Source organism: Peromyscus eremicus, chromosome 16_21 (genome assembly GCF_949786415.1).
Source record: "Peromyscus eremicus chromosome 16_21, PerEre_H2_v1, whole genome shotgun sequence".
Lineage (NCBI taxonomy): Eukaryota > Metazoa > Chordata > Mammalia > Rodentia > Cricetidae > Peromyscus > Peromyscus eremicus.
In genome coordinates, this window is record NC_081432.1 from 32,596,684 (window position 1) to 32,710,756 (window position 114,073).

General features: G+C 41.6%; 1 protein-coding gene and 1 non-coding gene across 2 annotated transcripts; both read right to left on the reverse strand.

The window, feature by feature from the left end:
• Nucleotides 1-14,848: 14,848 nt before the first annotated feature.
• LOC131894004 (U6 spliceosomal RNA) lies at nucleotides 14,849-14,955 on the reverse strand. The gene has a single exon (XR_009374794.1). It is a non-coding gene; the product is annotated as a U6 spliceosomal RNA (small nuclear RNA).
• A 26,100-nt stretch (nucleotides 14,956-41,055) lies between these two features.
• Nucleotides 41,056-95,021, reverse strand: Slc9a4 (solute carrier family 9 member A4). The gene is made up of 12 exons (XM_059243971.1): nucleotides 94,766-95,021; nucleotides 88,271-88,734; nucleotides 71,450-71,709; nucleotides 69,796-70,013; nucleotides 66,019-66,221; nucleotides 65,378-65,464; nucleotides 62,973-63,043; nucleotides 61,035-61,196; nucleotides 53,628-53,724; nucleotides 48,858-48,989; nucleotides 47,956-48,043; nucleotides 41,056-41,414 (listed from the first exon to the last, which is right to left on the reverse strand). Exons 1-12 carry the CDS (start codon nucleotides 95,019-95,021, stop codon nucleotides 41,056-41,058), a joined length of 2,397 nt encoding a protein of 798 aa, XP_059099954.1.
• Nucleotides 95,022-114,073: the final 19,052 nt, after the last annotated feature.

Below are 114,073 nucleotides of genomic sequence, written 5' to 3' on the forward strand. Positions count from 1 at the left end.
TCTGGAGGACGCGATTGGCCTTGTATTAGTCTGTGCAGCGCTTGGCCAGAGTCTTTACATCTTGGTTTAAAGCCACAGGTGAGGCTCATGAAAAGGCAAGAGTGTGCACAGCTTCTGGGGTTGCGTGCATTCATAACCTCTCTGCCTCTGTTTTCTTTTGGTTTCCTTCCTCCTGGGGCTTCTGCTTTATTATTGTTATCTTCTTTGGTTCTGTATCATTTTTAGCACTCTTTAAAAGTTTGGGGGAGAAGGTGTGTAAGAAAAATAAACAGACAAAGCCTGCAGTCCTACAAAAATAGCTTGGTAATTTGATCTGGAAGCAAGTGTTTTGAATTCCAGCTACAATGGTTTGCAGCTCAAGGTCTGCATCTTGCTGCTTGGAGGACTACAGCACAGCTTGGAGGAACACAGCACAGCTTGGAGGAGGACAGCACAGCTTGGAGGAGCACAGCACAGCTTGGAGGAGCGCAGCACAGCCTGGAGGACCACAGCACAGCCTGGAGGACCACAGCACAGGCTGTAGGACCACAGCACAGCCTGGAGGACCACAGCACAGCTTGGAGGACCACAGCACAGCCTGGAGGACCACAGCACAGCTTGGAGGACCACAGCACAGCTTGGAGGAGCACAGCAAAGCCTGGAGGACCACAGCACAGCCTGGAGGACCACAGCACAGCCTGGAGGACCACAGCACAGCTTGGAGGAACCCAGCTTGGAGGAGCATAGCACAGCTTGGAGGACCACAGTTTGGAGGAGCATAGCACAGCCTGGAGGACCACAGTTTGGAGGAGCACAGCACAGCTTGGAGGAGCACAGCACAGCCTGAAGACCACAGCACAGCCTGGAGGAACACAGCACAGCTTGGAGGAGTACAGCACAGCCTGGAGGAGCACAGCACAGCCTGGAGGACCACAGCACAGTTTGATGGTGTTCACAGAGACAAAGCCTCACCAAGGACAGGGAAGTGAGGACCAGTGTGTTTTCATTCCTCACTCAGAGGAAAGCATGCTTTAATTCTACAGGGGACACTTCCTAATGCTTCCCTTTCTATGCTCTCTATCACTATCTCTAAAATCATCCTCATTTTATTTAGATAACATTAGTGTTAAGATGTCATCTATATTCAAACAAATATCTCATCTCCTGGTTTTCTTTTTCCTTTTCTTTTAAGTTTTATCAGTATGCAGATAAGCAATTTTGTATTTCCTTGTTCGATGGGGAAATAGGATCACAGCCCATGTGGGATATTTTGTGTTCAATGCAGTCTGGAAATCAAGTTAATTGTGCAGAAAATTAACCAGTTCAGTTAAAGGTTGAAGGCAGAATGATGAGTTTGAAGCATCTCAAGGCTCTCAGCTCCTCAGCCATCTCTAGCACCAGCGTTTATGATGTGGTGGCAACATCCCTCTCTTTACTCCCCTCATAGGATCAAGCGTTCTTAAGCTCCATTTCTAAAAGAATTATCACTTTAAACATGCAATCAAAGGCAATCTCCTTCTTTTCTCCTGTTTACCCCAACAATGTGATTATGTGGGGAAACAAAGTTGGAGAGATGGGAACCCCATTAATTACTCCACCCATCAGTTTGTAACTAGTAAATAACAATAGTAATAATAATAATAATAATAACAATAACGGCTTGGAAACTAAAGTGTCACAATGTCCTTTTCTGTTCACACTTAGAGTAAAGGTCTGAGGAGATGACTCAGTCAGAAAAGTGCTTGATATGAAATTATGAAGACCTGAGCTCAAATCCACCAAGACCTGTGCAAAAATCTGAATGCATGCCTGTAATCCCGGTGCTAGAGAGACAGAGACCATTAGGATCCCTAGTGGGCAAGCTCTAGGTTCAGTGAGAGACTGCCTCCAAAAGTGGGGACTTATAGAGAACACCTCATGTCAAACTCTGGCCTCCAAACTCATAAGCATGCACACACACACACACACACACACACACACACACACACACGAACATACCTGAAAATGTACATGTGTGAAATGAATAATCAAGATATAGAGTGTGCTAACTATCATAACTCAAATCAACCTGCAGCATAACATGTTAAATTCTTCTAATAACAGTCAGAGAGTAAGGTCATTTAAAGTACTGAATTGATGCTTGGGCCCTGAATGAGGTCACAGAAAGAAAAAAACTCAAACAAGGAAGCATGCTGAGCTGTGCTCTCACACAGAGAGACCAATGGTGCTGTTCCTTCTCCTTTCCAAATGCTGACCTACCTTTGACGTCCTTTCCGATTGAACTCTAGGTTGACCAGAGCTCATATTTCAGTGTGAATACCACTGTCATTAAAATCAGTCTGCACATTGCACTTTCTGGTTTCACCAACAGGGGTCACTGTGGCACTATTGCTGCTAACAGTCTACCCAGCCAGCCAAAAAATGGAACCATGTATTCAGTCAGTCAACAACCATCTATTGCATGTCATGAAACACCACTACCAAGCTGTAGGGATAAGGACGTATATGGAGGAGGCAGTCCAAAGAGGAAGAAGGAAAAGAAGAGAGGGTTACACATACTAAAAGAGGAAGTACAGGTGAGATCCTTGGCGAAAGCATCAACATCCTATTCAGACTCTGTACACTAAGTGCATAACGTAACTTTAACAGAATCTATGTGAATCTCAAACAAACCTCAGCGCTGGCCCTGGCAGCACCTGTAATCCCAGCACTCGGGAGATTAAGGTGGGGGTCATAGGTTAGAGCCACTCTGTTTCCAAACCCAAGAAAACAGTATCTGATTAACGTGAGTCATTTAGATCCTCTCCATATTTTTAAATGCATCACAGGAATTTTTTCACAGAATCACATAGGAGAATAAATCATCATGAATCTCATTTTTGAGAAATGAGCTAACATGTTGTTATTAGTCTTTATGGATGGGATTCCCTGCAGCAATCAATGGTCAAACCCCACCTGTCCTCCACAGAGCTGCAGGTGTTTCTCAGCCAGATTTGGAGATATGGTGAAAATGTCAACTGATGCAACCCAACACTGTGGGACAGGGCAGGGGCAGTTGGATAGCCGGTGACATCTTTTGATTCTCCCACAGAGCTAAATCTACAGCTGTGATCAATACTCTATACTGTCTTCAGCTGTGATCATCACTTGGCTCCCAGCACTGAAAATGGAGTTTTATGGATGGTTTATGTGTCAGGGAAACTGCTTGTCAAACAGAAGCATCATTTGGTTTTAAAATAAATTACATGGGCTGAATATAAAGAGCATGCTGGTGATTCCTTTTAAGGAAATGGAGTAGTTCCAGATAAACGCTGCCAGCAATTATCCACGGGTCATGAGAATGAGAATGAGACCTTTCATGTCAATAGACTTGAAGCTACATTTGCAGTGGCTAACTAACTTCGTTCGCCCGATTAACTGAGCAAACAGAACCAATGGAAGTTTGATTAGCCTTGGGTTCCACAGAGATACATGGCCTCCCTCTCAGAGGTTTGGCCCAGAACAGAAACTGCCTCTGTCTCCCCTCCCTGGTTTACATTTGATAACAAGCACTGATGGTAACAGGGAAGTCATTACCCGGCACAGCCATGGTTCTCATTACAAGTGTAGGTGAATGACCTGACTTTACAGCTTCCTTCTTGAGTGAAACTGCTCCTCTTCCCACTGAGCTATCCGGGCAGACTCGGGCTAGCTATCTCCAGAAAGCACTGGCCAGCCAGTCCAACTGAATCAGAGAGCCCCAGGTTCACAGGCTCAGTGAGAGACCCTATCTCAAAAAATAAGGCAGAGCAGGCAAATAATGAATATTACTAAAAATAAATAAATAAAAGAAATTTAAAAAATAATAAAAAAATAACAAGGAGCTCCTGACCATTCTGGTCTACATAGAGAGTTTCAGGCCAGCCAAAGCAACATAGTGAGATTCTGTTGTTAAAAAAAAAAAAAGAAAGGAACAAAGAATGAGAGAAAGAAAGAAAGAAAGAAAGAAAGAAAGAAAGAAAGAAAGAAAGAAAAGAAAAGAAAAGGAAGAAAGGAAAAAGAAAAGAGTAGAGAATGGCCAAGGAAGATATCTTGAATAGACGTTTAGCTTCCACATATGTACCTGCACACATGCACACACAGTAACAGAGGAATTTGCACATACATGTATACCATACGTACACACACACACACACACACACACACACACACACACACACACATCTATACAAGAAAATAAAAATGTGTAAGCAAGGGGGAACAGGTTCATCCCCATTCATACTAAATGATGCAGATGAAAAAACTTCCTTTTCTTCTAGTAAATTATTTTAAAGCTCAAATGGCCACTGTTGATGAATGTATAAGCAGAAACTCTATGTACAGCTGATACTGATGACCAAAAAAATTGGCAGAAAATGGTTGGGAAATCAATTTAATAGTAGTTACAGCAGCCTTCAGGAACTCAAGCCCTAAGCAACAGCAACCCAAGAATGGGTTGCTAGTATGAAGTGCTAGTAATATCTGATTCAACATAGTAAGAAAGAAACAATATTAAAAATTATAGAACTAAAGGCGTACGTCTTTAATCCCAGCACTCGGGAGGCAGAGGTAGGCAGATCTCTGTGATTTCGAGGCCAGCCTGGGCTACAGAGTGAGTTCCAGGAAAGGCACACAGCTACACATAGAAAACTAAAACAAATAAACAAACAAAAATTTATAGAACTAAGCCAACTGTGGTGATTCATGACTATAAGAAGAAGGATTGTAAAAAGTTCAAAGCTCAACCTAGCTATAGAGTGAATTCTAGTCCAACCTAAGCTACAAAGTAGAACCCTGTCTCTGACAAAATAAAACAGAATTATTTGCAATTCCAGAAGAAATCCATGAAAAATTATAACGTTCTTATCATTCAAATTAGAAGGCAAGGAAAGAGTATACACTTATTTAACTATCAACAAGATCATTCAGAATATAATTAAATCTATATGACTGTAAATTTACACATGGTGTAAATCTATTTACCCACATTATTAAGATGATTTTTTGCATGGTAAAACCATTGTTTTAATCCTTTGAAATTTATCTCTGAAGCAGCATGAGAAAATTGAAGTTCAGGAATAAAGATGAGTTACCCAAGGCCTGGTAAAGAGGAGGAAGAAGCTAACAGTCTCTAAGCTGTTACATCACAGAGCTGATGTTTACACTCATTCAAATTAGCCAGTATCTTTCAACAGCTACACTGACCACACACTTCCAGGTATACACTTTTAATATTGAGTAACTATACTGTGCTAATGGGTGCAAAGCATGAATCAGAAAAGAAGCAAGTGTCAGATTGATACATGTGCTATGAAGAGAATTAACACAGAAGGATAAAGCCCCCAAGCATTTGTTATTGGATTTAATGACCATGACAAGTCTATGACATAGAAGTTTTATGGCAGGCCTCTTTCAGTTCATTTGGTGGAGTGACAATTGTAACAGCCACACAGCCAGATGTCTTAGGGTTTCTATTGCTGTGAAGAGACACCATGACCATGGCCACTCTTATAAAGGAAACATTTCATTGAGGTGGCAGCTTAAATTTTCAGAGGTTTTAGTCCATCCATTCTCATCATGACAGGGAGCATGAAGGCAGACATGGTTCTGGAGAAGGAGCTGCTTCATGTTGGTATGCAGGCAACAGGAAGTAGACTGAATGTCATATGGAGGGAAGCTTGAGCAAAAGAAATCTAAAAGCCCACCCCCACAGTGACACACTTCCTCCAACTAGGCCACACCACCTAATAGTGCCACTCCTTTGGGGGCCATTTTCTTTCAAACCACCACATTCCATTCCCTGGCTCCCAAAAGCTTGTAGCCATATCATAATGCAAAAATGCATTTAGTCCAACTTCAAAAGTCCCCATAGTCTATCACAGTCTTAACAGTGTTTAAAAGTCCAAGATTCAAAGTCTCTTCTGAGATTCATGCAATCTCTTAACTGAAATCCCCTGTAAAATCAAAATCAAAAAGCAGATCCCATACTTCCAACATATAATGGCGCAAGATATACATTAGCATTCCAAAACATAGGGAAGGGAGCATAATGAGGAAATACTGGATCAAAGCAAGACCAACTGGGCAAACTCCAAACTGCCTCTCTGATGTCAAAATGTTCTTCAGATCTCTAACTCCATTCTGCTTTGTTGACTGCAACACACTTCTTTCTCTTGGACCATTTCCATTCCTTGTTAACAGCTCTCCTCGGCAGGTATCCCATGGCTCTGGTATCTCCAATATCTTGGGGTCTCCAAGGCAATCCAGGCTTCAACTTCAAAGCTTCACACAATGACCTCTCTAGATTTCCATTCAGAGACACCCTTGACACATACCTGGCCTCAGCAGCTTTCCTTAGACACATAGGCAAATTCCATAGCCCCTTTCTTCTATCCTTAACTCTAAAACCATGTGGCTGAAGCTGCTAAGTTCTGCTGCTTGCTGAGGCTGGAACAAGGCCCCTTGTTCAATTACATCTTCACCAGCTTTCTGGTTTTGATGCTTACCTTCATGCCTGAGCTTGGCTGTTCTTGAACTTGTTCTATAAACTAGGCTGGCCTCAAACTTAGAGAATCACCACCTCTGCCTCCCAAGTTCTGGGATTAAGGGTATGTGCCCCCACCACCCAGCTCTAAGCTTTTCTTTCATTCCTTTTCACAAGTTGGAAACTTAGTTGGAAACAAGGTGGGGTCTTACCCTGATGCAATCACTCCTTTTATTTCATTTCTCAATCTGTTTATCTCCTTGAACATAGGATTTAGCTCTAGTCTACTTCCTGGTATCCATTTTCTCAATCTATACATATTGTCTTTTTAATTGCTAAGCTTTCTCCTTTTCATAATAAATCTTCATCAGAGTTAACACTAATAACCACAAGATAGTCTATACTAGGCTGTTTTTGAGATTTCCTCTGCCAATGGAATTATTCCAAAACTCTTCATGTTAGCCTTAGGCAGACTTTTTGGATAAGGGCAAGAAGCAGCCACATTCTTCACCAAAATATCACAAGACCAATCTCTAGGCCACATATTAATATTCTTCTCCTTTGAAACATCTTGATTCCCACAGTTCAAATAATTCTCAGCACCATTGTCTTCCATGCTTCTACTAGTATGGCCCATTAAACAGTGCTTAAAACATTCCACTGTTTTCCTAATCTAAAGTACCAAAGTCCAAATTCCTCCAAACAAAACTATGGTCAGGCCCATCACAGCAATACCCCACTTATGGTGCCAACTCCTGTCTTCGGGTTTTTGATAGTGCCACTCCCTTTGGGGGCCATTTTCTTTCAAACCACCATACCAGGATTTGGAAGGTTTTTTTTAAACCACAGATAAACAATAGTCTGGAGAGATAAATATTTTATCTTAATTTAAATCCTATATGACATACACATGTCTGAACTCCTCATCATCCACTCATATGTATAATTTTGATTTTTATGCACTGGCTAAATAAGTTGCAACCCAAAATGTTTACATGATTTACTTGCTAATGATAACAGGGGAGACCAGGAAAGAGGGGGAGCCTTCAAACAAGATCTAGTTGTGTTAAATGAAGATTAAGTTAAAGTAAAATTCTCCGCTTTACCTATAGCAAGGGCTGTGAATATTTCTCACAATATGCGTCCCAGGAGCCTCAACACAGACATGTTGGCTTGCCTGGAGGAAACAAGAGGGGAAGCAGCAAGGTGCAAAACCTTAACACATCCTCTGGCTGAGTCTGATGCGCGTGAGTGTTGAGTGTCCTGAAGTGGCAGGACAAGTAGGTAAGACTTGTTTTACATGTGATTAGGCCTGTGTCCTAGATAATGCCACTTATCAACTTGACACATCCCAGTGTCCCCTGACAAGGGATTGGGGTCTCAACTGAGGGATTTTCTGGTTTGTACTAACCTGTTGGAATTTATGGGGGGGGGGGCTGTCTTGATTATGAATTAATGCAGGAGGGCCCAGCTCACCAGGAGAGGTACCATCCTTGGATAAGTGGACATTGGCTGTGTAAGAGACTAGAAGAGTAGGATGCTGGGAGCCAGCCAGAGACAGAGCCACAAATAATGTTCCTCTACGGTTTCTGCCTCAGGCTCCTGTCTCAAGTTCCTTTCCTGGCTTTCCTCCAGGGATTGTGACCTGGAAGTATAAGCTGAAATAACCCCTTTCTTCCTCTCAATGACTTTTGGCCATGGTGTCTGTCACAGCAACAGAAGGAAATGAATAATACCTTGCTACTAAGAAAATATTTAGTATATCTCCACGATTGCCTTCAGTCCTTTCTATTTGCCCAACTGATTCAATTAAAAGCCCTCCAAAGGAAAGGGGGCAGTCTAAAAATGTGTAGGAAAATTATAACCATAGATTTAATAACTCTTTGAATTACTCTTGCTGGTTGCCTCTGGAGACTCATCTGGTGAGACTAAGTTCTTCTCCAGTTTTTACTTCAACTGTTTGGGATCAGCATGGTTGTTCCCTTTTAGTTCAAATTCAGCTAAAATACCAGTTCTGGCCAGTCTTTGTTTGGGTTTATATCTGTATATCAGTATACATTTCCCATTTTCTTTTAGGAACGCTCCCCTTGGGATGGCAGGGGAGTCCCTCTCCGGCCCAAAAGTTCTTCCTACCACATTGGTGGCTGAAAAACATTTTCTCAAAATAAAAATTATTCAAATGCTAGTGCTTGAGGAACTTCTAAGGACTCGAGTGCTTATTCTGAACATCCCTATTCTTTGATAGAGTAAGGGGGCAAAGGTGTCTAGGGAGGGGCGTACAGAGGAGTAAGTCTGGATCACATCAGACAACATCAACTCTTCTGCTGTTCCCCCAGGTTCACCTCTGCTATTGGACCCATACCCCAGTAGGAAGGAAAAAGCCATTTGAAGCTGATGACCACATACCCCAAGAAGCAAGAAACTAGAGCTAAAGAAATCTCTTGTTCAACACCTGGCCCTCTAGCTGAAGCTCAGCAGGCTGACTTGTCCAGAAAGCCTTTCTGCTCCGATGACACTATATGCTACACAAAAAAGAAATCCTAGCAAGGCATTCTATTTTTGCTACTCTGTACCTCCTCCCGCTCTGAGCTAATTAAGGGTCACTTCAGGATTTCCAGAGTTTTCTTTGGTGGCTTCAGAGGGGAAAGATAGGAGGTGGCTTTGAACAAACAGGAACCTCACCCATAAAGCCAATCTCCTATTTCAACCTCAGTTCTTGTGCCAGCTAAAGCACCACGTGGAACAGGAGTGGACCACGGTGCCAGGGAATTTGCCCTTACGGAAAGACAAAACCCCGAGAGCAAAGACTGACAAAAGCTAATCTCAGCAACACTAGTCACATTGGCTTTCAGAGACAAACATGCCCTGAGTCCTAATTCCATATCACAGACGATAACAAGACCAAACACTAGGCCCTGCATCCCTCAGGTAGAAGGGTGCAGCCTGTTCTTGGATTTAGAGCTGGTGTTCTTCAAGTTGTAGACAGGGGTCACTTGTCTCTTGAAAACTGTCCGGTGGCTCCCAAAGGCTGCTCTGGCTCTCTCTGAGGCTGCTGCCAGCACACACCCAGCTGTAACTCTTTGTGGTCTTTAGACATCTGTCACCAGTTACTCTGTTCAAATTCCCATGTTACCGTGCCCAGGCCTGAAGGCATTATCTAGGAGGATATGAAACAGGCAAATAGAAAGTCAGATAGACAGAAAACTTAGCATGAGATAAGTTCAGCTTAAATATATGACTTTCACAGGGCTGGGTAGTATATGGGGGAAACTATGTAGAGAGAAGTTTCCTCACCTCTTTAAAAAGTCAGTGACAGTGACTGATGTCACACATTCCAATACCCTGCTCAACTTATAAAGTTTCCAGCTCAACTTTAAAGAGCACATAGTTCTAGTAAAGTTTATCAGTCATTTTTAAGACTTTTTTGTTTTCGTTTTTCAAGACAGGGTTTCTCTGCGTAGTCCTGGATGTCCTGGAACTAGCTCTGTAGAGCAGGCTGGCCTCAAAAATCACAGAGATCTGACTGCCTCTACTTCCTGCGTGCTGGGATTAAAGACATATGCAAACCAAAAGCTGACTTTAAGAATCATTTTAGCTAATGTTTTGTCTATAGATAACCCTTGATTTATAATGGGCTTGCATCTCAATCAGGATTGTGTTTGGTTGAAAATGTCATGCAATTGAAAGCAAAGTTAACACATGCAGCCATCATAGCTCAGCCTTGCCTACATTAAATGTACCCTGAACATTTACATAAGTTAGACAAAGCCCACTTTTACAGTGTTGAAAATCTCATGTGACACACTGAAAACCTGAATCTATTGTACCCTGGCAGAACAGTGCATTGTGGAGGGAAAGCAGTCCAGTCTCACCTAGTTCCCCACCTAGGTGCTAAATATTGCTAGCCTCAGGAAATATCCAAAGTGCAAATCTGAAGTGGTTTCATTCTACTTTATGTGAATCACTTTGTACTCACAACTTCAACCATAAAGTTGCAAACTAATTAATGGGCATGGTGGCATATGCCTGTGTATGTCCTAAACTTGGGAGGCAAAATCAGCAAGGTTGTGAATTTGAGGCCAGCCTGGGCTACATAGCAAGACTCTGGCTCACGAAAGCAAAACAAAAGAGTTAACCTTCCTAAGTAGATGGACATCTGCACCGTGTGGAAAGAGCAGCTTCTTGTAACATTTCAAACTGACTTTTAGAGATTAGTAAATATGTCAAAAATTTTCCCAATGAAAATATGATCTTGACTGTCAGATCTGTCAAACATCAGTAAACTTAACATTCCACATTGCCACCATTAACCTACAAGGTACCTACTTAAAAATCATGGGTCTGGAGCCAGAAAGATGGCTCATAAATTTGGAGTACTTTATGCTCTTCCAGAGGACTAGAGGCGGGATATGATTCCCAGCACCCACATCACATAACCATCTATAACTCTGGTTCTGGGGGATCTGCTGCCCTTTTCTGGTTTCCTCAGGAGCCATGCATGCATCTTGTGCACACACATACATGAAGGCAAACAATTCTACACATAAAATAAAAGTAACCTTTAAAAATCATGAGTCTAGCCAGGCGGCAGTGGCGCACGCCTTTAATCCCAACACTCGAGAGGCAGAGCCAGGCGGATCTCTGTGAGTTCAAGGCCAGCCTGGTTTACAGAGTGAGGTTCAGGATAGGCACCAAAACTACACAGAGAAACCCTGTCTCGAAAAACCAAAATTAAAAAAAAAAAAATCACGAGCCTATTTCAATTGCTTGAATGCCTACCTTGGACCGGGATTGTGGGGCAATCTCGTGTCTCTCTTGAGAATGTCAAATCATTTGGATATATAAAAGATAGTAAGGCCAATCCTTGGTTCTCTCAAATATTTGCATATTTGGTTTGAAGTTTTCCAACTACTGAAAGATGTTCATTCAGTAAGGAAATGATGATGGTGTCCCGTGTATTTGGACTTACTTTTCAATGCAGTTTTATTCAGAGGACGTTATCCGGCAGTCTTGGACTCACAAGTGATTATTCTAAGACTAATTATATGGGAAACATCTGTGCTGGAGGATTTGGGAAACATCTGTGCTGGAGGATTAATTTTCTTTGTATTTCCTTGACTCTCTCTTGGAGGGGAGGAGTTTTAAAACGTATTTTCTTAATGTTAAAGAACACTGGGACCTCCAGTGTAGGATGGCAGCTAAGAAGTGTGCTGAGGGAATACTGAAGAAAAGAAGAGTCAAGGCAACAATGTGTAAGTGTAATGTGGGAAAAGGAACAGAAGAGCATTGGAAATCAAGAAAGAGGTGACAGAAGAACTAAACACAGGGAAATAAAAGGCAACTCAGAAAAAAAGCTACCAGCCTAGTCTAGGCTGTCCAGAGGGAAGGCAGCCCTAATCCACAACAACAGGGTCACCCGGACAGCCTTGATGACAGTATACTGCTAGACCTAGCACCAGGAAAAAGCCACAGCTGCCTTTAATGCAGGCCAGCATTGTAGAACAAACAAATGCATTTTGTTATTTCTGGTGTCTCAGAATGGTAGAGCCAGGTGCCATCTTGGGAGAGGGCCTACTGTTCCAGATGGCGATGCTCTAGGGATCGTCAAACAAGGAGTAATCACAGGTCAGCCAGCCCAGGAGTACCCTGCCACAGTTTCTGTGGAGACAGCTAAGTGAGACCAATCACAGAGAAAGGTAGAGGCAGATGGAGACCTGCTGAGATGTCGTGGGAAGCTTGGATTGTGGAGGTGGTGGTTGACGAGCAACTTCACCCTCTATTGAGTGGAGGGAGCTACATTGCCAGTGGAGTGCTGTGGGAGCTAAGAATTCCAAGGCCATGGCCAGTGGCTATCTCTGCATCCCTAGATTCCTCCCTCTGCTGGGTGGTTCATAGCTGGGCTGAGTCTGAAATTTCTGAGACCATGGGCAGAATGCCCATCTTCATTAGGCCTCCTCTTGGAATGCAAAGCTGGTCATTCTATTCGCTTTGACTGCTCTGCAATGTGGTTAGCAGATACCTCTTCACTTAGACATTTACTCCTATTGGGTATACAGCCTGGGTGCCAGTGAAGTGAGTAGCAACCTGCCCAACCCACAGATAAGAAACTCACAGGGCCAGCAGTGGTCCTGCATGCACAAGTCCCCATTGTGACAACCTAGCCTTGACTGTCTCAATGCTCAGCCAGCAGTGGTCCTGCATGCACAAGTCCCCATTGTGACAACAAAGCCTTTACTCTCTCAATGCTCAACCTGCCTATAACACCACCTAGAAGAACTGCAATAGACTTTAGCTGGGACCCCGACTCCTCCACCTTGCTTTAGAGGTTCCAATACTAGAGATCAGTGAAAGAAACTTTTTCTAGTTCGTGACTTTTTTAAAAAGCAGCTTACTGTACTTTTTGTTGCAATTTTAGTATTCTACTTCATTTTATTTTTTTAAACTTGTTTTCATTTTTCTTCCCTTTTCTTCTTCCATTTGCCAATTTTCTTTGTTTGATAAGCAAGTTTTCTTTGCCTTCCTGACTCTCATACTGAACAAAATTTATCAAAGTGAATCAGCATAGATCTTACTGTAAGATGTAAAACTTTGAAACTACAAGAGGAAAGCAGAGACACTTGAAAGCTCAGGCACAGGCAACAGCTTTCTGGCCTCCCCTCCCATAACTCAGGGATTCCTATCAAGAACTGAACAGATGGGATTACATGAAATTAAAAAGCTTCCGCACAGAAAAGGAAGCTATTTCCAGAGTGAGGAGACACTTTGGATAATGGGAGAATGACTTTGCTAGCTAGTTATCCAACAGAAGATACCTTAAGAGTATATAAAGAAATCAAATGATAAACTCAGAGTGAAGAAATGATCTAATCAATAAATGGACACATTAGATAAATAGATAGTTCTCAAAGATGAAGTGTAAACACGCGATAAATTCACAGAAGAACCATTTGATCTGGCTTCATTTCTGTGGTGATAAAATATCCTGACCAAAGGCAGCTTTGAGGAGAGAAGATTAACTTGGCTTATGATTACAGATGACAGTTCACTGTTGGTGGGAAGTCCAGGCGGGAACCATCACATCCACAGTCTAGAGTAGAAACAGAACCACCATGTGGATTCTTGTTTCCTTACTCTTAATGCTCATCCAATTTTCTCTACTCTTATGCTGTCCTGCTACTGATAATGTTTTCTTGAATGATGACTCTTCATTCATGGCCTCACCTGAGCACTGGAGCCCAACTTTATTTAGTCAATGAAGATGCTGGGGCCAACCAGAGATCTATTTGGGTCTGACTCTTTGGTACATACACGGGTGATAAACTAGCAAGGTCCTTTGCTAACAGCTGAACAAGTTTCCCATGATGCATTAAACAATCATTTCCCCTTCTGATCCTTGCTGTCATTATTTTCTGAAGCACCTCCCCTGTTGCCAGAAGTGAATAAGAATGAGGAGCACATCAGAGACAGGCCAGTTATGAAGCATCCTGTATTCTGAATAGCAAGGGAGTTGAAAGGAAGAGTCCACTGGGAACAGACTTATGCCATAGATGTCTATGAAAAGTTGAGTTTGGGTGATGATCAGGAACAGGGAGGAACTGGATGATGATATGTATTAGCAGTATAATATGTACAGGAACAAGATGCCAGTCAACCAAAACTGGAACCCAAACCAAACTACCCATGAGCTCAGATGGCCTGTGTTCCTATACTCCATCCTCATTCTGCAGCATATCAGCAGTGTTGGTTGAATGAGAAATCTTCAGGTATTTCAGTGCATGGTCCTCAGTTGGTGGCACTGTTGGGGAGGTGATGCAGCCTCGCCGGAGGAAGTACATCACTGGGGTGGGCTTTGGGAACGGGTTTTTGCTTGTTTGTTTTTGTTTTTGTTTTCCTGAATGAATCTCTGAGTTTAGTGGGATGCAGCTCAACTCTCAAAACATGGTTAAATGCACCCTTAAAAAACAGTACCCTGAGCCAGGCAGTGGTGGCACACGCCTTTAATCCCAGCACTCGGGAGGCAGAGCCAGATGAATCTCTGTGAGTTCGAGGCCAGCCTGGGCTACCAAGTGAGTTCCAGGAAAGGCGCAAAGCTACACAGAGAAACCCTGTCTCGAAAAACCAAAAAAAAAACCAAACAAACAAAACAACAACAACAACAACAACAACAACAACAAAAACCAGTACCCTGTATAGCACCTTCTGGGATAGACCCTGAGAGTTCATAACGTCACCTTTGTTCCCTCTGCTTTGTATTTTCACATGAACACCGTGATCTCTCACCTTGCTACTCAGACAACAACCTGCTGTGACACCAATCTTTTTTTTTTTTTTTTCTTGGTTTTTCGAGACAGGGTTTCTCTGTGTAAAAAAGATATGGAACGCTTCACGAATTTGCGTGTCATCCTTGAGCAGGGGCCATGCTAATCTTCTCTGTATCGTTCCAATTTTAGTATATGTGCTGCCGAAGCGAGCACGACACCAATCTTAAAAGGTCTTATTAATAAAAAAAAAAAAGCCAGATATTGGGGTGAAAGCTGAAAGATCAGAAGGATAAAACAAGCCAGCCACAAGTTCTTACTGCTAGGAAATCCTCAGCCCAAGAGAGAGATATTTCCTGTATACTCACACCTATATACCTTTCTGTGCCCTGCCATCTTACTTCCTCTTTCTGCCCAGCTACATCACTTCCTCTTTCCACCCAGCTCTATCACTTCCTGTCTGTCTGTACAGACCTCCAGATCTCTATAGTTAACTAGTGCTGGGATTAAAGACATGTGCCACCACTGGCCTGGCCCTGTTCCCAGTGTGGCCTTGAACTCACAGAGATCCAGATGAATCTCTGCCTCCTGAGTGATAGGATTAAAGGCGTGTGCTACCACTGCCTGACCTCTGTGTTTCATATAATGGTTGGCTTTTTCCTCTGATCCCCAGGCAAGCTTTATTTGTTAGAGCACAAATAAAATATCATTATAACCTGCCACCATGCCTCTCCACCGTAATGGACCCTCCCTTTGGACCTATAGTCCCAAATCAACTCTTCCTTTTATAAAGTGCTTTTGATCACGGTGTTTTATCACAACAGAAAAATAATAATCGGAAAATTGCCACTACACCCACCTCCCAAACAACCTGGGACTTGTCACAGACTTAGGAAAATAAGAAAGATTACAGACTGGAGAGAAGACTGAGTACTTGTGAGTGTCTGTTGCTCTGGCAGGTTCCATTCCCAGTGCCCATGTGGTAGATCACTACTACTTGTAACTCCAGTTCTGAGAGATCTGATGCCCTCTGGCTTCATAAAACTCATGTAGGACACAGACATACACCTAAACAAACAATAAATATTGAAAAAAAAACTATGTTTCAATATAAGGTTTATTGTTGTTACTGGAATAGTAGTTATATTTTTGGATAAATTATCAATGTTACATTAAGGAAAAAGTATTTTTTTCTGCATTTTATTGCAAACACGTTTCAAATTTGTCCTTGAACTGCTGTGGAGGCTGACTGGCCTAGACTGTGGGGCCTGACTCAGTAGCCCAGGCTTTCACACTGACCCATGCATGTAGCTCTAAATTGGTGAGGGATCCCAGACAGTAAACAACTGACTGAACCTTGAGCAGTCAGAGTATGTGCAGAAAGGGAGCTACTGCAAGGACTATGTCTTTTGTTTATGGCCCTCCCAGAAACTATTTGCTTAAGTCTCAGGAAACTGAAATTGAGGCCTGATCCCTGAGAGAAGACTGAGCAGCCTGTTATGACATCTGCTCAGTCCTTTCAACTGATAATTTTTAGTGTAAGACAGAAACAATCAAAGCAAGAATTCTATAGAATTTTTTTTTTTTTAATTCACCAATTCCTGTTGGGTAAAGTTTGTCCTTGAGTGATGACACTCAAGTTTTCTTCAGCTATAAAACAGCCTTATTCAAGTGGTTCGATCGGCCACAGTACGCACACTATATGAGAAAAAGCTGGGAGAGAGAGAGAGAGAGAGAGAGAGAGAGAGAGAGAGAGAGAGAGAGAGAGTTAAAAGGTTATTTGCTACCAAAGAATTTTTAAAAAATGATGGAAGAAGAAATTTGCAAAGTTTGAAAATATCTTGTAGACTTTGTGTGATAACTGGGTTTAGTTAGCTTGGAGAAGCCATTCAAAATAACCAACTTCAGCCTACGGTATACTGAGGCAGCTCCTGAAATGAGCATGTATAGGAAGTTAACCTTGCAGGGGTTTAAAAGAGTTTGTCCCTGAATGTTTCTCATTGAAGTTTGACATTTCACGAAAGTAAAAAACAAGAAAACTTTTCAGTGAATGGCTTACTGAGGTCTGAATTCCTGCCCTTGGCTGCTGCTAGTCAAATCTAAACACACTCCCCCAAAATGTTCTATCTTCCCCCTGCCCAGGATAATTGGCCATTGTGGATCATGTCAAGGGGAGCATTGCCTTCTGGCTGATGACTGATCAGTCAGTAGGAAGTAGGCAGGAGCAGAGTAATTTTGGTATTTATTTTACTAACTACTTTACTGATAGACTCGACTAACAGCACAGACGAGTCCAGGTGCCAGTCCAGGGCTCTTCTTGAACAGTGCTCCCAACTGCCCACCTGTGGTGAAGCCAGCCCTGGCTTGTACTGATTGCAGTATTATAATGGCCAGAAGCAGTTTCATCATAAATACTATTAATTACTTGAAATTTGCTGAGGGAGGCAGGTCAGTCTCATTGAACTCATGCAAGCAGAGAAAGGGAACGTGGGCGAACAACAAGCACCCATGAGTGAGAAGCCATTGAGAAAAAGGAAGGTGCAGGATGGGCATGTGATATACTGAGCTCATATTTAGTTCCATGCATTCTGAAGTTTTGTTTTTACAAAAATAGTCCTCAAATATATTATACATGCTAGACAGGAGGTGTGATATAACAAAAATATCACTGAATGTCCTATTGCTATTTAGAGGAGGAAATGATTCATTTTGACTAAATGAAATAGAAGCCAATTTAATGAGAGAGATAGGAAGTTCTAGAGCAGTTTGAGGCAGACACTGAGTTTAAGTGAGTGTAACTGAGGGCAAGATTAAGATCTAATCATTGGCTGCCTACTTTATATAACTGTGTGTGTGTGTGTAATATAGATGAGTATATACACACATACATATAATGAATGCTTTATAGAGACTTGAAGACAGTATCATACACTAACAATTGTGTGACTGGAATCAAAGAAAGAAATCAAGCAAATATTCAAAAGTAGAGAGTAGTGTAGGTAAATTAAATCCTAAACTAGTTAGATTTGTTTTGGGAACGCAAGAATAGTTAAATATTATAAATCAAGTCGATGCTTTTTTAATTTTTACCCCATTAACAAAGAAGAAAACAGATGAGATTATTTTATCTACATATTAATCAATCATTTCATGCAAATAGGTATTCACAATAAAAGTTCTTAAACTAGAAACGGAATGATTTAAGCTGATAGCTGGTGTTTATAAAAAGTTCCACAACTAATTTCATTCCTAATGGTGGCAGCTGTCAAATTTCTCCACCCTTCCACATCTTTTCATAGCAAAAAAGAAAGAACAGGAAAGATAAATAGAAAGAAAAACAGAAGGATATATCTTTGTACTCCAGTACTATGCTAATTTTCCATCTCTGTGTTGCAATATATCTAGAAGGTACTTGGTCCTCAAAAATTTGACATATAATCACACCATACTTACAGGCCTACCTGAGTAAGGACTCTCAATTATTTTGGAGGTCTTGTTAAGATGTATGCAAGAAGTAGTTGAAAAATTCAAAGAGGAAGGCCTTACTACATCAGTGAAGCATTCTTAGTACAAAGATTTAACATAGTGAAATAAAGATGAAGGTAAAGTTTGAGTCTTCCACTTCTCACAAGCACAAGGCAAGGAAACAAGTCCAGACATAGAACTTTGGGCATTTGGAGACTGTTTGGTTTTGTTTGTTTGTTTGTTTGTTTGTTTGTTTTCTTTTATTTTACAATACAATTCAGTTCTACATATCAGCCACGGATTCCCTTGTTTTCCCCCCTCCCGCCCCTCTCCCCTTCCCCCCAGCCCACCCTCCATTCCCACCTCCTCCAGGGCAAAGCCTCCCCTGAGGACTGAGAACAACCTGGTAGACTCAGTCCAGGCAGGTCCAGTCCCCTCCTCCCAGGCCGAGCCAAGTGACCCTGCATAAGCTCCAGGTTTCAAACAGCCAACTCATGCAATGAGCACAGGACCCGGTCCCACTGCCTGGGTGCCTCCCAAACAGATCAAGCCAATCAACTGTCTCACCCATTCAGAGGGCCTGATCCAGTTGGGGGCCCCTCAGCCATTGGTTCATAGTTCATGTGTTTCCATTCATTTGGCTATTTGTCCCTGTGCTTTATCCAACCTTGGTTTCAATAATTCTAGCTCATATATACCCTCCTCTTTCTCGCTAATTTGACTCCCGGAGCTCCACCTGGGGCCTAGCCGTGGATCTCTGCATCCAGTTCCCTCAGTCATTGGATGGGGTTTCTAGCATGACAATTAGGGTGTTTGGCCATCCCATCACCAGAGTAGGTCAATTCGGGCTGTCTCTCGACCACTGCCAGCAGTCTATTGTGGGGGTATCTTTGTGGATTTCTGTGGGCCTCTCTAGCACTTTGCTTCTTCCTATTCTCATGTGGTCTTCATTTACCATGGTCTCCTATTCCTTATTCTCCCTCTCTGTTGTTGATCCAGCTGGGATCTCCCGCTCCCCCAAGCTCTCTTTCCCTCGACCCTTGCCCTTCATTACCCTACAGAAAACCTACAATCTCATGGAAACTGAATAATGCTCAACTGAATCACCAATGGGTTAAGGAAGAAATAAAGAAAGAAATTAAAGACTTCCTAGAGATCAACGAAAATGAAGACACCACATACCCAAACTTATGGGACACTATGAAAGCAGTGCTAAGAGGGAAATTCATAGCATTAAATGCCCACATAAAGATGTTGGAGAAATCTCACACTAGTGACTTAACAGCACACCTGAAAGCTCTAGAACAAGAAGAAGCAAAGTCTCCCAGGAAGAATAGACACCAGGAAATTACCAAAGTGAGAGCTGAAATCAATAAAATAGAAACAAAGAGAACAATACAAAAATTAATGAAACAAAGAGTTGGTTCTTTGAGAAAATCAACAAGATAGACAAGCCCTTATCCAAACTAACCAAAAGACAGAGAGAGAGCATCCAAATCAACAAAATCAGAAATGAAGAGGGGGACATAACAACAGACATTGAGGAAATCCAGAGAATCATCAGGTCATACTTCAAAAAACTCTACTCCACAAAACTGGAAAATCTAAAAGAAATGGATAATTTTCTGGATAGATACCACATACCTAAGTTAAATCAAGACTAGATAAACTATTTAAATAGTCCAATAACCCCTAAGGAAAGAGAAACAGTCATTAAAAGTCTCCCAAGCAAAAAAGCCCAGGACCAGATGGTTTCAGCGCAGAATTCTACCAGATCTTCAAAGAAGAGTTAATACCAATACTCTCTAAATTGTTCCACACAATAGAAACAGAAGGAACATTACCAAACTCCTTCTATGAGGCTACAATTACCTTGATTCCTAAACCAAACAAGGGTACAACAAAGATCTCCTTCATGAACATTGATGCAAAAATACTCAATAAAATGCTGGCAAACAGACTCCAAGAACACATCAAAACAATTATCCACCATGATCAAGTAGGCTTCATCCCAGGGATGCAAGGGTGATTCAACATACAAAAGTCTGTCAATGTAATACACCATATAAACAAACTCAAAGAAAAAAACCACATGATCATCTCACTAGATGCAGAAAAGGCATTTGACAAAATCCGACAGTTTGTTTTGTACTTGTAAATATAACTACCATCTAGTTAGGAAGCAATACAGAAAGCTTCAAGGTTTGAATGGGAGTCCATAGAAAAGCGTTCTGCAATGGCTTCAGAAAACATTGCTAGCGATCTTGCTGCCTGAGCCATCCGAGGCAGTTTGATTCAGTACTGGATATAAAAGATACGGCATGGAATTTAGGAGAAAGTTAATGTAGCAGGTACACAAAATCAATACCTAGAATTCTCATGCAAGGTCATGACAACTGTAGAGGAAAATTCTGTTTTAACAACCTGTTATGTGCAACTATGATTTTTGTAGCATCTGATGATTAAACACGAAGTGGGCATGAACTGAGACCTCTCAGAATCTACCTCGAGCCATAAGCTTAGTTGACTCAAGAAGCAACAACAAAAGCCCTTCAAATTGGTGTATCTAGGAATAGATATGAGCAGTGACAAAGAGATAAAATAAATTGTACAAGTATATTTCTGGATTCCTTCAGACCAGGAGTGCTGTTTCACCAGCACCTTTCACTGTTTCCCTTTTGATAGCCTGACATCAACAAGGTGTTTCACTGTTCTTTATTGATACCCTAATATTATCTTTACCTTTCTAAGTAGAATGTTTATTTAGTGATTCTTAATGATCGATAATGGATGTCTCACTGTTTCCTGAATGCAGATAAGAAATACAGGAAGAAAGAATCTGCTTCAGACATAGGACAGCCTTCTGAAAAGTATTTTCGAGGACAACTCTTGTTTCTATTGAATAGAGCACCCTTTCTCTCATACATGTGTCTGATCAAAGCTTCAATATTCCTTGCTATTTTCTGGTTACTGAGCCCTATTGATATGTTGGGCTGGTTAGTTATTTTGTCTACTTGATACAAACTAGGGTTGTCTGGGTAAATAGAACCTCAACAGAGAAAAATATGTCACAAAAGCAGCCTGTATGTAAGTCTATGAGACATTTTCTTGATTGATAATTGATATGGGAAGGTCCAGGCCACTGTGGGTGGCCCCTCCCCCACTACTTCCCTGGGCATATGGTCCTAGGAGTATAAGAAAGGTAGATTAAAAACACATGTCTGGTGAACCACAGTAAGCGACATTCCTCTGCTTTGGTTCCTGCCCCAAGTCTCCCTCATGATAGACTCTAAAGTATAAGATGAAATAAATCTTTTTATGTCCAAGTTGCTTGTAGTCCTGGTATTTATCACATTAATAGAAAGAAAACTAGAATTCATCCACATCACCAGTGTGCAACCTGATGTATCAAAGGGAATGGCAGAATAACCAATGTTCATGCAGCAAATATGTGGAAAGTAACTAGTTTAGATAGCCTAAAACAAAATGGCAGAAGTATAGTCCTGTCCCTTCCAAGCAAAAGAAAACTGACATCAGTGTTCTCTTCTTGGAATAGACAAAGAAAAGTACTTTCTAGTTCAATAGCTACTACTCAACACCAGAGTTTATGTTTAAATGTTTGAGTTAATTTTTCAGTTCTGTAAATATTCGTTCATGTTCCCCAGGGTACCAATCTCTAATACAGAAGTTTGTGTGCATAAAGTTAACTTGATAGTTTATCAAGAGCAACAATTATGAGTTCTGAGGAAAGTAACTTTAGCCATTCAGAGAAGTTAAACTGTAACAGGCTGCCATAGAGACATAGCCACTCCCCCAAAAAGTTATGAAGGAGAATTCATAAATGTTCTGAATTGTGTGGTAGGAGAGTAGGAGACACTGTCTGAATGTGTTTCTAGATCCATTTTACCACCATGAAGGAAGAGAAGATGTTGGCGAAGCCCTTATTTATCATCACCTATGGCAAGCTATGGGGAAGGCCTTGTCTGTTAACAGGCAACCTTTGTGGAAGGTGAGAGAATGACTGTCAGTAAACTGAAGGATGTGTGGTTCTCTGCAGAATCTAATACAGCCTGATCTTCGTACCACTACTGGAGAACACAATGATCATATCTAGGAATGGCTTCTGTGAGATTCAGATGGATACTGACAACAGGAAGGTCACTGGGAAGGACCTCATTCTGCAGCTCATCTTGAGACTCTAACAAATGCCAATCATCTACCCTTTACATCATTTGCTATTCCTTCCAATTCTTGCTCATCTTTCCTGATGAGGTGTCTTAGACTCATGTCCTTGGTGCCTTTGAGTTAATACTAAGCAAGCTCTTTTAAGCCTGTAGTTGTTGCAACTGTTTACTTACCAAACACACAGACACAGAGAGATGGGGGGTGGTCAGGAAAGTATTAGTAGAATCCCCAAGGGATCACCTAGAGGACAAACATCAAACATATTATTGTTTGATCCATGTATTAAAGTACAGATTGAACATCTGCTAGCTCAAAATCCAAAGTTTGAAATGCTTCAAATCTGAATATTTTTGAGCACAAAGATAATCCTCAAAACATTTGGGGGAATCTGAAAAGCATTTTTGCTTTCTGATTTTCATAATGGGAACAATCAACCGTTAAAGCCTATCCAAACATTGGAAATCAGAAAATGTTTAAGTTCCAGAAGCTTCTGGCTCCAAGAATTTTCCTCTTGATTGCCCTCCAGAACTGAGTGGCAAGACCCTATACAGAAGACAGTACCACATACTTTCATCACAGAACATGGAGAAATCAAGCTGGTACTGACTTGGAAGTTTTATCCTTACTTCCTGCCTCTCACAGTGTTGAAATGTGCTGTGGAAGTGACTAGAGGAGAAAAGCAATCATCAGTCATACCTAGCTGTGAACTCTCTGAACTACAACAAACACTGGCCTGGAAAGACATGTGCACTAGTGGCATGATTACCACAGAAGTAACCAACCACTTTCTAATTAGTTTTTAGTTCCAGTCCATACAATGAAACCCATACTTGAAACCATTATTGGGACAAGAGCTTATGCCTAGACAGATTATAGATACTAAAAGGGAACCTAATACCATTATGCTGGTAATTGGATATAGATTTAAACTAACTTCTAATGACTTATTATATCCATATAGTCAATGTATCTCTCAACCCTCATTTGAGAAGCTTCTATTCGCAGTAGATGTTGATTAACACAGAGACCCACAACCGGCCAATGTTCAGAGAATAAGAGACAGTACAATGCTCAACTATAAACAGAGTGTACCCATGGATTCCTAGAGAATCTGTCTTCTACTTCCTGTGTATATTGGTCTTCTGCTGAAATTTTATTAGAAGGGTGAAGTACATAAGTATGTGACTTACACAATCAATGACCATCTATCTCTTGCTCACTTTGTTGATGAAACATTTCCTATTGGGCTGTGGAAGTAACTCAGTTGGTAGAGCATTAAGCAATCGTGCACAAAGCCATAAATTTAACCCCCAGAACTACATCAATGGAGCATGACAGCACACTCATTTATTCCAGCACTAGGGAGATAGAAGCAGAAGGATCAGAAGTTCAAGGTCATCCTTTGCTATATAGAGAGTTTGAGGCTAGCCTGGAAAACGTGAGATACCATCTCAAACATGAATAGTTCTCTAGGCCAGCTGAACTTCTAGACAAGTAGATTTGCATCGGATGCTGGCAGGGTTGGGGAATAAAATAGTTCAGCATTACAGCTGCAGGTGGGCATGGACCTGATTGTAGCAATTTGCTACCTTGCTCTGGAAGACTAGGCTACCTAATCAACTACATTACGAACATGGCCAGTGACCCAGTCATTGCTCATATATCTGATTTCTTAAAGGACAGAGAATGAGAAAACTGGTAGATTGGTTGATAACTAGATAGAAGACAAAGGAATATGGATGGATCTGTTATGCTGAAAGAACAAACTTCACATTAATACTCAAGAAGATTCCTCAGTTCAGATACTCTTGAAAATCGCTTGAAATTTAAGATATTCATCAGACCTCTTTGCCATGCCATTAGTAATTTATTAAATGAAAACAAAATTAAAAATCATGAAAGCAGAAACCTGAGTAATGTGCTAATTCAGTATCTTATTTTCCTTCATGGAAAGTGGCTTTTCATCAGAGATGGGATGTTAATATGGTTCCAATGTGACCAGTCTGGAGCACTCATTCCTAAGGACTGGCCAGCTTATTACTCTCAAACTATGTTACTATAGAAGAAACAGTGATTTGCTATCCTTGAAAGAGGAATGGACTCCATGTGCAGCGCATTTGTGTTCGGGCATCCTTTCTTGCTTAAGACAGTTATTCCGGGTTTCTTTTTTGACTTGATTATGTTATAAATCCTCTTCCTATTTTTTTTCTTGAGGCAGGGTATTGTTATACAGACCAGTCTGTCCTTAAACTTACAATCCCCCTAAATCAACCTTCCAAATGCGGGGATTACTGATACACAGTGCTGGGCATGGCTCATACTTCAGTTTTGAATAGTAGTTTGATTGACATAGAATTGTCTGTTCACAGCTCTCTTTTGTGTACATTCATGTATCATCCAACCCAGCTTAAACTCTATGGTTTCTACAGAGAAATTGTTTGCTGATTTTAGTGGAATCCCCAAATATAAAATGAGTCATTTTTTCCCTTGCTGCTTTTGAAGGTCCCTCTTTGTTTTAATTAACTTGGCTGTGGTATCTCCAAATATAGATTTTTATAGATATATCCATGCATGAGTTGCTTGACCTTATTTGATGTGGTCAAAGATTAAGGTCTTTCACTGAAGTGTGGATATTCTGAGCAATCATTTGACCAATCTTTTTTTTTTGGTTTTATAGTTATTAGTTTGCTTCCTTGATTCAGTTTTTTGTAGACTTGTCATTTTATTTCACTTATTATTTTACTTAACCACATTGTATAGAATCTAGTAATTTATCTGCAAATTTGTTGATTCTTTCTTCTGAAAATTCAAATTGCTATTGAGCTGATACGGTGATTTTTTCATTTCAATTAGTACAATTTCAATTCCAGAATTTCTATCTGGTTCCCTTAATTCTTTAGAAATGATCTATTCTCCTTTGTGAATATAGTTATGACTATTGAGTAGAAGCATATTAAGTACATTTAAAGCCAACTATGAGAGCCCCCTCCCAGGTAGGTTACTGATAGCTCTCTCCAAGTAGGAGCTGTACTTTCTTATTCTTTGCATACATAATTATTGGAGGAAAGCCAGTTATTATAGGTGATATGGTGGTACCAAAAATCATCCTAACGCTCCCAAGGATTTTTTGTTGGTGCCATCTTTATCTTTGCTTTAAAAAATACTAGTCAGTCTATTGGCATCTCTGGATTTATTTAGTAGTGTCCCTATTTGCTGTCATGTGTAAACACTGAGGTAATAAGAGATTTCTTTAAATGCTTCCAGCCAGTAAGCCTTCCCATGGTCATCTGTGTCTGATAACAAAAGCTTTCAATGCTCCGTTTATAAGTCTATCATAGCATCTATTTCCTGCTAGTATGAAGAAAGCCAAAGGTGACTGTGGCCCTCACTGTCATAGGGAGGAAGCCTTCTAAAGATCCAGAAATTGCTTCTAAAAGCCTCTACCAATAACTCATTTCTTAAACTTTGGACCGGCTCTTGTTTGCTTCCACTGGTAAGCAAAAGTCCTGGGAGGCTGTGATACTGAGCAGCAACTGCACATTGTTTCTGACAAGCACACTATGAATGGAGCTTTCCCCAGGCTGGAGAGATGGCTCAGCAATCAAGAGCACCAGCTGCTCTTCCAAAAGACCCAAGTTCAATTCCCAGTACCCCCATGGCAGGCAGCTCACAACTGTCAGTTCCAGTGAATCCAACACCCTCACACAGACATACATGAAGTCAAAACACAAACACATAAATTATTTTTAAGAAAGGGATTCTCTCTTTGAACAGGATTCTTCCAGGGAAAACAGATCAAGCAACAGAATCCTCTAGGAACAAAGCTTCAGGGAATCAGGAGTAGGTCATGTTAAATATTACAAAGCCTGTTCTAGCCACCTCAGTAACTTTTCTCTACTCTTCTATCCTCAGGCTTTATGTGAGTCTGTTTCCCAGAGGCCTGAAGCTGATTTTGATGCCACTGTGGGCGTTCTCATTGCTCTCCTGAAAGACTGGAGGTCCTGGCTCTGCCATTCCTTGACCACCAATTCTGAATGGATATTGACCCCTCTTTCTTCACATCCTTCTGGAAGCCACATCATTGATGAACTTACCTGTGTTGATAGTTAGGAGGTTTTAGAAAATATTGCATTTTGTAGCAAAAGAAGTTAACAGCATATGCTAGAGCCAACAAGGCTTATTTACTTACTTTACTATTTACCTAATATCTAGAAGAAAAATTACTCAACAACTCTGTTACAGAGACTCCTTGGAGACACAGACTTGCTGACTTAGCTCATATGTAGTGTGTAGGCTTAGCCAGTCACCAGTCTGTGACCTTGTTTATTGTAACCTAAATAAACAAACCGAGAGCCAAGGACAGGCACGTCATTGGCTCTTGTTTCTATTATACTCAATGCAAATATTTTGCAGCTGCCATTATTTTACCTTTAAATATTTTTTCTTTCTGTTGTGATGACACTGACTATCCTTACTTGTCAATCATTTCTTTCCAGTTTAAGAACAAACTTGGGACCAATATAAGAATAAGTTACATCATAGTGTAGAAATAATGAACTATGACTGTCAGATCCTTTGGAACAAGCATTATATAGATGTTGAGTGCCTCAGAGGGTGGCAGTGTGCAAGTTCATTCTCCCAAATTTATGGCAGGTCAGCAACCCTTGAATGTTGTCATATTTGAAACATTGGGTCATTATGGAGGAGCTGTTGTTCTGGGAAGCAGCTCATTCACTCTTCTGCTGGTAAGCATTATACCCATCCTGTGCTAACACACCATGTTATGCTTCCCTTGGGCTACTCTAACCCAAAGAAGCTATTTGAAATAGCCATTCCTGCTTACTGTTAGATTCCTGCTTGCTGAAGACGTTCTCGGGATTAGGCCATCATCTGAGGCTCTTTCTATCTACGCATTTCTTCCCTATTTTCATAGTTATAAATCCTGCAGTATAGTCTGAACTCCTTTCCTGTTATCCCCGCTAACACTCCATCTATTCTCAGAGATGCTTCCCTCCACAGCTCTTGTGTATGTATAAGTCTATTTGCAAATGTGCTCTTGAAGGCTCTGAAATAGCACAAGAGAATTCTCGTGTATGTTACATCCCAAAATCATATCAAAGAACCATGTTGCTTATGACTACACGGGTGCATGGCCTAGCCTCTAAAAATAGGTATGTCTGAATGTGACTGTCTCAGCTAGGAACATGTTAGGCAGGACATTCCACAGGGTGAACATACCAACAGAGTGTTTGGGGTCTGACTTCTACCAAATCAACAAATATCTGCTTCACAAATGGCCTGGTTCGTGTAGCGACTAGGAAGACCAGCAAAGTACTAAGATTTATGTTCTGTCATTTTTACATGTGGTTACATGTCATAGTGTAATTTTCATAGTACTTGAAAGAAAATAAATCAATACTGTGTCATACGGAAATGAGTATTTCTGGAGAAAAATTTTAAGTGCAGAATAGTGAAACTGAGTTTAAGATAATGATCTCCATGGGGAAGAGTAAGGAGCAAGGAGATAAGACTAAAACTGATAGAGATAGATTACCTGCTATCAGGATTGTTTTAGTTCTCCAAACAGAGTTTTGGTCCATGTATGTTTCTTTTACTGTGGTCGCAGTCAAAGAAAAACTTTAGAGACTGTAAACCAAGAAATCCTAAAGAGTTAGGTTTTAAAAATGTTTTTGTTTTTTTTTTTAAGTTGTAAGATACAAGCTCCTTTAGGAACAGAACACACACCATCAATGGAAGAGGACTTGGGGTTTTAGGCAAACAGTGGGGAAAGGAGAAGTTATGAACAGCTACTGGTTGCCCTCATTCACTGCATGAATCACTCTGAAAATTTAGTTTGCTGCTTCAGGGTCTTTTCATACATTAAGCTATGTGTGACTAGACAGTCAGGACACCTGACTGACAGGTGTCAGGGCATTGGGGTGATATCTCCAGTGAGTTACCAGCAAGCTACAAGGCTTAGGACGGTCAGTAAAGCTGCATAACCAGCACGTAGAAACTACCACAACCTATTGTCTTGTTAGTATATTCTTCCTGATAGCATTCTTCATCTGGAAGTTGAAGGTTGGGTGACCGGAATCTATGAAGCAAGCTGAGACCTGCTACATAAGATCTCTGTTACTCACAAAGCTGTTTTGTTCTTCCTTGGCCAAACTGCAGCCAGCCTACTTTTATGTTCATAAGTCTCCAACGAAGCAAATATTATTGTGTAACACATAGCAGGATTGTAGCAGGGTGTGTTGGCCCTGAAAATGAGATGGGCCATGAGCTAATATCTAGTGAAACTGCTGTTTGCCTATAGACATTAATTTATAATCTTACCACTATGTCCATGAATATTGATTTTTTTTCAGTTAGAAAGGTTTGCCTTTCAGCAACCACAGAAGAAACTGTAATTGATGATAGAAAGCTTATATATTGATTGAAGCTAATCAAGGCAGGATTGGAGCTTGTGTGGTAATGCCAAGAATGTGTAGCGGCAGGCAGATGACCCACTCTACATGTACTCTTGGCCCCAGCTCCATACACATTCAGATAAAGCATTAGCACTCTCATTGAACACCAGGCCAGTGGAGCTAGTTCATTTAGGGTCCTTACAGCAATGGGCTTAGGTTTTGGTTTATCCTAAAAGGTCTGGAAGACAATCAGAACAACACTTTTTCAGTTCTGTAAGTTATCTCAGCATTTAAACACCCATGTTATGTAAAGCCTTGACTGAGCTAGGTCGATGGCAGTAAAAGCATTCCCTGCAAGTCTGTGAGGACCTGAATTAGATTCCCCCAAATCCATGTAAAAGTGAGATGCTGTAGTGTAGACATTTGTAACCTCGTTTCTCTTACAAGGAGATGAGAAGTAGACAGAGAAAAAATCCTTAGAAGTTCATGGCCAGCTAGCCTAGTGTGTGCAGTGGAAAAACTATAGAAGGTCCCTTAGAAGGTAACGACCAATACCAAAGGTTGCTCCTTGACCTTCACACATGTACAATGGAATGCATATATTCATATGCAGGAATTCATGTACACATACATACACATGCTACATACACACTTAGAAAATAAAAAGTGTGTGAGAGGTGTGGGTGTGTGTCTGAATGTTTGCTTTTCATACCAAGTTACAGCAGGGCCAAAGGACATGCAAAGAAATGTCATTTGAGGAAGAACTGAGTTCTGAGGACTAATTATATAAATAAAATAATGCCAGTTCCTTAGTTACTCACCAGGCAGTTAAATTTTTATTAAGGTCGATAGATGCTGTTCTTGGGAATTTGAATGCATTATCTTAGTTCATTTTTAATCACTGAAGTTTGTATTATTTCATCATTTTTTAGATAAATAGAACAAAGACCAATAAGAAATCTCAAAAGGTGTGTGGCATAATTCCGGGAGAGACATTAGCAGTCAGACATCTACTCACCCCAGATAAAACACCAACAGCAGACCAAAGTAACAATATCACTCAAGTCCAACTTGATGAGCCAGTGAATTTAGTCTGACCTTTTGATACAGAGGAAGGGATAATCCATGATTCAGCATGCGGATGGCAATCTTAAAAAATGGGGGGGGGGGGGCTCTTTTGTCAGCTTTAGCTGCCTCTGTTGGCTGGCTCTTCGTGCAGCACCAGCTTTTGGATCTTGAGAAGGGCTCTTTAATTAGACCCAAGTTGTGTTGTTGTGTTTTCTTTGCCTTGAGCCCCCATCCCAGCAACTAGAAGAGACTCAATCTCATCTTTTTCTTTTTTCCGCTTTTTCCAAATAAGAGCTCTCCTGGCTGTTTTTGTCAACCTGACACAAACTTAGATGCATTTAAGAAGAGAGAACCTCACTTGAGAAAATGCCTCCGTCGGATTGCCTACATGCAAGTCTGTAGGGCATTTTTTAAAATTAGTGATAATGTGGGAGAGCCTAGCTCATATGGGCTGTGTCATCCCTGGACCGGTTGTCCCAGGGTATATAAGAAAGCAAACTGAGAGAGCTTTGTGGAGCAAGCCAGCAAACATTATTTCTTCTGGCCTCTGCTTCGGGTCTTGCCTCCAGGTTTCTGACTTAAGCTTCTGCATTGACTTTTCTTCATTATGGACTATGAGATATAAGCTTTAATAAACCGCTTCTTCTCCTTTTGGCCATGGTGTTTTACCACAGCAATAGTAAAGTAGCCAAGACAAGAAGCTAATGTAGAGGCTAGCGACCACATGTCTTCTTTCCATTGTAAATCCTCCCTTAAACAAATAACTTCTCTAGGGACGAACCCCCATTCCTAAGGGGTCAGCCCTAAACACATGTACATAAGTACAGCTGCACTAAATGGTCTTAAAAGATTGCATGTATGCACACACATTATAGGAAAAGAGATTCTCTGGGGAGAAGGGGAGCAATTTCTTTCTGAGAAAACAGTGGAGCCTTAGTTGAATGGGTTACCATCCACAAAAGTAGCTACAATAGCTATGCAACTGATACTACAACCTGGTTAGGATCATGCCTCATACATGTTATTTTCATGGGTTATAGCACTTTCTTCAGTTCATCAGCTCTTGGCGGGGGTGGGGGGGCGCATCCCTGTACCTATGAAGTAGATGCTACTCACCAAGGAAGCATGTGACCCCATGTCAAGTAGATGAAGATGGTCGTTCTAGGATTCTCCTCCGTGGAAGTTTCATGCTCAGACAGCTCAACTGTGATTGTGTATCCGATTACCCACAACAAGGAACAACCACCACTATAGCAAGGAGTCACACCATCCCATACCACACAGGGAAAGATAGCCATATTGTCATCTTCCTCATGGTCATCAGCACGCAGATCAGCCACTGTCACATTCACAGCACCCACTTCAAAGGTCATTCAGCCATTCCTCCACAACTCATCTTTGGTACTATTTGTCACTGTTCAGGGATCATTTGTGTTGTGTGACACTATTCTTAGGGAGGCATAACTAAACATCTATTCACAGCAGATAGAAAACCAACAACAGATTGAAATAACAATACATCTAAGTCCAACCTGCTGAACCAATGAGCTTATTGGGTTTACTTACAGGAGCAGAAATGACTCAAAGATAGATGCATCACTGAAAACTCTAACCCAGGATGGATAAGGACCAGAACCTGGACCTCCCTACATGTCTTGTAAGCAGTTAAATAGTCAGTTTCCTTTCCTCCTTTATCCATATGGCTTATATAGCTTTGGAGACCTTGTGAATCTGGTAAGATTCAGGGACTGCTTGAGACTTGTGAGTTGTTTGCTTCTAGGTCTTAAGAGACACTCTTTAGAACTTCCTGAATCTTACTTAGCTCCCCTCCAGGATAGAATGTTTAAGTTAGCCCCAATTTAGAGGAAATTGCTACACAACAAAAGGTTACAGGAATTTGTCAACTCTCTCACAGATTGTATGTTACAAAACTGTAATCTGGACCATGCCAATTTCTTCCTCAAACCATTGTTTATAATACATCAAAATAAACAGCTGGCATAATGAAAAGGAAGAGCTTTGTAAGTTGACTTTTAAGGCAGTCTTTCAAACACTGATTGTAGCTTACAAATAAATATAATGACCACTCATGGCGGAAGGAAATGGAGTTGTATTCCAAGGGTATTCATTGACAGAGTTAACAGTGACTGAATGAATGGAAGGCACTCGTGAGAACCAGCTGTATCAGAAGATTCTTTAATGTCAAGTCTATTGAAAACATAAGACAAAAGAGAGATTTGAATGGGAGGCAAGTTTGAACAGCAGGCGGCAATGATCTGTCTATGGCCAGAGAAATCATGTTTCTGGGAATGGGAGCTGTTCCCATTAGTTTTAGCAGATGTAAAAAATTTGGTTCCCATTACACTAAAAAGATTTTCACCATCCAAATTCTCTAGATTAATTCTAAGCTTCTTCAACTACTGTTGTTTTAGTATTTTGGGTTTTGAAAAAAGAAAAAACATTGTTTTCTTTCAGCTAATGAGAGCTCTGTAAAATGTACAAAACTAACAGAATTATAAATATTTTTTGTCTAAAGATAAGAAATGTTCTCTTTTAGATAAAAGAGACAACTCATTTCTTTGCTCCCCATCTAAACACTTTTTTTCATCTACTTCTAAATTCATATCCCAAATGCCTAAAGAAAAGGTACTTTGAATTTTCCTTCAAATTGGTTGAACCCATAGTATTAATTCCTTCATCAACTGATAAATTAACAGTCCTTTAACAAATGGTCATTTATAGTTGAGATTCATGTTTTCTTTCCCTATTTCATATAGACAATTTTTTTTTTTACTTTTATGTTTTCCTATCTTCTGACAGGATCTAGATACTCTGATTCTGCAGCCCACACATGACAAAGATTCTTTCCTTGGTCAAACATGAACTTTCTTCCAGACTGATCTGTATACTTCCATGCAATAGAAAAGAGCCCTGCTCAGTGAGTTCAGCAAGAATCCACAGCTCTGATATCTGATGGGGCTCCATGTCCTTCATGCCCCACAAAATACTTGGTCACCTGACCTTTCTTCAGCAAGAATCCTGTTAGGTTAGTTTAGCCAGAATCGCCTTGACTCCTATGGCTTCCCTTTGGTTGCCTCCTACCCACTTGACCAGCTCTATAAATTCTCACTTGTCCATGCCATATTGAGATTGCCCCCCAATTTCTCCTCACAGGATCCCACTGCAGTCTCTATAGCTGTCACAATTGTCCTTAATAGTCTTTGTCATACTTCAGCAAGGGCCAATGAATGCTTTTTTTTTTTTCTTTAGCACACTGACTAATTTAATGTCAACTTATCACAAGCTAGCATTATTTTGGAAGAGGGAACCTGAGAGAAAATGCCCCTACCAGACTGGCCTGTGGAAAAGTCTGTGGTCCATTTTCCTGATTGATGATTGATGTTGGAAGGCCTAGATAACTATGGGTGGGGCCAACCCTGGACTCATGGTCATGGGTTCTATAAGAAAGCAGGCTGAGCAAACCATGGAAGCAAGACAGTAAGCAGCACCCCTCCACGGCCTCTATATCAGCTCCTGCTTCCAGGTTCCTGCCCTGTTTGATTTCTTGCCCTTAATTCCTGTGATGATGGTGTGTGATGTGGAAATGTAAACCAAATAAACCCCTTCCTCCCCAAGTTGCTTTTTATCCATGGCGTTTCATCACAGCAGTGTAAACCCTAAATGAGACATTTACTACATGAGTGCCAAGCTCTGTGCTTGCCTATGTGAGGTTTTGCAATACCACAGAGCAGGATTCAAGTCCAGACATATTTTTACTCCCGTTCTTCATCTCATTGACTCTTGCATGTCCTCAATTCTTCCACAGACACACAAAGGACTCTACACTTCTGAGTTTGCTAAACTCTAGATCTCACTGGAATCTCAGATCCCCTTCAAGAGGTCGGTGGAGCAGATGTCAGCGCCCCACTTAGTGATATGGAACTGACTTGAGTAATTAATGGGATCTGTTGATGTCACACAGAGAGTGACAAAGCCAGTGCCTGAACTCACATCTTCTGCTTCTGGATTCTTTTATGTGACTGTGTGGTGGGAGAAAGGGACTATATAGCATCTACAGCATCGTGCTGTGGTGGCTCACAGTATGATGTCACCTGCTGCAGGGTACATTCTCTATAATCCTGGAGAGAATTCAGATGCCTGCAGAACTCACCCCGTAATGCTAAGCCAGAACACCAGGCTGTACTCTAAGACCTGTCAATACCTTCTCAATGGTAAACCGTCTTCCCATTCTGAGAGTTTCCTGTGCCTACTACTCTGTCCTTAGGACAGCAGGACAATAGTACCCTTTCTCCCTCGACTCCTCCCCCTTCTCCCTAAGTCATCATGAAACTAACCACTGCTAGGCAGCCCTCAATATCTTATTGTCTGTCCCTTCTCGCTGGGAGCATTTAATTACCTGTGGTCACCATAGATACAGTTTCTTCTTAAGTTCTCAATTTCCTTCTGGAAACAGTGTTGCAATATGTTTGCCTGAGCCCTGCCTAAAATGCCACATGCTGTGGAGAGAAACTACAGGAATACTAGCTGCATTGTCTACATGCAGACTTGAACTTCAGCTCCAGGGGCATGGGTGGGGTAAGCTAAGTATTGTTTATTAAACCTCATGCCCTCAACCCTGCTGGTCTGCCCTGACTGACTCTGTGGCTCCTTGTACCATGGGTGGACCCTGGCATCAGTCCATTTTACCCCTCTCTTCTAAGACTATTCTTTTTTTTGGAGGACAGAATATTTATCCCCGCATCCCACTTTCTGAATGGTGGTTTAATTTGCGCGTTAAGAACTCTGGTAACATGTTCCCTCCCCTCCCTGTGCATGCAACCCCTTTAGAGATGGCACAGTTAGATAATGGAGTTGACTCCTGAACGAGATCCAGGGGAAGCACAAACTCAAAACAAGGACTGCTTCAGCTTGAAACAGAACACCGGTGAAACCCGGAGTTGGTCTCGCCTGTTCCCGGTTTACTCAGAAAAACTCCTACGAGGAAGCAAAACTAAATGAGGCGCCGCAGGCCCTTCCTTCCTTTAAGCTGGCGGAGACCACGCCACCAGGACATCCTCTGTTTTAAATGTGTCCAATTGGTTCTGCGTCTCGTGTTGCCATGAGCGCAAGAGAAAAGCCAATGAGAATAAAAATACAGAAGCCGAAAACCTGATGTAAAAGGAGCCAGTGTTCCTCCTCTTTCCTCTGCTGGAGATCGCCTTTCTGTTAGCTTCAGTTAGCAGGTCAGCTGCCGGCAGACTGATGGAGAAGTATGTGTGACAATACCTGTTTCTCTGTCTTGAAGCTCGCACTGGGCACCACCTTGGTCTTGCCCTTTCTTGAAAGAACCCTAGCTTGGAGAAGGCTGGGCAGTGGAAAGTTTTATCCCTGACCTGTTACAGTGACTTACGCACCCCTGGCTTGGGAATGCAGCAGAGTTATGGGAAGAAAATGAATTTATTGAACCACTTATTCGCAGATGAAAGGGAATCACAGGAGTGAGGGACTAGCACTCTGTGGGATTCTCATTAATTCCTTTTGGCTAATGATCCTTTGAAAAAATCAGCTGTGACTGATAGCCTAAAGAGAAGCTTTCCATTGGTACCACCTGGTTTAATTGGGGGATTAGAAATAAGAGAGTTGACACAGTTGTCACAGAAAAAAAAATTAAAATATGCGAGAAACTTCCTATTTTATTAGTGGCTAAAATATATTTACAAAACCCTTTAGCAACATCAACATAATCACTGACTTTTACATTTTTAAATTTTACTTGGCCTGATTTTGGGGCATCATGGAATACACTAGAAGTTCTTTTATTCTGGAAACGCTGCAACATTCATCTTTTTTCTCAATATTTGTAAGATGGTGATATTTTGGTGTTTACTGACTGTCCAGCACAAGAGGCTGAAATTGGGACCAATAAACTCATCTGAAGATAAATGAAGATTAAAGTTATATTCCAGGACAACTGTCCCAAATTTGGCTAAAAATAAGCAAGTGGAGATTGTGCTGAATGCTGTGACTCCACTTCCAGGCTGTCTCTGCTTGGGCTCATGACCAGTGGGCTCTGAAATGAGACACGTCAAGCAGTGTGGTGACATGGGTTACACCTCTCTCCAATGTCCCCCAAAATACCCACCATTCCACCAGCAAGAGGACATCTTAGCAAATCCACCTGTTGTTTATACCATTTGGGGTCATTATATCAGTGAGTGTCTTGTGTTACAAGGCCATGTATGGTTAGCCTAAATAATAATCGACAAATTAATATACTTACTATTACAAAGACAGATAGTAATCTGAAAATTACACAGATTATCCCATTTAATCCTCAATTTCACTCTATAAGATTACCTTTTAATCAACTGGTAAATTCCAGCTTAGGGATGCAATTAACTTACCTAATGTATGACTTCAGAGCCGGAGTTCTGAATTAACTATACTCGTTTGATGTCTAAATGCCAGTGTAGTAAGCTTCTGAGTTGGTAAAGAAGGTAAGTGCAAGGGCTTCCTTGCAGATTCAGCATTCCTTGCTGAAGACTCAAGATCTACCTGCACACCTAGGTGAGCAAGCATCCCTCAAGTAGGAATGGCAATTCCATCACAGGGTTAAGTGGTATCTCCAGCCCCACCTCTTAAAACACCTAAGTTTTGTCCAAGATGGAAAATGTGGAAGCATACAGCCCCCCCCTCCAAGAGAAAGGAAATAGACATGGGAAGATGATCAAGTTCCCGGAATCTCCTCCGGAATCAACTTTGCTGTCACAGGGTCCTGTCCTTGGCCAATGCTTCTCTCTCTGTAGACAAAGACAGCACAGGGAACTATTGAAATGAATGATGAACGGCGCTGGTGGCGGTGCCGGTTACTGGCAGAGAAAGGTCACGGTCACAACAGAACCCGGTTGCTTAGTAGCAGAGAGCTTTATTAGGAGGAGACACCAAAGGACCAGGCCTGGGGAGGAAAAAGAGAGAAAGATGGTGGGGTGGGGGGAGAGAGAGCTGAGCAGAATGGGAGAGAGAGAGGGTGGGGTCTGCATCCAGCATTTTTAAGGTGCAGATTGTGACCACGCCACACATAGGTGAGCACACACCGATGATGTAAGATGCAAGACCCTTTACTTAGCTCCTAAACTACACATATGCAGTCATGTAGCTGGAGTGAGGGCAGAATGATAACAAGTGTGACTTCAAGTCAAACCAGAAGAGGAAAGGCAAGAACATTTACCAAATGAAGAGAAAAGTCTTTCAGGAGAAAACTGTTAACTAAAGGAAAGGTTAAAGGAAATGACATTTCACTCAATACCTACTACTCGTCATGTTAATAGTGCTTTCAGAGAGTTAAAACCAAACAAAACCATTACTCATGGGAGGAAATCAGGATTTGTGGGCTGTCCATCTTTTTTTGTTGTTGTTTGTTTTGTTTTTCTATTTTCTGTTTACTTTTTTCTTTTCTTTTTTTTCTTTTTAGGTTGAAAATGAAAATAAAATGTTAAGTTCTTTGGGGCCACTGGTGGGAAATGTTGACAGCTTTTGGTGAGAAGCCAGGCCCCAGACAGGAATCCTCATGTTGCTTCCCTCCCTCTCAGTGAATAGGGAGAAAAGGCCAAGCGGTCCTCCACACCCAGGAGGAAACTCCCTCTGCTGTACAGCCTGGCACCTGCTGGAGAAACTCACTAAGTGAAACCCACAACCCGGAGCATTCTTAGACACTTGCTAACCCTCAACCCATTCCTAGCATGAGCTGCCTCTAAGGAGAACATGGAAAATAATGTTATACCACTCATGGAAAACCTACTGGATGTCCAAACAGCTCATTTCACAACGCACTTTCCAGACTAATAGAGCCACTGGCCTCACCAGTGTCACAGGGCCCTCGACAGTGACCATTTAGTCAGGAACTTTGGAGTCACCTCCGGTCTCCAATAGCCAAAGCCAACCGATGTATAGTTATGGAGATGGCCTCAAGAGGACAACACCTACTAAAATAAAGTCTGCTTGTGTGACGGTTTGACTTGCAGGACTCAGTGGCCAGAGAGTCGAGGTGACTACAGCCAACCCAAACATCTTTCCCCTAGGATGTTCACCAGCATCAGAGAGCCCAGCCAGCCCCTGTAAGTGGGCGGTAAAGGAGTAAAGAAAGCAGGCAGCAGCTTAGCACACACGCAGGGCCATTTTTTCTGTTTCTCACTTATCTTTGTTCTGCATGGTAGAGTGGGCCTCCCTGTCCCCAAGTTCCACTTTCCACAATTTTAATCACATGCGATCAACTGCCAAACTACTAAACGGAAATTTGCAGAGATGAATGATTCTCACATTTGAAATAACTGTTAATAACACATTATCACACTTGTTCTATTTACTATTATAGCCAGTCTCTCACTGGGCCTGTTTTATATACTGTGCCTACTTTATTGTAGCTATGTTTATATAGCAAAAAAAAATCTAGTATTTATAGGTTTGAGGACTATAGGCAAGTACAGACACACACTCAGGGTCCCAGATGTGACCCCTGTAGATAAGAGAATTCTACAAAGTAAAGGTTGGACAGGCATGCATTACACCTTTGAGCATTGTCTTCTTGTCCTCGACATGATGTCATAGATAGTGTTTCCCTGTTAATTAACCTGGGATGCTCTGCCTCTGCTTTGCTTTAAGGTTGCACTCTGCCTATAGAATGTGGTTCTCTGCTTAGCAGTGAGTTGTCTTAACAACTTCCACCATTACATCTCTCTAAATCCTAGCTCCCCTCTCTTCTAAATGGCATCGATGTCTGGGAGAAAACCAGGAAAGTTTGATGGATTCCTACAGTCCTTTGATATGACTGGCTACTCTGGGAAGGAGTCCTTGCTACTTGGATTTATGTTGCTTTGTGGATGGAGTCCAGAAAGGAAGGCAGCATCTTCTGCCTCTGCAGAATAGATTGCTCACATAGCTTTGCACCAGTGCATTCTGGCAACCCCTCTCTGCCTCTGTACCTCCAGCTGCTGATTAAAGACTGACTCACCACCTCTCTGTGCAGCATAAAGGTCTTTCTCCCTTTGACCGCTGCTTCCCTGAATTTTAAGTGTGCTTCCTCCCTCCGAGCTTATTGCACTCACTTGACACTGAATGGTTTTTATTAAAAATGAAGATATTGTATGATTTAGAAAACAAATTCTATTTCAGATTCCCAAGATCATAGAACAATACACTTCTTTGATTTTCATTTCTACTCCTAACCGTAGGAACCTGGGTGAAACCACTCATACAGTGGGAATCTGGAGCAGTCACATGGTCATGATTTCCAGAGGTCAAGCTGAAGGACAAATCCTTAGCCCTGCCCCCCAAGTAAAAGCAAACCATGTGCTGACTTCAGGTCATACTTCAGGACATGATTTTTGACATCTGGAAAACAGTAATGTCTGTTGACAAAATCTTCTCTAATATCCCTCCCAGCTCAAAAATACTGTCTTCTGTTCAACTTTTACATGTATTCATCCACGTAGAAGACACCTCGACAACTAATGAAAACAAAATCGCCGGGCGGTGGTGGTGCACGCCTTTAATCCCAGCACTCGGGAGGCAGAGCCAGGCAGATCTCTGTGAGTTCGAGGCCAGCCTGATCTACAGAGCGAGATCCAGGACTGGCACGAAAACAACACAGAGAAAGTCTGTCTCGAAAAACAAAAAAACAAAAAAAAAAAAAAAAAAAAAAAGAAAGAAAAAAGAAAGAAAGAAAAAGAAAAAAGAAATTGGTGAAAGTCACATAAGGACAATAAGAAGGAAAACAGTGAGGAAAAAGTCACAAGTGATAGATGGGCAAAAGTTAAAATGATTGAACTATCCTCCCTTGTCCTTTGAACCATTAGAATAAACACACATGTCCATGTGTACACGTGATTCACAGGCATGTTTCCCGACCCACCCAAAGAAAAACAGGGACACCTAGGGCTTAAGAGAATCCGGGAAATTCTTAGCAACAGGGAGTGTTTGCTGGTGGCCTTTAAAGATGTGTTTGATTCCATCGGATGGGCCTGGTGGAGGTGGGTAAAGCAGTAAGGGCAAATGGATATTTATTGAACTGATTGATGAGCCCAGGTGTAGCTATCTGGCATAGTAAGTAACATTCCAGACATGCTCATTCACCTGTAGATACCAAGACAGAAGAGAGGGAAAGAGCAAGGAAGGAGGAGAGATAAAATGGTTGGTCAAACTGGCAAGCCGAAGTGTCATGTTCAAGGTCAGCTTTGGAATCATCACCATGAAAAATTCAACTGAAGAATAGTTACTAAACTCCAGGGCAAAAACATCACAAACTACGAATTCACAGCAGATAAATACTATTATTCATGTCAATGCTAATTCACTGTGGCTCTTATATTTCTAAAATTTATTTTTAAATTAACACTTCAATTATAAAAATAGTGTATAAATTCATTGTTTAAAGATTAACTCCTATAGTGCAGATCACATCTGTTAATATCACTGATTAAATATAACAATGTTGCAACAAATTTTACCTCTCATTTGAGGTATATTATTGTACCTTTGAAAATAAAAGAGTTTGTTTAAAAAAAAAGAAAAGAATCAAAGCCAAATGCATTCAATTTGCAAGGTGGCCAACATGCCATGGAATCTTTGTCAAAGTGTCCCAATCTGAAAACACAAGGAACTGAGTCAGATGACTTCAAAGATCCCTGCTAGTTCTAATCGATTGTAAGTTGCACATGCATACAGCCAATAGGAATTACTGACCAATCATGAATAGTTCTTGAAATACGACATAGCTCAGATGGTTAAAATGAATTCTCAGTGATTAATTCTTTGTTCTTTGGGCTTTTTTTTCCACAATGAGTTTTCTTAATGGCTGCCATCATTACATATCTCCAATCCCAGCACTGCCCCACTTTCACCCCCTTGACGTCTGGAAGAAAACCAGGAGAGCTTGGTAGATTTCTGAAATCCTTAGATATGGCTGGCTGTTCTGAGAAGGAGTTCAGTTTTGTTACACATAAAGGCACAAGACAAGTATGTGGCTCAGCCTTCAAGTTTGCTGTGAAAAGCCATCCTGTTGTTATATATATAGTTGTCCAAAAGCTTCAAAAATGCAAACTCGATAGCTCTGTTGTCAACTGTGAGAACTTTTGTTTTATGGTAATGGAATAGGGACTCTGGAATGACCCAGCATCCTTAGAACAGTGAACTATTTTCTATGGAGCAAAGGACTGTGGGATTTGTAGTGTTCTCTGCTATGTCTGTGCTCAGCTATCCATCTGGACCTGGTTGCTGATGTCTCCTCCTCTGTCTGCTCTCCAGATTCATACTCCTCATCCACTGCATAGAACAGTGGCTTTGGCCGGATGACATCCCTCCTGCCCCATCCGGCATGCTCTTCCCAGCTGGTGTTGCTTCTTCGGTGGCTGAAGCTAAGTGCCTTCTCTCCTCTGTGTAAGCTCTTCATGGGGATCATCGCCTGTGTCTGACGTCTTTCCTGAAGGGACCCTGCTCGCAAGTGTGCACTGAACATCAAGGGCTGGAATCCTGGATCCGTATCATCATCATCTAAGGAGACACGATGACAAGAGGGGAAAGAAAACTTGAAATCAGAGTTAAGACTTCATGCCCAGGTGACAAGAATGCTCAAGACTGCAGCTCCTGCTCTCAGCTTTATGGTCATCATGACTTTCCCTTTCAACATCACAACCCCAGCGGACCAGGAGGGCAGTGCGATTTGCTTACTATTACAAATAAGTGGGGATGCATGGAAACCTGTGCATCTAGCCAGTCTCCCTAGATGAGTAGCAGAGTACCTTTTCCCAATAGTGGATTAATAATAACATCAAGCATATACTAAAAAAAATTGTCTTCTAAAAGGTAAATGCTATACTAAAAGTTCCATTAAAAACAGTTGGTTTTCACCCTGTTTGTTTCTGTTTTGTTGAGACAAGGTCTCATCCTGTCATGCAAGATGGCCTTGTGTTATCTTCCAAAGTGTCGAGATTACAGGGGTGAGCTGCATGCCTGGCTCTTGGTTTGATGCTTCATGGGTAGCTGTCTAAAAGCTCTTCTACTGAGCTTCACGGCTTTGACCTTGGAAATGTAACCCTGAAGACAACAGAGATGAGGGGGCAGAGATCCACACTGACAGATGCTCCTCTGTCAATGGAGTAGATGATGAGCAGACTGCAGTGGTACACGATGACGTAATGAGGCTGAGAGCCTGCCCTCATGGGGGAGGGACCACGTGCCTGCCTCTCTCCTACTCATTTTGCACATTTTATGCCACTTAATCAACTTAATGGCCCTGTCAGATGTGTAAAACTATCGTCCTCATATCATATGGAAAGTGACTAGAGTTGCTCTTCAGGATGAGGAGACTTTCAACATGATATTGCTGGTAAAAGTGGGATTGGAGTCATTCTTCTGTATCCTCAGGAGATACACTAAAATTCGCACATCCTCCAGTCTCTCATAGAAAATGGCACAGTATTTGCATATAACCTATGCACATCCTACAGTTTAATTTAAATAATCTCTAAACTACTTATAATACAGAATACATTGTAAATGCTACACAAATAATTGTTATATTGTGTTTTGGGGAGAATAGGGAGGAGAAATAAAAATCAACTTAGATGCAGAAGACAACTCTACATACCACATGTATGTTGCTAAGGCTGTGTTATGGGGGACAGGACCACCTGGTATCCATGTGATGCCCTGCTTTTGAGTTAATTTCAAATTTTCTTTCCATTCCTAAAACACAGTGCCCTTTCCTCTACTTCAACAAAGGACTTTTTTTTTCATAAATGTCATTTAATGTTTCCTCCAAGTTTTAGACTGGTGAATTTATTTTCCCTTACATCTTCTCCTCAGGATTTTAATATTTTCAGGTATTTATTCATAAACCTGAAAATGGTTCTTTCTCTCACATTCTATTCTCCCCTAAAAAAGCAAAAAGAAAACAGAGCTAAAAGAAACCACATAAAACTAATACTGTATGCCCAAAGGTTTGTACTTGACAAAAATGTGCATATATTACTAGACACAAGAAAACTGTAAATACCCTGCTCAAAAATGTTTTGCCAAAATGCAGCCAAATCATCATAGGCAGGTAGCTGGGGGTTAACATAGAGAGTGCTCGGCTGGAGGTAAAGATGATAGCATAATCAATTTTCTTTCACAATTACCATTTATTTATTTATTTTATTATTATTATTATTTATTTTTGTTTGTTTGTTTTTTTCGAGACAGGGTTTCTCTGTGTAGCTTTCTGCCTGTCCTGGAACTCACTTGGTAGTCCAGGCTGGCCTCGAACTCACAGAGATCCACCTGGCTCTGCCTCCCGAGTGCTGGGATTAAAGGCTTGCGCCACCACCGCCCGGCACAATTACCATTTAATTTGTGCTGAGTGGAGCTTGAACCTCAGTTCCTCCAGATCCTTTGGCAGTTGGGAGACACTCTGAGGTGTGGACACTTCCTTCTGTCTGCAAGTCCTGTCCCTGTCTCATTCTTCCCACTCCTTCTGACTACTGGAACTCCCCATGAGTGGACAGTGTAGCCAGTCTCTCTACCTCCTTTTAGGTCAATGCAAAGTGAAGCCCCGAACATTTAGAAGAGGCTCCACTTGCAAAGTGGAGCTCAAGGTAAGTGACTAGTTCTGCCCAAAATGGGAAAGAACTTTCTGTAATGTAGAAGGTGAAATGAGAAAGGATGGGGACTGTACTTGGTCCTCCTTCACGTGTCTACCTGCAGGGGAGCACCCAGTCCTGTGGTCCGAGGGAAGAACAATGGCAACCTCTCAAGCAACATGGGAATGTTGACCTTCCACCAGACTAACAGGCTTAACTACCAAAGCTAAAGGAGACAACAGAGAAAGTGCTTCTGCTTGGGACAGGGTGGAGCCAAACCCACAGGGGATTAGCTGCACCATACAATGTGCATTGTCTAGTGACTCAGACCCAGAGAGCAGTACTTCCTTATCTCTGCATTTTCAAAGATGTAGAGGTATATACATATATTTTAAAAATATATTTTATATATATTCTATATATATAAATGAAATGTGTGTGTGTATATATATATATATGTATATATATATATATATATATACACACATATAAACACTTCAGCCATTCCAAAGTACAGTTCAATGGCACTAAGAGCTCTCCTGCTTCTGTATAATTCTCACTACCACCAATCTCTAATTCCATAGGTTTAGAGCTGTCTCACACATAAAAGGTGTTTTAGGATGGGGATCCCTGTAATTGTAATAAAACATGAACCTAAAGGTATAGGAACCCTGAAAGAATATGCAGGTCTCTAAAACCATCATGGAATTCACAGACATCCTTGTCAGGGGCAAGCAAGCCTTGGTGGGTCTGCATAGAGCTAGGCAGGAAAGCGTTTTCATGGACTCACATTGGTTGGCCAGACTACCTGGTTGAGGAAACCATGCCGCCTAAGGTCTCCTGGCCAGAATATCCCTCTTCTCTTGGTATTTGGAGAGAAGGTGCTCTCAAATAATCAAACTGTTAGCCACACATTGAGGACTCTCTTCATTTCATTGTGATTGCTTCCATAACCTTTGTGGGGGGGGTTCTTTTTTGTTAATTGTTGTTACATGTATATTGCAAAATATGTAAATACAACCTGCTCAGTCTGGTTAATCTTATCTGAACGTACATGTTTTCAGAGCTGATCATTTGGCAGTGGATAATTAATTGGTGTGCTGTTCCCTAGTGTATCTACTGATGTCATCCTGTTCACATCCTGGCTAGGCAGCTATGTGAGTGAGACATCATGAGTGAGACTTCCTGAGTGTTGCTTCTGACATTTACCACAATCCTCTAAAACTTAAGGGTGACTGGTAAGTTAAATTTCATTACCTTCTTCTCTGGTTCAACCACTTCCATCTGAATGAAGTTTAGAACCTACTTGACACATTAGAAAGAAAGAAAAAAACAAGCAAACAAACATCCTCAGAGATTAAGATCTTACTCCAACTCTGGATTAATTCATGAGAAGTTAGCATTTTGGAGAGTTCTTGTCCTTCCCAGAAACATGAGTATCACTCATGTAAAATCTTCCTCCCTCACCAGTAACATCCATGGCTAGTTTTTCCTACATGCATAGTTGGCTACAAGCCTCTTCTAACAGCCTTATGGTCCATGTTCATGTGTGTACCCTGTGTCTCTGTGGCAAGCTTCATTTCTAGTCAATGCTGTCATAGATGAAAGCTACCAATATTATTCCTTTATAGAGGTAACAGCAGTGAAGCTATAATGTTTACTTTTTTCTTCCTGTATGTTCTTGCTGTAGTTTGTCCCCACAATAAACTTCTGTTGAGCAATAATTATTGAATGTAATGAAGTTGGAAGCTATTTAGGAGGATTTGTTCTCAGAACACTGGTTACTGCTCTCTAAACAGGTTGTTATTACATAGGAGAGCTCCTTGCCCAGCTTTCTCATAGACTGCTACTGGGTGATGTCATAAGTAATGGTATGACATTTCATGAACACCTCACATGATGTGTGGAGTCCACTTTGAACTCCTCAGCCTCTAGAACCATGAGTCAAATAAACACTTCCTCTTCATAAATTGCTTGGTCTTAGGTGTTCTGTTTAGCAACAATGACAAAAACATGCTAAGTGAGCAATGCATAAAATTTCTAGGCATTGATGGCTTTTACTGAAAATATGCTTGAGATGCTATTTGTTAAAGGAACCTATTAAAGGGTTAGGGACTGCTAAACTCATGAATTCACTGAAGCTGAGGTTGCCTGCACAAGATCAAGCCAATCAGCATTCTGGTATAGAATGGGGAGGAGTTCATGAACCCCCTCCCCAGTTGGGGAGCTATAGACAATTAATGGCCTCTCGGGGAAGAAGACTCAGTTTTCTTTAAGATGTGGCTCCACTTAAGGCAACTGTACTCCAGTGGATGGCCTTACCCCCAGGAATATATGGACATCACAAATTGGAGTTGATCAATTACTTTAAAAAAAAAGATATGAAATTGGAGGGTAGATGGTGGTAAGAGGCAGGGTGTCTGTACAAACTTATAGGAAGGAGTAGGGGAGATATGGTCAAAGTATATTGTATGAAATTTATAAAGAATTAATAAATATTGTAATAAAATAAATATCAGAGTCCTTTTGCCAATTAAATGTGATGAATACATAAATACATTTCCAAATGCTCAACAACTCCTACCTTCTGGAATAAAGCACACTTTGCAAGGATTAGTATCTGGAGTGACTACTTAGCTGTTTGATGTAATGCTAATTTACATTTGGACATCTGTTCCCCAGAAACCTGCTCTGCTGCCACCCCTGTCAGAATCCTGCAGTACTGATGACCACCCCAGAAGAGATCTGTGGCACTTTCTTGTTTTCTACCCACTTAAATGATGAGATTTCACTTGAGTTCTTAGAATAAGAAAGATATTTTAAAACCAATCTGTGAAATGATGAGACTGAACTTGAGATACTAGAATAAGAAAGATATCTCAAAACTAATCTGTTGCGTGTCCCATGTCTGTGTATCCTCTTTTCAATTGTCTTCACTTTTGTTTGTGAAACGCCTTGATCATATCAAATGACACTAATTACTAAAGTGTCATCAGGAACAGACAACAAGACTAATGAAACAAAATTATTAGTCCAAAGCCCTCTTCAGAAGGAAGAAATTTAGTATAATGGTGACATTTCATTTTACAGGAGAAGATGGTGTCGGGAGGAACATGGTCCTAGCAAGCAATCTGAAGGGTACACCTGACTTACTCCATATACAAAGAAAAGGCTCAAGATGGGTTGAAATATAAATAAACTATGATTTACTCTACGCAATTGACTAGTATTTTATAATTAAAAATGAGAACTAAATTCCTGTCTGTTGAGATGAGAAATCTGTCTACTCTAGGACACTGTCAAATCAACTAGGAAATTTAAGGGGGAAAAAGACAAAGCAATAGTCAAAGTTTCATTTTTATGTCTAGGATGGTAGGATGGTTCTGTGATTACATGGTTCTCTGTATAGGATATCGGCTCTGGAAAGGTCAGGATAACAGAGAGACCCACAGAAGGGTGCTAACTAGAATGTTCTGTAGTGATTACACTCAAGTTTTAAAAGTCTGTGTAACTCCCTTCCTTGTGTTTGTCCAGTGACGGAGTTGGGTTTGACATGAAGCCACTTAAAACAAGAAAAACATACCAAAAGACCATTATTTCAAAGAATAGTTATATTGCCTTTAACAAATAATTATTTTAAGATCCTGTGCCTTTAGTTTATTTGAACATCCAAAGTGATTTTGAAGGTTTAAGTAGCAGGTAGCATGGCACTTTATTATATTATATATTACCCTTTTCTAACAGAAATCATTTTATATAAGTATTTAAAACATAGCAAATTGGCTTTTTCTTTCTTTCTTTCTTTCTTTCTTTCTTTCTTTCTTTCTTTCTTTCTTTTTTGGTTTTTCGAGACAGGGTTTCTCTGTGTAGCTTTGTGCCTTTCCTGGAACTCGCTTTGGAGACCAGGCTGGGCTTGAACTCACAGAGTTCCGCCTGCCTCTGCCTCCCGAGTGCTGGGATTAAAGGCGTGTGCCACCACTGCCCAGCTGCAAATTGGCTTTTATTAGAATAATGTGCATTTTCAATACCTAAGAATCTCAGTTATGTGTTAGATGGGAAACGGTTAATCAGTAAGTCTGACTAAATCACTCCAATAAAAGTTAACGTCATATTTAAATTGCACTGGACTCTTACAACTGCCCTGAAGTGCAGGGACTCCTGGATGGCAGTAGTAAGAGTCCTTTTACACATCTTTAAGATACCAGTGATGAGATCATGTGACCTACTAATTATCTAGACACTTTAAATGGCTGGAAATTTAAAACAGGATAGTAGTGCATGACAAAATTGTGATAAAGTCAAATCTCTGTGCCATAAACAAAACTCTGAAATTTACTCATAAAGGACGCTATCATTTTCTTCTCATTCAAGTATCTACATAATAGTCTTGATTGTACCTCTTGGCCCTGGAGTCCCCAAACGTTCACCATCTGACCCTGCACAGGAGGAAACAGCCAAGCGTGGGTGGTTACCTGTGGATTCAGCAGCCCTTGCCTCTCGCCTTGCTGCCTGAGGATTGCTGTAGGGGAAGGAGAGGTAGCGGAAGTTCTTGGTGCCTGCCTGTGGGTAACAAGAAGAAACAAAAGCAGAATGAGCTACTGCACTTTCTATTGGCCCACAGATGACGAAGGGAAGGATGCAGCCCTGGGCTGGGCAGTTCACGGACATTTAATTACTTTTGTTGAAAGATATTGTTCTGAGCTCAATATCTACAATATCTGCTCTCTCTCTCTCTCTCTCTCTCTCTCTCTCTCTCTCTCTCTCTCTCTCTCTCTCGTTGAAAGAACCCTTTTGAATCTTCCAAAGTTACTCTCATAGCCTCCAACAGGATTAGAATCAGAGTCTTTTCTAGACTCAGTGTCCATCCAGCAGTCCCTACATGATGAGCACTATATAGCCTTAACTAGTAAGATGTCAGGGGCTCACTGGTCATGTGACGAGGAGGCTTGAGAGACGAGGCAAAAGTAAATCCTTCTAGTCAACATCCTGAGAGGCCTAGAAACTTTGGTCTGAGGAGGAGTTCTGAGATGCTCAGTACTTGGCCACCATGGGTTCTGGATATAGACTCAGCTCAGGGATCACTCAATGTCACCTTGGAAAGCATCTCACTGCTGTACTTAATTCACAGATGTCGGAGGCCCTGGAGTCCTGGATCCAGAGAGGAGGCTACTTCATTCACAGATGCTTGAGGCCCTGGAAATCTCAGATTAGTGGTGGGGGGCTGCTTTGGGATGTTGTCCTCTATGGCTTTTCCATCTCTCTGGCATCATATAAGGTTTTTAGTATGTAGAAAGTGTTAATAGTGATTTACCCTCAGCTAATGAGGCTCTACCCCAAGGACGGTCCCAGTTATTAGCTGACAGCCCCCACCTACCGGCTTTCCCCAGGGCAGACTCTGGCCTTTCCGCATGCTCTCCCTCAGCGTGTTCTGGCGGCGGATCAGAATCTCCTTGGCCTGCTTCTCACTTGTTCGGGGTTTGAGGTTGTATTTGTTGTAGGACAGGGTCTGTAGGAAGAGCATAAAAATAGACAGGTGTGAAATCCAGGGCTACCGGGAGCCCCAGCAGCATCCGGAGACTGCTAGAGTGGGTAGACAGAGCGCCTGCGCTCAGCTTTGCCTCTAGCATGACTGAAAAAGCCTCCGTGGGAGGAAAGCCTGCAAGCAGACTCTCAAGCCTGGCTGTGGCTGTGAACAGTGCCTGCAGTAATCCCTTAATCCCTGCAGCAGCCCTACCACCCCCTCTACCCACCCCCACAGCAGTCACCCACAGACTGTGGCTGCCCTGCACACATATATTCTTTCCTGGGTCATTTTTAGATGCTAGGCCTTCAGAGTTATTGGGTAAGATAAATATTAAAATTAAATTTCGGGATTTCCACATTTCTGATTTTCAATAAAAGACATTTCCCTACACACACACACACACACACACACACACACACACACACACACACACATTTAAACTGTCTCTATCATGAGTCTCATCAATTCAGAAAGGAAGAGGCTTCACTTAAAGAACAGAGCCAAGGAAGGAACATCTTGACAAACTGGACCCACTGAGCTTTAAAGTACTTTTCCTCCTTGCGTTGACTTCAAACCGGTAGAAATCTGTCATTGACCACAGGCCAACATCTATTCATAAACGTGTGTCTGAAAGATGCTTAAGTGGAGCTTCTTGTCCCCACAGCTGCTCACTGCAAGTTCAGTGAATGCCAAATTGCCTACAGTCGGTAGGTGACACACTGTGTGTGCGAATACACTGCAAAGCAATGTTGGGTAAGATGGTCACGGCTGCCTGTACCATCCTTACTGGATGGTGGCTTCTTTAAAAAGGATAATGAATTCAATAACAAAAAAATGAATATTCTACTAGGTGCTGTAGCAAGCATGGGATTAAAAATAAATAATGTCAATTCAGGTCTTCTAAACGCCTACAGCCATCTGGGAGAGTCAAGTTAACAAAGATTTTTGGCTTGTACGTTCAGGTGAGACAAAATGTTAGGATCATCTGGGAGGTGTGGAGTAGGGCACGTACCCAGGCTTGATGGAGCAGGCTCACTGCACTGAGCTGAGCCTGCAGCACCTGATGGGTACTCTCCTGGGACAAGTGCAGATGGAAGGGGTGTGAGAACTAAGGTCAGAATGACTAACCAACTTGAAGGGACGGTAGGGAAGACCACGGGGAAAAATCCACCAGTGAGTTTCTTATTGTGTGACTGAAACGCAGCCTTCAAAGACAGTGAGCATGAGCAAAGAGAGCTGATGACAGACCACACCCCAGATGTCTGCTAGGGAAACATACTTTCAGGTACCATGAGATGATTCCTAAGGATAAGAAGTGAAAATAGGCATACATACTTCCATTCTATTGTTTCTTATCAAACACTGCAAAAGAAATTAGTTTTATGGTATATAATATATGGGTTCGTAATGAGCCAGGTTCATACCCACCTAGAGGTGAGATAGTCAGTTTCCTGCCTGAATAGAGAGGGTATTCCTAAAAGAGAGCTATGACTTTGTGTGTTTCAATGGATTTCACTTTTCTGTGCTCTACTGGACACCCAGGTCACAGAGAGGTGGTTTTCACTATCTGTTTATTAATGAACTCAATCTTCCTAGAACAAAGAGTTACCAAGAAGGAGTTCTCCAGGCCAAAGAAGAATTAGGCAGCACATGACTCTGCTCTACCTAGTGGCTCCTTATCCACTGCTTTGGACAAGTCTACTGCTCTGATAATTTTGGGGGGAAATAACTATAGATACAGTTCGCTGTAAGGTTCTTGTCCATCTTATATAAAGACGAGTCTAACCTAAGTACATTTAATACGTTTATTTATACCTTCTTACACCATTGCCTAGGAGGCTTTAAGTCACATTTGGACATCCAGGCTTCTATTTTCTCTGATAAACCATTGTCCATGTCTATTTGGCCTTCCGCACGGGAGACAGCACAATCCTACAAGGCAAGCTCAGAAGTTTCTACACATATAATGTCCTATGCTAGTGTCTTCTCTCTCTTTCTTCCTTTTCCATCCTCTTGAGAAGGAATCAGTGTCTGGAGAAAGCCTGCTTATTCTCACTAAACCTTGAGTTCTGCTGGAGAAAGAAGGTTTCACAATGTTCCTAGACTTTGCACATGCTTGATTTATGTACATCATTAGCAGCACAGAACAGAGTTAGAATATACTGCTCTCTTCCTTTGGAAGTACTTAGAAACACTGAGAGTAATAGAGCCTTGACTGAGGTTTATTTTCTGATAAGCTTGGGATGTGCCTCATGTCTCCATCCCACTGTGTTGTACAGAGTTTTCTCTGCGTTTTGGGCACTGGAAACCTCCAGAAGCTAGTCCTTCACCTCCCTACCCATGTAGAGTCTATCCTGAATATGCTAAGAGGAAGTATTTAAAAAATATGTGTCCAGAGTTTCAGTGGACCAGCTCAGTTTCATATCAACTGTAACTTAGGACCATCCAGAATCTGACCCTATACTCTGCCTGGCCCTGCCCCAAAGTGATTGCTAAGTCCCAAGACAGACTCTTCTAGAATATGCAGTGATAAATATCTCCAACCATCAGTCCTGCACTTCTTGTCCAGACTTGAGGGCAACAGATGGCTTCTATATAAGCTTTGTATCAATCCTTCAAACTGTAGACTGTCCACTCTAAGCAGTTGATGTTCAGTTGTTCAGCGTGGTATTTCCAGGAGTGATTTCCTTTGAAAGAGCAGTAGAAGACTTTTTTAACCATAGAAATACTAGAGGTGGTGGAAAAACTGGTAGTTTTTGTTTGTTTATTTTTTGGGTTTTTTGTTTGTTTTGTTAACTTGAAACAAACTGGAGACATCTGGAAAGGGGAAATCTTTAGATGAGGGATTGCATTTATCATATTGCTTGGTATCAAATGTTTGTGGGCATTTTCTTGATTAACGATTGATGTGGGAGGAGTCCAGCCCCCTGTGGGTGGTGCCATCCCTGAACAGGTGCTCCTGGGTGGTATAAGAAAGCAAGCCATGGAAGCCAGGGGAATGAGCCCAGAAGCAGGGCTCCTCCATGGTTCCTGCCTCTGCTTCTCTTTTAGTTCTTGCCCTGAAATCTCTCAGTGACGGACTGTGATTGGGAAGAGTAAGACAAACAACCCCCATCCCTCTGAGTTGCTTTTGGTCGTGGTGTTTATCAGACTAGAATACTAGGGAATGGGGACTGGTGAGTTCTATTTTCAATGAACTACAAGTGGAGGCAAAAAATGTCCCTGCAGCCTATCACTGCACTCAGTTCATTGATCCTATTCTGATTTGGTCCCACTTGACGCTTAGCAAGAAATCCTTTAAAGAAAAATGGCCAACATACAACATACTCAAATGTGGAAAAAACAAGGAAGGAAGAGAGATGCTGCATAGTTCAGAAGAGAGAATGCTGGAGACCAGATGAAACAACAAAGTGCCTATCTGGGTGTCTACATCTGAGGAATAAAAGAGAATGGAGAATGTGGGCAATGGACCATTTCAGAATGTATTGGAGTTTCCGGAATCCAACCTCCTTCCCTGTATCATTAAGATGGGAAAACATTGAGTACCAGGTACTCAATGGGCCTGGCTCTCCCTAAGCTAGCCACTCTTCCCACCAGGAAGTTCTTATCTACTTTGTGAAGGTGAAATGTGATAGTCTTACTGGAATAGTTTCACTTGGAATGATTTGAAAGTCATGAAAGTTACCCTAAGAACACTATCACAGAGCTGAGCTATATGCTTTCAGTCTTTTCTTTTTCTGACATAAACTCCTTAATCATTGACCTTTCTGACCCAGAACTACAGAGGAGACTGCTGCCTTCACTGGCTGTTTAAGTCTGGAGTCTTAGAACACTGGATCGGTGCTCAGCAGAGAACTCTTAACTTACATTTACTTTATGACTTTGAATAAATCCAACCATCAAATTTGCTAACGCCAACAGCTACTAGAAAATGAAGAGCTTTGACTAGATGGTTTCTTGATCCCATCAAAAGCATAATCTATGTCATTACCCAAAACAAATATCCTCACGAGAGACATACTTAATCATAGCCAAGAAACAGGACAGACAAACGAGTCATCAAACTTGAAAAAGCATCTGCAGGGATGACACTGATTTAACTCTCATTAGCTCAGAGTCTCTGAAGGACCCTTTGCTAAACACTAATGAAGAAAGAGTCCAGACCAATTTCCAGACCAAGACGCCAGGATTTCTTTTTATTCTGGCTTTCAACATTGTAACTTCATGGTTCTAACCCAATGAGTGCTATTTGTTGACTTTCTTCATAGTCGACCCCAGTGGACAACTGGAGGTCCATCAGCATCCTGGTGCCATGTTTTTCTTACACTACAGGAGGATGGCTGCGTCTGTCTTTTTCTTTGAGGAGAGAGACCTGTGGGTTCTGAAAGCTTTGGCTGCAGGGCTAGGGCAGCCTGACCCCTAGAGCCAGCAATTGGATTTGCATTTATTCTTAGGCCCCTGGTGCCAACCTGGCAGCTGACCACTAGCTTTTCTGTCCCCCAAACCCAGCAGAGCGGCTACTTGAGAGGACGCTGTGAGCAAGACCAGCCTCCTGAAGACCCGGTGGGAGCAGCGCAAGGCAGGGCAGGGCAGGGGGCAGCCCAGAGGGCTCGCACATACTCTTTGTCGAACTTGGTACATGTTTCTTGTCAGAATGTCCCGCATGGACTCCACGTCTTCAGGGGAAAGCCGCTTGGTTCCCTGTATCCTCTCAGGCCTGGAAACATCATTGGAGAAAAGCCATTATTTTTCTATTTGGGCAAGAAGTGGGGCTTTGCCCTGTCCTGTCCTGGAGGAATTCCTAAATTCCGGGATCAGATTTGTACATGCTCATTCCTGCCATCTTAGCAAATCAATTTCAGGTCCAAACATATGTTTTGATTTAAAGATTCAAAAACATTTTCTCCCTTACAGTTTCTACATGGTTATTATTGTAACCCATTTTTAAAGGGGTGGGAAGTCATGAGCACCAACTAATTTATAAAATACAATAAAAGACTATTATTTGGAAAAGATGCCATAAAATACAATCCCAAGATTTAACTGTTAAATTTAATAGAAATGAAAACACTCAATCAACATTTCAGAGTTTTTTGTTAGTTCTGTGCTCACTGTCACATGGATGGACAACAAACCGTTCAGAGTCCAGCACCATCCACACCACTCCATTTTGAGCCTCACTGGCATGTTGAGTTATTGAAGCTACAGGAGCAAAGAAAGCTTTCTGGGAATTGTGCAGTTAGAGGTCTGCGAGGGTGAGTTTTAATTGTCAGCTTGAAATGACCTAGAATCCCCCGAGAAGAGGGTGTTAATGAGGGATCACCTAGATCAGGTTGGCCTGTAGACAAATCCCTGGAAGATTGTCTTGACTGCCTTAATTGCTGTAGGAGGACCCAGACTGAATGAGGAAGCCCTGTTGCCTGGCTTGGGGTCCTGGGCTGTGTAGGAGCAGACAAAGGTGGTTGAGCACTGGGCATGCTTGCATCCCTTCTCTCTCTGCTGATTTGACTGTGGTGTCACTAGTTAATTCAGGTTCCTGCCTTGACTTCCCCACAACAATGGGCTATAATCTAGAACTGTGAGTTAAGATAGCACCTTCTCCCTACACTGCTTTGAATCAGTGTATTTTTTTTTTTTAAATCACAGCAATGGTAACCAAACTAAGACAGGGCCTTATTTATGGTTGAGGAATAACTAGAAATGGGAATCACATTTTCTAAACAGAATTAAACTATCTGTACCATGGAGGTCAACCCAGATGAGGCACTGGGCACCCAAGGAGCTTAAAACTTAGCCTTAGGGCCAGGTTAGCAATCAATGCCCAATTGTCCCCTAGGATTTCAAAGCGGAGACGTTGCTATGAAAAGAATTCTCATGTGACAGATGTATTTGATTGCAATCTAGTAGCAGTAATTGAGGAAACCTTTTTATTACACTGGAAATTTACATTCACTCTAGAACATGGGTATAAAAAAGGAACTGAAAGCTCAACCTTCCTTCCAACACAGCCACCTTCCTAACACCATGCTATAGCCCATCGGGCTGCCTGTTTCTTGGAAGCATAAAGGCACCGAAGGTTTCAATATCTCCTTTCCCATGTTGTCAGGATGATGGGTCACAGGGATAAATCAATAAATTCAATACAAGCTACATGTAAAATACTGTCCCCAAAACCTTACAGCCATTTAACGATAAAGTTGTTTGGATGTAACGTGCAATTGATAAAATAAAGAGCCTTTATATGAGGTATCATGGTATGCAAGGGCTTTAGTTAGCAATTGTTATCTGCAGAATGACCCACGCCCTTTCTACATAATGATCGAAATCAGAGTTTTTCTGTCTTAAGTTGCAAATGTTACTTGTACTGATATTTGGATGCCACCCTCGACGATCTAAACTATATAAATGTAATTGTACTAATGTCCTCCAAATGGAATTTATTCTTATTTAGGTACACCTGCTCACACAATCTGAACACATTCCGTCATTGTGTGTGTGTGTACATGTGTGTGTATGTGTGTGTAATGGATTACTAAACAGAAACACCAGCTAGTCAAACATTTCTATGTTTTACCTTCATATAAAACAAATAGGAAAAAACCACTGATAAAGGAAATGGCAGGTGAAACTTGATATGGCAGCAGATCAGGCTTGGCATTCTCCCCAGTGTGTAATTGACCACTCCAGGAAGAACCAGGCTTAATTAAAGCCCTCTTGGGTTGCTGGCTAGAGTGAGGAACACAGGACTCTCAAAGCTGTGCCTCTCCCTGATTCACACCAAGAAGTGGCAGCTATAATTATACAAAAGCGCTGGGTAGCCTGAACCAGGAGGTGCCTGGAATTAGCTTCATGTCACTTCATGAACACAGACATCCCTGGAATATTTACATCACAGGTGCAAGAAAGACACACTCCTTAGAAGACAGTGTTACTGGGGATCTTTAGGACCAGTAATTCAGAGGGTAAACTGCACAGCTCTTGTCTCTGGAGCATTCATTTATTACAGGTAAAGGGAATCTCTAGTGCTAATATAAACCAGGAAAATCTAACTCCAATTGCATCTGAATACAATGTTTACATTTCTCATAAATTCTCTCCTGCTTCCATCCTTCTTTCCTTTCTTTCATGAGATGCTATACTAATGTAAAGAGACTTTAACTGAATTACAAAACCTAATAAACATTATATTCACACCACAGTAAGAATACCCAAAGATCAACTACTGTGCCCTAATTCTTTGAGAATACGTCTTTCAATATCCCAGTCATGAAGTATTCCTCATCAGTTACTCCATCTGCATGGCTACATGTAGTACTCCTCATCAGTTACTCCATCTGCATGGCTACATGCAGTACTCCTCATCAGTTACTCCATCTGCATGGCTGCATGCAGTATTCATCATCAGTTACTCCATCTGCATGGCTGCATGCAGTACTCCTCATCAGTTACTCCATCTGCATGGCTGCATACAGTATTCCTCATCAGTTACTCCATCTGCATGGCTGCATGCAGTATTCATCATCAGTTACTCCATCTGCATGGCTGCATGCAGTACTCCTCATCAGTTACTCTGTTTGCATGGCTGCTTGCAGTATTCCTCATCAGTTACTCCATCTGCATGGCTGACTGTCTTGCATCTTTTTCAAAGGCCACTGCAATGTTCATATCTAGCATGAGTGAAGTGTGGTTTACAGGACACACACATTCAGTCACAGAATTTACAAAAGAAACTACATCCCGTAGTTTCTTGTCAGAATACAAATACAAGAATGTAACCCCATTGATGTGAAATTAATTAAAAATTCTTAAACTACAATGAATTTCCCTAATTATCAAAAACAAACAAACAAACAAGGGGCTGGAGAGGGGACTTGGTAGTAGAGAACATTACTACTTTTTCAGGAGATCTGAGTATAGTTCCCAGCACTCACATCAGCACCAAGGAGACTAAATGCCTCTAGTCTTGATGGGCACCTGCACTCAGGTACACCTGACCACATACAGACACTCACACAGACAAACAATTTAAAAAGAAAACAAAAAGAAGATGACATACTCAAACTCCTGAGAGTTTAGAAATAAAATGATTTAAGATTACAAAGTTGTAGTAGTTATCCAATAATTTTATAGCTATTTTAATACCTATAGTATTAATATCTATAAAATTATATATAAGGTTTGGTGTAGCTCAGGCTGGCTTTGAACTTATTCTCTTCCTACCTCCACTTCCCAAGCTCTAAGATTCCAGGCTCCATCACCATACTCAGCTTATGCTGGGAATAAACTCAGGGCCTCATGCGTGCCAGGCAGGTACTCTAACAACTGAGCTATATCCTCAGCCCTAATCCACTTGTAAGAAGAACACTGTGTTACAGTTACTTGCCTACTGTGTATGTGCAGGTGTATGTGTTGGTGCAGATGTGCAACAGTGTCCATTCGAGGTGAGGGGACAGTTTGTTAAGAGTTGGTTCTCTCCTCTCACCATGTGGGTCCAGAGGATCAAACTCAAGCTGTCAGGCTTGGCAGTAGGTGCCTTCCTCCCCAGAGCCATCACACAAGCCCACAAGCTTCATTTCAACACTTATCAGAGTCAGTATCTGTTTATAATGTCTCACGGACTACCAGTCCTGTGCGAGAGGAACCTCTCTACATTTGAAATAACAGTAGAAATGCGTATCCCAGCTCTCCCATAGCATGGTCTGGGGATTCAAATAGGTGCTACTAGAAAATATTATGCCATGAGGAAAGCAGTGGGATCCCCCCCACAGTTCCAATGTCCTCCCAGCTGTACCAGAGTCAGCCCTGGCAGTAACCTTCTCCTAAAGGTCCAAGAATTTGGAAATTAAACTGTTGTATAACACTTACCTAAAGTCGTAAAGCAGAACTATATGTGCATTTGACTGTTATCGTCTCATACTGAATGCTAAGAGGCACCTGAGTACACAGTTCTTTTTCCTATTATTGTATGAAGGTTTGGTTTGCATTTTGTTTTGTTTTGTTTTAAAAATTGGCTGCTTTGATCTTAGGAGAGGAATTCCTTTTGTCTTGGTGTCCTACAGATTTCCAGCAAGATCAAATAAATGTTAAGTTAAATACTAAAAAATGTATTAAACATCAGCTTTAACAAAAATCTTTCTCACTCCAGTTAACTTACTTGACAGGGCTATATGGGGTGGAAAAACCCCTTACCTGTAAGCCTCTTAGGAATCTTGGATCAATGTCTGAAGAAATGATTGACTCAAAGTGAACAGGGAAGTGTGCCAAATAAAACTGGTTTAAAAATTGCCTTGTGGTCAGATTTGAAGAAGTTGCTTATGGCTAATAATACATTGTGATGTTATACAGAAGTTCAAAATATGTTTTAGACCAATAGACTGAAACATAGATAAGATTCTAGTCTGAGATAAGAGATAAACACCCTCACATTCCTAGACCAAGTGCTCACCTAAGTATCAAGCAAACTGATGGAGGCAGTTTCTGTCTGCAACTGTCCAGCCCTCCTCTATCTCTGCATTAACTGCAATTCATCCTTTGATGAGCAGGCCGCACAGCAGGAGGTCCCATGTGACACACTGCTCCTATAGTCACACTGATTCCTATTCTTTATTATACTGCACTGTGTGATCTCTTATATTAATGGGATGCCTTGTCTATGTTTGGGGTCTGGAAGGGCAGCCCTTATGTCTGTCTTCACAGTGTGTTTAGCACACACACACTAGGTGCCCAAGGAAGCAGGACATGCGCTAAGGCACAAAGTGTAAGGGATAGCTAGAAACCTTGGACAAAAGCAAGATTTGCGTGCATTGTTTTAAAAAATGAAATGAAACACAAAGAGAGAAACTTTGATGGATAAAATACTAACATGTTGAATGAAAACAGAATCAGCATTCCTGGTTTTTCCAGCCACCTCTGGCTCCACTGTGGCTCTGGACAGCATTGCCAATAAATATTTGATAGCACATTCCCATTTTAGCACTGGGCGTCTCCTTTTAGTTGCGTAACGGGCAGCGCAACACAGACAAACAGGCCACCGGAACAATCCCAGGGATAAACAAGGCACAAAGCTTTCTGTTTAGACTGGGTGACCTTAGGGATACCTGTTTACATCTTCCCCAGGACATGGAAGAAGGTGCTGGTGTTTCTGATTCATTAGCAGGTCGAGGGGGGAAGGTGTCACCTGTGAAATAACACTCATCCAGTTTGTGACAATTTTATTGGTATCTATTCTTAGCTCTGTTCTCAACTTACTTCCCTGATGTGAGGACATAATTGAAGCTCATGATCAAGTGTCATTATCTGAAGACGATGACAGTATGGAGAAGCTGGCATGTCCTTTCCCTAAATATATGCTGTGATTAATTTTTGCAACCTATAAGCCATCGCTTAGAAGAAAGCTGCGCATCTTTGGGAGTTAATTCTTGAAATACTGAAGGAGCTTCTGTAAAATGTCAGACAATTAAAATAGTTTTTAAAAAATATCTATCCAGCTCCGGGGACAATTGGTTACCAGATGGTGGAAGACTCACACCAAATAAGGCCTCTCCTCCTGCCTTGCCTCCACACTGAATCTATATAGTCTTCTCTTCACCTAGAAGCCAGTCGGCATTCGGGTCCTGTTCTAAGCTGGTCTCAGGGATTTGAGATGCATCTCACAATCTCATATACACTCTTTCTATTGCAAACATCTCTTTAAAGAGCCATAGGCTACCACACCCCTTCTTGCACCTCATCTCCTCCCTGCCTTGGTTTATATGAAGTCCTTCTCAGAGACCCATGTGTAAGAGCTTGGTCTCCAGTGGCAGTCTTGGGAATTCTCTGTGGGCTTTTAAATGGTGTGTCCTAGTGAAAAGTTTTTAGGTCATTGGAAGTGTGATCTCAAAGGGGATTATAGGACGCATCTTAATCCTTCCTTTCTCTCCTTGATTAAGAATATGCACCCTCACTAGGGTGCATGCCTCTCCCACTCTGCTGTTATCAAAGAACCATAGACTTGACCTTAGCCTTGAACCCCCAGAACTCTGAGCCCCACCTAACCTCCCTGCACTTTTACAAGTAACCTGCTTCATATATATTTCATTGTAGTGACAGAGGAGGCCCTCCCAAATCCAAGTCGGCACCCCAGATACCTAATACCTCTCCCCATGGAAGATAGGAAGAGAAATACAGTTTGCACAAAATGCAACAGTAGAAAGAACAGAACCAAGTGAACAGAGCTTGTAGGAGAGAAGTTTCTAACCAAGGAGAAAAATGTTATAAAATGTCTTGCCATTCTATGTCTTTGCTTGGAAGATGGTATATAACTTAAAGAAGGCAACTGGGTTAAAAAGCAATTCCCCCAAACTTGTGAAACATGTCAAGCTTGAAGCAAAGCTCAAAATGTCAAGAACTAGACAATATTATTCCATGATTCTTTCCTCAGCGCTAAAGCCCATGTTATAATAGTTTGGTTCTCAGAACACGGACTACTGAAAAATGGGGGACCTCTATGAGATGGTATCCAGTGGGGAGGGCTTCAGGCCTTTGGGGACCTGCTGTTGAGTGAGACATTGGAACGTCCAGCTTCTCCTCCATGAGGTGAATGTTTTGCCATAATGGTGACCATAATATGCCATCTCACCTCAGGCCCAAAAGCACCAACCAGTCATGGACTGAACCACCTGCCTCCTACTGTGAGCCCCAATAAACCTTTACCCATCTTCAAGTGTTCGTTACAGTTCAGAATGTTAATTGCCACACTCATCTTTCTGCCCATTCCCTTCTGCTACTTCTTTCAAATGGAGCCATAACTTAGCCCTGAAATTCAGTTATTGAAAGTTTAGATCAACCTGTGGGTTGCAACCTCCTTGTGGGTCACATAACAGATGTTTACATTATAATTCATAACAGTAGCAAAATTACAGTTATGAAGTAGCAACAAAATAATTTTATGGTTGGGGGTCACCATGAGAAGAGGAACTGTATTAAAGGGTCTCCCCATTAGGAAGGTTGAGAACCACTGGTCTAGATCAAAAAGCAGATAGAACTCACTGATAGGGTGTGGGGAAAGCTGCTGAGGTCAGTATTCCGGTCTCTACCATCTCAATGGCCTGTTTCATCTCAAGCTTCTTATACAAAGAAACGATGCTTGATTTCGGCAGGTTCCTCCGGATTAGGATTTTCCGTAAGTATCTATGATCAAACTTCTTGAACCTAAACATTAAAACCAACATCTCCATCAGTATTGTTTAAATTTTTCTTTAAACAGATTACAACTGAACTCTATTCTGAAGAACATCAAGTGCCTAAATTCATCACATTTGAACACATTGTACAGAGAAACCCTGTCTCGAAAAACCAAAAAAAACAACAAAAAAAAACCACCATAGTATTTATGTTTTGTTTTGTTTTTAATAAGAAAGAATGGCCTAGTGGCTTGAATACAATGAAATCAACTAAACAAAAAGAAAGAAAAAAGGTGCAATCAGGGTAGAAAGTACACATAAGAGGAGGCCCCCTGGGGGCGGGTGGCTAGCCCTACTCAGCTCTAACTGTAAGAACAGAATTGAAGTGGCTGAGGCTTTTGAACAAGCATTGTTTCCTAAAGGCTCCTAACAGCAGCTGCTTCACTTACAGTAATATAGGTCTATTCAGCCAGAACCCAGTAAGTTTAAATTGGCTGCCAGTTAGAGTAGTTTTGCCTCATTGTGTTGCAGATCACTTTGAATCTTGCCAACTAAGGAAAAGAACTACTCCCTGCCCCCACCAAACACGCCAACAATCTTAATAAAGGAGAGCTAGCCGACTACTGTTGCGAACATCTGGTCGACCCATTAGCCTAAGCTGCACACATGCAATGATGTCTTGGGAGCTTGTCTGGAGTCACAATTTTTAATGCTTCTAATCATTTCACATTCAAAGAGTGGTTTTCTGCCTGCTTTGTTTTTTGATAGGGAACATAACTTCCTGGAATGTTGGCTTATTGTCTAGTGTTTGTTTCCCTGAACGGTGAGGTTGACAGACACCATCAGTTAAGTCCTCTCAGTGTATGGCAGACTGACCTCCAGAGCTTTGTCATCTTTTTGGCTTTGATCCATCTGTTCTTTTCAAGTAGATCACTCCTTGACCTTTTGCCCTTTGTTATGAGATGCTGTGATTTCTCCTCAACCCATTGTAATCAGTTCCCCCCACAAACTGTCTTCACAATGCACTTGACATTTCAAGATGCTGAGACCATCTTGAACTTGTACTTGTCAACTCCTGTGGCTGCCATTGCCCTGACCCTGTTAGCAACTTAAGTCTCTTGATGTACCAGGTCATTGTTTCCAGGTTGTCTTTCTCCTCCCTCAATCCCTTCCTCTCTGGTCACTTATCTCTGTCTTCATCTGCTCTTCCATTTTCTCATCAGCTCCACTAGCTAGAGAGTTCTGAGTCCTGTGTTCAGTTTGTCTCCTCTTCACACCTTTGATAAAAATCTCACACATGCCCACCATGTAGCTGCTAACTACTTGATGATGCCTTACCATCTGTCTCCAGCCACATTCCTCTAGTTGAGATTAAAATAATCCATTCAGAAATGTGGGATGTGGTGAGCAAGAAGGCTCTGGGCTTCTCAGAAGAATTGCTGTATATGAATGACTCTTAGAGGTCTCCAACTGGGGTTTCTCCAAGCCCTTAATGAGTCACTGAATGCCTCCACAACTTCATGAAGTTGATTATCACATGGTTGAGCTGTTGTCAGGAGGATGGGGGTGTTGTCTTTGTTTCCAACTTAAGTACGACTCTCTACTTTTCATTGACTACTTGTGCTATTCCTCTTCAAAGCAACCTGCCCCACCTCCACAGCTCTCTCCTGACACCGCTCATCTTCCATGCTAGGCATGTTTCTTGTATAGTACAACTCCGGTCCTTCATCTTCCTGGCTCCCTATTCCTCAAGGAGCCATCCTCAAAGAGCCATTGTTAGGCAATGAAACCCTAACCTACTTACTTGTCTCTCACTTGGTAGTGACTCCATTGCCCACACACATCTTCAATCCCAGCCTTTAGATGATCCATCAGCTGACAAACCAAACATAAGAAGATGAAATGTTAGTAAAATATGAACTCTGAAAGGCACACACACATACAAACTATAGGCTTTGGAAACTAAGGAAGGCTTTAATTTACTGAAACATAACCTCTTTCCTAGCACTCTGGTCATGTCGCTAGAATATGACATGCTTTTCATAGTAATTCCTTCTCTTCATGATTAAAAGATTCTGAAGATAAACATCTTGATAATTTCCATAAAATAGAATGAAAATTGTATAACTGGCACTTGGTTTGAATAATACTTTTCTAGGAAGATCTAGAAATTTCTCATTATTGAAATCATTTGGATGCAAAGTATAATGATTAGGTATTACTTTTACTTCATTGAGAAAAGAAAACCGCATGTCTAATTTGCATAATTTCCCAAATATAATTCTTCAGACGTTCTGCTATAATAATAAGCACACTTGTCCACATTCTTCATTTTTTCCACATGAGACAGGTAGTGAGGGAGGTAAAGGCATAAATACCCAATCTTTATACTTATAAACCAATATATGATCTTCTTTTTTATTTTACAATTAAATCCTTTAGTCCAGGAATTTACAGTTCAACACACAAGTCAATTATACTATGTTTGTTCTGTTCACAATGATTTATAAGAATTTTGGAGGAGATATAATCTTAAAATCCTATGAATAGGTCTATAAATAATTCAAATTAAAAATTATGCATGTTTATGATGGCTTCTGTTTTATTTTGAAAAAAATTAAAAATGCAAAATTATTACTTAAACCCTTAATTGATCTACTGTCTTCTAATGATAGTCATAACGTTTATTTTTCGAGACAGAGTCTCTCTGTGTAGACCAGGCTGGCCTCAAACTCAGAGAGATCCATCTGCCTCTGGTCCTCAAGTGTTAGATTAAAGACTTGAACCTCCAGAGTTGGCCTTAGTCATAACTTTGTAAGAAGGAAAAATAAATGAGGAAGAGGTGAAATACTGAATTTCCATCTAAAGAAGGTTGCCGATTTCTCTTAATAAGGTGATAAGGGTAAAGACAAAAATGTACAATCAGTTTAAGGTATTAACATAGTTTTTTTAACATTCTGTCTTCTAATCTGTTAAATATTCTCAAATAATTTTGCAATTTTTTACTTTGATTTCCTGGAATTTAAATGACTTTATTTCATCTGGTATCTATTTGTATGAAATTCAAGGCTAACATATGAAGATTTAATCCATCTCTATAGCATTAAAATGATCAGAAGTATGATTCCTTTGGTGTAAAAATAAAACAAACAAAAAGCTCTAGTCAAATTATCCTACTTAGCTTGAGTCTCTGGAGCACCTATGATGATAGGGTTTCCCAGTCGTTGCTTGTACACAGCCATTTTGGTGAATACTTTGTGTGTGCTTGTGTGATCATGCAGGTATGCATGGGTATGTACATGTGTGCATTGAGTGTGTGTGGGTATGTGCATGAGTGTGTACATGAGTGTGTGTGTATGAGTTTGTGCATGGATGAGTGCATGGGTGTGTGCATGCTAGGGTGTGCCTGTATGTCTTTCACACACTAGTTCTTGTTTCTATTCAAGGGAGTCATTCTGAGTGTCATAGTTTTGATACTATGCTGAACTCAAGCAGACAAGTAGAAGCCATATTCTTATGAAACAATTACTTCAGCAGCCATTAGGACCACACTGAATGTTAGTGTGACATCCTTCTGAGGTGTTAACTTGATTAGGCAAATCTCCAGTTATCCAATCAAGTGATAATTTGTATGTTGCTATGATTGTATTCTGTGGATGCAGGTAGAGCTCACCATCAGTTGCTTTAAACAGGAGAAGGATCCTAGACAATCCAAGAGACCTGACTAGATCAGCTGAAAGACCTTGAGATCAGAAGCATTTTAGGATTCTCTAGTTAAGAATGCCAGGTGTTGGGCTGGGGACACAGTTCAGTGACACAGTATTTGCCTACCACGTGCAGGACCCTAGCTTCCACTCTGTGACCACAACAATGTAGGAAGCCAATGGAGGCTGAAGGAGACAAAGAGATCCTTCCCTAGAGCCCCTGGAAGGGAATACTGCACTAAATTCCACTAGTGGGACCCATTTCCAAAGGTCTTCCTCCATAACTCTAAGGTAACACACTTGCTTTGTTAGAAGCCTCCACAGTTGTATTAGCTCCCTGAAGCAGAAATAACAAACAAGTCCAGTCCTTTTTAGTGGAGCTGGAAGGAAAGGGTCTATGAGTCTCCTGACATGTACACAGTCTCCTGGAAGCTCTAGATGACTCTCAAAAGTGATACATGGGAAACAATTTATTCATTCATTAGAAAGGACAGGGTTAACTTACCCGGATGTGAAGCTCTTCATTGATGGATTCTTTTTTATTGGTCTTTCTGACATCCAGGTACCTGACCAGTGGGCCAATTGTGATTCCCTGGGTCATAAATAAAAAATAGAGGTTTTTCCCGATGTGAACACTGTTACTATAGAGAACCATTTTATCATCAAAACTATAAAATGCCCAATCTGTATGTGCTTGTTTCTATTTTCTATGGGATTAAATGCATTAAACTTACTTTAATTCTTAGTTCTTCTATACACATCAACAAAATATATGTTATAATCTATGTTAGTACAATATCTTGATGTCTTTGAAAATAAATCTTCATTGCCTCATTAAGACCTAACTTCCGCTAAAACAAAACATTGCGTTAGCGAGTACCAGTTGCTGTCACATTTTCCAAGATAAACAGAGTAACAATTGTTCACACCTCACCTGGGAATATTTTGATCACTATGTTGGATTGACTCAAAGACAATGTATTTCAGAAGTTAAAGCTTTTGTAAGTTAGAATCTATTTAGACTCTATTTTAGAGGATGAACCAGAATTCTAAAAACCAGATACAGCATCTTTATTTACATCTTATGAATTTAGTATGTAGTTGTGAAAGATGTAAGTAATTTAAATATGAAAGAAGTCTACCAACCTGAAAAAATACAGTAAAGTATGTAACTACTAAGGTAGCAGTAATAAATAATTTCTTCCTAGGAAAAAGGGACAGAGGAAGCAAAAACGCAAGGGAAAAGCTTCCAGCGCCTCTCACGCCACTGTAGAAGATTATGAACTGGTCCTTGATGGAGAAGGGAAAAGTCCGAAACTGGTTACTGACATAGAAGAGAGTAAATACGCCTGGAAAGGGGGAGATACGTATTAGAGCAGGCAGCGGGACATTAGTGGTCACGACGCAGAGACTAAGCAAGGTAGCCCAATTCTATCACACCCAAGATCACTCATCTCAATCAGACCCTCTCTTAAGGCTTTGCATTTCTGGGATATTTTGGTTCCTCCAGTTAGAGGTTTTCCCAGCCCAAGCATTTTGTATGTGTGTATTGATTTAAAATAAATATGAGGTATGTATTTCTAAACTGTATCCACATTTGTGGTGCCTTTCAAAACCAATTAAAGAAAGGATGTCTGTGGAGTAAAAACCTCTTATCTCATGTTCTCAGGAGATACCTCCAAGAGGTCTGTAGTTTGAATGTGAGGGAGATTGTGACTGTGGACAGTACATGATGGGCAGATCCGTTCTGGCTGACCTGGTGCTTGAGATTCATATAAACAAACAAGAAAGTTTGCAAGGGTTTGGGGTTGGAGATGGGCATGGGATACTTCTTACTGTCCTTCCATGTAGTAATAAATGGAGGTTGGAAGGCAGGGAGCTTGTGCAAAGTACAGAAGTGTTTTTCACTATACAGATTCTCCATGGCTATTCGTTCCACATGAAAGCCACCACTGACATACTGGTTCTGGGCAAGAAAGGTTCCTGTGCTAAAGCTTTGAGTGGACCTTCCAAAAGTGTCATCTCTTTACGTCCCCATGTGCTTCTATCCTCACATCTCACAGAAAGCATTTTTTTGCTTTCAGGCATATTAGACTACAAGGGACAACAGAATTTATGGGGTTTTTGATGGGTCTATCTGAGCTTCTCTTTACCAGCTAGTCATGTGAACTTGGGAAAGGTTCCACGTCATCCCATATTATCAGATACCAGAGACAAGAGCACAGTCAACCCTCAGTTTCCACAGGAGACAGGGCCCAGGACTCTCATAGAAATGCCCATGTCTATGAATGCCCAAGTCCCTTTCTATTGTATGAAGCGTTTGGGTCTAGCCTGTATACATTCTTTTGAATACTTGGAGTTGTCTCTAGATTACTTACAGTATGATTGCTGTGCTGTATTGTTTAGGAAATGATAACAAGAAATAAAGTCTGTACATGTGCAATGCAGATGTATTTCTTTCTGCAAAATTATTGATCTGTGATTGGTTGAAATCACACTTGCAGAGCCCACAGATACAGAAAAACAAATGTACTTACCTAAGTAGGGAGGTGAAAAGTTAAACAAACACTATTCTCATACATAACAGAGAATATTGCCTCATGTCCATAAGCCTTCATAGTCATTAGCTATGGTTAGAGACAATGAATTGGAATGGACAGAGTAGGCAATGATCTGTATTCTCACACTGGCTCTCGCAGTCATGGTGACCTGCCCAAGCCAGCCACTCTCTCAACAGTGGTTCATTAATACTCTCAGTTAAAGGATTGTGTTAGGGACTGGATGATCACTAAGGGTAACAGAACCCCTCTATCCAGATGGCTCATTTTCCTGTTTGCTTGGTTGAATCTTTCTCATTTCACTTCTCTTGACATTAGTACTGATTCCCTGTAGATCTGTTGATTATCATAACAGGAAGGGACTGATAATTTTTACCCAAACTTGTTATTTTTAGGCTGAGGAAGAAGACTTTAAATAGATAAATGTCTGTCCAGTTCCAAATAGTGAGTCAGAAATCACACCAAAATTTGATGTGATATTTTCAGTTTGTATCACAACAGCTTTGATTTTTTTCCACCAAAAATTAGCATATATTCAGCTACTCTTCTTACTATTTTAATATTTCTATATTCTTACCATTTGAAAAAATTAATATTTATTTTATTTTATGTGTATAAATGTTTTTCCTCCATATATGCGTGTATGCACAAAACACGTGTCCAGTGTCCACAGAGCACTGGATCCCCTGGCACTAGAGTTACAGATGGCTGTGAGCTATCATGTGGGTGCTGGGACTCAAACCCGGGTCCTCTGGAAGAGCAGACAGTGCTCTTAATCATCCCAACCCTCTTGTCATTCATTTTTGCATCCTCAAAGCTATCATAAATTAATTTTAATATGTATATATTAAAATTGGCTGAAAACAATTGGCCAAATTGGTTAAAATATAATTTCTAAAAGAATCTCTCTCTGTCTCTGTCTCTGTCTCTGTGTCTCTGTGTCTGTCTCTGTCTCTCTCTCTCTCTCTCTCTCTCTCTCTCTCTCTCTCTCTCTCTCTCTCACACACACACACACACACACACACACACATTTCTATGGGTCTGGTGGTACACAACTTCCTTTAACTCCAGAACTCAGCACATTATCGGTGGGTTAACCTCCATGAGTTTGAAGTCAACCTGATTCATATAATGAGTTTCAGGCTAGCCCGGGCTACACAGTAAGATCTTATCTCAAATATATTATACATAATATATATTAGAGATGGGCTTCCTATACATACAACCTTGCTTCGTTGGTGTAGTAAATACTTGTTTCGATCTCAGCCTCTGCTCCTTTTGTAAAATCATATTTACTATTCTAATAAAAGGGCAGCATATATATTGCAGCTCAGTGCTAATGCTCTTTTCCAGCTCCTGAAATAGAGGTGCATAGCAGCCACTGGATCTTTTTCCTTATAATGGGAATTATTTTTCAGAAGTCAGCTTACTTATAGTATTGCTCTCTTTACTAATTAATATGATAATTAAGAGTGCTTACCCTCTCTCTCTCTGTTCATGTGTGTGTGTGTGTGTGTGTGTGTGTGTGTGTGTGTGTGTGTATGTTGTGTTTGTACACAGAGCCAGAGGGGGAAGAGGTCATTGTCTTCCTTAATCTCTTCTCTGCCTCATTTTTGAGATAGAGGCCTTTACTGAAATTGAAACTCACCGATGGGCTGGACTGGCTGACCATAAACAAGCCTCAGGGATCTTCCTGCCTCCCTCTCCCCAGCACTGGAATCCCAGGCGTGGGTAGCAATTCCTGGTTTTGATGATGGGACCCTCACTGTAGTGCAGCAAGCACATTACTTGACTGAACAATCTCCCCAGTCCCCCAAAATGAGCACCTTAAAAATAATAAATTCCCTCCTTGATCCTTTGCTGGCTGTATATTCATCACTCCCTTATCCCTTAGGCCAGCCACACTGTTAACGCAACTGCTTCCGGACAGTGTTTGCCTTACATAGAATGCAGTTTGTGAGATCTCACTTGTCCTGTATCCGAAGTGTAAATGCCCGCAGTTTATAATCTGTATCTGAGTTAACATGGAAGAGGCTACCAACTGGCAGGGAAGTGGAGCAACACATATATTTACTGAGTTATTTTTAAATGTGTAGATGTGAAAGTGCTCTCTCTCTCATCAAAACACAAAATACTCCCTGCTCCATCCTCACTTCTGAGGAGAACCTCTAGTCAGCTGGTGGCTCTGAGTCAACTGAGGAGGGCAATTAACTGTTTCTGGTCAGTAAGGAGTAAGGAGGAGCTGTCTGCCCGCCCCTGCGCAGGAGAAGCAGTTAGCATTGGTTCCCTCCTGGTTCAACACAGGGAAGAGGAAGCTGGGGTGGGAAGCTGGGCAGGAGAGTGTTGGAGCCCTGGCGTCTCTTACTGATGGCTCTCCAGATCTGGCAGAAGACCAGCGTGAAGCAAATGAATGCCCAGTTCCACTCGTGGTTCTTCCCAACGGTGGACACGCCCATGAAGATGAAGATCAAGGTCTCGCTGACGCTGCTCAGCATCTTCATGAAGTACTTGATGGTCGTGTAGGACGTCTGGGACACGTTCTCTTCCACATACTTTTTCATCGTCACCGCACAAGCCGTGATTCTAGAGAAGAAGCAGAGGCTCAGGTAGACACCGCGTTTGTCACACCACCAAGGTTGCCTGCCCAGAGCAAAACAAGGCTATATAGAGAGGAAGCCCACCTCTGTCCAAAATCAGTGTCTCATCCTGTCTGGGGACCTGTCCATCTCTGGCTGTGGAGCACAGATTTGCTCCCTTCCTCTTCAACCAGGTACAGGAAAAAGCAAGTACAGTGGAAAGGTGGGTGTGACATGGCCTTCGCACGCACGCACGCACGCACGCACGCATGCACGCACGCACTCACATGTTATTCACTCAAGAAAATCAGAAGCAAAATGCATTTGGACCTCTCTTTCCTCACAGAGAGCTTTTTCAGCCCTAACTCTGGCTAGAAGATACTTGCCTTTGCCTTAAACCAAATTAAATCTACTTCAGTTCAACAGATAGAGCTTTCAGTCTGCTCTCTTTTTTAATCAGTTTTTTTTCTTGCCTCTGTCCCCTGAGTGCTGTCCTTACATAAACACTCCATCCAGCTCCCAAGTGGCATTTCTTACAACCACACTATTTAAATATTTCAAGTTTTTCTTTCCTGGAGCCATTTACCTTGGATGGCGGAAAGAAGGCCCTTTTCTTGTCCTAGCAATTGTGGTCATTTTAAGGAAGGAAACCAGTGGTACCTAAAGTCCATATTATTATATTTAATTGGCATATGGATTTCTATATAATACAATTAAATCTTTTGGCCTGGATAGTGACCAGAGCTAATAAGTCAAACTGAGAAGCCTCATTCTAGGAAAAACTTTCAAAGTTACAAGGATATGAGGTTGAACACCATGTACCCTAGCTTTATTCTCTCCTGAGGGGTGAGGGGTGGGGAGTGTGGGTTGTGATGGGGTTGGAGCAGAATAACAACAAACAGAGCCCAGAATTGAAGTTCCTCATGGCATGCCTCCTTTCTACTTCAAAAATATTATTGTTATTGTTATTATTATTATTATCATCACTATCTTTTTTTTTTGAGACAGGGTCTCTCCTGGCTGTCCTGAAACTTGCTATTTAAATCAGGCTGGCCTCAACCTCACAGAGCTTCACTTGCCTCTGCCTACTGAGTGCTGTGAGTAAAGGTGTGCACCACCATGCCTGGCTCAAAAATGAATTTTTTGAGGAAGAAAAGAAACTGTTCAGATGGACTTTAAGCTTGAACCGTTCCCAGCTCTTCTTCGAGCCAGTGTTCCTGAATATTTTAAATTGACATTCTGATTGCTAGACTTTCCTCAGGCAAATGTCGCAGAGAACATTTGTTTGGCAAAGGACCAGAATCAGTTTTCAGAAAGTTAAGAAATCCTCAACCCTGCAATGCCTCGGGGGACTAGCTTCAGGCCTTTCCCAAATACATAGGCCATACAGCTCTTAAATTGTCTGTATGTTCCCATGGGACTCCATCCATCGATTGTACTCACGCCAGGATGCCGGAGAGATAAAGTGTCTCAGCTGCTAAGTAAGACAGATAGCTGAACATGAAAACAATGAGTGGCTCAATTGCAGAGATATTCTGAGTGAAACGTGTGATAAATGCAGAAATGAATCCAAAAATGATGCCGAAAAATACTCCCCCACACCCCACGATGACGAATCTGGCACAGCCGGCCAAAATGTCCACAGGTTCTATGTCCTCAAATTTATGCATCTTAGTGAAGGCAATTAGTATGTTGTATAAGACCTGGAAAAATACAAATGAGAGAAACAAGAAATAGACATTAGAATATGTTACACGTGGACTCTTTCAACTTTGCATTAAGTTAAACAGAATACAAGAGTAAATGGCACAAATATTAACACAGCCATCCAATTTTTAAATGCACTCCAACATGTTTAGACATATCCAGATTCACTGAAAAAAAGGCAAGTATTTGGATTTCAATAATTGAGTGCATGACGAATGTTTGAGGAGGTGGGGATGCTAATTATCTCAATTTGATTATTACATATTGTACACACATATTGAGTTATTGTTCCACCCCATGCACAAGAGCAACTCTTCTAGCAAAGGAAAGTGCTAATAACAAATGAACGCTCGCTGTGTGCCAGTCTCTTGGCTGTGATTCCAGAGTCGGTTAATGTATTGCTCCTCTGCTTTGAGCATACACTTCCTAGTACGCTGCGTCATAAACCCTGTGATTCCTTGCAGCCTTTCCTTTAAAGTGAGCATAAAGTGGGCACAAGGTTAAGCTCCCTCAGCAGAGTGCAGAAGGGACTCTTGCAGGGGGAAGGGACCTCTTGAATTTTCTTTAAGTCCCTCTGGGAGGAGTCACCCATGTGAATATGAGGACTTCTGGTAGAGCCTGCCTGAGTCACATGCCCTGAAAATAATTCCTCCACAGCCTTGCAGCTTCAGTCTGCTGTGAAGCTTTCTACAAAAATCCTGGCATGGGCCATGTGCTGGGGTCTAACCCAAGCAGCACGTTCTCTGCTAGCCCGATTCAACCTTCTTCCTTGGGTCCAGTCTTCTCCTCTGAAGACCTTCTGCCCACTCTAGAACCCAGAATCTCACAGCATCAGGGTTTCATCAAGTCTGGTCAGGCTTGCCTTTTAGAAAGTGGCCTTTCATTTGCCCAGTCCCTCTTGGCCAGCTCTAGCTTGGCTGATTCAGCCAACATCTCTGCTCTCCACTGGTCAATCCACATCTTCCCCGGTGACCCCAGAATCCGTGCAGGCTTTTGCACACTGCTAGGCTTCTCCAAGGCCCCAGTTTCCTGCTTGTTGCTGGATTTGCATTCTTCCTTATATTGACACTCCTGGAACGTAGGGTCTCACATATGCAAAGTATGTACTCCACTATTGAGTGCTTGTCTAGCATATCTCTAGTCCTTTTTTATTTTATTTTGAGATAGGATCTTAAGCTGCCAAATCTGGCCTTGAAACTCATTTTATAGCCAAAGCAGGCTGTGATGGTTAATCTTCATTGTCAGCTGTGTGGGATTTAGAATTCCCATGGAAACAGTGATTCTAAGTACGTCTGTGCATGTCTGTGAGGGAGCGTCTAAACTGAGTTCACTGAGGTGGGAAGACCCACTCTAAATCTGGGCAACACCATTCAGTGGCTGTGAGCCCAGGACTGCACAGGACGGAGAAAAGGACCTTGGCATGAATATGCATCTCTCTCATCTTCCAGGCTGCAGATGCAGAGTGACCCGCGGCCTCAAGCTCCTGCCACTGTGGCAGTCTCTATGTCTTCCAACAGGAATAACCCCTTCCTCCCTTACGGTGCTTCTTGTTGGGTATTTGGTCGCAGCAAAGGGAAAAGCAACTAATTCATAGACCTTAAATTTGTAATCCCTCTGCCTCTACTTCCCTTTTAGCTGGGAATGCACCATCAGGCCAGAGTACCTCCATTCTTCATTGTAACCTAACAGCTTTTGAGCTCTGGCTTTGGCATTACCTGCAGGGCTTGCCAGAATGACATGCTTCTGCAGATGCTGGCAGCTCAACCATGCTCTGCAGGCTGCATCAGTCATTCCTTTACAGCTGATTTCCCAATCCTGTCCTCTCTGCATCTTTTCTATGAATCACCTCTGTTGATTTCACACACAGAGAGCTCGGCAATTAATGATCATTTACTGATGATTGATTATTTTATTATTAATTATGTGTACATGTGTTTGTCTGAGTGTGGTATGTGCATGTATGAGTGAAACTACATGTGGGATCCAGAAAAGGGCATCACATTTCCTGGAGGTGGAGTTACAGGTGAGTGTGTGTGTGTGTGTGTGTGTGTGTGTGTGTATGTGTGTGTGTATGTGTGTGTATATGTGTGTGTAAGAGAGAGAGAAACTTGATGAGGGTGCTGGAAACCAAATTCAGGTCCTCTGAAAGAGTAGTATGTATTCATAACCACTGAGCAATCATTCTAAAGTCATCTCTAGATTGATATCTTACCATGCATGTAATCATAAATAAGGAAAGTACATTGAAAACCAATGCCCCTTCTAGCTTTCCAAGGATATAGACAGAAACAGTAGTAAGTGGTCTATAAGGAGAGTTTCCTTTTCTGAGGATCATGAAGTCACCATGTACCTTGTTTTCTTGACTGTAAAATGGTATGTATGCATGTATGCATGTGTGTACATACATATGTATTTTGGGTATGTATGTGTGCTGGCTAGTCTTATGTCAACTTGACACAAGGTAGAGTTATCTGAAAGGAGGGAACCTCAATTGAGAATATGCCTCCATAAGCTCTATCTATAGGGCATTTTCTTAGTGATTCTTGGAGGAGGGCCCAGCCCGTTGTGGGTGGTGCTATCCCTGGGCTGATGATACTGGGTTCTATAAGAAAGCAGGTTGAGCAAGCCAGTAAGCAGCACCCTTCCATGGCCTCTGCATCAGCTCCTGCCTCCAGGTTTCTGCCTTGTTGAGTTCCTGTCTTGAGTTCCTTCAAGGATGAACAGCAATATGGAAGTGTAAGCCAAACAAACCCTTTCCTTCCCAACTTGAATTTTGGTCATGGTGTTTTGCCACAGCAATAGAAATTCTAACTAAGACAGTATGTACCCACTTATTTTCCCACCTAAATTTGTGGCATATCAAAAATTTTACAGCATGGCCCTTAGCTTTAGAATGTGAGCTAGCAGAGCAGGTTTTCCTCAGAGCAGTTCAAGTATCTGTCAACAGACCTCATTTGATATGCCTCATTGACCACAGGCTGCTGATGGAAGAATGAAAACACCAGGGAAAAGCCCAGGACACACTGAGTGTGTGCGCTGGTTGTTTGATTTTAATGTTATAAGCAGCTAGTAGCAAGATTGGCCAGATACAGAAGTATGAAGAGATTATGACAAGGTCTTCTGCCTTTCCCCAAAGAGAAGTTTTAACTCATCAGGAGAAGAAAAGGCTGGGGATGATGGAGGAGAAAATACCATGCAGATTTGCTGGAAGCAGTGTGTACTATCACACACACACACACACACACACACACACACACACACACACAATGTACACAAAAAACAGAAATGTTGAGAAAGGAGAGTGTGGCAGATGACCTCCCTGCATGCTCATAATCCCTCCCACAGAGACCACTGAAAACATGAATTTGTCTTTCGTGGTCCTGTTTTTCCTGTCTACGTGATGTGGATCATCAGTTTCTGTACCTGTAGCACTCAGAGTCCCTCAGATCTCTGGCTGCAGAGAGGGACACTCACCAACCACCTACACTTCATTTCCATAAGTTGTTCTCCAGTGAGGACTGAGATGGCATGGGCACTAAGGGGTGCCCTTTCCAGGAAGACAGATACTCTTCTGACTGGTGTCCTCAGTCTGAAGACTCCCCAAGGGCTAGGTAAACTCTGAAAAAGTTAGCAAGACCATTCCTGCCAGTTTCCCTCCTTCCTCTCTGTTTCACGCAGTTCAGTCTGCATCTGGGTTTATGGACTGCCTCTGCTCCCTGGCTGCACAACATGAGAGCCTCCCTAAGTACACACTGCACAGCTGATACCCTCTAGGGTTCGATCTCTGGGTGAGCTAAACAATATCCATCAAAGGATTTATTCACCAGTCATGTTTTACAAAATTACTCTATAGAGTTCAAGCAAATATTTTTAAAGCATGTTTTGGGAAGAGTTTTGATAAGCTTTTGAAGTTTGTGATTCACGGTTTTTGAGTAATTCCAAGAGAAACTGTGCTTGTATCCAATGAAGTAGCTTAGCCTCATATCACTTCCTAGCTGACCATGGACCAATCCACACATGGGTCTTTGGAACTTTGGATATTGCTCCTTTGGGTTGGATTCACAAAGGAGTGAAGCAGGGCCAGAAAATGGTTTCACAAACCCATAGAAAGTAGGTTTGAATGTGGTGAAGTGGGCATTCATTTGACTCTCAAATCCAGAGGAAATTCATGGAGCATAATTGCAGCTCAAAGATTTGTATATTGTTGCCACAAACACAAACTCTTTTACATAGATTTCCAGATTACAAGTGGCTACACAGTCATCAGGACCTATTTTGACCTTGGATTCCAGCAGTGACAGGTATAGAAAGATGTCTTGGGACTTTTAGAAGCTAAGTGACCCACACAAATAATAGACTACATTTACACCCAATTCATACTACTTTGTGAAAAAGTCTTTACTTTTCAAAATATCAGTCTCTGGCTGTCATTATAATCACAAAAGATTTTCTTTGGATTCATTTCAAATGTATCTTTTATGTATGAACAAAGAAGCCGAATCTTGCAAAAGGTCCCTGGCATATGAAGAGTAAGACTCATTTGTCCCTCTTGACTCATTATCTCAGGGAAAGGGTCATGCTACCTTTGACAAATACCCCCAGCCACCCATGACTATAACTGAAGCCACTGTGAACATGCATAAAGTCTATTCAGTCCAGAAAACCTTCACATGATAACTAAGTACATCAGCTGACCCACTGAGACTCAGAAATGAAGTGTCAAATCCTAATGTGAATACTTCTTTCCATCTTAGCAAATTTGTTGAGGATTGATTTCCACAGGACACACTGCTGAGATGAGTGGATTCTGGCTATGCTACACACCCCTAATAAAACCATTATATCTGAAAGAATTTATGAGGAGTGCGTATGATTTCCCTTTTGGGTATAGACAAGGTATCATTTTAAAATGAGAAATTGTTATTTATTACCATCCTTACAAATGCCTCACTATCTCTGCCTTTGACTTAGCTCTAACTTTTCTTGTTACAGGCAATGCCTTGTATCATTGATTTTGATTTTAATAAAGAGGTTTTTAAAGCTATAAATGTTCCTTAAAGCAGAGATCACATAAATTATGAATGTTGTAGTTTTATTATTTCATCCAAATGTTATTTAATTTCTTTCATGGTTTCTTTTCTGAGCTACAGAGTATGAAGAAATGTATTGTCTATTTTCTACTTATTGGAAGTTTTATTTCATTTTGTTCTGGTATGGGTGGACACTGAAAGCACTCTGAATGGCCTGAAGGTTTCTAAGTTTATGGAGGTTTTATTATGGTTGAAAACAGTGGTCATTTTCAGTAAGTGTGCACTTAAAAAAGAATGTCTAATTTGGGGTCATTCATAGTTCTCATAAATAGCAACCAGAACGAGGTGGTTGGTAGGGTGCAGACCCTTCATGTCTTAGAGGTATTGTCCTAAGACTAAGTTAATAGACTCTCCTGCACTGATTGTACAATAGTCATTTCCTACTTGTGAATATGTCACATTTTATTTCATGTTTAAGGGACACTTATAAGTAGATTCATATGCACGTATGAGTTTGGGGTATCCTTATGACGTAACATTTTCATCATGAGGATCTGCTCGTCTTCACCTGTGCAATGTTTCTCTTGCTATAGCTATTTAATCTGATGACCATGTAACTGTACCAGCATCCATTTGCTATTTGTTCACTTCTTTTACAACTCATTGGCATGAAAGCTGATTAGAAGAAGAGAAATGAGAAGATCTATTGCAGCAGAGTGTAAATGAATGGCCAAACATGTTCATTCTGGAGTGACACCCCTCAGCATTGTTTACTCCTGAGTTCCTCCCTCTAATAGACACATTTTAGGACTGCACTTGCAATCTTTTGGAGGCTGTCACCACCAGTTTCTCTGGCTGTGTTTTGAGTGTGGTAGTATGAGGAATGTGTCATTTTCAGGATGGGTCTCGTACTTCATGATATGACACTATCCTTTTTCCCTGTGGCATGGTATTCAATATGGTAGACGTTGTATGGTATCTTTTGTTGAGTTAGGTCACAGCAAAGGAGATCTCTTTAAAAGCTGCTTTAGATTTAAAAAGCCCAGGATCTTGGGTAACCACCATGAAAAGACAATCCCACTGCCCCCAAACATGCAGACTTACAACCCAGGAGCAGAAAGCTTAACAAGGGATCTAACCCCTGGGGTGGGCATCTTTCAGCATTTATTCATAAGTTCAGAGAACTAGGATCAAGTTGGCAAATTGAAAAGGTATCGGAGGATACATTGGGAAAGAGAGAAACTGAGTGGCAGCTCCCTTGAAGAATAAGCAAATGAGAAGGAGCCCTTTAAGAAAATCCCCTCTATTTAAAAAAGATGAATGCAACTCTGAGCTTGAAGAAAGCTGACGTAGAACGTTACCATATGTTGGCTGCTGTTGCCACTGGCATGCCACTAACTCTGTGAGATCTCTCTTCTAGGTTCTAGACCCCATCTCTAAAGATACCAAATAGTTTCTTTTAAATGGCATAAAGCATTTTAAAGTAAGTAGTTCAAAACTAACTTAAGAATATACCCACTCCCTACCAACCCCTTTGCTCACCTCTGCTGCTGTCCAGGGAAGTGTGAAGTCCATCATTGTTCCATCTACACAAACATTTCCCTTTATCAACTCTACACCAACTTGAAGCAAATGCCCAAAATACTATCTTTTGCTGTCTGGTGTCAGCATACCCACATGATGCAAAGAGTCATTTAAAACCCAACCTACCTCTTCAGCCATAAAAGCAAACATCAACTATGACCAGTCCATTTAAGTTCATTTTTCTGAAAAGGTTACTCTTACCATCCTGGAAGGAACAGTATCTGATAAAGCAACTGTGAAGTAGTGGTTTTTGGATGGACAGATGAATGACTGGATATGAGGTAGTGGATGGATAGGTGGAGGGAAGGAAGGATGGATGGATGGATGGAGAGATAGGACACAGAACCTCTGGCTCCATCTAAGACAACTCAACTACATCATTAAAATAAAAGTGTTAGGGCTGAAGAGATGGTTAATGGTTTAAGAGTACATACTACTATTGCAGGAGATCCAAGTTCTATTCCTAGAACCCAAGCCAGATGCTCACAGCCACCAATAATAGTTCCAGCTTCAGAGGATATGATGACTTCTTTTGGCCTTTGCATTCACAAATATATTTCCACACACAGACACACAGAGACATAATTTAAGTTTATTTTAATTTTTTAAAAAATACAAAGGGGGCTGGAGAGATGGCTCAGAGGTTAAGAGCACTGACTGTTCTTCCAGAGGTCCTGAGTTCAATTCCCAGCAACCACATGGTGGCTCACAACCATCTGTAATGAGATCTGGTGCCCTCTTCTGGCTTGCAGGAATACATGTGAGCAGAACACTGTAAACATAATAAATAAACAACATAATAAACAAATAAATATTAAAAAAAAAGAAAAAAAAAATACAAAGGGTAGTCTGTGGATTTTGGAGGGAACATTATCTCAAAATCCCCAATGCCAGCATAAAAAGTCTCCCTTTGAGTTGTTGGTCAGGAGAGCACCACAGACTTCCCCCAACCAGAAAAATATAGGCTATTGATGTTGCCCTTGGTTTCTTCCTAGAACTTGAAAGTAAGATGCTATTGTTGAAGACAAAACACACTTTGGACACAAGATTTAGATAACTCAAGCTGGAAGCCTCCTCCCTAAGGACTAGCTCTTACAGTATCTGAAACTGCTATGCAAGCTGCCAAGATTAAAAAAAAATAGTCGTCAATAATCTTACCCATATGTAAAGCTTGGGAATGACAACAATGACTAGCATGGTAAAATATACACTGAAATGCAATAGTGGTACTTCCATCTTGGGGTAACCAACAGCTGCCTAATTGTACTTAAGTCCCCCTCAATACAAAGGAATCCATGCCTAGTACTACAAACCTATCCAATTACCTGTGGCTGATGAGGTCATAGACTCTAGAGGAAAACCTACTACTGCTACTTTCCTAAACCAAAATACTTTCTAACTGCATTCTAAATACCTAATCCTTATACACACAAATAAATATAGCTCTCACCTCTCGTCAAAAAAAATTTTTTTCCCGAGGGGGCTGGAGAGATGGCTCAGTGGTTAAGAGCACTGGTTGCTCTTCCAGAAGTCCTGAGTTCAATTCTCAGCACCCACATGGTGGCTCACAACCATCTGTAATGAGATCTGGCATGCAGGCAGAACATTGTCTACATAATAAATAAATAAATCTAAAATTTTTTTTCCTTTTTGCAACAGTTGTGAAAAAAATTACAGAAATACAACAGTAGTCAAAATGCAGAGAACAACTGACTGTGAGATATCAACTGATACTTCTACAACACAGCCACAATACCGGAGGCTTAGAGAACACCATAGAAGAAGAAACAGAAAGATTGTAAGAGCCACAGGACTAGTCTGCTGAGAGATAGTGTCATGACACGGAATATGACAGGGAAGCTGCACCCACAAAATCTCAACAATATATTTGCTTAAACAAGACCAGCACAATGACGATTGTTGACATGCTAACTCGGGCGGGGGGGGGGGTTCTCACAAGGCTCCATTACTAGGTTAAAAACTATAGGTGATTGATGGCAGCTGAGAGAGAGAGAGAGAGAGAGAGAGAGAGAGAGAGAGAGAGAGAGAGAGAGAGACAGAGAGAGAGACAGAGAGAGAGACAGAGAGACAGAGAGAGAGAGAGAGAGAGAGAGACAGAGAGAGAGAGAGAGAGAGAGATTCAGTTTTCTCCAGAGACAAGACCTTCAAAGAATTACACATTTCCAAGTGGTCATCCCTGCACACATACGTATAAACAACACTAGCTATACTCAGTAGGTTGCATTTATATACATACATATATAACAACAATTATTGAAGAAAAGATTATGAATTTGAGAGGAAATGAGGGAGTACAGGAGAAATTGTAGTGGGGGAAGATGTGGGGATGATGTTAATACAGTGTTCATGTATGAACTTCTCAGGAAATCTAGACAAAACATTTTAAGAAGTTGCCTTTCGTGATGTCTCAGTTCTTTCTTGTGGTTTTAATCTATTAGTCACTGCTTTGACTTGGGTGTGGTTTGTATCACACAGTTTTCATTTGCTGGAGGCTTGGTGCCAGTGTGGTGATGGGAGAGCTAAAGGAATCTTTAAGAAATGGGTATGAGGCCTGTGGGGGCACCCTCAGATGGGACACACTCTTCCTGAAAGAATGCTTTTTCACTCTCACTCGAAGTTTCTTGAGAACAGTAATGATTAGAGACCCTGGCTCTTCCCTTGAATCATACATGGCTCCTACCCTTAGAGGCTTGCTTTCTACCCCATGCCATATTATAACATGGATAAAATGTTTTTGTCAGGTAGCATTATGTCTTGGGACTTTCAGCCCCCCAATAATGAGCCAAACTCAACTCTTCTATTCATAACCTAATCAAATTCAGACATTTTGTTAGAATAACCCCAAATGACTAAGACATTCACCAATAGCCAAAGCTGATCCTAAGTACTGAGGAGGAAGAACACATAGATTATCATATCCTAGAGGCAGAATCAAAGGCTTTCTCCTCCAGCAATCATAGTCTAATGCTACAGTGCAGGCTTGTCCAGCAAGTTCTATGAGATGATGGTCATTTGTGTAATTACCAAAGAAGCTATAGGGAAAGTACTTGTCCGCCAGAAACCCCTCCTTCCATAATCCACCTTGTGCGATTTTCCACATGAAACTAAGCTTATTATTTCCACACTGCAACCCAACATGCCCAACTGAGATCATTAGCACAGGCGCTGGCAGAGGATGGCCTGGCAAAAGCCATGGGACCAGGAAGTTCTCTTGGCTGTATCTGGCATGCCGAGGTGTTCTCCCCCATGAGGAATTTCCATGAAAATATTACATAACCTCCTATGGGACCTTGGTGGCTGGGACAGGTTCTAAGAAAATGCAGAATAGGTGAGCACACGGCTGTAGGTTAAGAATAATAGCTTAGCAAGAAGGATTCTGAGGGCTTATGGTGTGGGGACTCAAGGCAGCCAACAGACTTGCTTGCTTTCACCTCTAAGGCACTTGGCACAGTTGGAGGGGAGTTCAGGGTCCTTAGTGGTATCGACAGAATTGCTTCTAAGGTTTTCTGTCCTCACTCTCATTGTTCCCTAAAGAGTTAAAGGGTGGTCGCTCTCCTACGAAGTGTTCTTCCTCCTCTGAATCTATTCCTACAGCTGCTCAACTCCACCTCCCGACAAAGAAAAGGCAGCTTGGTGACTAGCTGAACTTCATCCTTGTTGCCTACCCTCGTGACTGAAGTGAGTGCCCATCACCCCAAGTGGCTCCTAAGCATCTTCTAGTTAAAGATCAGTTGGTACAATTCAAATCTCAACTCTTCTCTTCCTTCAGGCAGAAGCAAATGGTCCAAATGTGTGCTCAGGAGTCAAATTTGGGGAACTGTTATGAAATCACAGTTGAAGACCCATATCTAACAATATGTGTTTCTAGCATGCCACTGAGGAGCTTGTCCTCCCTAAGGTGCAAGTCTTTCAAGTTGCTTGTCGGAGAGCCTATAAGTTAGACACCAGATATCTTGGGTGCAAGGTATCACCCACTTGCAGAGGGGCTGAGGATTAAAAAATGTCTCCCCATGTTGGTAAAACTGTCCTCTGAAACACAGTCTTAGGGACTGCAACTCTGACTGCCCTCACTTATGCTAGCTCCTGCTACCTTCCACCTCTCTAACCTGGCTACTGGCTAGTTGCTGCACTACACACACACACACACACACACACACACACACACACACACACACACACACACACACACACATTAATCCCGTGTCTCACTGTCAGAGTGCAAGCTCACCAGATAAACCTCCAAATACTTTGACTGACAGCACATTTCGAAAGGCAAATGCTGGGAGCACAGTAAGCAGGTCTGACTCCTCCCCTGCCTTCAGTGGGTTGCAAGTGCCCTGGGAAGGCCTTGCACTTTGGGTATGTCACAGGCTCATGAGCTGACCAACCAAGAGCTCACTACTCTGTTTGCCTGAGATTCTATCTTTGTTTCTGTGCCTGGTAGACACTAAAATGTTGCATTTCTTGTTTGGATCTTCCTCTGGATTGTGAGGATAAAAGGATATTTACTCATCACCTACCATGCTACCAGATGTCCAGTAGTCCCATTTTGTGATCTCACAACCACCCTCTCAGGCTGGATAAGTCTTTCCCATTTCATGTGTAACGAAGCTGGCTTAAGATCCTTGCTCAAAAATCATGTATGTGTAGGTTCATATCCCCTCATACACCAACTCTCATATGGTTTCTTGCAAGAACTGGTCAAGCATACCTTGACATAGGACTGAATCTCACATCTCAGTGAACTCATCACAAACTGGAAAGATCATGGCTAAAGTGCACTGAGTCCACTTCATCTAGCTCTTAGCCCAGCTCAGCATACCAACACACTGCAGAATATCAATAATTTCCTCTCATGGACAGGATGTTAACTGGGAAGGCAGCTCAATGCTACTGTTCAGTACTCAGAAACATGACTATAGCACACTGCACCAGCCCCTTAAGGCTCACATTCAAAACCAGTGTCTACTGAATGTTACTGCTTTTCCCCCATGGTAATGTTAAAAGGATGAACACTTGAGAACCTTCTGCTTGCTCAGAGCTAGATGATGAGTCTTATGGATGCCAAAAGAATTAGTTGGAATAGAAATCAAGAGGGCCCCAGGAATCCCTTCAGCAAAGCAAGGATTATGGGATACATGAGGGAAATAAGGGGGGCATCAAACTCTAGATGGGGGGTCAGGGAATTTAGGATCAAGTGCTAGCAATAGAATGTGTATACAGATAGGATCAAATGACAGAGTTAAAGAGAAGCCAAGGGTCACTACTACAAATTTCCTCTGATTGCCTCAGCTAAAGGGAATGGCTGGCTGATCAAAGCAAGAAGATGGCCACTCTGTCTTCTGGATATTATACTGCACAAACTAGATTCTACTCAGTAAATATGTGCTTGATTTCATTGGGATTCTGTCTTCATTTTATAAATGACAATGAAGAAATTTGTATACATATTAAAATGAATGGCCAGAATGGGTCCATGGACCTCAGTGGTTGGGCCTAGGGGCACCCTACCCTCAGCTACTACAGACTGTCACTTCATGAACTGAGACAAGATTTTCCACCTGGTGAGGTTCCATGAGACTTGAATGGGAAAAATCTGATAAAGCACTCATTGGTGAAGTTGGTTAAGACCAATCCTTGGCAAGTAAGTATAGGTCATCTCCCTCTGCAGTGGCATTCCTAGCAGATGCCCTAGAGATATGCCTGGAGAGGGTATGAGAACACGGGGGAAAGGCAGCGGAAGGAGAGGGTTAGGTGGACACAATGATGTGGTGAGGTGGTCCAGAGAAAGCAGAGGAAGATTGCCTGGGTTCCAGTCTCAGCCCTGCTCCGTGGAACTTTATCCTTCCAGAGGAGGTACAGTAAGTAAGAGATGAGAAGAGATGGGGTAGGTGGATAGAAATGTGAATGGAATTACCTGTTGCTTATCCAGCAAGTTGATCTATGGCAACTGGTTGGATGAATAGATACATACATACATACATACATACATACATACATACATACATACACACATAGTTCCATAGAGATAGGAAAACATCTATTCTACAGTCATGGAGTGAGGCGTATTTAAAATCAGCTGTCTGGTTATGTTGATCCAGAAGTGTTCATGAGCTGATGTGAAAGTCACAGGTACACACATAGAAACCACTCAGTGCCCTTTCCAGTCCAGGAATTTACTGTACTTAAAGCTGAATATGAATTTTCCATGGACCCTGTGAGCCAAAGAACGTCTTTATCCCAGTTCTACAGCAAGAAGAGACATAAGTGAACAGTCTTGCCTAAAGTCTTGTGTGGCAATCACGAAGTCTGCCATTTCTATACAAGAGAAAGATCAGCTGTGCCACTGAGCTTGAGACCAGTCCAATCATGAATAGGTAGGTTTTTCTCCTCCCCTTTACAGTTCAGGGTTGAAATTTCAAAAGGAAAGAAGGAAATGGAAAGGGAATGGAAGGAATAGAGCTGGGCAGCTAGGTCTGCTCTATAACCCAAGGGATTTTAACTTGTTGTGCCTGGTTTTCTTCATTTTTGAATGGAGGATATCTCTCACGCCTCATAATAAAATCCATGGATTTAATGAGGTAGTAAATGCAAAGCTGGCCATCATGGGTCCAGGACTGGGTAGCTCTGTCTCTGCTTTCTTCTAGGATCTTAACTAGGAGACTCCATTGAGGATGTAGGTGATCTTAGGGTATTTTTTAAAGTAATATTAGAAATATATTTTATTTTTAAAAAGAAAGTTGTAGATATTCAAGTCACACAATATCTATCAATCCTTAATGTGCACATCCTGATGAAATAATTGTTGTAGAATAATTACCTCCTTCTTTCTCTCTTTCTCTTCTCTCTCTCTCTCTCTCTCTCTCTCTCTCTCTCTCTCTCTCTCTCTCTCTCTCTCTCTCTCTCTCTCCACAGATCTCCAGTGCAGATTGCAGTACTTGGTAGGGCTTGTCTTTCTGCCCTGTTTGTCAGCCACTGAGGGTTGGTTCTAGTTATCAATACCATAACCTGAAAATTCAGCAAAACGAAGGAATAAATGAGAAATCACAAACTGAACCCTTGATGTGGTTCAATCTTGGTGAATCAGATTCATGGATATTTCAACAGTTCTAGAAGTAAGAACTATACTGTCATCACATGTAACCCTCAACCACAGGCCACCTCTGGGTGACTCAGGCCTTCTGCAGGGTTGTGACTGCTGCCCTTGGGCAGGCTCTTTGCTCAATGAAAGGGTGAGCTCAAAGCCCTCAGCTCAAAATACCATTGGACGGCAGAAAGTACCAGTTGCTTTCAGCTGCTTTCTAAATCTGGCCCTGGACTTCTCTGGTTTCACTTAGGGACCCAGTGGTGTCCCAGCACACACTTAATACTCACTGTGCTGTGGGATACCAAAGATGAACGTGTGGGCAACCTCACCGGAGCCAATGTAACGGCAGTGGTGCCCAGCAGAGGTCACAACAGCACCCTCAGCAAACGCTAGAGTCACTCAGCAATTACAATCTTATTTTGAAATGATCATTCTTTAGAAACATCTCCATGGACACAATTTAGCCTTGAGAAAGTCAAACAAATGTCACTGGTGATGGAATTGGTACTGGAAAAACCACGATAGGGTTTGCTCTGGACAGACTGTTAAAGAGAAACCTCAGGGTGAGATCTGATCCTCGCTCAGTGGCAGCAGGCAAGAACTTGCTTTGGTAATGAATACAGATGATTTCTCAGCAAGAATTTCTGCATATCACATGATTACGCTCCTGATAAAGAGACCGAGTGTTCTGGGCAAATTAAAGAAGTCAACTCTATCTGTAGAAGCAAGAGCTGATAAAGCCTTTCTGGAAAAGCTTAGCAGCTAAGGTCACCCAAGTTCAATGTCATGTGTTACCTTGGCATTTGGAAAAATTCAAAGGTGCTCAGCCGAGCTGCAAATTCCTCCTAGCCCCATTGCTCTAGTTTTAACAGCCCCAGCCAGATAATTCTCCTGAGCAAAATGACCAGACAGTGCTCCTGCTTACCCTTTCTAGTCCGCAAAATTCTCCACACAATTCAAAAGCATCTTTGAGGACCATGGTTGCTCCAGCCTCCTGCCTGCCCTCTTTAATTCCCCACCCTGCTCCCTTCAGTCTCTAAGCCTCATGCCGACTCCTTCAACTCCTGCTGGTGTTTTCTTTTTCTAGGGCACGCCACATGGTTTGGGGTGTTATTTGATATCCCACTCCTCTGGACTGTGTTTACACTTTCTAATGACCTGCTGTTGGATCCATCTGTATGGTTTCAGGTTGTATTGGTTTGGATGAGAATGGCCCCCAGAGGGTCGGTCATGTGTTTGAATGCTTGGTCCCCAGTTGGTGGAACAGTTTGGGGAGGATTAAGAGGTGTGGTCTTGGTGGAGGAAGTGTGTCACTGGATGTTGGCTTTGGGATCTCAAAAGACTCACACCATTTTCAGTATTTTCTCTGTCTCCCTCTTGAGGATCAAGATGTGAGCTCTCAGCTTCCTTTGCTCTGCCGTCATGAACTCCAGCCCCCTGAAACCACAAGCCCCAATAAACACTTTCTTTTTGACATACTCTTGGTCTTGGTGTTCTATTGTCACAGCAGTAGAAAAGAACCTAAGACACAGGTATCATGTCTTTGCTCATCCCTGCAACTCTAGGATGATAACCTCTTCTTTACCAATGGGATGAACCAGTAATAATTAAAATAGCCCCATGTATCAAGTTTTAAATCTACATATTGCTTTACCTGGACATTTCATTACTAACAAAATATTGTTTTTAAATAGTCCCAAATGCAAAAACATGGCCAGAAAGAAAAAAAAACATAGTTTATTGTAACATTATTTATAAAAAAAAAAAAATAGAAACCACTGAAATAACTACCCATGGAGGAAATTGTGAAACAAATTGTGTTAACTTAATCTACAAAATAATGTGTAACCACTGAGGAGATGTGGGAGGACCCGAAGTGGCTACAGCTAAGCCACAGATATGGTATGATCCCTCAGTGTTTGTCAAAACACGGTGCATCTGCAGCCATGCAGGTGTGTGTATGCATACCGTGAAGACAGGGAGAGAAAGGCACAAATGAGTTAACGGGCTTGCTCTTTGCATAAAGAATAGGGAGAAGGCAATGGAAGCTTCTGTTTATGACTCATAATTCTGTGCTATCTGACTCCTTTACAATGAAATGTATTCTAGTACTGCTTATGTGCAGGAATGTAAGTTTTAAGTAATGAAAGGCCATTAAAGGGTGTATACACCTCTTATAGGCCAACAGCTGGCGAATGCTGTAGTTTTTAGTGAAACTGATCACTGAGCATGACTTGTGGTGAATATTGCAACAACCCAGGCTGTGAACATTTCCTGGTATTTGGTGCTATGCCTTGCTCTTTCTAGCCTATTCATCCTCCTCTGCTTCCCTCTCTAGAGAATTTCTAAGCATTTTCCATATGACATGTGACTGAGCACCATACAAGCTGATTTATTTCTGTAATTGCTCTGTCATGTCTCAATGGCCAGAGGAATTTTATTTAACTTCATCTAATGTCTCATGATATATATGTATATATGTGTGAATGTGAGTATGTGTATGTATGTGTGTGTGTATGCTTAAAATGTATAGAGACATATATTAGAAACAAAGGTACTGTCTTGATCACCTTGAGTACCCAGGATTGCTATAAATAATAATTTCTCTATGCTAAATAAAAAAAAAATCCTTGAATTAAAATGTAAGTTGAATTACATGTTTTGTATTCCTTTCCTCCCTTTAAAGCAACTAATGAGAAGTTAGATACACAAAGTGGACCCTTCAGAATGTTACCAGAATTCGGGCCACAACCATGACATGGAGAGCCAAAGCAGCCCCGACCTCTGTGGCCATCCCAGCTCCACCCCTCCGGAAATGTGATCTGGGGGACTCACCACACTGATTCCGTCGTTGAGCAGGGCCTCCCCAAAGATCATCATGTAAAGCTGCTCATTCACACGCGCCTCCTCAAACACAGCCAGCACCGCCACAGGGTCCACGGCCGAGATCAGGCTACCAAACAGCAGATTCTGCAACAGGTTGATGTCACCAAGGCCGAAGGCCTTGATCTGGCAGATGAAGTAGAGGGAGAGACCAATGCCAAAGGCATTGATCAGGGCCCCCAGACCTGCCCACCACAGGATGGAGCCGATGTTCTCAAAGAAGGGCCGTGTGGGCATGAAGTAGCCGCTCTCGAGGACGATGGGTGGAAGAAGATATAGGAAGTAAATGCTCGAATCCATGACTGGAGGCGATTTGTGATGGGTGCCGAAGATGATGCTACCCACCAGCGCACCCACGATGATGAGGAGGCAGCTCTCTGGCATGAGGTGGGGTAGCTTGTGGTAAAGGTGGAAACCTGGGAACAGAGAAGACAGGACATTCATCTTTGCCAATGAACCGGGCTAGGTCTAGAGGCAGGAGGGTGGCACCTTCAAGCCGGGGCATCCCATCTGCTGCAGGAACTTGGCGGTTTCACATAAGATCAAAGATTATCAGTAGCACAAGTCACAGCTTACAAGCTCCCTCCTTCCCTGCTTCCTGATTGTTGTAAGGGTCCCAGAGGGCACACAAGGGAAAAGGAGAGGAGTGGGTGAAAAGTGTGCACTCATGCAAAACCCAGTGCATAGCTCAGGCACAGTGTGACTGGCCCCCAGATCTCTTCTTGTCCTATACTTATTCCACATCACAGGAGTAAAACTTCTTTATATTGTCTCCCCTTCTTAACTAATAATGTTGCCAGCTGGACCCATGGAAGAAGGCAATAGAGCCACAGTCCCATGTATGACCCTGGTCACTTTTGCCAATCATGGAGTCAACCCAGATTTCCTCAGGCACTATTCTCATTATCTGTCCCTAAAGTCCATCCCTTCCTCTCCTGAATTTCTACATTCAGGGCCTTTATTTAGGTCCTGACATTTCTCATGCTATTGGTTGCATAGCTCTCTTTAACTCTTCTATAGTTTGGATCTTTTTTTTTTTTTTTTTTTTTTTTGGTTTTTCGAGACAGGGTTTCTCTGTGTAGCTTTGTGCCTTTCCTGGGACTCACTTGGTAGTACAGGCTGGCCTCGAACTCACAGAGATCCGCCTGGCTCTGCCTCCCGAGTGCTGGGATTAAAGGCGTGCGCCACCACCGCCTGGCCTATAGTTTGGATCTTAAACGTCCCTCCAAAATCTATTCATCTACTCATGTCTAAGGACGTGCTACAGGTAGACATTTACTGACAACACCTTTGCACCTGTAAAGTCCCAAGAGCTGTGCTTCCTGGCGTAAGGCATGCCCAAGATCAAGCCAGTCAACATTCTAGCATCAGTGGGTGAGGGACACACCAGACCCGCTCCTAGCTGAGGAGCTATCAAGAGTCAATGGCTGCTAGGAGAGGGAGAGTCGGTTTTCTCTAGGGGTGTGGGCCCTGGTGGACTGGCTCCAGTTGGTGGTCCCAGACCTATGCACTAGTTGGACTCCATGGATTATAAAAAAAGGAAAAAAAATTTAAAAAGTACATGAAGTTGGGAAGCAGTCTTGGGAGTATCTGGGAAGAGTTGGAAGAGGTGAGTGGGGAGGTGAATATGATCAAAATGCTATACATTCATGCAAGAAATACTAAAAGAATAAATAAAATGGGGAAAATCATAATTATCAATTCTGATGTCACTTTGTGTAAATGTGTCCTACAAAGGGGAAGAAGCATGTTTAGGGATATTTCAGAAACTGTAATAAATTCTGCTCTGATCCTAAGCCAAAATGCATTTACGATTTATTTCATATATAGAATTCATGTTAACACCTCAAAAGGCAATTTTAAAGTCAGGCATCCAAACACAACACAATTCAAAGCTGGAGGAATTTGACGTGTTTAGGGATGATAGTATAAAAATATTGCAAGTCTTTGTTTTCTATACTAAATCACTGCATTTCTGTAAGACCAGAAACCTCCCATCAGAAACTTTCGTGTGTAAGGCACAGCACTGTGCGTCATCGACTACAGCTGTCTCCAGTAAGAACCAAGCATCCCAGGCAGCGTTCCCTAAGTGAGCAGCTGTGCACACACTGTGTGCTCAAAACCAAGGCTGCGTGGAAGCCTTGTGGTGCAACACAGTCAAGCACAGACAAAAACACCCTGACCTCATTACGCATTTGATTTTTGGATTGATTGTTGGCTGGTTTTCAGAAATCTTCTTGGTTATTGTTGTTGCTAAATTTTTCATAACCCTACATTCTACCGTACGACCATGGGTGAGGTTGCAAGCCACGGTTTAAGAAGCTGTGTTCTCCAGCCCTGGGTATCTTATCGTGTCAGTTCCACCTAAGATGTGGAAGGCACTCAGAGCACTGTACGGATTTTAAACTAACAACGTTTAAGCACTCTTCTGTCAAGAACAGTGTACTACTGAATTTAAAGAGGTAGAAAGCCAAAGATAGGAATTATACTGCATCTCCTACTGTTAGCAAAATTTTAACAGTAAGACACGAATAAATGAGAAGACAGAAATAGTATGACACATGAGACTTCAGTAAAATGTGCATGAAGTAGTCTATAAAGACAAAGACATCAGAACTCAGTGGATCATTATGGGGCTCCTCAATCAACACCTGCTTCCCCAAGTGCATCCATCCTTCAATAAAGCCAATCAAAATCCTTTGCAAGCAGGTCCCTTTCCGGGCTTGTTGCTCTGTTTTCCCTGCTTACAACGTCCTTTTCCTTTGTCTTTAGGCCCTGCTCAGAATTTGAGGCTAAGCCTTTCCGAATCGCCACCAGAGGAATTAATATGTCTTCCTCAAAAATTAATGTCTTATTAAAACAATTTATCTCTACAACGCTTGTTTAGTAACAGTGATCCTTATCTCCCACTTTTGTGCATGACTTATCTGTACTAGTTGTAAATTCCCCCAAAATTAAGTAGATGATTTACATCATTATATTGCTTAGCAATTTACATCATTACATTGCTTAACAAATATTAACAGCTAAATCTGTATAACAGCTGGGTCTAAAAGTGTACAAATGAATGAATGAATGAATGAGTGATGAATGAATGAATGAATGGGCTAAATGGTCATCAGAGATGCTTTTCATATGGAAGGAAACTGGGTGCCTTGGAAAATAGCTAAGATGTGGATAGTTACATAATAGAATAAGGAACATTTTAGGTTGAGAGGAGCGTCAAGACTGGGGGAAAAAAGGTAGGAATGATCCTAGCAGACACTTGAGACATTTTGCTGCCTCATTGAGAGATGTCACCTGGCTTAAACAAGGTGTGAATTGGGAAGAGTAAAAGCTGGAAGATGGTTTTGTGTCATATAACAGAGAGCTTGACTTTTAAATTAACTGAGATAGATTTCTTTCCAGAGGCTATGGGGAACCAGAGAATATCTCTTAGGAGTGTTTTATATTTATGAAAAGAAGATATGGGTTTCCCTCAGCACTATTTTGAACTGATCTACTGTATATACATATATATATGTGTGTGTGTGTGTGTGTGTGTGTGTGTATGTATGTACGTGTATATGTATATGTGTGTGCATGTACACACATATATGTATATACACATATATGTACATATAATATACATATATGCATGTATATATGCAGGTTGATACAGTTGAGCATAACTATCCCCAAGAGATGTCACTCATACTCCCAGTTAGACTTCACTAGTGTCAAGACCAGTTCAAGGCCTTCTAAAGCATGGATTCTCAGTTTTCTAATCACAACTTTTTTGACCTCCTTATTTTCATCTCCACCTTCCTTATCTTTGTCTTTCAGTTAGTGTTTATTTTAATCAAACTTAACTTCTAAACTATGCCATGAAAGTTGAAGAGCCAGTGGGTTTTCTCGGGACCTGTGTTCTGCCATTCTGGTTCTGTTTCCTTGAACTGAGGTTCTTAAAACGGATCTACCTGCCTTCAGGTAAAATGGGCCTGCAGAGCTGTGGCACCAACAGGCCACATGCTTGTCACACTGCAATAGGGAGGACTTAATGCATTTTACACTTTAAATCATTTGTCCCCTTTCATGAAGGACAGCAGAATCCCAAAGTCAGTCACTTTAAACTTCTACAATCCCAGTGCTTGAAAAGGAAATGGAAAGAAACACTAAAGTCCTGGGAAATGGGAGACAACCTTCAATGCTAGTCTTCCCAGTGGGTCCAGGAATGGTTCCCACAACATTCCAAGAAGTTTGATGGAATGAAATGATAACTCACAAAGCCAGAAGTGTCTTGAATTACCTTTGTTCTATAGTATCTGTGTGTTATAGTTCATAGTTAGGTATTTAAAAGGAATGGAGGGCATTTTGATATTTTCCCATCCAAGTGCCTACCAGGGAGTTCTAGGTTCACCTCTTATCCTTGTTAAACTACATCCCTTAAGGCCCAAACCATTTGTTTCCTGGTACTACATGTGTATTCCACAAATGTGCCTGAATGAATGAGAAATAATACGTGATGGTGATAATAAGGCTTAAAATTATGTTATTATTCAGAACCTATAATCTGAATACTCATAGGCATTCCTTAAATGTTAAAGTTTAGAAACCACCATAGTTACCATCATCTTTCCTATTATTACTATTTATCTCTCAGTAAATAAGCCATCATATTATACAGAATGTCAGGCACAATATTGGGCACATAACATGCATTTAATAAACACACCTCTTTTCTTTTCAGTTCCCAAATGCTTATGGAGTACAGACTTATCTAGATTCCTGAAGACTAGCAATTATAAAATCATTTTTGAATAAGTATGTTCTGACTGATAATCTCTGACAGTAATTTTCCTTTCTGAAATTGTACTGAATTACATCATCATGAAAATCACTAACATTTAGCTGAGAGTCCCTTGAACAAAAGTGTCCCCCCATAGTCTCCTCACTATTTCCTGATAGTGAATTCTGAGCACGTGCAATACATCTAAATAACAATCAACACCTTATGCAAACATTAAAAAAAAGATAAATTGGACCCTCCTCTGCTTCTAGGTGTCTATCGGTAGATAAAGGGGCCAGCTGGTCAGCAAAAGGTCTGTGTTCTAAGTACCCAGACAACTTCAGCTGTTGCTAACCAGAGGGAGGAAAGCTGTGGGAGAAGGATAAATGGAGGCAAATAATACTCTCCATTGTTTACAAGTGGCACAAAAGTATCATGGGAAACAACTTTGAAAATTCTCATTATTCATCTGGCTAAATGAAAGTTCCTAGACCCTGCTCTGGCCTGAGCACAGTATTCATTTATAGAGCCAGTTTTCCTCAAATACTCCTTTAAAATGATGTATGCTTTGTGTAAGCTAACCATTTAGCAAATCGCAAGAGATTTCTCCCAACCAACCCTTTCTATTCCATTTTAACACTTCCACAGCTTAAAATACAAAGCTGCTTTAAAGAGGTACCTGAGTACACCTGAGGCCCCCAGCCCACAGGAAGGAAGGAGTTATTACATAGACAAGAGCCCATAAATATTCACTACAGACTACACATGGCTCAATCTACATTTCGAAGCTGTCATATATATGTATATATATATATGCATATATGTATGTATATGAAAATGAAAATGTTTAAGATTCTACATCAATAAGACAATCTGTGCACTCAAATTATCTACTGTTCATCATAGAGGAGGCAAAGGCAATATTATATGCAGTAACTGAGAAAAATTGTATGGATTTTCTACATTGGAATAAGCTGTTTTCAGGAGAGAAGGGGTGGCAGATTGGTCGTGGAATGTGAACCACTGCTGTGGCTTCTGGATGAAGAGCACCTGACTTGAATTCAGTCCATTTGCTTCGGCTCACTTCCGTTTATAAAGGAAAGCAGAGGTGGCCAGCAGCCCCATTTGAGCTAGGAGGAAAGCTATACTTTACCAAAAGGTATTGTCTCACATACCCCACCCCACATTGCTGGGGTGTGAGAGTTACCTGTGGTTATTTTCTCCTGCCACTTCAAAATAAACCTGGGTCTCTTAGAAGGAATAAATAACTAAAGTTATTGACAAATTACAGTTCATGGCTAGGAACAAAGGCAGATCATTTTATAAAAAGAAATATTATTCAGTCTCTGGCGTTTCCCAAGCCCTCAACACTTTACATTTTATATTTTTTTAAAACATAGAGCATGAAATTTTTTTTACATGACAGATAAGTCACATGGTTGTGTTCTTGAATTACAAAGTCCAAACAATGAAGGGTGTAGAAGTATGCATTTAAATTTCAACACAATCCTGAAGCATTAAAAAGCCATGACTTTCTCTTGATTTCAGGGAATATAATTTTAATGCACCACAAGTAACAGTTAATATCTACTTAATCCATGGTCTATTTATAAGAGAGTTTCATATGTGATACTTCAGGTAAGACACAATCCCCCCTTAAATATATATTGAGGACTTACCGATCTTTGCAAGAGATGCAAGCAATATCCAGAGGGTGACCTCATAGGGAATTTGAACATAGTCGTAATCCAGTTCAAACACAGATATCCTTTCATCAGGGTCTGAGCTGGAAGCAGCAAACCGAGCATCAGGTGCCTGTTGGGCAGTGGAATTTGAGGATTCGTTCACATACGATGATGCTTCCGAACATGCAAGGACCATCAGCCGTAGCAACCAGCTCCAAGAACCAAAAGCCGTATGCACTGCCAGACCCATGCCTGTGGGTCTCTTACTATATACACCTGGGGGCTGATGTGTGCCATACAACTGAGGCAGGGCAGGTTTCCAGCCGCATTACCCGGATGAGAGGTAATATATGTGCAATCCAGAAGTCATTCCCAAACGAGTCCAGTTTGATGATTCTGCAGGTACATGCTTTCAAATCTTCTTAATATCTGTCAATTCAGGCAGCTCATCTTCTTGATGAAATAAACGTACGCTTCCAACGGGATCTACCTGCAGGACCTTCACCCGATTGTGAATTGAAGAGAAATCTACGAAGAGAAATCCTTCTTCATTCAAAGCTGTTTCCTCACTCACTGAACACCGGCTTCATCTTGTGAGTGTAAATTGGAAAGGATACTCATTCCGTGAATCACTGAAGTCCTTTAATAAGGAAGGGAATCCTTCCTGCCCTATTGGATCCTAGGAAGGAGTCACCTGTATTGTACCTGATCCTCCACACCTCCCGCTTCTGTCTCATCTGTTTTGAACCGGTCAAAGCTGCAGGTAGCTCTTGATCCACACTTAATTATTTGCTTTGATTTGATTTTTTGTGATGAAATGCTTGCTCTGAAGATCCTTGGCAGGCTACGCTACTGACACCTAGTGGGCACCTGCAGCATGGCACCCTTTGCGAGTTGGTAAAGACAAGTTGCTGACCTTGGAGTTAGCTAGCATCCAAACCAAGGTGCTTTCCAGGATGAAGAGCTGTTAATAAGTATGCCAAACCATGAGGAGAAAAATAGGACTGTTCTGGAAGACCTATCAGACGGTCTTCATAGACAAGGGAGGTGGAAGCAAGGCAAGGACCAGGAAGATAATGAATGCTGAATTTCTTGGCCAATAATGTATGGAAGAAACAAGGCTCCCAGTCTCTACAAACTTCACAGACAGTTTCTACAAAAGCAAGAAACAAAATAGGAAGTTGGGTGAGTGTATCAGAAAACCCAGTTGAGAAAATGTTCTAGAATGCCCAAACCTGCAGTTAACCGTTTCGTTATTGTGGTCTGTCTGTACAAAAGAAGTGTCTGCATAGACTGTCTGTAGGATTCAGAACGGGTTTTGTCAAAGGTTCTTTATCTGGAAGTGGCTACTTGTATTCATTCCATGAAGCAGATAGGACAGTAAATAATAAGATAAATAAGGAGAAAACCTTCAAAAAGAGCCCAAATTTCCCACAGATTTACTACGTATTTTCCTAAAGACAGCTGAAGCAAGGATGTTAAAAACGACTAACAAGCTGTGCCTAGGGCCACAGTGTGTCCCTTTGAGTCTTACCGTGTTAGCATCCTCTCTTGTCCAGTGCGCCTTACAGAACAACTTTTTGATTTCCTTTACAAATGGAAATTCTTTAAGATGGAAGATAGAAAGCGACCGAATGGAAGAGGAGCTAGCACGCCAACAGCGCGGATGGAGAGGGGGATTCGTTTTACAAATAACCCCTAAGTAGGCTTTGACATAACAAACATTGCTGGAAGCGGGGAGAAGGGAGGCGGTATACTGGAGAAACGCAAAGGTTAGTCATTCAAGAAGATACATAACAATTTGAAGCATGGATTTACACAGTAAGACTAACTCCGGGAAGAAAAATTGGATGAATTTCAACACCATTTAGTGTGGTAGGATGAAGGTCAAAGTCATATAGATCATTTCAACAGACACAAGAAGTATGAGACTAAGCCAACACGTTTTCATTTTAAAAACAGACATTAAAAACGGGAGTAGAGGAATATGCCTTGAAATAATAGCATTCACAGGCAGCAGCTTACCTCTTGGTCAAACACTAAAGACTTTGCCCTGGTCTTACAACACCCCCAAGCAGGTTCTATCCGGCGGAATTAAACAATAAAGAAAGGAATACCCGGGTTGATTTGAGAAAGTAAAATTACTTCTATGTGTATGTGATACAATCTTTTTAAATGGAAAATCATTAATAATTGACTAAAAATCTGTTAGATCTACTTAAGGAGCTTGTGAGCAGAATCGTCAGAACCAGTTCCTGGGCCCTGGTAGCCTTGAAGAGGTAGGCTCAGACACCTGTCCTCATTATGCCAATTAGATATGCAATACTGAAAAACAGAGGAGATTTAGTCAACATGGCCATGTTGGGGGAAAGGACAAAGCGTTCCAGTGATCCCCACCCACCCACCACATCCATCTTCTGGGGTCCTGACATGGTGTTGGGTTTTAACAGAGGGCAAGAGGGGTTCATCACTAAGCAGTCCCCATCAGCGGAGTCTTTGCCCACGACTGACCTGTCAGTCGTCTCCCCGCAGGTGGCCTGAGGTGTGAAATCTCTTTTCCTGGAAACAAGTTCCTCCTCAGCCTGGCACCAGGCTTTAGCCTTTTTCTTCTCCCAGTTTGAACTTTCTGGGGGAAATTCCAATGACTGATAGCCAAGGAAACAGGCACAATTGTCTCTTAAGAATTCATACCTGTTTACAGATGTGCTTCTTAGATAGCCAGTGTTCAATATCTTTTAATTATTTATTCTAAGGGACTATTTGGAGTTCACAACATTAGGGCCTGTCTAACTCTACATGCTTAGTGTGATTAATCATACTACAAATGGGAACACGTGAACACAGGCCTGCAAAAGCTTCAACAATTTCAGCTTGGAGAACATCAGAAGTGTGCTCCTGTGCTTTGCGTGGTAGAAGGTGATAGGCTGCCTTGTAAAACCAGGGTCCCTATGAGATGACAGCTGACCTTGCTCAGCCCAGCGAGGACAGTTTGCAGCAACAGCCTTCCTCCCAAGATAAATTGTCTTGCCTGAAGTCGACAATTCCAGGAAAGAGAGACCACAGACAGACTCACAGGTAGCCCCCAAAGCTGTATTTGCTTCCTCATTTCCAAAACCCCCATACCTCCACAAAGGGTCTCAGCTAGGTTTTTCTCTGCACAGGACCTCCATCCCATGGAAGCGTGCCTGTCCTTTCTTGTTTAAAATTAACAGTGTCATCTGTTGAGGTCGGACTCTGGTCCTTTTCTACCTTCTGTCTTTATACACTGCCTCAGAAATCTAACAGAGGATTTATATAATACAAGAGGCATAAATGCATATAAAAGAGCCAACAACAGTTAGAAACTACCAGAATTAGAATTACCAGAAAATTTAGGAAATCCTATCTGGGTTGCCATATGTTACCAAGGAAATTATGGTTCTCTGGGTTCTTAATCACATTAATAAGAAAACTTAAGGAAAGACTCAGAAGGAAGCTGGAGAAATCAAATTGATGGGAGGTTAAAAGAAAAGCAATGGGGGCATTAAGCTGGGAATCTTAGCAGCTGCCCAGAAAAGAGAGTTGGAGAACGGGAAGAGAGAAGCCACGCTCACGCTTTTGAGTTAGACTTCCATGTTCAGCAACAGAAGTTCAGCAGACAACCCCATGATGGATCAGCAGGTAAGTGGAGGGGGCTGGGAGTTCCTTCTGAGAGAGAGTGAGAAAGCCTGGAAGTTGGCCGCTATCCATCTCTGGAACTGAAAAGTACATTGTATCATGGAAGCGATAATTATTCCTCTCATCTCTTCAGCGTGGCTTCAGGTGAATTAGTCTTCCTGAGACAGGGTCCATTGGGTGGGTGATTAGTACTCCCAGATAAATTAACTTTTTAAAATCACATTTTTGATTCATTTACTTATTTCTTTATTTTGCATGGTGTAGAGTGGTGATCGTGTGTATACGGCACTGCACACATATGGAGAGCAGAGGACAATTTATTTGAGTCTGTTCTCTGTTTTTATCACATAGGACCAAACTTAGGTCTTCAAACTTGAAGGCAAGTACCATTAACTACTGAGCCTAACCCAAAATTAACTCTTAAGGGAAGAGACAATGACAATGATATGTCCTATCTCAACTCAGGACTGGAGGCAGATTCCATTCTTTTGAGCAGGAGCAAATAGTTTTGTCTTGCTAGGCTTCAACGAAGCCCTGATGTCCTTCAGGACCATGGTATCACCCTTCCCTCTGAAAAGGTAACCCTAACATCATTTAGTAGATCAGTTGAGACTAGAAGATACATATAACCCATTTACACCATAAAAATACAGAAACCTAGTTCTAAAGTTATTCCCAAGGTCTGAAATAGCACGATTGCTCAAATGGTAGGCTTTGTGTCTTAATGGTACTGACTTTCAAAAAGCAGAAATGTCAAAAAAAAAAAAATTATTGTTCATTTGATATATTGACAGTCTAAACACGATGCATACTGAGTAACTAGCATGTAATTTTTTTTGCATGTATTAAACTTACATATTGCCAGGCATAGTGATACAAACCTTTAATCTCAGCACTTAGTAGGCAGAGGCAGATGGATCTCTGGACTAACCTGGTCTACATAGCAAGTTATAGGCCAGTCAATGCTACAAAGTGAAACCTTCTCCCAAAAACAAACAAACAATTTACATGTCAAACTTTTCCAAAATATATAAAGTTTAGACATAGAATTTTATGTTTCCAGTCATAGGAAATAAAATAAAACAAAATTATTTTAAGATAGTTGCTTGAAAAGTGGTCATTTAAAAGATGCCAACATAAACAAAAACTTAAATGAACCTCAATTTTGTTAAGACATGGTTTCCTAAGTAGGCAAAAACATGACAAAAATTAATAGAAAACATAAGTAATCATCTCAGAAACAAACTCCTGATAATTTTACAGTCCACATACACAACAAATTTAGGTATTAAAATATCTGACCTCAGCATCACTTAGAACAAAATGTATTATCTGTCAGCAATTATCCTAACAACAAAATCAGCCCATCTCAGTGCTGATAAAACTTATGCATATTTTATATGAGCAAAAATTCAGAAATCTTGTAAAGTTTCTCAGCCTACAGACTAGTCCTGAAGTTGATCCTTTAAATTTACATTTTAAGTTTACCTAGCAAAGTTCATGTTAAAAATATTCTGAGCATTTAGCCAACATATGGTTATATCTTTATTTTTGGTTATGCTGACTATCAATAAATAAATATAATTTAATTTCTCTCTAGAAAGTGTTTTGCATGACAATTCTTAAAAATATATGCAGTCCATATAAATTTTATAACTTAAAAGAAAACCTTATGACTCCAATGAATGTTTAAAACAAACAAACTGTATTGTCAGTAGCATTTTAGATGTTTATTATCTCTCTAAAATGGTGGGTTTAGAAGCCCAGGTATCTCTTGTTTTCTCACCCTGTTTTCAGGTTTCCAGAACTAAACCATTCCAGCAGGAAGAAAGCTTGAAAGTGACATTTCAGCAAGTTTGACTGAGACAAAATCCTGTGCATTCAGTTTTTCTTCAATTCCAGACTTTATAATCAATGATCAAATGTCTGCGTTTCAGCAAACAGCTTTATTAAAGGAAGAGAGAAAAAATAGAAGCAGCGGCTCCTATGGAGTAGCATAGAGCCGAGTTCATCCCTAAACGTTTTCATAATATTCACATACAACATGTGATGCATGTGAGGGGAATGTGGGATGCACAGGCCTTCTTGGAAGCCAGAGAGGCACATCCAGTGCCAGCTCCATCATCCCAGCCTTAGACCCTCCTCACAGTGTGTCTCACTGACCCTGGAGCTTGTTGCATTTCAGGTAGGTTGGCTGTCCAGTAAGTCCCAGCAATCCTCCTGTTTCTGTTGCTGCCCCATGCTAGGATCATAGGTCCATGTGGCCATGTCTGGCTTTTATGTGGGTGCTAGGGACCAGAACTCAGGTCCTTGTTTACACAGCAAGTACTCTTATTCACTGAGCAATCTCTCCAGCCCTACCTACCCCCATTTTATATCCTTTTTAAGGTATATTTTATTTCTAAGTGTGTGTGTGTGTGTGTGTGTGTGTGTGTGTGTGTGTGTGTGTAGGGGTATGTGCAGATGAATGATGGAGTAGTCCAAATGAAACCAGAAGAAGGTATCGATCTCCTGGAGCTGGAGTTACAGGTAATGGAGAGCTACCCAACTTGGGTGCTGGAAATCGAGCTCAGGTCTTCTGCTAGAGCAGTATGCATTTCCTAAAGCTCCCCCATCACACACATTTCAAATTAGGCATGTCAAGAATTGTAATTTTTATTACACAACAGGTTCAAAACACAAATGTAAACATGAAGTGGCCAGATGCTTGCTATTGAGGTTTTTTTTTTTTTTTTTCAGGACCCCTAGAAGCAGATTTACCTTTTGCTGTTTTCGAAATCATCAGAAGTTTAGAAAAGGCTAACTAGGCAGAATTCTCCCTGGGAAGTACCAAGATAGCAGGTAACATTTTTCCTTGGTTACCCAAATGACAATCAAGGTCTCTTTAGCACCCTTGTTTGTCTATCTGAAACGGCTCAACAGAGCCACAAAAGGACAAACATTTCAATCTTTCCTATTACGGCAGCCACCCAAATAGTTCAACAGAAGCAGAACACTGTATAAACTGATGGCATGACCAACATGACCACTCTATGGAATGGTTAGAAGGAAGGTTTTTATTGTCGACGTGAAGGAGAGAACAGCCAGAGCCATCTGGAGGAATCCAGAGCAGAAAGAGAAAGAAGTAAACTGAATATGACCAGCAGAGTGAATCTTGCCAGAAGAGAAGCAAGAGCAGAGTTGGGGTGGGGGGAGATGGGGGAGAGTATGTGTGGGAGCCCGTTTTCAAGTTCCTCGTGGCTTTACTCAGCAGGTCTGCATAGAGAGGATGATTAGGACCACAGGCCTGAGTGCAGGTGTCTGAGATGGTCTGCACTTGGCTGTGCTAGGGGGGTCTTTTGCTCCACCCCTTGGCGTCTCTATAAATACCCTGGGGCAGAGACAGTTGGGGCTTGTTGGAATAGGTTCCAGGCCCTCTCGAGGCTATCCTTTATTTTCTATCTGTTTATTTCCACAATCTAAATCCTTCTATCTACTATTTTCTGCTGCTTGCACTCAAGAAAACTCTGGGGAGCTGTGGGATTGGTGGGTAAACGCCCCACAAGTATGTTAAGAAAAAGCAGGGTTATAAGGAGAATGAGTCACTGTGGGTAGGAAAGCCAATACACTGGAGGGAGTTTAAGGTAGGAGAGGAAGTGAGAAGAGCTAGGATGCTAACTAGCGTGGACTTTGAAGAAATGTGTAACAGGTGCTTGTGACACTGGGGAAACATGGAGGAGGCATGTGTTTGCTATACTAATAGACACCACATCTATCTTTTCTGTCTTTTGGAATTTGGGGAAACGGAGTTTCCTTTGGACCTGATAAATACCAAATTTATAGAAGAGTCATCAACTTGATGGAGCCTGTCACATAAATGATATAGTGTTGATAGTGTTGGACAGGATCTGACTAGGCAGCTTAAGGCCAGGAACCCAAAAGGGGTGGCTTCAGGAGTATCATTGCTTGAGGTTAGAAATACCAGAAGAGAGCTTTGACTTCTGATCTTCCTAAATGAGTAACTTCACCTGGAGGCTATATGTGAAGGTATAACTGAAACTCCAGTCCGGACACTAATACCCCCTGGTGAACAGCTTTAGAATTAGATCTTCAGATTTTCTTTGTGGAGACAGGATACATCTATTCCAATTTCAGCCAATTTTGTAAATGACTTTAAAGTTACCTCCTCTGAAAAAGGGAATGTTATTGTAACCCTGATCAGGCTCTGTTGATGCCTGTTAAGGCAAAGCTATTCCCTACTGGTTAAGATAATGGAATCTATTTCCAGCCTTGGGTGGAGACCTAATATGCCAAGCTCCTAAAAACACAAGAGTTAATCCACCTGGGTCTGTCAATCACCTAGACAAAGGGCCACTTCCCAGAGAGGCTAACTTGCCTAAAGGTATGCTAAAGAGATGGAAGGAATAATTACCCCTTAATAAAATGAAGTACTTTCCCTTCCCAGCATCCCACCCTGGGGATTACGGACCTGCCTTGAAGCCCTGTCTGCCTTTCCAAATCTTGTTGTCTTTTGTTTGTGTGTTTACTTGCTTGTTTGTTTTTGAGTTTTTCAAGACAGGGTTTCTCTGTGCAGCTCTGGCTGTCCTGGGACTTGCTCTGTAGACCAGGCTGGCCTGGAATCTAGAGACTGGATGCCTCTCCTTCCCTAGTGCTGGGATTAAAGGCGTGTGTCATCACTGCCTGGCTTGACTTCTCAAGTCTTAACTCAGAAACACAAAACCTTTTCTTTTTCTTGTTTTCTTTCTATTTCTTCAGATACTGGCCCGATCCTAAATCTACTTTCTCTATATTTACTCTTTCTTATTTACTCTGTCTCTGAAGTTTCCATGTGGCTGCTTGCTTAACTGTCATGTCTGACAAAAACCAAGGCTTTCCTCCTTCCTTTTCCACATCCCCCTTCCCCAGCAGATGGGATTCTAGCATGCCTGACCCGTGATTTTTCTTTTAAACTCTTTAATAAAATTGCTCTTGAACTTTTTTCTGGGTCTGTTCTTAAACTCTTTTCTTAATGAGACTAAGAATCCTGAGACAGGACATCAGTCTCCCCGGCAACACATGGCAGCCTAGATGGGATTTCTCACGAATTACAGTAATATAAGTGATAGCTTATGGATGAGCTTGTAGCCACCTGGGCAGGAATGCAGACATTAGAAAGAGATGCGGTGGCCCTCCCTTTGGATACCAGAGGATTGAAACAGTGCTCCCCCAAGAAGTTAGAATTTCTTGTAATAATAGTAAACCAAATGGCTCAGGACTCTGCAAGACAAAGCCAGTCATCAAAACTGTCAAAGTGGTCCATAAAAACTAAACAGGTCTCCAAACTAAAAGAAATGCAAAGCCTAAAGTGCATCAGTTGTGGAGTAATTTACCAAGCATCTCTCTCGAGAGTCAGAAGCAAAGTCTCTGTTTCACTACATAGAGACCTAAGGCACTGATGTCACCTAAGTGGGAAGATGAAGTCCCCAGAGTGAAGTGATTCTAGTAGATGCATGTAACCATTCAGTCTTTCCTCTTCATTGTCAACTTCTGAATGTCCGACGAACAAAATATGTCTTTCATCTTGGCAGTGGAAAGGGCAACTTTTATCCTTTTCTGTCTCTTTCTTTTGGATGCTAAGTCCTGTAACAGTATGAGAATACAGTCTTTTGTGATGGGCAAATGGAAGCTATTTCATTGTGCCCTTAGAGAGGGAAGAAGTGGGTAAATGCTAATGCTTCACCCTTTCTTCTCTTCCCTTCTTCATCCAGTCTGGAACCAAGCCCATGGAATAAAGGCATTCACATTCAGCGTGGATCCTCTCCTCATTCCTCATTTAAACAACTCTGGAAACACCCTCACAGACGTATCCAGAAGTGTGTGATTCTAAATCCGGTTAGACTGACAATGAGGATTGACTTGAAGGAGACTGGAAAAAATTATGTACATAGCAGATAAATAAAATATCCATCTGAACTTTAATTCTGTACTACGCTTTGAAATTGCCCGGAGTTTATGATCTAATCATAAGAAGACAATTCTGTTAGTAGTAAAAGCCTGCCCTTTCTGACCCCATTGGGAGTCAGTCTTAAGAGTCCTTGTGATCCTTGCCATATGCTCTTAGAAACTGGTCTATACATGGGGCCCAGTGGTGAAGAAGGAAAAGCCTGACTTGCCTGTCTGCTACATATCTTATAATTTAGGTTACCATATCCTGTCTACCCTCATGGTACTAATTGAACGTGGTATACCATGTGGGGAAGTCTCACATCCTTCAGGGCTTCAGCTGTACAACGACAAGCAGTGATTTGGGAGGAGGGTCTTCTTTTTTTTTTATTTTCTTAACCTTTAGACCCAGTGGTGACTTTTGTTTCAGAGACATTCCTAAAGAAAAAATGAGCAAGCCTCCCATAATTTTCTTCATGACCATGTGATGAATTTGAAAGACACATTTCTCCTAAAATAGTTTTCAACAAAATCCTCAACACCCCTTTCCCACCTCACCACAGCGAGTAGTCATCAGTGGCTTCATCAGAATGTATTTGAGCCATGTGTATCTGGGCCTAAGCGTTGGACATTGGCCCTGAGCTCTTGTGTCTTTGTTGAAGCTGAAATTTCTAGTCTTTTTTTAGGAAGGAAAAGGGAAGGAGCAGTGATAGAGAACTGGTTGGCTCTGTCCAGATAATTTGCTTTCCAAGCCCTCAGCTAGCAATTAAACTGTGTGGCCTTGGATTGACGTCTGGTGTATCATCTCCCTAAATTGAAAGTCTTCATCCCAAACTGGAGAGGAGTCAATAGCTTTGACCTTGCCTTCAGGACAGAGAAGATGAACTCTGTCCCTGCCATCCAAAGTCAATCCTCCATAGCTCAGACAGAAATGGACTTGGTGATAACCAACTCCAGAAACACCCCAGCAGGAAGAGAAGAAAACCCACCAAGGTGGGTAGGATGGACATAAGTATAATCCTGAAAAAGAGGCACAACTCCACACCAGGGTTTTAATGCCATATTCTTACAAGTCTAATGTGACAGCCTTCCCAGAGCACTTGGTATTTTTTTAAAAAAGAAATTGAAGCTATATGATATTAGGCATGTTTTAAATCTCTCTCTAGTCTTGGTTGCATTTTTTATGATGATGGTAATGATGGTGGAGGTGGTGGGGGTGGGGGTGGTGGTGGTGGTGGTGGGGGTGGTGGTATCATCTATCTTGAAGATAAGCTGAAGATAAGTGGCATAACAGACTATGGAAAAATCCTTGGTCCACAGTAAGTATAACCCAAACATAATATTCATTGTCAAAAAATGCCATATAGGTAGACATTTTATATTCCTTAATATCACTACACTAATAAGCTGTTATAACTAGTAAGTTGTCCTCAATGAAACCACAATTTACTGGGGAAATGGAGTAAAACAGCAAGTACAAAATAGGTTTCAAAGGCAGCCTATCACCTTACTCTCCCCATTCACATAGTTACTTACCAGTCACCCTCATTCAGAGATCAAGTCACAAAGGTAGCTGAACCCCGAGCAAGAAGGCTGAGTTCAGTCCTGTACCTTGCTGTTCTTCCCGGGTGGATGTCCTCCTCTTCTGCCTCTTATCTCACCCTTCACCACGACCCCTGTGCTAGGAGTGTCAAATGGGTCTTCTACTGATTCTAGGATGATTTATCCTCATCTTTCTGTGCCCCCATTCACCTAAAGTGATAATGGGCATTAGAGTTCAAGAAGTGTGGATTCTCACTAAGGTGGTAGACAACATATGCTGGCATTTGGGAGAGGCTATTGTTTACCCGGAAGAAATGATGTTTGGATAAATGCAACTGATAGACTAATGAGATGCTGGGAAATACTGTGATTATCTCGGTCTACTTTGTGTTGCTGTATCAGAATATCACTGGCTGAGTAATTTAGAATGTGCCAAAATGAATTAGCTCACAGGTCTAGGATCTGCAAACTCAAGATCAGGGTGCTGGTGTGGACCTTCTTGTTGCGTTATACATCTGGAAGACAGTTGATGGTGGACCAAGAAGGACAAAGAAAAGAGCAAGAGGAGATAAAGCAAGTGGCTGAGACTTGGCTTGCTGGTAAAGAAAGAGCTTGCTATGCACATAAGCATGACGACCTGTGTGTTCGGGTGTGTAGAACCCATGTAAAATGCCAGGTGGGGCGACATGTTTGCAATCCCATGCCATGTGCTAAAATAGAAGGTACTTGGCATATATCTCTGGTCTCCATATGGACATGTACAGATAATTCACCCGCCTTCTTACCTGCATATGCATGCATATAAGACACACACACACACACATACACACACACACACACACACACACACACACACACACACACGCACGCACGCACGCACGCGCACACGCACGCACGCACGCACGCACGCATGCACAGATACACCAGCTCTGATGACACTGAACCCACTCTTGCTCTAATGGTATCAGTTTATGTAGGAGGGAAACACCTTTTTCATCTAAGAATCCACTGATAGTCCCACTTCCTGATACTGTCACAATAAGAGTCCATTTTCAGAAAGAGCTGTGGAAGAGGATAAACATTCAAACTATAATTCAAACAGAACTGCTTCAATGTGAACTTCTTTAGCTAGAATGCTCGAGAGTCCCCAGTGGCAATTTCCTAGGGTAAGTATGCATTTTGTAAAGGGAGGGGAGAGACATCTCTCTTTTGAGGGTCTGGACAGTGTAGACTGCAGCACAGCCAATGGTGCAGAGTTTCTCATTTGCTACAGTTAGGTGAGGGTTGGAATGCCATCCTTCACAATGTGGCCGCCAAGGTCACAGTGACAGGGCAGAAGGTGTATAAAAGTTACAATGTCCCAAGTTGCTTTCGTCTAGAAATTACATGCCACTTATACCTACATTCAGGGAGGTGAAGGGGGGAGTGATTCATGTGGTTGGCTGAGATTTCGATTTCCCAAAGGCCCACGAGAGAAGGTTGTGGTCTAACTTGATGACACAGACGCTTTCCAAGGTGAGCCACACTGACTTCTGGACATCTATAGAAGGCCCCTGAAGAGAGTAGTGGAACCCCAGCTCTTCCTGATCCTCTTTTTCATTTCTCAGCCACGAGATGAGCTACCTTTCTACTCCTACAACTTGCCACTTCATCACAGATCCAAAAGCAATCAGATGAAGTAATTGTGGACAGAAGCTTCCAAAACTGTGAACCAGAATAAATCTTCTCTCTTCATAAGTTGATTTATCTCAGATACTTAAGCGGCAGGAAATGGCTCACACAAGGAAGCAAAGGAGGCTGGAAACGGATAGTTCTGCCCAGAAATACAAAATAGTTTTGGTGAGCGCATGCTACCGTCTCTACCATGTCTGATTAAATAACCCATCACCCACACACAGTTGGTGCTTATGGAATCTGAACCAGGGCAGTGAAGGAGGTTTTCTAGGGAGCACCTAGATGGAAGAAAAACCAGTTTCCCTAAAATAGCTTAGCCACATCTACCTATTCAAAGATCAGATTACAGCAGAGAGCCTTGTGGAGAACTCTTAGGTATGAAGTGAACTTGAGTAGAGCCGTGTGACCAGCCAGCGGGTGATATTTAACTGCTTACAGACCCACCTGTTAGTGGCCGGCTTCGAAGTGACCACAGAGCACAGACACTTACCTGGGGGAGAGTTTAATCGGTTGCTAAGTGGGGCTCTTCCAGTTGAAAACTGAGCTTTCACAGAGGCCATAAATTTAACAACAAAGTGTGGCAGGAGTCCTCTGTGTTATCACAGGGCTGCAGACACCCCCCATGACCCCTGCCAGACTTGCTGAAGGTACACACTGGCCCAGCAGTTACTACCCTTGGTGATCTATATAAGAGAGTCTACGAGCTTCCTGGAGGCATCTCAGAGAGACTAGCTTTGTCTGGTGCTTGGGGAGAGTTACCTTTCACCCTTTAGCTCAAGTTCAAAGATATGTCTGGTGTGTGACCTTCAGATTGATACTATTGACAAATGGAGGTCATCCAGAAGACGGGAAACAGCTGGAAGAGCAGAATGTCAGTCCTTAGCTGTGAAGTACAGTACAGTCCATGGTGGTCTTGGGGATGAAATCCCTTTCAAGTTGGCTTTTCTATTCTCCCTCAGCCCTGAGGTGCTCCTTGGGGTTCTGTTTTTAAATCACTTCCTTATCATTGGGAGACAACTATTTATTTATATCAAAACTTTCTATTTTTAAGTTGCTGTAAGTCTTAGTTTGCTCTCTGTGGCTGTGATAAAACACCTTTACCAAAAGCCACTGGAGGAGGAAAGGGTTTGTTTTCAGTTTACAGTCCCACATCACAGTTCTGTCTTTGAATGAGGTCAAGGCTGAAACTCAAGGCAGGAACATGGAGGCAGGAACGGAAGCAGAGGCCATGCAGGAACACTCTCACTGGCTTGCTCAGCTTGCTTTTTTATAGCACCCAGGATTATCTGCCCAGAGGGGGCACCACCTGCAGTGGGCTAGACATTGCTGCATCAATCATCAATCAAGGAAATCCCTCATAGATTTGCCTACAGTCTGATGGGGACATTTTCTCAGCTGAAGTTCCCTCTTCTTAGTGGACTCCAGCTTGCAACGAGTAGACAAAGAACTATAGCACAGGCCGCTGTGTGATTTCTGTCTCCTGGTTGGACATAAGCTGCTACATACCAGACGACAGTCAAGGAGATGATTTCAGGTTTGAGTGATTAGAAAGGAAGCTGCCACAAATGTCTCTGTGTTTTGAACATAGGTTTTTACTTCCCCAGGGCAAATATTAAGGAGTGGGTTTGGGGGCCAGATGCTAAGTAGAGGATTTTCTGAACTGTTTTTGCAGAACAGAGTGCCTGTTCCATGTTGCTCTCCTGTCACTCCTCACTTGCACTTGACATTGGCAGAAGAAGAGCATTGTAGGGGGTCTTCCCCCACACCTCTGCAAAATTAGCCATTTGCGTGGTGTGAAGTTTTTCTGTTGTGGTAGATTTTCATTCTGCTGGTGATGTCATACATCTTTTCACACGTTTCTTCCCATCTGGACATTGTCTCCAGTGAAGTGTCCCTTCAAGGTTTGGCTTCCTTTTTGAAAATATTGAAGTTCTCTTGATAAGAGTGAATTTCAAGAGACCGCTACACATTCTGGATTCAGTTCCTTTGATATGTGTATGATTTTCAAAGATGTCTGCCCGTTCACAATTAGCTCAGAATAAAGTGTTCAGTTTTGTAGAAATCTCCAATGCATCCCTCTTTTGTCTCATGAGGCATGCTTTGGTGTCGTACCTAAGGGGTCTTTGCCTAAGAACAGGTGGGAGTTTCTTCTAAAGTTTATATATCTGTGGTTGGTTTCTTTCCTTTTCCTTTTTTGAGATCTATAGTCCATTTTGAGTTCAGTTTTGTAGGAGGAATGAGAATCATTTCATCATATAAGATCTACTTTTTTGCATGTTACAGCTACAATACAGGATACATTGTATATAATATATAATGATGATACCCAATTGATCCCACATGTGAAGGAGATGTCTGTGAAGGCAAGAAGAGGTCATCAGATGCCCTGGAGCTGGAGGTACAGGTGGTCATGAGCTGTTTGACTGTAGTAGTGGGAGACACACTCAGTCCGGTCTTCTCCAAGAGTAGTAAGTGACCTTAGTTGCAAAGCCGTCATTCCAGCCTCATATTTCTCACGTCTAGTAAGAACCATTAATACTACACACTCCCACACACATGCAGCACAGCTCCAAATAGTCTCACATTTTGATATGCTGCATTTTCATTTTCCCTCACTTCAAAGTAATACTGAATTTCCCATGAGCCATTCTCTTTTTTTCTATAGATATCTTAGAAATGGTTTAATTTCAAGTGCTTTGATATATTTCTGACATCTTCCTGCAATTCTAACAAATTCCTAGCAATTTCTAGTTTAAAAATATCATAGAGATGCTGGGCGGTGGTGGCACACGCCTTTAATCCCAGCACTCAGGAGGCAGAGGCAGGCGGATCTCTGTGAGTTCAAGTCCAGCCTGGTCTACAGAGTGAGATCTAGGAAAGGCTCCAAAGCTACACAGAGACACCCTGTCTTGAAAAATAAAAAAAAAAAATCATAGAGAGTATAACTTCAAGTTTTTAAATTATTTCTGTGTGTCACTATGTCTGTGCCTGTATGTGTATGTGTGTGTGTGTCTGTGTCTGTGTTTATGTCTCCGTGTGTGTCTGTCTGTCTGTGTCTATGTTTGTGTGTGTCTGTGTCAGTGTTGTCTATGTCTGTGTGTCTGTCTGTCTGTCTGTCTGTGTCTATGTTTGTGTGTGTCTGTGTGCCTGTATCTGTGTCTGTGTGTTTGTGTCTGTGTGAATTGTGTGTGTCTGTGTCTGCCTGTGTCTGTCTGTGTCTGTGTCTGTCTGTGTCTGGTCCTGCCTGTAAGTGGTGGTCAATGCTAGGCACCTTCTTCAGCCATTCCTCACCTTATTTTTTGAGACAGGATCCTTCCCTAACCTTGTAGCTTACGGATTTGCTAGGCTATCTAACCAGCAAGCTCCAGGGATCCACCTGACTCTGCCTCCCCAGAGCTGGGTTAGCAGACACGCATCACTATTCCTAGCCTTTGTATTCAGTTGACTCTTCAGGCTTGTTAGTAACCTTTGTTTTACAGTCTAGAATGTGGCCCTCCTTGGAAAATGGTTTCATACACTTGAAAGAGTGTACAGTACCTTCTGCTATGGTTGAGTGAGCGCCTTATAATTGTCAAGTCAGTGGTGAAAACGCCAGTTCGCTTCTGTTATCTGGTTTTGTCTGCAACAAGATATCTTTTTTACAGTTCTGTGGATACTCAAGAGAGGAGTTTCAGTCTCCAATGACAACTGCTGATTTGTCCCCTCCTCTTTTCAGACACGTCACTGTTTTGTCTTGTGTGTTCTAAAACACAGTTGTTAGGTGCATCCATGTTTAATATTGTTGTGTTTTTATGGAAAGTTATCTTGTTCTCATAATGTGACAGCCGTCTGTATCCTGAGAAATTTTCTAACTGATGTCAGTGTGGACGTTTCAAGTATGTGTTCGTGTTCGTGTGTTTATATCTATCGTGTATTTATATCTATCATATATTTATATCTAGCCTCTTCCATTTCATCTATCTTTTCACCTATTTATTATAAAGAAAAGCATACAATAAAATCAAATTGTTTTTTAAAAGTCTTATTAATAGTATACATTTTAATTATTGTGTAGACACATAATATTTAATATAAATGTTAGTATGCATGGATTCTGTCCACCCTTTCCTGGCTGTATTTCTGTTTCTTCCCTTGTTTTCCCCATCTTATTTTCTTTTTCCCTCTTTGGCTTTTCTTGGGGCACTTTTATTATTTAATCTTTTACAATTTTGTTACAGTGTGAACACTAAAACACTAGATGTACCCAGTTGACCAATTGCAGGTGTGCGAGCATTGTTTCTTTCTACATGTGCATCATGGCAAAGCAGATCTCCAGAAGTCATTCCTTCTGCTGGACTGACCCTGCATTCCGGCCTTTTAATGGCTCCTCTTCTACCCAAGCCTCCAAGCCTTGGTACCTACCATCCCAACCTTTGATCCTAGGAATCTGACCATTTTAGATTCATGTAAGTGTTTAGTGTTTGTCTTTTCATGCCTGGTTTTGTTTGTTTGTTTGTTTGTTTGTTGTTTATCTAACATGTCCCCTAGATTCATCCATGTTGTGACATAGTGCCGAAATTCCTTCCTTGTGGGTTGAATAGCATCCCATCATTTATCATGTTTTAGCAATATTCAGATTTTTTGTTGATTTCTTTTAGTGGCTGTCCAATGAATTAAAGCATAATAAAGTATTACTTTCTCATCTCCTTAGAGTCAATGTTTCACCACTTTAACTGATATAAACATATATAATTATATATACACCTTAACATACACATATATATACTAGATAGAGTCTTGCCCCGCTCCTCTGTGTTACAATTCAATATCTGTACCTACAATGAAAAATCTCAGAAATATCATAATTGGTTTTTTTGCATGTATATTTACATGTTCACATTTGTATAGCACACACACGTGTGCAGGCATATATGCATGCATGTTCCTGTGTATGTTTGTGTATATGTGCATATATGTGTGTGAAGGTTCAGAGTTCTCCTTTGGAGTCTTTCTTGATAATCTCTGTTTTTTGTTTTTTGTTTTTTTAATTTTCTGAGGCTATCTCTTTCTGAATCTGTAGCCTGCTGATCCCAGCTAGCCTGGCTACCAGCTTGTTTGAGGTCCTCTGTCTCCAGGGTGCTAGGATTACAGGTGGCTGCCATATGTGCCCCAGCCTTTATACGGGTGCTGGGTATTCGAATGCTGGTTGTCTTTCTTAGGGTTACTATTGCTGTGACAAAATACCATGACCAAAAAACAAGTTGAGAGGAAAGGGTTTATTGGGCTTCATTTCCACGTTGTAGTCCATCATGGAAGGAAGGCAGGACAGAAACTCAAACAGACAGGATCCTGGAGGCAGGAGCTGACACAGAGACTGTGCAGGAGTGATGCTTTCAGCCTGGCTTCCCATGGCTTGCTCAGACTGCTTTCTTATAGAACCCAGGACCACCAGCCCATGATGGCACCACCCATAATGGGCTTGGCCTTCCCCCATCAATTACTAATTAAGAAAATGCCTTACAGCTGGATCTTATAGAGACATTTTCTCAATTGAGGTTCCTTCCCTTCAACTCTAACTTGTGTTAAGTTGACATAAGTCTATCCGACACACTGGATTGTCTTCTCCCGTGTGTGACAAGCACTGTGTGCTGAGATATCCCCATGCCCTCATGATTGTCTGGACTTTCTGTGCTCTGTCCTTACTATACTGTGCTTTTCAACTTCAAGTAGTTCGTCGTTGTTTTGGCAGGAAATTGGGAAGAAGGCCATGAGCTTCAGCCAATCTGTGGCTGTAGCATAGTTCTGTTTGGGACCACCCCTTCCATACTCATCTTCCAGTGCCCACCCCCCTTTTGAGACAGGATCTCACTCTGTAGTCTTGGCTTTCCCAGAACACACTGTGTAAACCAGGCTGGTCTCAAACTCACACAGATCCACCTGTCACCTGTCTTTACCTGTCTTTACCTCCTGAGTGCTAGGATCAAAGACATGCATGACATGCAGTCCCAGTGGCCTGTCTGGAAGGGTGGCAGTCTTGTGGCTCAGTTCTCAATGGATATGGCACCACATTTAGCAGCAGCGTCAGCTTGCTGATGATCCTTGGAATTATAAACAATTTCATAGCTTTACTTTCTTATGCTTCTGTCTGCAATATCTATACTCTTTTTGGGTTTCATTCATTTCCTCTTCACCTCTTGGCAGTTTTCTAGCCAGGATGGGGCTTTATTAACCTCATTCTCCTATACACATCTCACATTGTAAAAAGACAGAGAAAAAATATTAATAGGAGTTCACTATACTCTGTTGGGACCCCAGCTCCTTATACTTACAGGGACAGTTCTCCATCCTTAGAGAAATAAGCGCCTGAGTATCTCTAGTGGCACTCTTTTGTTGAGGCCACTGTTTCAGACACTGGATTCTCTAAGTTCTGGGCAGTGACCCAGGGAAGGGATGAGAAAATATAAGAGGAAAGAAGGCTAGGAACCCTTTCTCGGTCTTCAAGCCTCACCTGCAGCTCTTTGGTTAGAC

Bases quoted from the DNA above. Each gene is read 5' to 3' on its own strand.
- Slc9a4 (XM_059243971.1), bottom strand. From the start codon at position 95,021: ATGGGTCTGGCAGTGCATACGGCTTTTGGTTCTTGGAGCTGGTTGCTA. The intron at 66,222-69,795 runs GTAAGAGACGCC...CCCCCTTTCCAG, and splicing joins CCAGATCTGGAGAGCCATCA to GCGTATTTACTCTCTTCTAT. The intron at 41,415-47,955 runs GTAACCACCCAC...GTGTCTCCTTAG, and splicing joins AAGGGCTGCTGAATCCACAG to ATGATGATGATACGGATCCA.